The 144,179-nt window shown below is 36.4% G+C and overlaps 4 protein-coding genes, 1 long non-coding RNA gene and 1 pseudogene across 8 annotated transcripts; 5 read left to right on the forward strand and 1 right to left on the reverse strand.

The window, feature by feature from the left end:
• Window positions 1–23,237: 23,237 nt before the first annotated feature.
• LOC131942094 (uncharacterized) lies at window positions 23,238–87,807 on the forward strand. Of its 2 annotated transcripts, none has more exons than XM_059301806.1 (19): window positions 23,238–23,439; window positions 33,559–34,218; window positions 46,818–47,068; window positions 48,023–48,146; window positions 53,123–53,378; window positions 64,013–65,305; window positions 67,179–67,333; window positions 73,839–73,933; window positions 74,589–74,656; window positions 76,332–76,443; window positions 76,996–77,093; window positions 77,505–77,663; window positions 78,403–78,490; window positions 79,072–79,199; window positions 79,639–79,685; window positions 84,728–84,837; window positions 86,569–86,654; window positions 87,351–87,415; window positions 87,581–87,807. In XM_059301806.1, the coding sequence occupies exons 2-19, from the start codon at window positions 33,854–33,856 to the stop codon at window positions 87,714–87,716; spliced, it is 3,636 nt and encodes a 1,211-aa protein (XP_059157789.1). In that variant the 5' UTR covers window positions 23,238–23,439; window positions 33,559–33,853; the 3' UTR covers window positions 87,717–87,807. The 2 variants fall into 2 exon arrangements, with proteins under 2 accessions (XP_059157789.1, XP_059157788.1); XM_059301805.1 differs by having other exon boundaries at window positions 53,126–53,378; window positions 78,403–78,496.
• A 3,293-nt stretch (window positions 87,808–91,100) lies between these two features.
• Window positions 91,101–99,957, reverse strand: LOC131942095 (zinc-regulated GTPase metalloprotein activator 1). Of its 3 annotated transcripts, none has more exons than XM_059301808.1 (14): window positions 99,848–99,957; window positions 96,932–97,255; window positions 96,696–96,782; window positions 96,352–96,448; window positions 95,846–95,997; window positions 95,589–95,626; window positions 95,265–95,311; window positions 94,680–94,766; window positions 94,497–94,541; window positions 94,273–94,329; window positions 93,881–93,941; window positions 93,288–93,422; window positions 92,135–92,261; window positions 91,101–91,401 (listed from the first exon to the last, which is right to left on the reverse strand). In XM_059301808.1, exons 2-14 carry the CDS (start codon window positions 97,020–97,022, stop codon window positions 91,337–91,339), a joined length of 1,089 nt encoding a protein of 362 aa, XP_059157791.1. In that variant the 5' UTR covers window positions 97,023–97,255; window positions 99,848–99,957; the 3' UTR covers window positions 91,101–91,336. The 3 variants fall into 3 exon arrangements, with proteins under 3 accessions (XP_059157791.1, XP_059157792.1, XP_059157793.1); XM_059301809.1 differs by having other exon boundaries at window positions 96,932–97,175; window positions 99,848–99,945; XM_059301810.1 differs by lacking the exon at window positions 99,848–99,957 and adding an exon at window positions 98,104–98,120 and having other exon boundaries at window positions 96,932–97,175.
• A 1,481-nt stretch (window positions 99,958–101,438) lies between these two features.
• Window positions 101,439–114,560, forward strand: LOC131942097 (uncharacterized). Its single transcript, XM_059301819.1, has 4 exons — window positions 101,439–101,881; window positions 107,498–107,764; window positions 111,228–111,340; window positions 114,279–114,560. Exons 2-4 carry the CDS (start codon window positions 107,517–107,519, stop codon window positions 114,377–114,379), a joined length of 462 nt encoding a protein of 153 aa, XP_059157802.1. The 5' UTR covers window positions 101,439–101,881; window positions 107,498–107,516; the 3' UTR covers window positions 114,380–114,560.
• A 16,627-nt stretch (window positions 114,561–131,187) lies between these two features.
• Window positions 131,188–140,384, forward strand: LOC131942101 (nidogen-2-like). The gene is made up of 6 exons (XM_059301822.1): window positions 131,188–131,398; window positions 134,389–134,540; window positions 135,781–135,928; window positions 136,676–136,825; window positions 139,836–139,954; window positions 140,225–140,384. The coding sequence occupies exons 1-6, from the start codon at window positions 131,189–131,191 to the stop codon at window positions 140,382–140,384; spliced, it is 939 nt and encodes a 312-aa protein (XP_059157805.1). The 5' UTR covers window position 131,188.
• Window positions 132,510–133,406, forward strand: LOC131942098 (prohibitin-2-like; annotated as a pseudogene).
• On the forward strand, window positions 140,382–143,555 carry LOC131942086 (uncharacterized). The gene is made up of 3 exons (XR_009386707.1): window positions 140,382–140,536; window positions 142,863–142,986; window positions 143,363–143,555. It is a non-coding gene; the product is annotated as an uncharacterized LOC131942086 (long non-coding RNA).
• Window positions 143,556–144,179: the final 624 nt, after the last annotated feature.

The raw sequence follows: 144,179 nt of genomic DNA on the forward strand, positions 1-144,179 counted from the left end.
CTAAACAAAAGAAATTTCGTACAAATATGACTTTTATCAAATCTGAAGTATTTATATTAATGAGAATTTGTATTAGTTTGTGAGGATACTAACACTGCCTGTTTTAGTACTACTAAAGAAGCAGGTTTAGATAAACCTTGCTTTATACAAACCCGTTTACATTAACAAAATATAACAAATAACATAACAGCATCTACCCCCGCTCCCTTGTGTAATGCGTGTGATACAACGCAAGGTTGATTAAAATATTAGTTAATATCTTCATTGATTTCTGCATTGAATTGTAAACTGATCCGGACTAATGTAATAAGCGGTGGGGTGTCTTTATTGAGTCTGTGAACTGAGTTTTGTCATAGAGCTCAGCGTTTCGAGGGTTAAGAAAGTAGTGCAGGATAGATCCCAGTGTTTGATATTGATATGTTTTTTATATACTCCATTGGCGCGGTAATCTCATAATGGACAAATTACTTTACAAGTGGTAGTGGGAAGTATGGGCCTTCGAGGAGATAGCGGTGTATTCTAATCCTATGCTTGTCTGAAAAAAAGGCAATTATGTTATATATATATATATATATATATATATATATATATATATATATATATATATATATATATATATATATATATATATATATATATATATATATATATATATATATAATTTGTCTAATTGATGTATTTATATGTGTTTACATATTTTTAAACATTATATATACATAAATATATAATTATATAATATAAAATTGAAATATATTCATATTTTATACAGCACTGTTTAATATTCCTATCCTAGAATGCATTAGTAAAAGAAGCTTTTTTAAAAACAGAGTTCTAAAGTGAATGTTATTTGGTCGTTATCTAACAATTTGACGTCATATTTAAATATACTACAATAAAATATCTCTAGGATATGGTTTTTATGCACTAAAGATAAGTACTATTCTACGGAAAGTTTGGAAAATAGTTCAAAATGTGTGAGTTTAAAACCAGAATCGTTCGCTCCTTATTTGCCATAAATGCCACGCCCCCGTCAAAGCTTCATTAGCTCAGTAAAATCTTCGACCTTTTATATGAAATCTTCAACCTTTATATGAAATCTTCAACCTTTATATGAAATCTTCAACCTTTTTTATGAAATCTCCAACCTTTTTACACTAAGGACACGCGAACTTCCTGTATGTCATGAGTACAGTGAACTAATTTTCCAACGGTCTAATTTAGATGTAATAGTATACCCGTGTTTAGTTCTTCAAATCAAATGGCATTTATCTGTGCATGCAAACGCCCCCTTTTAATACAACGATATCTGAGACTTCTCGAGACTTGTGTGGGTGTGGACATTCATTGAATACACCGCGAGCACGCAACATGTCAGAAAATTGTCTTCAGATTTGACCTGTTAAAGTTATCGGTTTCAATGAAAAATTCGGCACTGTTTCCTACCCCCCCCCCCCTACCCCCACCCCCTACCCCCACCTCCTACAACACGTCACAAAGATATGCGTTGTTCACCAAGGCACGACGCAATAACTATGACGCTTTAGTTAAAGATTGCGTCGGCATTCATGGGGCTGAAATAAATATGACGGCCTACTTCAAGATTGCGTAGGTTTAATGGTTCTAAAAGATACGCCTACGTAGTTTTTTTTCTTCGGGGAAGGGGGGGGGGGGGTCTTGTTTTAACCTTGTCTGAGAGCTACTAATGCTGATAGTAAAGTTTAAAGACAGCGGCTCTCAAACTGTTTGTTTTAATCTACTCAGTGTATTTTTCAAAGAACATGGGCCCAAATACTTTTGGATTAGTTTAACCGATTTTTAGCGCAATTTCCATACGGACAATTGCGATTATTAACTCGATCTGGATGGATGTGTGTCCGATGTGTGTCCGCAGCTTTAACTCGTATATCCTCCTCAACGAAGCAATATCGAGGACTAGTTCCAAAAGCAAATATGTTAAGCAAGTTCCGAGGATGATTGTGGGCCAAAAACATTCCCGGAATTCCTTCCTGGATTTCCCGGAAAAGCCAAAAACCTCGAAAAAATGCAGTTTTTGGCCCATATCTCGGCAACCAGACCACTTATCGACTTGAAACATTTACCAATCGATTTCTGCCATAATGTAGAACAATATTGCCGAAGAAAGTTTTCAAAAATATCCTTTCGTTCGGTCACAAAAATTAATTAAGGAAAATGCGCTTAAATTGTCACTAGACTTTTTATTAACTTGTTTTTTATTATAGACACCGCTTGGGTGGGGGGGGGGGGGGGAGGTGATATTTTAACAAAATAACACATAGGAATACAATTATTTATATAACTTAGGTTTTTGTTTATTAAAAGTATTGACTTAGAATAAGAACTAACTGGACTAAAATGCGGAGAATTAGGCACACTATTCAGACAGAAATGTAGTGTTTAAAAAAAATGTAATGGTAAAAATCGTGCAAATCGTGCAAAAGTAATTATGTAATCTTTAAAAAAAATGTAAGTGCAATATTAACAAAAGGTCAGACATTGCTGTACTGGTCGATGTTAATTTACTAAACAAAACAAAAAACGTGTAGAACTAAAAATGTAAAATTGCTGAAGTGTCTATCGAGTCATTTGAGAACAGGTGATCTAGGTTTTGAATACCGTCTGAAAACGCATAGCATTGAATCAACATAAAACACGAAGGTATAAAAATGTTGAAGTGACCAACCAGTCACTTTGAGAACACGTGACCTAAGATTTGAATGTCGTATCGTAGCATTGAATCAACATAAAACACGAAAGTATAAAAAATGTTGAAGTGACTGTGGAAGCTTTCTGTGACGCTCTGGTTTAGGTTCAGCCAATGCCAGACAGGGTGTCTCGAGTTTGTTTATCTACCCCACCCCACCCTACCCTGCACACCCGTACCCCCCCCCCCCTCACTCAATCCCACCCGGCCCCACATTTACCCTCTGTGTACTGGCTATAAAATAGAAATCCCCCACACCCTATAAAGTTTACTTAGATTAGCAGAAGATAATCATAAATATCTCGGCAATCTAAGGGACGCTACTCGCATGTCTCGCTATAGTAAAACTTAGATTTAGAGACAATCGCAGCTTGCACCATTGTGTCTATCTCTTGTTAGATTGGGAGCTTACATCCTACACAGCAATAGTGAACAAGGGAGACCATACATCATACAAAGCAGCCTAAAAAAGGGGAGATTATTATCGTTTAGATTGCAGCATGGTACGAATCGCCATAAGCTGACAAAACAAAAACATATAGAATAGAGTTTTAATTTTTTAAAAATTGGATTAATTATATTCTTCATGTGGTTTTTAACAATTATTTTTAAAAATTTGTTGTATTTATTTTATAGACTTGTAAGTTTAAGGCACACCTCTTTTTTTCTGTTTCTTGTTTCTTATTTATTGTGTTTTTCAATAATCCCGTACATTCATCAAGCTACCCTTCCGAAACCTGGCGGGCTTCTAGAAGGTTTTATGAAAATACTAGGCATACTGCCTAGCTTCGCTTAGGTTTTCAAAAACATTTGATAATTTGAATACTAATTATTTGGTGATGGATGAGGTATGGAGTGCTTAAATTTAAACTGTAATGCTAAGATGCTAAGTTAATAGAAGATGTATGTTGTTTCACATCCGCTTGCAGTGAACATATAAAAAGTACACAATTTATAAATAAAATGGAATTAGAAATACAGAGGTTCCATGAACAGTATATCTCATAATTTATATTACATTGACTTTTAAAATAATTTTTTTTATTTAATTAATATACAAAGCTTAATTAACAACTTATCTTTTTCTAAAACAAATACTATACTTTGTCGTTTTCTGTTTTTGTTTTAAAAAGTGAACAATTATTTGAAAAATAATTATTTTAAAAAGTTACCTCCCTTGAAAATGGACCAAATGACGTATGACTTTGTTTGCATTTTTTTTTAAATAGTTACTATGCTTATATAAGAAAATATGATATATGAACATATTTGACGACTACAATGGCTTTTTCCGACGGGAATAACGTTTTTTTGTTACCCTCCAGGGTCGGTCTACGACCTCAAATAATATTAATGATCGTTCGTCAATTTATTTATATATTATCTCATATAAGGAGAATTTCACTCGCGGTCATCTTTTAGCCCTGGTCGAGGGCTTTGAGTCTGACCAACAGTTTTTCCATACGGCCTAGTCATCTATAGAAGTGTATGCAAAACATTAGCATGATGTACAGAGGTTAAGTAACCTAAAACTTATGTTGAAAATTCCCTGTTTTTCCCATAAAATACAAAGATTATATAGTGAAATACAACTGGTCAGTTTTGACCCCTTTACGAAGTTTTCCCAGATATGCCGAGTTTTTTGTGACACCCCAAGGCGTTCTCCTACCACCTCACAAAATATCAAGGGGGGTCGTCGGAGGAAATTTTTTTTTCGTAATATAGCTCATATAAAGAGAATTTCACTCGCGGTCACATTTTAGCCCTCGTCGAGGGCTTTGAGTCAAACCGACAGTTTTCCCTAAAGGTCAAGCCATTTACCTAAATGTATGCCAAAAATTAGCCAGATATACTGAGTTTAAGTACCCTAAAGTCTGCGTTGAAATGACCCTCTGTTTTTCCCATAAAATACAAAGATTATATAGGGAAATACGACTGGTCAGTTTTGACCCCTTTACGAAGTTTTCCCAGATATGCCGAGTTTTTTGTGACACCCCAAGGCGTTCTCCTACCACCTCACAAAATTTCAAGGGGGGTCGTCGGAGGAATTTTTTTTTCGTAATATAGCCCATATAAGGCGCCGGTCAGTCGAGATCAGTTTTGACCCCCTCTCCGTAGACTTTTCGGCCAACCGTCACCGGCCCTCGTGTTCTATTGCCCCAAGGCACCATCGTGCCAAATTTGACGCGCCTGCGGCGCCGGGAAGTGCCCTATCGGGCACCCGACCACTTTGCTTTATATATATAGATATCAAGAAAATAAGGAAAAAGGTATAGAGATTAACAACTAGTACAGGGGTCTGCAACCTTTTGAAGCGGAAGAGCCAAAATTTACAATTTTCAAAATTTCCCTGGTTTTAAAGAGCCACTAACATTTTTTTGTATTTCAAATATTTTATTTTTTTATTAAGATTATTAGTATTTGTTCAAGGAGCTGGAGAGCCGCATCTTGATATCAAAAGAGCCGCATGCGGCTCGCGAGCCGCAGGTTGCCGACCTCTGAACTAGTAAGCCGTTGCGTAATTTTGAGAGTAACAGTAATCGTTAACATGCAAGAAATGTGCTACAGCATTCATATCACCCCTGGTGAGAACCGGAGGACAGAAGTGACCGACACACGGTAATCAAACCGGTACCCAAGCCAGTGGGTCGGACTTTGCCGTGTTGAGGCCTGCCTGGCTAATGGGGGGGGGGGGGGGGGGACCTGAAGTTTTCCCGAAAGACACTTGCCCCAATGCCGTTTCCTTGAAGGCCGATTTCCCGAATGGGCAAGTGTCCATTCGCGCGTTTGTCGCATTCGGGCAAGTGTTCATTCGGGCAAACTGCCTTCGGGCAAACGGAATTCGGGCAAGTATATTTCGGGAATTAGTCGTAGATCCCTAATGGGAGACACCTCCTGAGCCGATGATGTCCGTAAAGAAAGAAATTTTAACTATCAGTATCAACTTCCATGCACACGATTTTATTCTCTTAACGCCACAAATATCATATTTTTGGATTAAAAAAATGCTTCGGGGATTTCATGAAAAATATATTGATAAAGGAGGAAAGGGAAATAATAGTAATTGAACCTCTGAACGTTATAAAATTAATGAGAGTAACATTTAACTTAAACATGCATAACATTGCCACAGTATTTGAATCAGTGATGCCACTATCATTTTTATTGGATTCAATATTTTCTTTATTTCCATACACACTTTTTTTTTTCCTGAACTGCATTTTGAAACACAGCTATTGTACCCATTTCAAGTTATCTGACATAATCCTCTTGAATCAACATTCTTTTGTCCACACCTTCACACCCTACTAAACTATTCAATATATTTTCTAAGAAATATTTTCAGTTCCCTGAAATAACCAAAATCCCATCAATATTTATCATCTTTTGTATCATCTACACACAACAGCCAATAGACTTTACAGCGCGCCTTGGTTGTGTACATACACACACACACACCCACCCACATACCCACACCCACCCACACACACACACACACACACACACACACAAACACACACACACACACACCACACACACACCCACACAAACACACACACACATACACACACACACACGAATATTTCTCATTGTCTGACACTACTGTACGAAGTATGTTAAAAAATAGTGTGTGCAAGTTTAAATAAATACCAAGCCATCTTTTGTAACTGTCAGCCCTTCAGGCTTTCAAAATTCAAAGAGAAATTTTTTTTTTATCCGGAGATACAAGCGGATTATGTACACGTTTTTTTAAATTCCATTTTTAAAGATTGTCTCGTGGTGTACGCTTGCACCTTCTAGATTCTGGCAGTGTACGCTTTATATGTACACGATCGTGGGCAAATATTTACTCCCCGTGTATGGTGAGTGGAAAAAGCTACGTGATTTACCGCAAATCTTACATCCGTTTTTACACAGGTGGGCGACCGAAACATTCCCGGATACATACATACATACATATATATATACACACAGACACACAGACAAACATATATATATATATATATATATATATATATATATATATATATATATATATATATATATATATATATATATATATATATATATATATATATATATATATATAACGAAGTTCGTAAGGTGTCTCAGAAATGTTTGTAGAACTAGCATTTCACTGTTTGTGTCTTGTTAAATTAAGAATAATTATTTATAAGCCACATGCATCAAGCAACTGCTGTGATACTATAAGGAATATCTTGTCAATGCTGTCCATTTTGTGTACAACATGATGTAACGGCATTAGCCAAGTGTCATGTCTTTGAGCGATTCCTTTGCGCTGTAACGTTTCACGGCCATAAAAACTATCTGCAGTAAGTAGCGCTGATATAAAAAGTATAACCGTGAAGAGCATTTATTGTTTGAAGTTTTATGTCATTTTAGTAAAGACGTAGCGCTAAATCTCCGTCCTTGGTAGAATAATTTATATCGTAATTAGATAAAGAAAAGTGTTGACTGTGTATTAGTTGGTAGTGGTTAGATCACGTCATTGAGGATATATAACGTGGTGAGGTAGTGGATATATCACGAGGGTGAGGTAGTGGATATATTAAGATGGTGAGGTAGTGGATATATCACGAGGGTGATGTAGTGGATATATCACATGGTGAGGTAGTGGATATATAACATGGTGATGTAGTGGATATATAACATGGTGATATAGTGGATATATCACATGGTGAGGTAGTGGATATATCACGAGGGTGATGTAGTGGATATATTACGATGGTGATGTAGTGGATATATAACATGGTGATGTAGTGGATATATAACATGGTGATGTAGTGGATATATCACATGGTGAGGTAGTGGATATATCACAAGGGTGATGTAGTGGATATATTACGATGGTGATGTAGTGGATATATAACATGGTGATGTAGTGGATATATCACATGGTGAGGTAGTGGATATATCACAAGGGTGATGTAGTGGATATATTACGATGGTGATGTAGTGGATTTATAACATGGTGATATAGTGGATATATAACATGGTGATGTAGTGGATATATTACATGGTGATGTTGTGGATATATCACAAGGTGATGTTGTGGATATATCATATGGTGATGTTGTGGTTATATCACATGGTGATGTAGTGGATATATCACATGGTGAGGTAGTGGATATATCACAAGGTGATGTTGTGGTTATATTACATGGTGATGTTGTGGATATATTACATGGTGATGTAGTGGATATATTACATGGTGATGTTGTGGATATATCACAAGGTGATGTTGTGGATATATCACATGGTGATGTTGTGGTTGTATTACATGGTGATGTTGTGGATATATCACATGGTTATATAGTGGATATATCACATGGTGAGGTAGTGGATATATCACAAGGTGATGTTGTGGTTATATTACATGGTGATGTTGTGGATATATTACATGGTGATGTAGTGGATATATTACATGGTGATGTTGTGGATATATCACAAGGTGATGTTGTGGATATATCACATGGTGATGTTGTGGTTGTATTACATGGTGATGTTGTGGATATATTACATGGTGATGTAGTGGATATAATACATGGTGATGTAGTGGATATATCTCGAGGGTGATGTAGTGGATATATCACATGGTGATGTGGTGGATATATCATGATGGTGATGTAGTGGATATATCACATGGTGATGTAGTGGATATATCACGTGGTGAGGTAGTGGATATATAACGTGGTGAGGTAGTGGATATATCACATGGTCATGTAGTGGATATATCAGGAATGAGAACTCTATTAAAGTATCACCGGGTAGGGCTACTTTTAGAATCGGATAATTTTCTTATCTGAGTATGAAACGTTTTTAAAATCTTAACATTTCTTACAGACTTTTAAGGACTTGTCACTCTAGCCGTATTCGTTTCAATAAATATTTCATCTTTTGTTATTCTTTTTTTTTAATTTTGTTTTAGAGAAAAAAAACTTTTAAAAGGCGAAACAAGAAAGACATTTCTCTTATTTTGTTTATGAACTATTTTTGGAACAAGGCAGTCTAGACGAGTCTAACTAAGACATCCTACTCAGTCTAGATGAAATATCGCCCACACTTCGCAGGGGGGGGGGAGGAGACGGGGTAAAAGGGGGGGGGGGGTTCAGGTGTAAACTGCAGATACTTAAATTCGATACCTGTTAGTTTTATGGAAGTGCGTGGTTATATCTGTCACCACTTTGTGCCGTTGTCTAGGAGGTACGCGTTTTACAAGCGTAGGATTTTATGATCTACCAGTTTCTCTACCATATAGTTTCAGCATGTCTACAATTGGATGGTTATCTTTACACCTTTAAACTACAGTCTTTGCCAACATCAAATGTCAGTCTTTCCACCATTATATGTCAAGTCTTTCCACCATTAAATGTCAGCATCTCTTTCAGTAAATGTCAGTCTTTCAATTTTTGTTTTTATCCTTTTTTCATTAGTACTTTTTCTCTTTACTTTCGACTACTATTTCATATCGCAGTACCGTAGTTAAGTAGTCTTCCATTTTTTTAGTTCTTACAAACGAATATAGGTATTATTTTTCTGTTAAGAACTTTTTTATGACGTTAAAAACCTAAATTCAAAACACTTTAGTGTAAACATTGGGTGCAATGAGCAAAAATAAACCAGTAAAACAATGACGGTTTTAAAGAAAATAGTAAGGTTTGTGTGTTTATTTAGCCTTTAAAGGCGGTGCTAACTTAAATTATGAAATTGCGTATTTTGTTTCTACTCGGCGCTTTACATGAAAATAACGAGAAAAAAAAGAACCCTGTGCTATTTGTTATCTCCCCTTTTAGTGCTTATTATCACGAGTGTCCGAGTCATACGTTGTTAGTGTCTTGTTTAATTCATCTTCCGTCCGCTAACTACCATCGCTGTGATGAGTTAACTCCCCCTTGACACTACTTCTTACGTGATCTGTTGTTTTAATAAACCTGTATCCCTACGCCGTAATTGTGAATAGTAAAATAAAAAAAAAACGCCTCCGCGGACTATTTTTTTCACGCGTGGTTTTCAACACGTAGTGCGCATGAATTTATTTTCACACCTCAATAAATCGCTGTCTTATTACGGTAGATCACGTGACGAGGGATGTGCTCCCCGCGGCTACGGAACGTCATGTTAGTCAACCAACAAATTTATGGGACCGCGCTGAAGTTTTTTGAAACCTAACGGTCGCAAATCCCTCCGACCGGGGGTTGGACAGACACGACCGTTTGTTAACATCTGCAACCCCCGCCACACAAGTTGCGGAAACTTTGTGAAAAATGTGTTTTTGTGTTTTGTTGTTGTTGTTGTTGTTGTTGTGTGGTGTCTGGGTATTTTTTTTGTTATCACGGGATACGTCACGTGATAAGTATAAATAACCACAACGTAAGATTGAGCATGGGTGTATGTAGGGAGGGAGGTATTGTTTATATATGATGGTGTTTTTACACACACACACACACCCACACACATATATATATATATATATATATATATATATATATATATATATATATATATATATATAATGTAAAACCACCTCAGTATGCAAACAAGACTGCCCTCCCTCTAACATATATATTATAAACATATATATATATATGTATATATATATATATGTATATATATGTATATATATGTATGTATATATATACATATATATACATATATATATATATACATATATATACATATATACATATACATATGTATATATATACATATACATGTGTATATACATATACATATGTATATATACACACACACATATATGTATATTTATATATATATATATATATATATATATATATATATATATATATATATATATATATATATATATATATATATATATTAAACTTAACATTTTCAGTAATATGAATAAATATATGGTCTTAAGAACAATACAAAAATGTAATGAAACAATGAGCCTAGTTGCCTGGTGTGACGTCATGTCGCCTGGTCGCGTCATGACAGCAGAGCCTGAAAGGTTTTTAGTATGATTGATGGTTTGATGTGGGTCTACCACCTGCCGCCCCAGACTTCCTCCATGTGACGGGGTGTTTTAACCCTCTGCATGCTGCTCCAGTCACTTAACCCCCTCATCTATCATGTTCTGCGGCTTATTAAAAAAATTAGATAAACACAGGTCTACAGCGGTACTGGCATGGCCGGGGGATAGGGAATGGAGGTCATTTGCTCACTCTTTGAGAATGTGTAGGTCATTAGCTCACTCTTTGCGAGTGTGTAGGTCATTAGTTCATTCTATGAGAGTGTGTAGGTCATTAGCTCATTCTATGAGGGTGTGAAGGTCATTAGCTCACTCTCTGATAGTGTTGTCATTTGCTCACTCTTTGCGAGTGTGTAGGTCATTAGCTCACTCTTTGAGGGTGTGAAGGTCATTAGCTCACTCTCTGATAGTGTGTAGGTCATCGCTCACTCCCAGTCTACCGTTTGCCCCCCATGATCTCTCACAACCGACAGGTCTGGTGAGCTCTTCACATTTCGTGAAGGCGAACTTTTTGTCCCCCCTTCCCACACACAAATATTATTCGCTAACTAAAAATATAAGGGGGGGGGGGGGGTGTCAATAAATGACGTCACAAAAAAACCGTATGTTACTATTATTCTAAAGTGCTTTACACCATCATGAAAAGCCAGAAAGCTTTTCCAAGATATGACGTTACAAAAGCACTACTCTCCCCCTCCCCCGAACTTTCTTAACCACACATTGTCCACTCGCCACACATTTACCCCTCCCCCCCCCCCCGCTTCCTTCTCCGTGTACAGTTTAGCTTCATTTATTTGAGACCCTCTCATTCTTAACCTTTTTGGAGATAGCGAACCCCAGCAGTTTCATATGCGCATTCACCGAAATCCGATTGTGAATCCTATGATTCGGGGGTGTGTGTCTTGACCTCCGTCGAACCCCTGAGACTGACTCGCCGAACCCCTGACTTGACTTATGTCAACTAAACAGATGACTGTGCAATCAACCTTGAGTTGTCCCCTGTTTACAGATATCAGTTGTATAAAAATAAAAAATAATGTAGATATTTATCTTCAAAGAACATATAAACGTACCCTATAAGATTCTATGTACCGATTTAACTGAACTCGGTGTTCAAAATGTTACAACATAAATAATAGCTGCTGAATATGCGGTGATTTTTGTCAAAGAAGTCTAGTCGAAGTAGTTATTTTCCCATTAATTTGTTTTGATTTTTTTTTCAATAAATAACACAAGTTAATTTTAATATTATTCACCGCTCTCCCCCTCCCCCCCCCCCCCCCCCCCCCACACCCAATTAATTTTTTTATTGAAGCTTGTCACATATGCAGAAAGAAACCAGATTTTTTTTTGTTAAACAGCAGGTCTACACACTGTAAATAAAGAGCACAAGGCTAGAAAGGTTTTAATTAAAATTTTAAAGCGTGCTAGTTCATTACTAAACACAAGCCAGACAATAACTTAAAACTCCACTCATGTTTATCCTTAGGTCAGTCAAAGCCATCTTGTTTTTATTCACTTTTTTGCAGTGTTTCTTCCAGACTTTTTTTCTCCGGGGGAGGGGGGGGGGCACTTGAAATTTTCGGGGGGGGGGGGGGGGGCGGTAGACTTTCTTCGGGGGGGGGGGGCGGACACTGTTAAAAGTATATATTTACTGTATAAATTATATAAATTTAATTTCGTTCGGGGGGGGGGGGGGGGGACGCGGAAGATGCCTGGAAGAAACTCTGCTCTTTTGCCATAATTATCATAAGTCATGCCATGTACTGTACAATTTTAGTACAATGCTGAGTACTGTATCATTTTCATATCAAAATCATTTATCTTCAATAGTCTGCCCTGCATACTAAACCCTCGCTATTCCCAGACAAGCATTAATTAATGCCTCTCAAATGCGAACTAATTTAATTCTTTTTGGCAACTTAATCTCGAACACGGTAACATCTTGCAGACAAATCCCTGCCATTTTTACGACTAAATTAATTATTCCCAGTAGTTATAAACTGCCCTCATCTCACTTTTTATATTTACTGATAATTTAGCCTGAAAAAAATTACCCCCCCCCCCCACCCTTTAACTCCCACGTCACTTCCTACGTCCCCCAACCCCTTCTGCCTGAGTTCCCCAGACGCCCAGTTCTGACGTAGTGTCCTCTACACACGGGACTAATTATGACGTATAGTTGCCAGTTTTACACCGCCCTTGTGACTCATGCGTCATATTAACCCACCCCCACCCACTCCAAACACGACATTTAAAAAAACAAACACCGGTAGACAATTTAATACCTGGCATCGCGTCTCCCATCCCCCCCCCCCCTACTCTTAGTCACCGTCTTACAAGAGAAAGGGGTTAAAATTATTCAGGCTCAGGTTTAGAATGCCGGCGTTAATGAGAATGAGAATTAACGCAATTAGGATTCCATCAGCTTATGCCCCGACAGGCTAAAGTGTTGCGCGCTCTTAAAGTGGGAAAACTGTCAACAATTTTGGTGGGATTTGAAATTTTAATCGCCCACTAGACAATCTCCCTAATTCTAGTGACGTTTTGTTTACTCTTAGTTTTTTTTTTAATTTTTAAAACAAGTTTGCAGATATAATACGGTCCTTAGTTGTGCTTATGCATTATTAGCAGAAGGTCGGTAAATGAAATCTTGAGTTGTAGATGTAACTGATGTTAAAGATTAGTTGTTTGTTGAGATTTCGGATTATCAGATTGTGTTAGTTGTAAAGTTTGTTGGTTGTGAAGATTTTGGATTAAAATGTGATGATTAGGATTATCGGATGTGGTTAACACTAGGATATCGGCAGGTCAGTCTGATTAAGTGATACTGTGGCGTGTGCAGAAGATTTTGATGTGTGGGTGTTGGGGGGGGGGGGGTAATGGCATCACGTGTGTTCGTAAAGCGAGGCGTGTAGAGAGTTTTGAAGTTGCAGGGGCAAGGGCGATGACGTGGCTTCGATTCTTGGGTTTGGTGCTAATATGAGTACTTTGATGTGTAGCTGGAGGGCGTATACGGGCGTTGTGATTAGTGAGTGGTGGTAAAGGAAGTTGGGTGGGGGGGGGGCTCATTTTTGGGGTTGGTGCTATTGAGAGTACTCTGATTTCTAGGTGTAGGACTTGAGAACGAAGAAGAAGATGTTATGCCATGACTCACATCGAATAAACTGAATGACATTTATCACCACGACCTACGAGAGAATCCCCAGTCTAGCATCTAGTGTTGCTCTCCAGTGGTCCCCTGTAACATGTCCTCGGATAAAACAGCTCCCTAGTGAAAACTCGGTTGTAGCTTCACCACAGTTTATTATAGCTTCACATTCAACTAAATCAACACATTCATCTATTCCTGCTTCATTACTCGCGTACAGCCTCGCTCAAATTAAACTATATTTATGCGCTCACCACCAATACCATTTAACTTTAATCAAAGTGTAAATTAGTCACTGCTTTATTACTTGTTTGCATAACAAACATACTCATATAAATTTAAGGTTATTTTTTTTAACCAGTTAACTTTTGGTAACAGAAATATCTCGATTGCTTTAAGGTTTACTCTATAAATAGGGTCTTATGTCACAGGATTTCTAATTGACAGCTGTTTAAAAGACGCGAAAATAATGTAAAAAAAAAAACAACAAAAAAAACAAAACCTATATGTGTATCAAAGAGCAGACACATGGTTTAAAAAATAATATTAAGCACAGAATAGTCTTTTGTCATTGTATATTTCAAGGGATATTTTAATTTTTTTTTCGTAATAAAGAGGAATACAAAATTGATCAACAACCCCACAAAAAAAAAAATAGAATTTTCAAGTGTATCTTGTCGAAACTGAATTCTTAGCACCGGATTCAGCTCACAGCTCCTATATCCAATTACAACGACAAGAGGTTATTTTTTTAGATTGCATATTCACAAGAGTTGAAGGAATGTTTTCCTTGTACGAGCTTGTCTCTTCGACTGATTTTGGTCTGGGTAGCTACGAGGATAAAGTGAGACTATATGTGTGTAAATCTTCAAGGTATGCAATACACAGTATATGTGTATGGTAGTTTGGTGCTAGTCATGAAATGTATGGTTTTGATTTCATATTTAAAATACACAATCGTGATGTAACGTCGACGATGGTACAAAATAACGCTAAAACGACAATATCATTGTTTTTAAAAAAAATATATGCTAATCTACCTGATGTAGGCGCTCTTGATACATATTACTTTTTTTATATTTGCACGAGCCGACCGCCGGCGTATCATATGCCGCTATTTAGTTGTTTTATTTTCTACTTTTCAGTAATTCATAATTTGTGAATTCGACAGTACCAGTGCTGCCACTGAAAATATTTGCTTTAAAACACTATCAGTAAGTCGTTAAGGACGATACTATCCCCACCCTCTTTTCCCCCAACCCCAACCCCTACCCTACACAGCCTCCTCTTAGTTTCAAACTAAATTATCTGCCCCTAATAGCCGTCACTAAACCTGGCTCTACGATTGTAAACATTTAGCGTGAACCACAGCTCACCAGACCATGTGGGGGTGGGAGAGGTAGGAATATGCCAGGAGAGGAAGAGAGGGGACTGCTAGGTGCGCTTACAGCTTGGCGTTTTCTAGGGTCTCCAAGAAGTGAATTATATCTATAGATGATTAGATTATACCGCCTTGAAATATTAGAAAACTGACCACCTCCTATAGTAAATATTTTTTTTCCATAGTGGGGAAACGCAATCATTTGTATCAATACAACCACATAATTTTATCTCCCTCTTGATAAAAGTTATAACACGGTAAATTTTAGATATTATAGTTCAAATACTCTCACATCGAAACTTTAACTTATCTTTCATGCACAAGCAATCAATAAAATACTTTTATTATCTTTCTTTTGTATTCTTCATGCGTTGAAAGCGTACATTCATTTTGCATAATCCTATACTTAAAGGTAAAACTTTTTAATCTTTTAAAAAAATGTATTAATTAAATGTCAAAACTTTAACTGCTCCCTCTTACAACATTGAAACCGCATTCTAGTTTGAAACAAATTGTAATTGGAAGCCGAGGATTATCATACGAAAACGGACCCTGGTCAATGTTCTACTGACCCTGGTTAGGGTTCTATATGGCATCAGATGAAAAGGACCAGTCATGGGGTCCATTGATGGAGATGCCTTAAGGCTCTAGAAAGACAGGCTGCCACACGGGGCAGTGGGATAAACTACCGCAAGTAGGCATGGACGGGAGCATGGGTCCTAGAGGGAGGACAGGCTAACTACAATAACAGTTGGAGAAACTATCCCAGGTAGGCTATAGCCTACAGCCTGGGCCTTTGAGGGAGGATAGGCTAGATACTAGATCTACTAAAAGCTGGAGGAACTATCCCAGGTAGGCTAAAGCATACAGTCTGGGACTTTGAGGGACGATAGGCTAACTACAATAACAGTTGGAGAAACTATCCCAGGTAGGCTATAGCCTGCAGTGTGTGTCCTTTAGGGAAGACAGGCTAGATACTAGATCTACTAACAGTTGTAGAAACTATCCCAGTCCTGAGGTAGGCTATAGCCTACAGCCTGTGTCCTATAAGGACGGCAGTCTAGATGCCTCTTTCTCCGTCCCAGAGAAAAGTACATAGGTTAGCCTCGGTCCTGAGGTGACTTCCGTCCCAGAGGTACATAGTACCATAGGTTAGCCTGGGTCCTAAGGTGACCATAAGTTAAGAGCACTATAAGCATATATGCATACATAATGTATAGTGTGTGTGTACATACATATGTATCGTTGTAAATATGTCTAATGAGTATGCACTTTGAACTCTGATGTCACAAACTTTTATGCGACTCCACCCATGCGCATCTGACCTCCCTACCCCAACTGAGCCATGTCATGGATTCATCTCCTGGCTGCAAGTCCTGACTCCACCCATGCGCAACTAACCCCCCCCCCCCCCTACCCCACTGAGACACTTCATGGATTTATCTCTGGATTCCTCGCAGCCAGTATCTGTATCAGCGGCCCTATGACGGAACTTTTCTCAATACACTGTCGCAATTACCCGGTTACCGAGGCCAATTTCCGGACATCTTTAGGTAAATCCGCGGCGAAATATTGTTGTTGGTTAGCGTTGTCTACCCCCTTCCCTCCCCCACCCTGGCATTGCCGTACGTTCTTTTATATTACAAAAGGACAGCTAGAAAAAAAAATGGAAGCCAGCCAACAAACCATGCTGACATATATTGTGTCGTACAAGATCAATCATGCAAACTTTCTCATCACATTATGTAGAAAAATGTCCTGGAAATTAGTTTAGATGTGTTTTTATTTGTTTTATGTGTATTTTTTTCCTCGCATAGTATTATTGAGTGGTTTTGTTGTTATTGATTTTGTGTTTGTGTTGCGATCGTCGTATTCTTGTGATATGTTTTTTTTGTTCACTGTGGCCCACCTTTTGATAAGTACATAGGATGGCCCAGCTATTGATAAGTACATAGGCTGGCCCAGCACTTGATAAGTACATACGTTGGCCCATCTTTTGATAAGTACATCGGTTTGCCCACCTTTTGATAAGTACATAGGTCGGCCCATCTTTTGATAAGTACATAGGTTTTCCCACCTTTTGATAAGTACATAGGTTTGCCCACCTTTTGATAAGTACATAGGTTTGCCCACCTTTTGATAAGTACATAATTTTGCCCAAATTTTGATAAGTACATAGGTTTGCCCACCTTTTGATAAATACATAGGTTTGCCCACCTTTTGATAAGTATATAGGTTTACCCACCTTTTGATAAGTACATAGGTTGGCCCTTCTTTTGATAAGTACATAGGTTTGCCCACCTTCTGATAAGTACATAGGTTTGCCCACCTTTTGATAAGTACATAGGTTGGCCCATCTTTTGATAAGTACATCGGTTTGCCCACCTTTTGATAAGTACATAGGTTGGCCCATCTTTTGATAAGTACATAGGTTTGCCCACCTTTTGATAAGTACATAGGTTTACCCACCTTTTGATAAGTACATAGGTTTGCCCACCTTTTGATAAGTACATAGGTTTGCCCACCTTTTGATAAGTACATAGGTTGGCCCATCTTTTGATAAGTACATAGGTTTGCCCACCTTCTGATAAGTACATAGGTTTGCCCACCTTTTGATAAGTACATAGGTTTGCCCACCTTTTGATAAGTACATAGGTTTGCCCACCTTTTGATAAGTACATAGGTTTGCCCACCTTTTGATAAGTACATAGGTTGGCCCATCTTTTGATAAGTACATAGGTTTGCCCACCTTCTGATAAGTACATAGGTTTGCCCACCTTTTGATAAGTACATAGGTTTGCCCACCTTTTGATAAGTACATAGGTTTGCCCACCTTCTGATAAGTACATAGGTTTGCCCACCTTTTGATAAGTACATAGGTTTGCCCACCTTTTGATAAGTACATAGGTTTGCCCACCTTTTGATAAGTACATAGGTTTGCCCACCTTTTGATAAGTACATAGGTTGGCCCACCTTTTGATAAGTACATAGGGTGGGCCAGCGTTTGATAATTACATAGGTTGGGCCAGCATTTGAAAAGTACATAGGTTTACACAACCTTTTGAGATGTACATAATCACATGCGCACTTTTACATTAAATAAAAACTACACCATTGTGTCTAGAACCGAAACATACACACGCAACGCAATGTGGTGTCGTATTGCCTCGTCGGTAATCTGACATACAAAGCCGACATCCAACATAAATCCATACACTACAATATATTCAACAGGCTTGTCTCCTATCTCTCCAACAAGTTATTAATGTATTTTAACAGCGTGCATGTTCCATCTCCTAAATCTTAATACCCTATTCCCTGACATTTTTTTCTCCTCTATTCAATCATTCATGTCTTCTGACAAAAGCGCCCCCTGTACTGTTATTAAACATTTGTTACCGGCTTCGCTTGCACGTCGTTACATACGAGGCGTTGGCTGTGAATAGCGCTTTATAAATTCTCTTTTCTAAACTTTAATAGTTGTCCATAAATTCTGTAGGACTGCAGAAAATCTATAAAGTTAACAAGATAAAAATTTCAATACGGACTTTCAATAAATGCTATGTTATAGTTGAAATTTCTGTTCGGTTGGGTGCAACTTACATACGGTATAAAAGTTCGGGGAAAACTGTCATATAATTCACGGTGGAGGTATGGACCATTCTCAGAGAAAAAATATAAAGGGTTTATTTGCTTTTGGAATAAATAACCAGACAAGTCAGCATCGACGATCGTATATAGTGTGTCGGGGTAATGGGTGTGTCGGTGTGTAGTGAGGTGTCCGGGTAATGGGTGTATCGGAGTGCAGTGAGGTGTGTCGGGGTGTAGTTGTTGTGTTGAAGTGTAATGGGTGTGTAAGGGTGTAATGGCTGTCTCAGTATGTATAGTGAGGTCCCGGGGTGTTGTCGGTGTTGTTGGTTTTCTTAAAAATACAACACTACTTCAGTATTAAACTGTACTCTATTGACAGCAATACTACTACACTCGATCAAACACTCCTTAAGTAGATGTTAGATTCGTGAGGCTGATTGACAGAATTCAAATAAAATTATTTCTATTTTAAATGTTTGATCTTAAAATATCATTTTAACATGCTGTTATAATCCTTGAATTTAATATTTTTTGTCAAGTTTAAAACATGGATTTATTTACGTTTTGGTCTCCGTCCGGTTGATCAGTACACATTATGTATTATGCATTATTTACGTATTTGATTCTGAAAAACATTAAGGCTGTTTCTAACGATATAAATACAACAAGTAGAATCTTAAATGTAGAATCTTAGACCACAGCAGGAGTTACACAATCATATGTTTAGATGCCAATAAATACATTATGGCTAACATTATCGCAGGACCCAATCATACATGATTGTCAATTTAATAGAGACATAATCAGTACACAATAACTCGGCTTTATTTATATAGGCTCCACGAAGGTAGAGAAAACGAGATTTTAAGGAGAGCAAACAAAATTGAGACCCAGAATCTATGAAGTATTATATTTTTGTTTTACATAAACGAAGTTTGAAATAAATCAGTGAAATAAATAGAAATAAAAAAATTCAATGACATCTTTCAGTACAGTTTATATCAGACTATAAAGTACATCTGTCTGAAACATTTGTTTGAATCTGATGAGAAAATCAATGCACACAATGTTGACATAGGAATTAGCTTGAAAGTTTCCTTTGATGTTAGGGAGTAAAGGAAACAACAAACACATCACACTGTGTAGGGTACAAAGTCATTATCCTACAGGACTGAGTTGCACCCTAAAGCTAAAGGCTGCGCTTGAGCGAATTTTATCCGTTAAAACTTCAGTGATTCTTTCATCTCACTGTTACATTACTTACATATCTGTCATAACTCAACATAAAGTCACTATTACATTACTTACACCTTTGTGTTAAACTGTGTTAACACACAGGTTAACACACAGGTTAACCCAGTGGTTATCACAGAGGTTAACACAGAGGTTAACACAAATTTTAACACACAGTTTAACACAGGTTAGCACAGAAGTTAACACATATGCTAACACAGACTATCAATCAATCACAGGTAGTCAACAGTTTTATCCCCATGTACAGCCACCTACTTGTTCAAATCTCCTTAGCAACCGTATGCAAAATTAATTAAAGGGAGACAACAGAATAAATTGTAACGAATGCTCCAAGACTATAAAAATACTAGTGTGGAGGCGGGGGAAATGTTGCTATAATATTTCTACCTAAGTTTTTTTATGCGTATTCAATTATTTTAAAAAAAATCTGAAAATGTTTTTCTTGTAGGGAATATGGATTGACATTCCATACTAAATTTCGAAGATATGTATAAAGATTCAATGTATCCCTTAATTTCCAAGACAGCCCAGGTATCGCCAGATTTTCCAGATAATTCAGATATCTCAGATATAACCTCTATCGTAGACATCATAAATATTTAAGTTATCCTGGTTGTCCAAGATATACGAACTAGATACGCGATATATCTTAAATATCATACATTACCCAGATAACTAGATATACAAAATAGATATGCGATATATCTTAAACATCAAAGATTGCCCAGATATACTCAGCGTCTCAGATAAATATCCCAGATATCTCACATACATCCCCAGATATCTTAGATATCCCAAGTATCCCTACAACGCTCAAAGTGCCCCAGACCACGCCTAAAATCGTGTATGTATCGGAGCAACATACTGTTACAAAAGATCTTCTATTTGTTTGAGATTATTTTATGTAAACACTAGCGGCCAGATTTAGCAAGACTAAAGTCCAGAATTTTTGTGACTATTTTATCAAGGCTTATGTTTGGTTTATGATATTAGCGGCCATTGTGTGGAAGGGTGTAGCGCGGTTAACTGCCTACTCAGAAGCCTTTAGTTCAAACCCGTGTCAACAACTTGCCCTAGGCTTGTCCGTAATAATCATCATCATTGATAGAGTAGAGTCCATCTGTTTCAATGACTACAATATACAAGGGGATAGAGTGGTCAGCACTATGCCCAGCTGCCATTACTTTCCATAATGTGAGTCAGGTACACATTAGAGCTGGGTGGACTCAGTGACGTCTTACAGTCCCGAGCTCGTGATCCGAACTCGAGACTTTGTTGTTAGCAGGCATGAGCGCTACTACTCGACCACTGTTGAGTTATAAAATCAAAATTTTGCTCTTTTAGACATAGTGACAGAGAAAATAATGTGTTTAAACATTTTTTTCTGTAGTTTTAGAAGTAAACAAAAAACGCATTAATCTTCCTACTACACAGCACAGTGCAGCACCTATTAATGTTTTTAGTGCACCTGCACTACTGCCCTATCGATATTGATCTCAGACATTGCGTTTATTTCTCTCCCTTCACCACGGGTAGGGTGTGGCTGTTTAGCGGACGGTTATTAAAATAGGCTGGTACCTGCGGAGGTGGTGCGTGGAGAACTAATGTGCATTCGGACCCGGCCCCCCACCCGGCCCCCCCACCCTGCATCCACACGGTACGCTGCCGTGCCTGTTGCTTGTTGTTCGTTAGGCCGCGGTTTATCCTCTCTCTACACACAATCTTTGGTACTTTTGATGAACGCCAGCAGTGCGTAACGACGCAAGTTTTTTTTTTTTTTTTTTTTTTTTTTTTTTTTTTTTTTTTTTTTTTTTTTTTATATCTGCTACTGCTATGTTAACCCTTACCCAAAATCCTCGCTTTTGACTTAATCTTAATTCTAGCCATAATAAAGGTACCAGTGCTGACCGTTATCGCAAATTATAACCCTAACATTAACCCCATATACCAGTAGAAAAAAAAATATTCGAGACAATATAGTATCATACAGTCTACAATCACACAAATACCAAACGATTTTTTTTTCTCAATCCCAAACCACACACACGCGTCATAATTTCAAGGTGTGTGCTGCAGGTGGGGAGGGGGTAGTGGGGGTGCACGGTGTGGGGGTGGGGGGGTTATGCACAAGCAGGGGTGGGGAGGGGTAGTGCAGGAGGGGAGATCCAAAGCCTGTGTAATAGTTCCATTAATTCTTTCATATCTCCAAGTCTTTTGAACGTGAACAAAAAGCTGGGCTTTGAACCAACAAGATAAGATTTCCTATTGATAAAAATGGGTGGGATATTTTATCTTGACTCTAAAAAAAAGTAGGACGGGGAGTGGGGGGGGGGAGGGGGAGAAAATTTCGTTCGTTCGTAATATCGTCAGCATTGCTGGTAGTTTTGTCATAACCGCGGTTGTCCATATGACAATTCTGGAAGTTTTAGGTGGGAGAATGGAAAGTGGGGGAAGTGGTTGGGGGATGGGGCTGGGGGAAGTGGTTGGGGGATGGGGGCTGGGGGTGGGGCTGGGGGGGAAGTGGTTGGGGGATGGGTTATATCGTGAATTGGGGGGGTGGGGGTTAAGTGAAAAGAGTTAATCCGCTGTAGTGGTTCATCGTGGGTTAAATTGAGCTGTAGGGAAAAAGTATGTGTTTATTTTCGGGTTGAGATTTCGCTATTGTGGAGAGGAGGTGGGGAGGGGGGGGGGGAGTGGGGAGGGGGAGTGGTGGATAGAAAACTTCCGTTTGAGTGGGATGATAGAAATTTAGTTTGCAGGGGGGTGGGGGGTTGGGAAAAGGTATGGGGGATAGGGATTGGGGGGGAGTGAGCGGTGGGGAACAAAATACCAGTAGGTAGGGGGGGGGATGTAGCGGGGTGGGGGGGGGGGCAGCGTGGGGTGGATTTAGTCAGTCGTGACGCCTTTTTCTCTCTTGCGTCAGGGCGGTGATAGAGCCGTGTGACGCAAACAGGTTGACAGTGCTTATTTTTGGCAAGTAAATGGGGTGGAAGAAGGGGGGTGGGGGCATACCGGAAAGGGGTACTAAATAACCCCCTATACTTAGTACGCCTTTTGAAAGAAAAAAAAGGAATCCCATAAACAAATTAGATCCTACATCAGTGCCTGGCTTCGACTCTGAGACTTCGCGGGCTGTGTTGGCATTCGTGTGAAATTTGTTTTACCCGTTGATTGAGTTGTCGGCACTTGATTGCAGGTTTCGTAATACTGGATTAGGATTATTGGCGTAGTTGTACGAATTAGAGTGTGCATTCAAACGTGATATTCGGAGTTAATTAACTGGAGGCTAACATTGTTAATTTCACGTGCGAATTTGTTTAATGGTAACGAATGTGGTAGTGTATGTAAATGTATTATATAATTTGAGATATGTTTTTAATTTTTCATAGCTAGTCTACCGTTTAAATATACAGGTCGTAATTTTGTATGTTTATACTAGTCTAGTCATTTTGTAAGTAAGAAGATCTAAGAAAAAAGTTAAGTGACTCTCCTCGTTACGTGCCGTGCTCCTGGCACAGATGTTAGAACATGACGTTAGCTTTAACTACACATTTCGATAAAATGGCTATTTATTAATTAGTAAAAAAAAATGTGAATCTCTACATCATCAAATTGATAGACAATTATTAGTTTAAGGAAGGAGGAAAATATATTCTTTAGTATTACATATAAAAGTTTTATACGCATAGATATTTAGGTATTTTCTAGCTCTCTCTCTCTCTTTCTCTTCCTCTCTCTCTCTCTCTCTGATATATATATATATATATATATATATATATATATATATATATATATATATATATATAAACCATTAAATTATCTGCGTGTCAATACTAGAACGTCTGTATAAAATGTTTCTTTAATTACTTAACTTCCTACATAGTTTAATTTCTCGGTGCAGTAAACTAAACCTTCGACTTTTTCCTTTCTAAATTTTAAGCCTTTTCATGCTTTGGTCTGACTTTCTACTTTCGTTTTCAACGGTTGGTAATTCGTTTCCGGTCAATACTGCACAGTCTAATGACCGTGTTATGGTATTATCTGTTCAAGAAAGTCCTTTTGTTTTAGATATAACCTTGCATTTTTCAAGATGCCGATATACAGAATGTTTTTTAAATCAATTGAAATCCTTACATAGGGTTTATAAAACTGTATTGTTGAGCTTGTCTATGTATGGTAATAATTTGTTTCAATTTATAATCCCCAAAGCCATATGGATTAAATGGGTCTACTCAGTTATTTTTGAGATTAGCTGATACATAATTTAAAATTTTATTTTTGCAGCGACATTTTATTGAATAAAACATGACTGAAAAATAAGCTGCGGTTGGTGTGAAAGAATTTCAAACTAAAGAATTTTTGAGATTTTAGTCATGTTTTGTAAGCTGCTAATAAAAAATAATGAGTTGGGCAATGTATAGACAAAAACTAGTGATAGAAGAAAAGTAGCCTTGAGACCAAATAAAACATAGACCAAATAAAACATAGACCAAATAAAACATAGACCAAATAAAACATAGACCAAATAAAACATAGACCAAATAAAACATAGACCAAATAAAACATAGACCAAATAAAAAATACACCAAATAAAACATAGACCAAATAAAAAATAGACCAAATTAAACATAGACCAAACCAAATAGTTACCAAATAAATAAATCAAATCAAATATAGGCTTCACCAAATAAAAGATATACAAAACAAAGCATAGACCAAAGAATACATGTATCTCACTCTATAGTCATATAATCCCCCAAATGTTATTTCAATCCTAGCCTCAATACCTCTGATATAGTGCCTCTCACATGTAGATGAAATGTGTCAAATCTCGCATTCATCCATTGTTAACTAGTTTTTATGAGGATATGTTCACAAAACTCCTTCTTAAGCATTCCGTGGCTTGGGAGAAATATTACCACCTTCAATTTGGTTACCAAAAGTACGACTAATCTGACTTCCTCTAGATCTAGTCAATTCTAGTGGTCAGCGAGGAGAAGGATTGACCAGTTCTTGTTAGGTGTTTGACGTCATGTATTTCTGTGTACATTCAGGTGAGGTGTTATGAGTACTTGTAGTCTGGTACGTTTTCTTGATGACCCGTTCCTCTTGACTATGTAAACTGTGGTCTGAATCATAACGATCTTAATTTTAAGCAAAGATTTAAGTCGTTTTCTTTAATATTACTAGTAAAAAAAACTGGAAGGTTTAAGAATTATTGCTAATGATAACCGTAATTATACAAGTTATTTTTACTCGATGTGTGTGAATAAAACATCAAACAAAATGTGGTTTTAATAACCTGTTCTTAATTTTCAATATTTAAGTAAAAAATAAAAATATTTTTTTACTAAAAATGTAGATAGCCACAGTGACGTTAATTTGTATTAGTTTTAATTATGCTAATTTTAAAATTAAGTTTAAACAAAAATAAATGAAAGATCTAAATTTGCCACCAATGGTTGCTATCAACACGCTAATTAACCTAATTATTCCTAATTATATAAATTAATGCTTTTTAAAGTTGTTCTTGTTGAATTCTAAACTACAAAAATTACAAGTTGAAATTTATTTTTTTGGTGAGAAAAAAATGAATAACAATATTATTTTGGTAATCATTTGAATATCTTTTTATAAATGTATATTTTTGGACGTTTTTTTTTTTTTGTTAATTTTACTGGTCCTTTGTGTGTAGCTAAATCTATAATCAGTTCATGGATAATAATTATTGTCTCATTAGATATTTGATACACACAGGTCAACATACACACAAGTCAACATACACACAGAACGACATACACAAGGCAACATACTCACAGGCTAACATACACACATAACAACAAACACACAGAACAACATACACACAGAACAACATATACACAGGCATACACACAAGCAGACAGACGCACACAATTGCTCTAAAAAAAAATAGCGGTATCGCTCAAGGTACATCGCACATAATATTTAGTAGGACACAGGTGGGTCCGTATGTATTTTAAAGTTGTATAACACTCGCTCGATGCAGTGGCAGTCCTCCAACACACTTAAGTATTACTTGTCTACATGTTAAGCGCCTGGTGGTCCGTTGACTTCAACTTCAGTCTGTTTCTCTTTCTGCTATCATAACCTTTGTGCACGCAAAAAAATCTAAAAAGACAGCAGTTGTTTAATTATGGAGTTTTCTCCTCTAGATGGATTGTTATCCCCAAATTACGAGCCTCATCTGCCAGGAGAGACCGAATTAGTGACTTTAGGGAGTAGCAATCATACCAGGCCAACCCACTCCCTTTGTCAATGTCTCAGTCAATGATATGTTTAGTATTTAGTCAGGCGACCATTACCAAACCCCTTTTTAAAGCAGTTATTTCAATCTTTCCTTAACTCCTAAACCAATGCGTGTGCTATCCCTTAAATAAGACGTCATGGCATTATCGCAGTAAGTAAACATTTGCATGTTCAAGTTACGTTTAGCGATAAGAGCATGTTTTAAAAATCGTAAAATCGATTTTTCTAAATTTTGGTCAAATTATTTAAATGCATAGTGCAACAAAGTCAGTTGGATGTGATCAGCACGGATACCCCACTTACCCCCCCCCCCCCCCCCCCCTCGATCTCTCTCTTTTCACCATGCACGCAAATCTTAGAGCGGCCATGATGAACTTGATACTGTTCCAAACTAAAGTTCAGCCAGCTTTAGCAATAAAGTCGTGTATTGTACAATAACGCTGCCCATTTTTTAATTATGATTCACTTTCAAATTTCTTCCTTTGGCCACACACTACGGGCATGTTTCTGGCTAGTGTGTCTCACTTTTTTGACCTCACACCCTGTGTGTATTTCTCTAATCTCGAGGGAAAGTTTACCAAAAAGCCCGATCGTGATGCAGCCTGAAAACGTTATGGCCGGAGATAGAAGCTCCGCCAAATGTTTGCCCCGGCTCGTGTTTGCGTAACAGAAGAAAAAACATAAACAGCCCCTCAGAGAACTACACACAATTTTCAGTTTATGACACTGGCACCCGGGTTTTGAGAAAGTTTTAGACCCGACCCATGGTAACCAAACGATGCAGGAGATATTCGGGTTCCTGTTGATAAGGAGGTGGGGGTGGGGGAGTCGGGCATGGGGTGGGGGGGGGGGGGTCTGCTGTAGTGAAGACTTTGTGTTAGTCGCCTGGTATTAAGTACTTACGTAGTTCTGAAAAGAATATGTAGGTCATGCGGTTGATACGGATGGTATCTCGCGCGAAAGCTAATTGAATTAAGTTGTCTTCGGGGGTACTTGTTAGTGCTGGGGGGGGGGGGGGTGGGGGGGGGTGGGGGGTACTAGTTAGTGGTGGGTGGGGGGGGGTAGCTCTGCGCCCTTCTGACTTTGAGCGAGTCCAGGCAGGGCAATATTTTAAAAATCTTTTTAAAAAATTTACGTCGCGATTTCAATTTTAAATAAAGATTCCCATAAGTGCAGTTATGTTTTATTTCATTAATACCACGGCACTTATGCTGCTAGAAAATATACTTTAGCGGCAATTCTACTTGTGATACTTACATCCATGAGGCACTAATGCTTGTGCCCACAATCATGGACCCCATCCTATACTTTTATACTTAAAGTGCCGGCATTTTTAACAGTACGAATAAGTTCCCTATGCTTTCGTCTGGTTAAGTAATGTATTCTGTAGATCCTAATATATAAAAGCCCATGTGCGCACTTCCCTCTCTCTATCTCTCTGTCCGCAACTTTTTTTTAGTATATGTGATCAGTATGTTCAATGATATTTAGAATACTTAAAGATACCGACTTTGTTGAAAACAATATGGTGGGTATTTTAAATATATAAACTAAATTTCAATTGAAGAAGGTTAATAAAAATAAATGAATATTCGAACGTAGAAACACATTTTTCACTATGCAGCCGGAAAAGTGTTGATTTTTGTGACAAGAACGCAAAAGACAATGACGTCACATGTCACAAGGTTAAACTACGGAAAGTACACACAACTAATGGCTTCATCTTCCAATATTAGAATATTAAAACATGAACAATTTAATTCAAATATGATTTAGATCTATAGATCTAATTTTCAAGACGTACAATATGAAATATATACAATTTTCACGCCTAAACTAATACAAATTACTTTTTAAAAAAATAACATAAATACCACTGAACAGCCAGGTTTTAAACGGAATCATTTATTAAGTCTCTTAATCAGCGTATGCATTTAATTTCTAATAAGTATTGGTAGCCTTTGTTATTTTAAATGTGCCGGATTTTTAGCTATTTAGTTATTTGTTTGATTTTAATTGTGTCGGAGTTATTTAGCTATTTAGTTATTTCTTTGCTTTGTCACTAATATCTCAACGTGTAGGGTTGCGTTTTGACCAATAACTATTTTATAAATTATTTTTTTCCAAAAACGTATAACATTAAAAATATTTAGGCCTATAATTCACGTGTAACGGGTACCGACGGCTAGTTTGTGAGAAGCTACTATGGTTGTGTTTTGTAAATTTGTGTGAAGTAAAATGGTGAAGAGAACATGAAAAGCATTTCAAAAATCATAACTTCAGAAATAAAATACATATCTCTAAACGTAACAACTTATTTTTTGGAGTGACTACTTAGCTAATTTATTTTATTAAATAAAAATACATTTCTTTAAAAATGTGATTTAATGACCCATAGATCAGGTGAAATAGAGCTTATCTATTTATTTTCCTTCTGTACGTGAAAGAATTATTACGTCAGCGCTATAGGCCTACCAGTCGCGTTGACATCCAAACCATGATTTCAGGGTAACATGAACTTTAATTCGTGCATGATGGTATAGGATTCAGATTACTTTTACATTTGTTGTCTTTCCGTTGTGTCTAGCCTAGAGATTTTGTGGTGTAGCTTAGCCATTTTTCGTGTGGTCTAAGCTAGCATTTTTGTGTGCTCTAGTCTAGCAATAGTTTGTGTGGTGTAGTCTAGCAATTGTATTTGTTGTCTAGCCTAACAGTTTTTGTGGTCTTGTCTAGCTATTGTTTGTTTAGTCTAAGCTAGCAATTTTTTGTGTTCTAAGCTAGCAATTGTTTGTGGTCTAGCCTGGTAGTTGTTTTTACGTTCACCCTGGCCATTTTCTTATTTGCTAGCCTGGTAATCTTCAATGGTCCATGTTAGCGATATAATATTTTTTTTAAATTGCCTAGTCCAGCAAATCTAGCATGTGGTCGCGTCAGCCCGCATCATATTTAGCAGAAACCTCTTGTTGCTAAGTGGCCGCCGGTTAGAAAACTGCGTCATAATTCCTGGTGGGGACGATGACGCAAAAATGAACAAAATGTCGGACACCAGCAGACGACAGGGGGCGTTACCCACAGCACCGGCGTTTCAACCAATCGCCAACCTTGTACACCACTAGAAAAAAAAAACTACAGCAACCAAAACGTAATTATGGGATATAATTTTCGTTATGCGGCTCCTAATTCATTTTCGTCTAGAGCCGGAAATACAGCCTCTGCTGTGACGTCATCTTGTTAACCCCCCTCCCTCAACCCCCCACCCCCACCAACCTATCCACCTGTACCACCTCCTACGTTGAGCCCATAAACACCAGGCAGTCAGGCCTTTTACGGTTTTCGCCCAGACCAGACACAATTTCTGCAAAAACAGAATGCTAATTATTACTAATTAGTTGTTGTTTTCGCTAATTATATTTTAGGCAATACGTCTACATTTCTGAGGTAGATCCCGTCTCTTGCTTTCTCGCAAACCGCGACAGATACCCAACATAGACAGATATTTCTCTCAACTATCAACGGTAAAAATATTTTCTACGGAACTTTGAATGTGAATTTTTATAACAATGTGTACGGACTTAGTCTCGCGTTTTAAAATTGTCTCTACTGTCATTACCGAAGAAACCGCAAAAGATATCTAACGTAGACAGATACATCTCATGTAGACAGATATCTCACTCAAAATTTATACTATCTACGGTAAAAATATTTTTTTATGGAACTTTGAATGTGTATTTCTTTACCAATGTGTATGGACTTTAGTCTCGCGTTTTAAAATAGTCTCCATTACCAAAAATCAGGTTAATGGTAAACGGTCACGGTTCACTAATCGAATACCAGTTGAACAAAACAGTGCTACAAGAATCAGTTGAGGTTAAGACAGGGTTTAAGCGCTGGGTCTATTTGACCTGATTCCTGTGTGGATTTCTTTTTTTTTGTTCAAACTGTAGACTTCAAGAGCGGCCGGGCTTTGAGTTGTCACGGTTGATTGGTCACAGGTAGACTTGTAAACACGATCGATTGAGTGATTCGCCGACCTCAGCTCAAAGTTTGGTTCTATAAGGTTTAGCCATTAATAATTACATACGGTAATACGGATATTAACTACAGTAAATTGTAGTCAGCGTAGTGTTATATATATATATATATATATATATATATATATATATATATATATATATATATATATATATATATATATATATATCAAAGAAACGTTACGTTATTGTAAAAAGTTTGATATACTTGGTGTTGGATTTCATTGTTGTTTTCCGTGAAAGTGTTTAATAAATTTGTTCAGAATAAAACAGTGATATAGAATATCTTTTTTATTATAAATTAATCAAGTATTACATGTTGTATTTTATAAACATGATGGTTTTAAGCCGATCTGTTGTTTGTATAAGTACAAGCCTTTCCTCAGTAGTATTAAATTGTCCTGAACAAGATGGACTCATGTTTTATTTTTACCTGGTGTCCGTTATGTTTACCGAAGCGTGACTGGACCGCCCCTGGGAGATTGTGTTTAAGATAGGATCCTAGTCTCAGATATCTGTGGCCATGACAGATACCGTGAACTCGGCAGGTTTATTCTTGATTCGAACCTGCTGGAAATGTGAACCTACAACCGCTGACTCTATCAACTATTTTAGGCTAGATTATCGGAATGCTTAATCCATTTTCAGAATTATAAATAAGTATACATACATATATATATATATATATATATATATATATATATATATATATATATATACATATATATATATATATATATATATATATATATATATATATATATATATATATATATATATATGTATGTATATATATATATATATATATATATATATATATGTATATATATATATATTTATTTATTTATATAGGCTTATATATTGCTATATACATACAATGTATGTATGTATTTTACAAACATATATATATATATATATATATATATATATATATATATATATATATGTATATATATATATATATGTATATATATATATATTTATTTATTTATATAGGCTTATATATTGCTATATACATACAATGTATGTATGTATTTTACAAACATATATATATATATATATATATATATATATATATATATATATATATATATATATATATATATATATATATATATATATATGTATATATATATATATGTATATATATATATATATATGTATATATATATATATGTATATATATATATATATATATGTATATATATATATATATATGTATATATATATATATATATATATATATGTATATATGTATATATGCATATATGTATATATATATATGTATATATGTATATATATATATATATATATATATATGTGTGTGTGTATGTATGTATTATAGCGCGGTTATGGCCATTTCCATTGTTGTGCGGTGTGCGACATTTGTTTCTGCTGACTTAGACAATACCACCTTTAAATTACTAAGTGGGCTGCTTAAAAAACACCACTGCTAATTACCAAGTAATTAAGTTGTATTTTACCCAGAACGTTACATGACAGTTCGGGGCTCTCTGCTGTGTCCGGGCTACATAAATAACGGTCTGTGTGGGGGTGGGGTAAGGTGGGGTGGGGATGGATTGAGTGTGGTGAGAATTTGAATATTTCTTGTAATTTTCACTTTTATTGCATATAATCTCATTTTTTGTTGTTTATTTCCTATATGGAATATTTTAAACTTTAATGATTATACAGGAGAATTCATAAGTCTTTTATAAACTCGTGGTGTGTTTTTTTTTAAATTTCCAACAGATAAAATTTACAAAAAATGAACAGATTATAAAGGAAGAAACATTTTTATTTCCTATTAAGCGAAACTAATAATAACCTAAATATTTCCTTTAATAGACCAAAAACGTTTGTAGACCGTGCTTTCAATATGTTAGGGTAAGGTTTTGCTTTGACTAGTTAAGTTACTCTGGAAAGAGTAGGAATATTTATATCCATGCTGTGTGGTAGGTTAGGGTTTAGCTTTGACTAGCTTAAATTAGTCTGGATAGAGTAGGAATATTTTTTATCCATTTTGTGTGGTAGGTAGGGGTTTAGATTTGACTAAGTTACGTTAGATAGGGTAGGAATATTTATAATAATAATAAATACACCTGGCAACGAATGAATTTTCGCCTTTAACCCCATCTCCCCCCCCCCCCCACCCCACAACCCACTTCATCACATATAAAGCTCCTATAATTAACATTTCATTTGGATATCTATTTTTACACATATTTGCCTGAATATATATTTAAAAAAAAAACAACATATTCTGTTTAACATACCGTTTTAGGCAAGCAATTAAACCGTTGGACACCATACTAATGTTAACCCTTATCCACCCTCAGCCCCCCCCCCTCCCATTTCAACCCACGCGTGTATGTTTGCGACGAGTATCGCCGTATGGGTGGGGGTATTCTATTTTGACAGATACATGTATCTGTATATGTCGCGCCGGTGCCATACAAGACTCAACAGCCAACCGGTACGTGCCCACACCGGCTGTGCCGTACCGCCGACGATTGTTGTAGCTTTATTCACAACTTTGTGTATTCACAAATTGTACTTCATGCGGATTTACCTGCTGCTGAGTTATGTGAACCGCTTTATTATTATTATTTTTTAAAGTTGTGTTTTTTTTTTACCGAAACGAAATTTGATAATGTTGTAATCAAATTTCGGAGATCAGCGGTATGCAAATGAGACATGGTGGAGGATTAAGGGGAAGCTACTCTCGCTGGCGTAGGTAGTTTAAAAAGTCGTTTAGAGTTATCTCTGTCTCGGTATCAGTATGATCCGGAGCCGACATTTGACGTCATAACTGCTGAGGGTGATATTTGAATTGCCAAGCACGTTTGTGCTAAAGTTTTATGGGACCTTAAAATATGCTCAAGTAATTAGCGTTTTGCTGTGGAGACTAGATTCATTTCTATCTTCCTTTGGCTAAAAATATATACTAATTTTTTAGCGCTAAAAATAATCTAGCATCCAGCATTCTTGTTCTATTGGATGGTATTTCAAACGTGTTCTCTGTCTAGCGCTTTTCTTAATTTTCCCAAGAAGTGTTTTATCGTTTGAAAATATAGGTTGTGGTAAAAAATTATATTGTACAGAGTTTTTTTTTCCTCCGAAAAGGAATGTGATATTTTCATGACTGACTAAATCCTCAAAACGAAGTGGATTAAACAAATATAACAAAAGAGACTGACATTTATCGAAGTTGAGTTAGACAACATATCAAACAAACAAATTCTCAGGATTTGTTTTTATTTAAAGTTTGAATAAATTTAATAAAAAAGGACATTCCTTTTGCACGTGGATATGACGAACGCTACAAACAGTTTCTTTTTTAAGGCTCCCAAAACTAGTTTGTCTGTCAAATTTTGACAGACAAAACAAAACAAAAAAAAAACAGAAATTAGGCCTACAGATGAAACTTTGCAAACTAGAAACCACGGGTGCTAATGCCGTTTACGAAAAAGCGGAAGTGAAACTCCGGAATAAACTTTCTTTTGAAGAGGAAGAGCTTCAGAACTGTGACAATTTTCTACAAGTGCCCCGCAAGCGGCACCACTCTGAATGGGACTGCCCTAGCTCGTCTCCCTTGGACGGCTTCATGCAATTTGAGCAGGGTGCCTCCACGCTGGACGCGAGGCTCATGCGTGGCAGCGCTTCATCCCTCTACGACCTCACGGAGAGCGGCCATTCTATCTTGGATGCGGCGTGCTTGACCTTCGACCCGGAACGCACTAACGACAGCCATTTTGATATGCTTGAGGGTTACAGTTTCCTGTGGTAAATATTTTGATTTTTTTTTCAAAATTATCTTTTTTTTTTTAAATCTCCCCTCAGACATTTGCAGATTTTGAACACCTGTGATCTTTACGTCACAACGTGAAGGCTTTGCAGCTATCGCGCAAACTAAATGCCGTTTAAAAAAAACCCATCTAAAACAATTTAACAGTCAATTTATTAAGAAATTGAAAAGTCACTTAACATTTGAACTATCGCCTTGTTATGTATATTATATTTATCTTGCTGTATACCAGTCACATAATATAGTTTTAGATTAGAGTTATTTTTAAACGTTGAAACAAATCACTTCTGTAATTTTCAAAAGACTCACACAATGCTAGGTGAGATTTTAGTACAGGAAAAACACAATCTGACTTTGATTTTCTCAACTGCAATAAGCCAGCTAAGTTTGATTTGTATGTTTCATGACAGCAGGATTAAGGAGCGAAAATTAGCTTAAATATAACGTTTGCGTAACGTGAATAGCGTCATTTAATGGTGACTACTTTGACGTATAACGCAAAGAAAGCGTGAAGTCATGTATTGGTGACTAATTTGGCGTACATAATGCAGAGTGACGTCATTTATGGGTGACGCCCTTGACGTAAATAACCCCGAGTTGAGGCGAGCTGTCGTTAACAACGTTAACAATCTTGCATCTCTGTGTAGATAGTAAACCATAGTCAGCCAGGAGCACGCTACTCTTCCCTTGCTCCAGGACATCCGAATTGTTTCCCTTGGTTAGTTAATCTCTTTGAACTAACGACTCTAGTAGTGCTGAACGAGATACCATCAAAACATCAGAGCCGTGCAAGAAGGACTGGGTGGGCTTGCTGATTCACGGGGTGGGGGGGGGGGGGGGACATGGAGGGTGGGGGGGGGTGGGATGGCTTGCAATTCATTCATGTTAGGCTGAAACGTTAAATGTTTTTAATGGTTTAAATTTTATAGAATAATTTCTATCAAATATTGCATTCCTAACTGCCAAATGACCTCGCAATTTAAATTTTTTTTTTCAATAAATGATTAAATGTCAATGAAACTAGACAGCACGTATTCTTATCATGAGTGTACAATTGGCATAATGAACTCATTAACGCACCATTATCATTAAAAACCCACAAGTTCTCTTCCCCTAACCCCCTCCATTTGTAGAGCTATCACTTGATAGTCCTCGAGTACGGACGTCCCTTATAAAAACAAAATACTTGCTGATCTGGCAGTATTGAGAGAATTATGAGACCTGTATGGTGTCCTACCACTAACAATAGCGGAGAGGGCTAACTATAGCCCCATAGCCACGCTACCAAACACTAGGGACCAGGGCTAACTGTAGCCCCATAGCCCATCTATCTAACTCTAGGGACCAGGGCTAACTATAGCCCCATAGCCCATCTATCTAACTCTAGGGACTTTCGCTAACTGTAGCGCCATAGCCCATCAAACCAACAATAGGGACCAAGGCTAACTATAGCCCCATAGCCCCGCTACCAAACACTAGGGACCAGGGCTAACTGTAGCCCCATAGCTATCTTACACTAAAGGGCTACAGTTCCCACAGAAAAAAAAACACTATTCCCTCTTGTAAAACGTAACAACTGACGACTCAACAAAAAAAAATTTCTTTAACCAAACAAGCAACACCGGAACGGCTGTCAAGCTGATTTTATTTATTTGATGTCATTATTAACATTTCATTATAATTACACGTGTCGCAAATCTCTGTATGACACACACAAAAACACCCCCCTCCCCTAAAACATCCCCCCCCTCCACCTTTTAAATAAGCTTAGCCATGCTTGACTTATTTCTATGTTGAAAAATCAAATGGTTTTTTAATAATACTATAACGGCGTAAAATATATAAGGGTATAGTGTTAGTACCCAGCGACCCCAGTTCCTGTATTGTAATGGTGGTCCGTTGGACCGTACCCAGATATCATTCCGACAATGTCGAATACTTCATCGCAACCGCAGGCTAAAATGCACGTTGAATATTCCACCTCATAAATCCTATTGATACTTGGTTGTTTTTTTGTCTTGTCTTACCGCTCCAAATCACGTGAGAGTCATGTGGTGTGTGGAACCACGTCAGAAAAAAAAAATGGCGATCTTTTGAACCATGTTCGAAAACTTTGAGATCCCGGCTGTTAAGGGAGACAATTAGCACTCGGCTGATAAATGTCAAGTTTTGTTAGTAAAAATACGTTAACATTAGAGGTCTACGACAGTACATATTAATTTGTTTAAAGATATTTAGTGTTCAAATAGCTTGTGTTGCGTTAGCTTTAAATAAACCACAAATAAAATATAATTATGAACTAAATATATCAAAAGGTAAACCATAGTATATTGTCATATGCGCTGTGTACTTGTTCCTAACTAATTTCATGGGTTTAAGTGGGTGGAAAAAAATCGGCGAGTGTTAAAAAAATTAATTATTCCCATCAAGTTCTAGATTCCAGTTCCTAATATGTTGAAAAAAAATAACTTGCACATATTTCAAAACATAAAAAAGTTATAAAATTTCCCATCCAACATTCGCTAAAAATCCTGCGTTCAAAACAGATTTAATATTTTATTGCAAAACATTGCCAAAGCAAGAAGGGTAAGCGTACAAAGGGCGACCACTCTAAAGTCTTTCGTTCTATAGTTGTCTTTCATCTGCACGGAAAACATCGGATGTGCATGAGTGATCTTTTTAAAAAGTACAATTTCCAACACAAAGATGCGGAAAGTTGCGTCTTAATACACTTTAAAGTATTACGTTTTTTTTTCTTTTTAATGTCTGGGAAATATTTTCTTACCCACTGTTAGTGTTAACTGCACTAGACAGAACAGCTAGTAGAAAGAACCGCTGGTAGGCAGAACAGTAGATAGAACAGCTGGTAGACAGAACAGCTAGTTGATAGAACAGCTAGTAGACTGACGGATGATGCAAAAAAAAGTCAGAAAAGCAAACAAATCTAGATCTATGTTCGCTTTACCCATCCATCATTTCGAATAGCTCTGATTTTTTAAAATGGGAAAATGAACTTGATATCTGAATCTAGAAACGAGGTTTTTGATAATCCATTCTTGTATTCTTGTATTCCTATTTTTAAATATATTGTGAAACTTTTAAAAAGACAAAGCCATTTTTTTTACAATTGTATTTTCTTCTTATTTTTCAATTCTTTAATAAATCTTCTCCTACGTGGCAACGAAATTTATTATATTTTTTTAAATTTTCATTTACAATTCTTTTTCTTATTGTTATTGTTATATATAAATATATTTTTTTGAAATATAAAATAAACTAGCTTTTTAAAGACGGGTTCAAATACTAGTAAAGCATTTTTTTTTTCACATATTATGTGTATTAAAATATGTAAAGTGGCGTAAAGTGACGTAAAACCTAGCCCTGTATAAATTAACGAGTAATTGACTTGACATACAACTAAAATAAATTCGATATAATTAGAAAAAAATGTGTGTATATTATATATATTACGAACATAATGACACACAAAACGTGCATAAAATAATCCCACATTAAGATATAAAAAATACATTGAATAACCTACAACAATATGCAAAGTATCAATGATTTAAACATTAAGCACACAAACACGCACAAACACGCACGCACGCACACACACACAGACACACAGACACAAGCACACACACACAAACACACATTTGAAGAGTTGGGTGTTTTGAAACCAACCAAGCATGCTCATGTGAAGTGAAGTTCCTGCCTTATTTTTTTTTCTCCTAGACTGAAGAGTTATCAAGGTGAAATAATTCGTTACAGAAATAGAATCAATGGGAATTTTTTGCGTTACATTAAGGGCCCTGGACTTTCACAAAAAGTACTACAGACATACATACATACACATACACACACGTCTATATACACAGAGACGCACCTGGGACATACAATACTATGAACACATATAAAGTCACCCATAGACGATGAACTCATACACGCAGAACCATACAAAGTAGGCTCAATACTATACACACACATACAGATACATACAAAAAACACACATTTAAATAACGGTGTAGAAGTATGATTCACATGTGAAATTTTTCTAAGGGTTTCACTGTTGATTATTTAATAATTGAAAGGTTCACTAAAGGTGATTTCTAATCTTTATGCTACGGCTGATTTTAAAACTTTTAATGGACACCAGCGAGAAAAGTCTCAAAGGTATTTGAGAGGTGCATAAATTAATTTAAAAATCAGGCACGGCGTAGTTACAATTAATATGGTTATAAAATCCTGTCTGTATGGTTTTTTTTCGGACTTTACTAAAGATTGGGTGTATTTGATGTTTTTTAAATTTTTGGTAACTAAATAAAAATTTTAAGAAAAAGCAAAAACTGTTTGGTTTTCACGTGTAATGGCGACATAAACAATGGCCGCCATAAATTTTATTGTACACATTGTAAGCTAAAAATAGAAAAAATAGGTCATGGTGTTTAAATTTGCATAGTTATTTAAAAACTTGATCTGCAAAGTTTTGTAAACAAAATAACTATAAAGTGGGGCTGTCAGAAATCGATCACGGAGTTCATTTACAGCCAATCAATGTTTGTCTTACGAAAGTGAAACATCGGGTTATAACTTAGGCTTGATGAAAATAAATAGAAATGTAGCCTTAAACTCAACAAATTATTTTCAAGTTCTCTGGATCTGCAACTTGTATAGCATTGATTCTAAAAATATTACATTTCTGAATTAATTTTAGGCTTAAGTTTTTAATAAAATTTTATCTTTTATTAGTTTTATGGTCCTAAATCTAAATAAGCACATTTTTATTCCATGTCAACAACATTACGGAAGTAATCTCGTCAACTCGCTGGTGTTCATTACAATTGATTACGGTTTCAATAAAAGCTATTTTAAAAAGTGTGCTTAAAGCTAATTTCTAACCATTTTATCATATTTAATTCCGCTACAATTAAATTAAATAAATAATTTAATACTGTTAAATTTCTCATTATTTTGTGTAATAGGATTTTAAATTACGAGATCAGCTAATTCGAATGGATCCCTACATTGCAAGTAATGTTTTAGACTACAGTATTAATAGGTAGCTGTGTCAGCATAGTTAGTATTGATTATTTATAATTCAGAGTAAATCAGATTCATATTTGACACTATACGTTCGGAATGAAACTTGAGCTTCTAACAATCAATTTTAACTCATGGTGATTGATTTGCATAAGGGGGGAGGGGTTGGGTGCAGAGGCGTAGCGAGGGAGGGGGCGGGGGGTGCGGACCACACCGGATGACACCATTTAGAGGGGTGACACCAAGGCAAAAAATAGCAAAATATATAGAGAAAAACTTGAGGGGGAGGGGTGCAAATCGAAAGTTTGAGTGGGGGGGGGGTGCAAATCGAAAGTTTGAAAGTTTGTCCCCGGGAAGGGTCACTACGCCTCTGGGGGTGACACCATTAAGTGCCGCACCGGGTGACACCCGACCTCGCTGGTTGGGTGTGTTGTGTTATACATTTTTATACATCATGCTGATTAAATTTATACAAGAGGTACTTTACTAAATCCTTAGAGCTTCTTATTTCTTTTTTTTTTTGTTAAACCCACTCCAATGTTATTTTCTTGGGCGTCCGAGCAAGATTTGATTTCATGTGTCTCTGAAATCAAGCTGTGTTACGTATTCCAAGCACTGAGAATTCAAATCACATTTAAATCACATGCCAATTATGCGTTGCTTAAATGTGCCTGATTTGCACATGAAAACATTTAAACTTCCATGACAAAATAAAATTTTGGTTTAGTTTTGCATTGGAATTACCCTCATATTAGGAAATAAGTCAAACGAAAGTTATGGTTAAAATATTTTAGAGAGGAAATTATCTGAAAAAAGTTATAGTTTACGGTGTCTGAAAAAGAAGTTATCGTTTACAATTGTCTGAAAAAGTTTTAATTTACAGTGGAGTGTTTGGAGGTAGTTATAATTTACAATGGAGTGTTTGGAAGGTAGTTATAATTTACAGTTGAGTGTCTTGAAGGTAGTTATAATTTACAGTGGAGTGTTTGGAAGGTAGTTATAATTTACAGTGTAGTGTCTTGAAGGTAGTTATAATTTACAGTGTAGTGTCTTGAAGGTAGTTAAAATTTACAGTTGAGTGTTTGGAAGGTAGTTATAATTTACAGTTGAGTGTTTGGAAGGTAATTATAATTTACAGTTGAGTGTTTGGAAGGTAATTATAATTTACAGTTGAGTGTTTGGAAGGTAGTTATAATTTACAGTTGAGTGTCTGGAAGGTAGTTATAATTTACAGTTGAGTATGTCTGAAAAAGAAGCTGGAATATACACATTTTAGAGGTCGAAAACACAAGAAAAGGAAATTGTTTTGCTAGAGACTGTTATGCGCAACTCTTTGTTAAACATTCTTGTCAATATATGCTGCTGGTTTTGGAAAAATCGTTTATTGGCCTAGTTTACTTATAACTAACTAACTCATCAGTAATCAGCAATAACAATCCAAGTTTTTAAAAATTAGTTTGCCAAAGAAGGGTTTGTTTGCATCTTCAAACGTGAAAACGTATTTTATTCAAGTAAACAAACTATTTATAATCTATCAAAGGGCTAATGCCTTCCGTTGAAGACTAGTTAGTACTTGTAACCTCACGCCCTTAGCAAGAGGGGGGTGAGGATTAATCCGCCGGCAGCATTTGTGTCGGTGTGACAGACAGACTAGCGCCCCGTCAAGCTTTTAAAAGAGTCACCAGCATGGACCCCTGGGGTGCCTTCATGTCCTGACCCCCCCCCCCGGGGCGCCCAGAAGTAAATATGAAATCCACGCAACGACGCAGCGGCTGGCAGTGTTTTGAAACCGCCAATTCACCTTGGGATTCCCGTACACCCGAGCAGTGATCTCCTGAGTTCAACACAACCCAAACATGGGAGGTAATCGACTCGTTAGACTTTACATGGGAGGTAATCGACTCGTTAGACTTTACATGGGAGGTAATCGACTCGTTAGACTTTACCACAATATGCTATCTCTTGTTGTTTAAGGCGCAGTTTGATAGGGCTGTGATTATCTAGGTTGGAGGTCAACTAGTGACCTGAATCAATCAAGAATTAAATAAATGTTCATGTTGCTGTCAAAAACGTAGTCGTGTAAATAAAAGATTCGAGTTGTTATTCTTATTTTATTTTTTTATTTTGAGTTTTTAATTTTTTTTTAAATTTTTTTTTTAGTTTTAGTTGTCATTTTCTAATTCTGTGAATTTTCGAGCACTCTATACGCTTTGATCGTTTTTTTAAATACTTTTCTACAATATTTTGGTAATATGTGCCCTTGTATTTCATGTTGGGCAATCTATCACAATGAATTATTATTGGTATAAAAAAAATGTAATATTTGAACTGAGAAAATAAATAAGACGACAGAAGAAAATATCAAACTGATTAGGATTTTAGAAAAAAAAAACATGTCATTGAAAGAAACGAGACAGTCTTTTTGATAAACACATAACTTGTCCCCCCCCCATCCCCCATCCCCCCCCCATCTTAAATTGTTGAATAACATAGTAGTCTCCTTTGCTAACTGCACATTTAGCTGTTATTATGAACGGTTAGGTTACGGGTTAGGGTTAAACATTGTTTTATGCAGTATCTGTGTAAAGATATCGAGAATACTTAATTGTACTCGTTACCGTCTTAGACACATTATGTTAATATGGAAATTAATCAATCAATCAATCACCCCTCAACACGTATTGTGTTCATTGGGGCACCAGTTTATTTTTTCAAAATTTTCTATCAGCTGCCTCTGCCCTGTGCTGCCCTGTGTAGTTCTACAACAGGCAATCCCGTCCAATCTTTGATGTCATCCATCCAATGACGTCTTTCCCTTCCCCTTCTTCCCCCTCCTGGCACAGTGCCTTGCGTTATTGTTTTTGGATACTAATAGGCTGTTTGATCTTACGACATGCCCACACCATCTTAGTCTTCTTGTTTTTATAATGCCCAGTAGACTCTCAAAGCAACCAGTCGCATTAGCGATCCTTCCACAGACTCCGTGATTTGTTGTGTGGTCTCTGTATCAGATCCCCAGGGTCTGAATTCTTCTCTGCGTTGAGGGTAAGGGCCTCACATCCATACAGGAAGACAGGCAAACAATGACCGCATGAGTTTAACTTTAGTGCCAATATAGGTTGCTTTGTCATGCTTCTTAATATACCGAGTGATGTTGTTGTTTGTGCTAGTTTATACACTTCTTGCAAGTAATCCTTACTTCGTTCCATCATTACATAAGAGAACAGTACATCCGGAAAATCGAAAGTACTTCAGGAAAATAGACAGCACTCCCCTAGGTTCCGACCTAAATATTCTATTCTTCTTCTTCTTCGTTCTTAATTGATGGAGGATTTAGACAACAAGTCCAACTTCGTGAATTCTATTTACTTTGATGAAGCAACCCCCCCCCCCTTCCTCTTCCAACGCCCTTGGCATACAGAGTCATTCCCTTAGTTCTGTTTTAATAAACATATTTTGTCACCTATCCCAAGTAAATCGAAGCCCAGTACTTTAATTTAACAGACAGCGCATCCCTTATTACTGCTTTAAACATATCCATGTACTTTGCCAAGTAAAAGCACTCCAGTACTTCAGTTTAACTTGACACTAGCGCCTATAATGTAATCCTGCCGTAAGAAAAAAAAAACCTTGCCAATGTGAAATACCATACGGTTGATCAACAAAATAAAAAAAGTGACAGCGGCTTGCATCTGATGAATGATACCTGTGGTGTGGACTTGCCTGCTATGGATATTTAAATAGACAGATGCACAAAACCCCCTAATCCCTTTATTGCAGTATCTAATTCTGTAATTTGTCAACATTATGTCGTATGTGGAATGGCGGGTGGAAAGGTTATTGGGGGAAAAATATGTTTACGCTGAAAGACATTTGGGATGCAATGTTCTACAGTTCAGCAGTACGGAACTGATAGATTAAACATGACGTTTGGCTTACTGGTGACACTGCGATGTTAGTTTCGTAAATACTAGTATAGATTTTTAAATCTTAATTTAGTATACGTTTTAAGATGTTAGTTTGGTATACATTTTTTAATGTTAGTTTGGTATAACCTTGTGTATGTTAGTTTCGTAAATACTAGTATAGATTTTTAATGTTAGTTTATTATACATTTTTTAATGTTTGTCTAGTATACATTTTTTAATGTCAGTTTGGCATAACACTTTGTATGTTAGTTTCGACTGATTTTTAAATGTTAGTTTTGTCAAGTTTTTTTTTTAACTTAATTTTGCATAGTTTTAAATGCTAGTTTCGTAAAACAGTCTAGAAAACTTTTTTAATACACTCAGCAGAATGTCAGTTGTCAGTTTTATATTAATTATTTAAATTTGCATGTCATATTTATAAAAACTGCATGCAGTTTAAAATCGGATGGAATTTCCACTCACCCCCCTTCACACACACCTATACTCGCACCAACCAATCATTTTGCTGTTCTCTTTCATATATTCAAGGGTACGAATTACTAGTAGATATTAGGTATATCTGTGTGGGTGATTTGTGTAATGGGTACCAGCTGTGAATAAAATTAGGTATATCTGAGCCGTTTCAAAGCGATCACATATGAGAAATAAGTATATCTGAGACGCTTCAAAGCGATCACTTACGGTTAAATTAGGTATATCTGAGCCATTTCAAAGCTATTGCATATGGTTAAATTAGGCATATCTGAGCCATTTCAAAGCTATAAAATATGATTAAATTAGGTATATCTGAGCCGTTTCAAAGCTATAAAATATGGTTAAATTAGGTATATCTGAAGTGTTTCAAAGCTATTGCATATGGTTAAATTAGGCATATCTGAGCCGTTTCAAAGCTATAAAATATGGTTAAATTAGGTATATCTGAAGTGTTTCAAAACTATCACATATGGTTAAATTAGGTATATCTGAAGTGTTTCAAAACTATCACATATGGTTAAATTAGGTATATCTGAAGTGTTTTAAAGCGATCACATATGGTTAAATTAATTATATCCATGTTGGTGAGTATTTTATCACGGCCTCCTGTCTTGACGTGTAGCACTGCGTGCTCTTCAAGTTTAAAAATGGCATCCGTTCTACAGAATTTTACCCCGAACTCTGCCCATTTTCTGTCCTTTATGAACGCATGTAATCTGCAGCTTAAAGTGCTCAACATTGTTATCTTCTTCTACCTGGATTTTCTTTTATCTTTTGTTATTTCGTTAAATACTGCAGAGGCGTAGCGAGAGCGGGGCGGGGGGTGCGGACCACACCGAGTGACACCACGAAGTGCCGCACCGGGTGACACCCGACCTAGCGACGCCACTGAAATACTGCAAGCTATAACCGACACGACGATTGTGTTAAATATTTTTCCTTTCAGCATGGGATGTCAGTGCACCTTCATACAAGCCGACTTACAATTCCCTTTCGTCCAAATCCCCCCACCCCTTTTTTAAAAAAAAAAAATGGAAATTTTCATTATACATTATTGTGTTAAACTAATTAGATTAAATGAATATTTGTTTTTCGTTTAAAAAAAAAGTTTTAGTATGGCATTCCTGCTATTTTATACTTAAGTCTGTTATTAAAAAAAAAGAAATGCTGATTGTTTTGTTTTTTGTTATCAAACAAAAACCGCGTTTCTAAAATTTTAATGCCCTTCAGCTGAGAGAAGAATTTTAAATAACACAGTTGTTCATGGGATTAGCCAATACATGAACTTAAACATGTATTTGTTGAAGTATTCAGCCTTTAATCCTCGGTGTAATTCCTCCTATATCTCTTCCCTGCGTTGGGGGACCTCACGCGTGAGTGGGTACGAAAATGTAAAGCCTTCGTGCAATTAAATGGGCGGGTTAAACAATAGGCGTTGAGGAAAGTAAAATTAATTTTCACGTTTGCTGTAAGTGATTATTTTTAAGTACTCAATTAAAACTACAATCAGTAAAGATGGTGTAACCTCTCTAGTTCTGTTTCACCTCATCGATAGATAGTATTCTGTGAATGTGATTTAGAAGGCTTTCTGCATGAGATAACTTTTGCTCCAAACACACACATACACACACACACACATATATATATATATATATATATATATATATATATATATATATATATATATATATATATATATATATATATATATATATAGACATATATCTATGTATATATATATAGACAAATATCCACATATATATACATATTATATATATATATATATATGCATATTTATATACATATATGTATATATAGATAGATAATTACATATATATATATATATATATATATATATATATATATATATATATATATATATATATATATATATATACATATGGTATTGACTGACGTCATATTTATACCGCTCTGACGAATATATGACTACGTGACATTGTAGCCCCTCTACCCGTTTGTTGACTGTTATCTGAATAAAGCCGACACCCACGCTAACAACTGCACACAACAAGGGCAGGTAATTCTCACTACTGAGTAGCTTGAGAGTGTTGTCAACTGCGCAGTTGTCTCCCCGTGTGGGCGGCGGTGAATGGATCGTTGTACGGAAATAATTTTGAAAACTGTTTAACACCAATTTTTTGTTTACGACATCTTGCTTTTAAAAATAAAAGCTGAATATAGGTTATGGAGTATGTTTTTAATTTACTTTTTTTTTTTTAGCTGTGTAGCTCTAACTTAAAACGAATATTTAATGTTGTAGCGTAATGGAATTCTAGTTTACTTCCCCACCTCCACAATAGGCAGTAATAAAATCTGATACGGGATCAGATAAAATCAGACTTTCACTTCCCTCCCCCCCCCCCCCCTCACTTCAAATCTAGCGCACCTGTTTTGTTTTGTCCCATGCTACTCTAAACATAGACACAAAGGACTATCTATCCACTGATGATTGCTTCCCTTTTTATTTTTCGACGCTGATCACATTTCAAGTAGTTGCATAACTAAATGAATCGAGTTGTTTATTTTTATGTTTAAAAAATTACATTTTAAGCAGTCTAAGTAGAAATTAAAGCCGTTTTTTGAAAAAAAAAAGTGCAGAAATGATTAACAGTGGGTGTCTGTTTTAAATTGCTTTTTTGTTATATATTGTTTAAAAATATTTTAAATTTATTTTGGGACAAAACAGAATACTTGGCTATTTAGATGTTGTTTTTTTTTTTTACCTTTCCCATCCCCTCTCTGGAATTCTGTATTTTTTCCTATTTTGTGATTGAGATATTTTAGCGGGTTATGTTTAGGTTTTGGGCTTTAAGGTTTGGGCTAGTTGGTGTTAAACATATGTCGATAAACGTGTGCAGTTTAACCTTGAAGTGTTTAAGATTAGCTTTAGATTACAGTACCTTTACTATATTATATTGGAAGCACTTCTGCATAACAGTAAAAAGTATTTAATCATTTGTTTTCAATCATCGATTTATCCATCAAGCCAAATGACTTACTCCCCCTATTAACACCAAAACTACTAACTTGTTTCTCTGTTCATTGTATGATATATTCCCCCAATCTAAACAAAACCAACTAACCTGTTCCTCTCTCTCTCTCCCTTTCAGGGAAAATTTTAAAGAAGAAGACACCTCTCCAACCTCCACCTCCAACATCACCCCCCTCCCCAGCCACCCCACCCCCGTCCCCTCGGACGAGAACACCATCAGCAGCAGCACAAAGTCCTGTGAGGAGTCCCCCTCCGCCCTATCCCCACCCCTAGGCACCAGCAAACGGAAGTCCTCCGTGGACAGTCCGCCTGATGACGTAGGCGCGTTCTTCGGCCACCCGTTAACAAAGGCGACCAACGCTCTAATAGGTAAGACAATTTTTTTCCATACTACGTTAACATGGACATTGTGTTGGAGTGGATCCCTTCCAACACTAAAATCAATAACGAAGAAGAAGAAGAAGGCTAATTCTCTTGAATCGCCACATAATCTAAAAGCGAAAGAAAAGTAAACTAACCCTTTCGGACCTGATGGTGTGTTGGACAAAGCTGGATGGACTCAGGAACATTCTGGAATCCGAACTCGAGACTTTCGTGTTAGCTGTTGTGTTGAAAGAGGAACTCACTTTCAGTGGAATTAATAAGATAAAACAAGCAAATTTACAGTTCTGAGCGAATTGTTCAATGCTGTTTTGTTTTGTTTTTTTCGCCCTCATTTCATCTACCTGAGTTATAGAGAACCACCTAACAACGTAATGTTCCTTTTGAAATTAGGAAATATTACCCTGAAACTATATCTGAGGTAGTTTTACACTAGGAACTGCTTGCTTTGATCTAACCATATTTACATTTTGAATATTTAAAATGTTTAAAGTATTTTCTAAAACTGACCATTCGTTTGACCAGTTATATTTAAAATAAAATCCCCACTATCTTTAACTTCCGCTCAAATTACCTTGTCAATCATGAACGACATGGTCGCAAGTACAGTCTTAGGACTTTCGCCCACCTTCAAAGAAAGTTCTCGAACCTGGGAACTCCCAGAGAGAAATTACATTGTCCTCGGCACAGATCACGTGATCTATGTTTTTTTCTTAATCCCCACCGACTGTTTACTTAACCTTAATCCCTCGAGACTTGAACCACACACATCCCTAATCCCCACACCCAACGCACTGCAGCTCCACCATCTCAAGTCACCATCGCCAACCCCAGCAAACAGAAACCTTAATCCGGAGTTAATCCGCCAAATGATTACGCCCTAATCCTCACCCCCGCTTAACGTATTGCGACCTTCTCTTCCCCCCCCCCCCCCCACTGCAGGTGACCTAGACAACAACGCCAGTGCCGTAGCCCTCCTACACGAGTACATCAACCTGCCCTCTATAGACCGAGATGATCTTAAGGTGGGGGACAAGCTCAATGGCATTATGCTGGACATTATCAGGTAAAGATTTAATGGACATTAGCAGGTAAAGATTTAATGGACATTAGCAGGTAAAGATTTAATGGACATTAGCAGGTAAAGATTTAATGGACATTAGCAGGTAAAGATTTCATGGACATTATCAGGTAAACATTGAGTAGACATTAACAGGTAAAGATTTCATGGACATTATCAGGTAAAGATTTCATGGACATTATCAGGTAAACATTAAGTAGACATTAACAGGTAAAGATTTCATGGACATTATCAGGTAAAGATTTTAATGGACATTAACAGGTACAAATTTAATTAGACATTAACAGGTAAACATTTAAGTAGACATCATCAGGTAAACATTGAATTGGAGTAGACATAATCAGATAAAGTGGACATCCCAGGTAAACATGTAAGTTAACATTACCAGGTATTTATAAGTGGTATGAATACTTCAACTTAGATGAACTCTGTCTAATATTAAAATATGTCTTCATTATACGTAACATTACATAATAGGGTAACGAATAACCTAATCCATAAAGCTCTAATAGTTTAACGAAGATTATCTAGATGTAATAACAAATAAAACCATTTACACCCAATTTAAACATTACCTCAATCTACATAATCAGTGGACAAAATTATCGAAGTTTTAATAGTAACGAATCGCACGGCTTAAAAACTAATTACCAGCAATAAATATAAATGCAGAATACACAATTATGAACACTCATGTCATTAAAGGTTTGTTAAAAAGTTTTATAAAGATAGCAATGCTTTTAAAATCATTGAAAGAAACGTTTAGCTTATGATATTAACCCTTCCATGAACACCGGGTGTGGAATAATAGCATGGAGGTCAATCACTCTAGACTTCTAAATGAGCAGTATTGTAATAAACTAGCAATAGATCATCGGGTGATCGATTAGCTGAATAAACAACCATTAACGGACGTATCGATCTATCCTAAGGCTAGTCAGCACGCATAGATCGATATCTGTATTTAAACAGCGTTACACCCAGATCACTGTGGTCGAGGATACAAACGGTATTTTAAACAATAAAAAAAGCTTTTAACCGACTAGCTACAGTGCTACAATCTAAAATTTTAAACAACACAAATTAAACTTCTGTTAGAGTAACTCCAATGATATGTGTGGTATCGAGATTATCAATTGTTGGGTTAGGTAGTGCTGACCACTTTATACTTTCAAATGCCGAGGTCACAGAAATAGGTGAACTCTACTTCACTTGCCACAACGACCGTCAATTTCGAAAAGGGAACTTACTTTGCTAGTCGTGTTAGGATTAGGGTCACGGATAGGTTCAGGGTTATAGTTATTAAAAATATATAAACAACTGCATTGTTCTTGACGTATTATTTATCAATTTTTATTTGATTATTATTATTTTTTGTTGTTGCTATTTTCCTTCCTTTTTTTCTTATTATTTAAATCAATTTTAAAACTGTGTTACAATATAAATGAAGCATAAATTTATGCCTCATTGCAAAGCCGTCAAATCGTAACACAAATATCAAATGTAGGATAATTGAATGCCCCCCCCCCCCTTAATTTCACATCGACGCAAAGGAAACCAATAAAGAAATAAACATTAATCAGCAGTCATTAATTATTTAGCCTTACGTTCCCCATTATACTTTTCCTAATTCGAAGTGTGTCATTGATTTGTATTTAATTATATGTGTAATTAATGATCTCGTAATATGTGAAGTGATAAAAAATAGTAAATTTTTACTTATTGATTGGAAATTTGTCATGATTTATTCTGTTGCGATTTGGGTTGGTACGATACAACTTAGTAGGTTTTTTTCCTCTGTAGTATTTATTGGTAAATGATAAATTCAGGGAATGATAAATACATTGTACTGCGTGTTTTTTTAAAGTCAAGTGTTTGGGACTTTTTTCCCTGTGTTGTTAATTGGTAAATGATAAATTCGGGAATGATAAATACAAAGTACTACGTGCTTTAAAATCCAAGTGTTTGGGACTTTTTTTACCTGTGTTTTTTTATTGGTGAATGATAAATTCGTGAATGATAAATACAAAGTACTACGTGCTTTAAAATCCAAGTGTTTGGGATTATTTTCTCCTGTGTTTTTTATTGGCGAATGAAAAATTCGGAGCCGGGACGCACGGCATGTTCTGAAATCTGGACCCTTCGTCACCTGAAGTGTCAGTGCCGTCCCCTACATGACAGGCAAGCACCGGACAGGCGTCCGTTGTGTCCAGTCGTGTGTCACCGCCCCGACCTCTGCGTCCAACGGCGTTTGTTTCATTGCCGCGTCACTGACGAATGACTCCAACTTCGTTTGTTTCCGTGCGTCGTCACTGACGTATGACTCCAGGAAACACGTGCCGTGTACGGGGTCAGTCACCCCCCCCTCCCCCACCCCTTCCTGTCATGACCACAGGTGTACGTGCAAGGTGTACACAAGGTGGAGGTGGGGGGTTGTACGTGTATGTGGTCCCATGCCCTAAGGGCTATGCAAGCCCGTCGATTTACCGGCTAATGGAGAAATAAAACATCGATTAGTACGTAGCATAAACAGTAAAGGTTCGCTATAAAACTAACGTAACAATAACGTGTCCCGCTTGGAAATTTAAAAGCTTCGTTTTGTCACTTATGCGGGTTGACATTGAATTTGACAATGTCATACATAGCTCAAACGTTTAATATAAGGATAACTCTAATGAGTTGTGTGGGGGAATTAACCTAATTATGGCCCTTTGACTGGCTCTTCCTTTGTTTCCGTGTAAAATCGTGAATCTGTATGTGAAACGAATAGAGTTTGAAGACGGAGGTCTATCCTCACTAGTTGTCCGACTTGCCCCTCAAACTGTGAAGTGCCCTATTCAAATAATCAGTTTAGCAGGTGAAGCAGTGTTTCTCTGTTAATACTGTCACACTGCATTGCTCTGCCAATGTTAACAATCTGCCAATTATTTTGTTTGACGTCCTGCGAAGGGGTGGGGGTGGAGGGGGAGGTCTTGCTCAGAGGCGTAGCGATCGGGGGGGGGGGGGCAGGGGGGGTACAAATGTCCCCGGGCGCCGACCTTAGGGGGCGCCAAAATGGGTTGTAAAAACAAATTAAAATGTCTTTTCAGCTGCATTTTTGAAGTTTAAGGGGGGGGGGGTGCAAATCAAAAAGTTGAGGGTGGGGGGTGCAAATCGAACTTTGTCCCCGGGCGCCGGGAAGGGTCGTTACGCCTCTGGTCTTGCTTTTCCTGTAATAATTAGCGGAATATTAAGGATAGGTAAGATGGATAGAAAAATCGCCTGTTATTGTGTGACGTCCTTTTTAAAAATCGTCTAACTCTAGTTCAAAGCGACGTCTGTATATTCAACAGTTCTCGGATCCTTGCAGCTAATGTCCTATCTTTCTATTTCTTTTAACTTCTAATCTAAAAACAACTGCTTAGTCAAAACCTTCAATAAAACGAATAGATTTAAAACGATTCCAGAGATTAAAAATTAGATTGGTTAAACCGGCAGGAAAGGTTTAGCCAACATGGGCGCTGTATTTCTAAAAATAAAAATAAAAGTATAGTACTAATACACAATTGTCTTTATCTATTGTTATGTAAAAAAAATCTCAATGAATCATCTGTTTTATTTTCTGACTTCTGGGCATGGATTTAAAATATCATTTACCAGCCTTCTTTTTCTTAACATACGAGCCTATTTAAACATCTAATATCTGCTTTCTAATTAACCTATTTAAACATTTATTGAGTTTTCTGAGCCTATTTAAAAACCCATCACTTAATTAACAACATTTTTTGACCAAAGTTATATCGTTAAAAATAAATAACTCATCATAATCTTCTACCGTTCGTGTCCAAAACACATGGGGCAGATGAAGTAGAGTTCATCTGTTTCAACAACCACGGCATATGTGGTCAGAACTTTGAACTCTGGTGGACTTAGGGGGCGTCCTACGGACTCGAACCCCAAATATAAATAACTGTACCGCCAATAAACTCAGATACCATGCGGAATGTGATAGCTGCGACGTAATGCCATTAATCCTGGGGCGGGGGAGGACGGCAGATGGCCGCTGACACATACCAAGAACTATAACCAAAGTGCAATTTCTAATGGCAGTTGTTTCCCTTGATGGAGCGATGACCGTTTACACGTCATCTAATCCTGGGCGACATGCTCGTTGGCAGGACAGGATGACCAGATGACCTGTCCCAGATTTATAGGGGGCGCTGGAGAGTTTCGTTGTTTTTTTTCAATGCGTCTTTTCCTGCGCTTATATTTCAAGAGTATTAGATCTACTTATACGAAGATTTTGTTCGTAAAAAATATTGTCTATTTTTTATTTTATTTTTAAAAATGTATTAATGTGCTCAGAAAAGTAGATACTATGTGTAAAGTTATAAACAGAAATACATTTGGCGATGTGAATTATCGTGTGTTAAAGGAACGAAATGCTAAGTACTGGAGTGCCACCTGTACGAGAGAAGCAACACGAACATCACGCTCAGTGTTGAATGTTTACTTATCGATAGCAAAACACTAAACTTGTAGCACATTGTAGAAGCACTCGGTTCTTTTATTAATGTCATCGGGTCAATGCAATGTTGTATCCAATTCTTTTCTAAAACATGTGTCGTTGAAGGGGTCAGAGTTTCTTTCAGGCATCTGTTCGGTAGAATTCTACACCCCCCCCTCCCAATATCAACTTTTAACAGTATCCGCAACCCCCCTCCCTGGAGAAAAATGTCTGGAGGAAACACTGGAAGGGGTTCAGTTTTAAGTTTAGAAATGTTTAGAAATCAAGGTTATGGTCAGTAAAATTAAGACGTCGTGTTAGACAAGGATGGTGATACTACTTTCAGTATAGCATTGCATACATCTGGTCCATGTATTAAGTATTAAATATTACGCTTAATTCTTTGCCACTATTTTATTCTATTATGTTAATTTGTACTCAAATTTTTATCTCCCCCCCCCCCCTTCTTTACCAGCAGTCCAAGGACAGATCCTACATTATCTAAACCGGAAGTGAGATACAGCCCCACCCCAACATCTTCGGACTCTCCCGAGTCGGACTCGATCTCGCACGACATCGTCGCCAGTGAGATCGAGGTCGGTACGGAATTTCTCGAGCTCGAGTTCACCCCGTACCTTCCCGAGGACCAGGCGGAAACTGCCGAGGCTGATTACGAGGTTACGGACAATTCCGGCAATAAAACAACAAGAAAACTTCGTGCAGCTAAAGAGGTGAGATGATGAAGTATTTTTTTTAGCAACATACACATCAATGACATAACATGCATTACACCTCAATACATATATCAACAGTAGATTCTTTAATTTATCGTGGGAATATTATTTCAGTGAAATTCTTACATTTGAAATTTTAATTCGGTGTAAGATCTGAGTTAAGATTTTGATCATGATACTGCCAGTCTAGACTAGATTAAATTTTTTTTTTTTTTAGAAAATCAAATTCTTTGCTAAACATTTTTTTGTTTTTCATTACAACTTCAATTAATCTATCAATAAAAAGTTTCATAGCAATTGGAATACATTGTATGACAATGCTGATCGATTAAACACGATCATGTAATAATTCGATGATTAAGTATAATACAGTCCAACCCAAGGGCGGATTGGGTCGCCGTGTGGGCCGCTAGGGTTAGTCCATTAATGGGTCTATAAGGGTTTGATTTTTTTTTTAAAGTATCTATTTTAATCAACCTTTCTGATGTGTCGTTTTAATATTGACGTATATTTTAATTTGTAAAGTGAACCCTTGACTTCATAGGCTTCGATTCTCAGGCTTGGATAGGCGAAAAAATGCACTATGAAAATTTAAGTTGGGAGGGAGCCGCTTTTATTTATTTCCCGGGCCGGTTGTAAACGGCAAGTCCAGCGCTTGTCTAACCTCCAGTTTTGAGCTCAATGCAATCATTAAGATTCTCACCTAGTTCTAGTACTACAAACTTGACTTCTGTTATATTGTGTAGACCTCTAAACAATCATCCAGATTCTCATCTAGTTCTAGTACCACAAACTTGACATCGGTCAGCTTATTATTACCCAATAAACAGTCAAGTGAAGTGAAGCGTGCAAGCCGAACCCCAAAGCGTAGGCGTCCCATAGAATTGCTACAACTTCTGTATTCGAGGCACTAGAAATCTAAAAGACAAGACAGTAGGAAACATATAAAGGAAAACATTCTCGACCCTCTTTAATACTTAATTATACTACAGTAACATAATTATTTGTTTTATTTCTTTCTCTTGTAATGTCAAGATATAAATAAACGCACCCACTTGACCCGTGCCGCCGAAATGAAACAAGCTTAACACTAGAAATGACACTACAGAGCTACAGGCCTATCTAGCCCCATCTGCGAGCTAAATAAGGCCGGTTCCGTTCTGCCCCATATATTAACTTCACAAGCCCCGCTAGGTGGCTGTCATACTTGCAGCTTACTCAACGCTTTGTGGGGCTAATCCTCTACATTAGCCCCAAATTGTATGACGCGGAGTTCTTCTTTTGTAAAAACGTTGCAACTACTGCGAGACTCGCTTTGAATGAATAAACAATATTTATCTCCAGATCTTTCCTCTAATTCTTCGACTGTTGGTACATTTACTTGTTTGTATAGACGTGGTTAGAAGTAGGACAGGAATAGCCACTGCCACAGGGTTAGGTCTTACAACTGGAACAGCTTCTCGCGAGATACTAAATGTGAAACTGGCTTGTGTGATTGGTAGAGTAGATTTGCGGAGGTGTGGATGGTATAGAAGTAGATCGTGAGGTAAGTCAAGATCAAAGGATAAAATAAATACTTTTTGGTGAACTGTTCCAGTCTTTTTTCCCGTACTTTGGGTCGCTGCAGTGAATTTTTATAATTGGATGTTTCAGGTAGGGAAGGGGAAGGGGGGGGGGGTAAGATTAGCGGTGCGTGAATGGGGAGGGGGAGGAGTTTAGCAGTATGGAATGGGGTCAAGCACATAGCATAGGGATGAAATAAAATAGATTTTCGTAATACATGTATTAGGATTTAGCACTACGTTGCTGCCCCCCCCCCCCAACCCCCACCCTCCCATCCCGCAAGTCCTATCTAATACATGACATTCATTGTACTTTAATTTATTTTAACCAATGATAGTCTAGACCATTATAGCGCACATTACATCACAGTACCTTATAATATTTGTGGACTAAATAAAATAACTTATAAAAGTTAGAAATAGCTGTTTATTTATTTGTAACGTTAATTATTTGTTGCATTTTGCACTGTTGTTAATTATTTTTAAAGTTACTTCTCTCCAAACATCGGATGAACAATTGTTCCTTATGATTAGCCAGTAATTATCTATAAACGCCCCACGTGACTAGTTACATCGTCTGCGCGTATAATAAATCTCTGTTTCCTCTAAAGTATGTTATTTAACTGGCCCCAAATCATTCCGTTAAGCGTCCAATCTTAAAGCCCCGCTAAGCGTCCCATCTTAAAGCCCCGCTAAGCGTCCCATCTGAAAGCCCCGCTAAGCGTCCCATCTTAAAGCCCCGCTAAGCGTCCCATCTTAAAGTCCCGTTAAACCAGCAGCCTGTTGAAGCATCTATTTTTGCCTTGGGTAATTTAGCGTCGCCCCGTCATTCACGTTTGATTCATTTACGCTTGAACGATTCCAAAATTACGAACGCCTGAATAATTCCCCCAACCCCCTACCTCCACCCAACCCCACCCTACTCCCCCCAACCGCTGCATTGTTTACATGATTTTATACAGACACTCGTGGTATTTGTTGTCAACAGACGCCATCTTTAAGTTTCAATTAAAGGAATTAAAAATATTTTAATAATAAAAGCAGATGACGATCTTCCGGTATTGCTAAACCAGTGCTGAGAATCGTCAGGTGTTTAAAGTAGGTCAACCTTGCACCTGACCTAATTAATGGACCAGATTTAAATAGTGCTTGAGTTCTAACGAGTTCGGGAGTTCTAACAATGCGTACCTTCTGACAATGCGCCAGTTCTGAAAATGCGTAAGTTTCAAAAAGGATCTGTTTTCAAAATTCAGTAAATTAAAATTTATTTTTAAAGAAAAAAAATGTCAGAATTATTAACTTTCTGGTTAGTGTTAGTAAAATTCATGCTAAATATAAAAACAGTAATGATTCACACTGACATTACATCGGTTTTATTTGTAAATATATATATAAAAAACACCTTGGCTTTAGAAGTACTCAAGTCGCAAAAAAAAAAAAAAAAATAATAAAATAAACATTTTGATACGAAAGTATTCACAAATGTAGAAAGATTGTATAGGCTAAGTTTATTCAATATGATTTTCCTGTATAACCAAAAGGCGTATTTCAGCTTATTTTTTTTGGCCAGAAGGTAGAATTTCACCTAAGCACTGTTCGTTTGGTTTGATGGTTATAAAAATGTGGGTTTTAGAAATCAAAGCATCAAAGCCTTAAGTCGTTTTGCAGAAATTCTGAACAATAAAGTAGGCCTTAAGTATATTTAAAAATATTTCAATGACTTTATGAATCATCGCAGAGTTTTCTAAATTATTCTTAAATTGCTTGCACATTTTCTGAATGCACAAATTTCATGATGTAAACTTAATCCCTAATCGTAGGATGAAATACTTCACTGGAAACAGATACCCCCTTTGTTGGATTAAGTGTTCTATCGCTGTAGGCTACAGCTCGTAAGTTTTCTCAAAGTCGTTCCAGAGTTTGAGGTATTTGAAGCGCTGCCCTTGAACGACTTTGCTTTTTAGACCGGTGAAGTGTTTTTTAAAGTATTAGAGGAGGGGGGAGGTTGGTCTTTGCTCCAACGGTCTCCCAAAATGGGTGCGTAGTCTGTTACTGGGTGTAAGATTAGGGAGGATGGAGTGAAGGCCCTTGCTACAGTAGACTTGCTACAGTAGACTTGCTACAGTAGACTTGCTACAGTAGACTTGCTACAGTAGACTTGCTACAGTAGACTTGCTACAGTAGACTTGCTACAGTAGACTTGCTACAGTAGACTTGCTACAGTAGACTTGCTACAGTAGACTTGCTACAGTAGACTTGCTACAGTAGACTTGCTACAGTAGACTTGCTACAGTAGACTTGCTACAGTAGACTTGCTACAGTAGACTTGCTACAGTAGACTTGCTACAGTAGACTTGCTACACTTGCTACAGTAGACTTGCTACAGTAGACTTGCTACAGTAGACTTGCTACAGTAGACTTGCTACAGTAGACTTGCTACAGTAGACTTGCTACAGTAGACTTGCTACAGTAGACTTGCTACAGTAGACTTGCTACAGTAGACTTGCTACAGTAGACTTGCTACAGTAGACTTGCTACAGTAGACTTGCTACAGTAGACTTGCTACAGTAGACTTGCTACAGTAGACTTGCTACAGTAGACTTGCTACAGTGGATACCATAAGGACCTATCGCCAACGACAAGGGGTGGCGGGCGGGGGGGGGGGCATGCCCTTGTTCTGTTCTAGTTTCCAACCATTGAAGGTAGGTGTGTGTGTGGGGGGGGGGGGGGGGTGAAGGTCGAGTTTTTAGTCAACCACTGAAGGTGTGTGTGGGTGGTGTTTGGGGGGGGGGGGGGCGGGGGCCGAAGGGTCTGGTCGAGTTTCTAGTCAACCAATGAAGGTGTGTGTGGGTGGAGTTGGGGGGAGGGGGGGGGGGGGGGGCTGAAGGTTCTGGTCGAGTTTCTAGTCAACCACTGAAGCTGTGTGTGGGTGGTGTTGGAGGGGTGGGGGCTGAAGTTCCATGCTTCAAGGTTGTGGTCGCGTTACGATTCAACCATTGAAGATGTGTGGGGGCGATTGAGCTCCTTGCTGCAGCGGTCTGGCCGAATTTTCAGTCAACCAATGAGTACCCGAGTACTTACTTCCCCTCCCCCCTCCCCCTATTGTGTAACCGCCCCCTGTATCGTTTACCCCGCTGCCATGTCGTAGAGCGACCTGGCTAAAGTGTGGGTCAGGAATGTTGTCTGGTTATAGGACACTCCGGCACATTTCTAGAACTCGCTGAATAGAGAATAATTGGTAGGGGGGGGGGAGATCTATACTGTTTTGTAAACTAGCGCAGTAACAGCCACGTGAAGTTCTTTTATAAGTGAAGTCAATAAGTGCAAGGAAAAAAAAATATCAAAACCAGTTTTTCATTCAAGTTGTTTTGTGCGGGGGTGTAAGTTAAGGGTGTAAAATATATATCACTTTAAAAATTAGGTTATGTATGTAATAATTATACGGGGGCTTAATATATGTCCTAATATGGTAAAAACATATTGAGCCCCTTTATATTATTTTATAAAATTAACTAGCTGACCCGTCACGCTTAGATGGCATCTAACTAATAAGAAAGCAAATTAATCTGCTCTTAACTACGAAATAATACATCATTGATACAAGTTATCAAGTACTTTATTAAAGTTGGTGTTAAACACAAATTCTGTGTGAGGTGCTGTTAAAATATCCAAACGGGGTATCAGTTTGCGATATCAATTATTCCTAGATGCCTAATTAAATGTTCAGTTAATTAGAACTCGGGTTATTTAATTGTAAACCACGCAGGCACTCTATTTTTCTGGACATTTGAAGTTGAGGCGCGGGTTAGTCTATACCACCCTAGGGTAGGTCATTAGTTTGCTCTTTGAGAACCTTGTGTGTATCTTAATCACGGTTCAGAAAAATGCGCAATCGGAAAAATGCGCAAACAGAAAAATTCGCAATCGGAAAACTGCGCAAACAGAAAAATGCGCAATCGGAAAACTGCGCAACACAGAAAAATGCGCAGATATAATATAATCATACTAGTATACTTTAATTTTGTCCTATTTCGTGCGAATATGTTTTATTATGCTACAGTGTAAATGAAGTCAATGTTTACTAATGTCTATAAAGGCTAAATTTAAGAAAAACAAAATGCCCTTGAGCGCAGTTTTCCATTGCGAATCTTTCCGGTCACCCTTGATCACCATGGGCAAGGGTGAGGTAGAACACCCATTAGAACACCCCTTAGCAACTACCTACGTGTCAGGGGGTCTCTCGACACAACTCCCATGTCTAAATTGTGTTGATGCCAGAAGCCTTTACTAAAGGGTACACAACAGCTTCCCAAAGTTTCATTGCGATCTGTTCAATGGCGTAATAATAAAAGACAAACATAGAAACAAACATAAATTCATATATCAACAGCTAGAATATTTCAACGACGAAGTCGGACGAAGTAACAGAAAGCTCCCCCCACCTCTACCGTACTGCCTCCCCTCCCCCATCATCACCCCTCCCTTACCATTTCCACATTGTGAGTCAGTCTCTAAATACATAGCTCTTAAAATTTAGTTTATTCCTCATCACTACCAATGGCATGGAAATAAAATGCTATATATGTACCAATGACATCACATAAAATATTACCAAACATGCAGATAACCGGTATCATCACGTGATGTATTAGTCATGAAAAACATTACAGCAAGAATTATTCATAAGCAACTAGCTTCTATGTCGCAACTTAATTTTAATAAATAATAGGAACATAAATTCCCCCCCCCCCCACTTACTCGTAATCTGAATGAGCTAAGACAACTACCTTTACATACGTCACCCAATCCTACACCCACACATACGTTACATGAGATTACACCCAAAAATCGCTACATGCCATACGAGCATAAAGTAATTCATTCAATCAATATCCGCCACCCCCCGCCATAGTATTGTCCGCTAATCAAAGATCTCCAGTGTCCTCTGTCTTGTCGGTTCCATGTTCTCAAGTTGACTGCATGTGTAACCCTAGCCTACTCCCACGTATTTTACATGTTACCACTGAATACACTGAACCACTTTTAGGTGTCACCCGGTCCTACAACAGTGTTTCTGTATGGCATCTCTACATGGTGCACTGCCCCCCCCCCCCCCTCCCAGGGCACTTTGACCGTCCCCACTCTCGGTGGAAATTTTTAAAAATATAATCCATATAGAAATTACATAATTAACTAGTGTCCCCTCCCAACCCCCTCCCTCCCCGGAGAGAAATGCATAAAAGAAACCCTGTCCTACCCACGCGTTTTTAAATTTACCAGATCGTACACCCACACAATTTAAAACAAGTTTTATATTATTCTTATAGATTCTAAAAATCGAAACAATATAAAAAGCCCGCTGGTATTCGCTTAGGCCTACTGAATATTTATGACGCTGTGAAATGACGTCACATATCCTGGTCAGGTTGACTTTTAGATTTTGATCTCCCCCGCCCAACCAAACCGTCACAGCCTTGACATTTACCTCCCTTTACGATAAGGATTATTGCACAAGTCGAAACTAATTCTGGGCGGGGCGGGTGGATTATAAGCATTTAACTTTGAAAATGTGTGCCCCCCCACATACCTTACCTATAAAATCTTATTCTCACATCGACAGGTGAAATTTTTTTTTTTTTTGAAGATGAAATTTTCGTGTGGGAGTTGTTTGTTGGTTAAAGCATGGCCTGGGGAATACCATGTACGGTTTTCTTAAAACAATCGTCGATCTCATCATTGAAAGGCGACACGAACACGCGTTGTCCTGGCTTATAAAAACAATAAGAAAAATTCAATTTAAATGAAAGGTTACTAAAACTATACTTTGATGTGCGAATAATATAACTTAACACAAGAAACTCGGACATTATTTCATTATCGTGTTAATATAAATACACACACACACACACACACACACACACACACACACATATATATATATATATATATATATATATATATATATATATATATATATATATATATCATGCATACATCTTAAAATCTATTTTAGTTTGAATACGTGCTAGTACTTAGTCAATTAACTGCGATGGGTACCTGACCATCTTATACTGAGATACATCCTATGGATAGTTAGGTCCAAAGACGAACTCTACTACCGCCAATAAACTAGTGACTAACAAAATGTCAAGATCCCATTTTCAAATCCGCCCCCCCCCCTCCCTCATTCTTGTCTTGACATTACTTGACAAAATTTGGCAGTCAACGTAAATCCCCCTTGTCGACATTTACCTTAATTGTAATTAGACCTTTTAATGGGCGATTAGCAGATCAATCGAGACTGGTATAAATTGCCCATTACGGTCTTGTACTTACTAATCTCCTTCTATTGTGGATGTGTTTGACTGAAGTAGACACGGTAGTCGGTCTTTAGATTGTGACACCAAAACTATTGCGGACAAAACTATCTAGATATCTGTTCGACTTATTTGAAGTTTGAGAGCGATGACCGTTGTTTTTTTTTTTTTAATCTAAAACAAAAAACGGTTCAACTTATTTGAAGTTTTTGATACAAAGAACGTTGTCTTGCGCTTAAAGAATCGCAAATTCAGCAATTTTAATTTCTGTAGTAGCATAATTCTAATTAGTATTCTAATTAGTATGTTTGAAAATTAGTAAATATTACATCAGGTAGCATCACAAGTCGGTTGGGGGGAGGGGGGTAGTGGACGGTAATGCGTGCATCATCTTAGGAAAAGATACCAAGATTAAGTGTACGTTATATATATTATTTTTTACTGAGGAAATCCTCCTTGTTCTTTTAATTAATTTCTAGATCTACTTCTTAAAGAAGCCAAAATACAATGTGGTACTCGGATGTGTGTTGACACCATAATATTATAACTGGAGGAATGACAAATGCGATTCACAAATCGTAAATCGAATAATTTTTCAGTGCGTAGCGTATTGACCTATGGTAAAATAATTAATTATCTACAGTTAGTGGATGTCCGGAGTCCACTCCTTTAACACTAGGGCTGGATGTATCAGCGAAGACGCCAGGACATCTATCAGTTTGTTCCTGTAGTTACCTGTTGCAGGTGAACTAGGGGACTTTCCTCGCACTCTGACGCTACACTAGTGACTAAATGATAGGCGTGCTACAGTGACTAAATGACATTCATGCTACAGTGACTAAATGACAGTCATGCTACACTACAGTGACTAAATGACAGTCATGCTACAGTGACTAAATGACAGTCATGCTACACTACAGTGACTAAATGACAGTCATGCTACAGTGACTAAATGACAGTCATGCTACACTACAGTGACTAAATGACAGTCATGCTACAGTGACTAAATGACAGTCATGCTACAGTGACTAAATGACAGTCATGCTACACTACAGTGACTAAATGACAATCATGCTACAGTGACTAAATGACAGTCATACTACACTACAGTGACTAAATGACAGTCATGCTACACTACAGTGACTAAATGCTACACTACAGTGACTAAATGACATTAATGCAACACTTCAGTGACTAAACTGCAGTCTGACGCTGGTCTATACAACGTCTGCGCAATGACTGTCGTTTATTTTTTAGACTGCTAGTACCTTTTAGTTTACATACGATACAGGAAACTAAACAATAATTGACGTAAAAATGATGGTGATGGCATACCAGAGGCGTAGTCACCCTTCCCGGCGCCGGGGGACGGTCTTTCGATTTGCACTCCCCCCCCCCCCCCCCCGCTAAAGATTTCGATTTGCACCCCCCCCCCCCCCTCAACATTTTGATTTGCACCACCTTCCTCAAACTTTTGATTTGCAGCCCCCCCTCAAGATTTCGATTTTTCTTTTCCAACCCCATTTTTGGCAACCCCCTAAGGTCGGCGCCCGGTGACATATGTCCCCCCCCCCTGCCCCCCCTCGCTACGCCTCTATGGCATACTGCCTAGATCGCTCTGGCTGGACAGGAGTTAACATTAATTATGAATAAAACTGTAAAAAAAAACTTGTTCTTTTCCATTTTCTAAATTAAACGTCTGGGTTTTTTAAAGAATTTCTGCACCTTTGTAAAGATGTAAACTTTTAAACTCCACCCTCCACAGACCCCCCCCTCCTCCATATATTCTCATCAACTACCTCTATCCCCTTTTAGCATGTTATAGGATTTGTCCCTCAATTCGATTATTATCAAAGTTGATATGTTATTAGTAGTTGTCATAATTCGCCTTGTAAAGTTAAAGAACTGCATGTTGACAAATGTCGGTAGATTTTGCAATAATAGGTAACTTCGCTATAATCGTGTTCAAAACATCCTATATTTCAGCTGTTATCGAGTATCTTAGCTTGAATATTTGTGTGTGTTCCCGTGATTTCGCTTGTAAACTCGCATTATTTTTTGTTTGTTGTAGAGTCGATGTGTTTGCGCGTGTGAGTGCTTGAATGTGTCGACGTTGATTTTCATGTGCATTTACATTTTATTTGTGTTTGTGGGGTGTTTGTTTGTCTGTGTGTATGTTTTTATTTTATTTTTTTAAAATTTGTGTTTGTATACGCTTTTGTACGTCTGCATTTTTTATTTTCGTATTTATTTACGTGTAGATTTCGTATGTTCCTGTGTCTTTTTACGTGCGTGTATGCGTGTTTTTGGTGTGCGTGTATGCGTGTTTTTTGTGTGAGCCTCTGTTAACTACATCAGGCTGACATCACAAACGGTTGTAACGGTTGAAACTGACGTCACTTCGGCGCACGTCAGAGCACGCCCTGCCTCCTTTGATCACTCTACTTCACCACGCCGGCGCAGTCACATCAAAAAGAAAACAATTAAATTAATCTTATTCTGCTTGCAGACCCCCTAATGGTGTTTTTTTCCCCTCCTTTACACACAACTGATGTAACTTAACACACCTGAGTTCGTTCACAGCTCCACTTCTGTAATAGGTTTTTCCCATTTTTTTTTCTTTTAATGTTTCAAAGCAATCAAGACAATATCTTGTACTTTTCCATCATTGTAAATCGGCCGTTTTTTCTACGATTAACTTTAAATCCTAGTAATCCTTTTTTTTTTCTTTTTTTTCATTCCGCTGAATTAGGCCAAAGGATTGGCCCAGCAGAAGCGACAAGAGGCCAAGAGAGCGCCCCGGAAGTCCCGGGCCAAGACTGATGTTGTGACCAGCACCTCCAACCATTTGACGAAACAGGGCCCAGCGGCTCCCCGTAGGTCGTCCTCCGACTCCCCCCTCCCCACTGGTCAACAAGCAAACACTGACGTGTCCGGTCATCAATTTCAATCTAAACGGGCGGTCGTCGTGACAGATCTCTGCGGGAACCAGTTACAGCGCGGTCACGTGACCACCGTCCCCGCCCCCGCCGCCTCCCCGAGAACTCACCAGGACCTGGTTCACAACACAGCCTCACCGAACATCATCATCGTCGACAGCAGCGGACACGTCGTCCAGTCCTCGCAAAAACCCGAACCGGATTCGAACGCGCAGCTGATCACCTTAGTGAGCACAACCCTGAAACCAACCTCACCAGCCACAGTACCGTCAGCATCACACACCGCCGGACAACCAGCATCACCACCGACAACCGCAGCAGCATCGCAGAATGCTGCAGCGTATGAGGTTCTAGTGAAGGAGAATACGTTCTTGAAGAAAGCGCTCTCGGATAAGATTCGATCCCGGATCTCCGCGGAAGAATCGCTCAACGCCATGCCAGCACACAGCCTGCAGTTTTTAACTGACGATGTCCACAGTATTGGACTGGACAGTAAATATTCTCCTCTAGCCGCTATCAAGCAAGAGGATTCTTACTTAGACTACGTCGACCAACAGTACACGTACGACCCCGAGTTAGCCCACACGGTACCGGCATTAAACAACTGTTCTGGAATAACTATAACCTCCTGCTCCAACGTAGCGCAAAATTTAGTCTCCGTTTCCATGGCGACCTGCGACGACGCCAGATCCCAGAATGACACAATGTCCGCCAGTTCCTTACAGCGGTTACACGGCGGGAACCTCGACCACACCTACAGCCCCGAGCACCGCCACCAGCACTACGCCAGCAACCACCAGCTCCACACCGGCGACATCCAGGACGCCATGATCGTCCAGTCGCCCCAGGGTCAGTACCTGCACGTGCTGCAGCCCCTGCAGCAGATGGACGCCCAGGTGACCAGCAGCAACCAAAACAATTACTACTTCTACCAGCGGGGCGCCAACGCCCCCATGCAGGAGGCGGAGAAGCCGGTGACGGTGGAGTACCACCAGCAGTACTACACCAACGGCTACCCCAGCTTTCTGACCGCCGACAGCTACAACATGAAGTCACCAGACAGCGGCTTCTACGAGCCAAGTTTGTCTCCAATCTCTGCCTCCCTTGTAAGTACACAAATGTCAATACGTCATGCTTCCATATTGTAAGTACACAAAAGTTTATACTTAAAACATCCATATTGTAAGTATACAAAAGTTTATACTTCAGACATCCATACTGTAAGTACACAAAAGTCTATACTTCAGACATCCATATTGTAAGTACACAAAAGTTTATACTTAAAACATCCATATTGTAAGTATACAAAAGTTTATACTTCAGACATCCATACTGTAAGTACACAAAAGTGTATACTTCAGACATCCATACTGTAAGTACACAAAAGTTTATACTTCAAACATCCCCCATATTGTAAGTACACAAAAGTCAATACGTCAGGCATCAATAAAATCTCAAGTACTACTGGTAGTGCGTACTAAGCTTTATGGGAATTTAACTATCTTTTTATAGCATTATTAAAGCTAGTGAAGTAACAGTTGGTAGAGTTTACAATGCTATTGAGATCGTTTAAAATGTTTCTTCACAGAAGTTAGGGAAATTAAATGTGGTATATTAAATATATGGGAGGTTGAGAGAGAAATATAATCGTGCACTTGTTCGGGTGTGTGTGTGTGGGGGGGGGGGGGGGGCTATTTGAAGCTGATCTCTCACAGACAGATATGGATAAATTTTTGTGAGCCTTTTTGTAAATATAATTAAACAAACTGAATTACCAACACAGTGGCTAAATAACTGTATCTGCTAAATTCATCAACTTGAATGGTCTACTAGTTAACTTTAATTTTAGCTAATGACTTAATGAGATAAAATTTGATCCGTTATTTTTTTTTTTGAAGAGTAGGCGTAAAGATCTATTACTTTATTACTTGAAAATTCACCGTAGAATTAATGTAAATGGATTAATTTAATTGGATTAATCTTTTAGAATTTAGTTTAGCTTAATGTATTTGCATTTCTGGCACCTTTCGTACTTAACCGTATGTTGAGTATTATTGTATAATGCTGCCAAAGTGTTATATGAAGCTAGTAAATAATAAATGCCGATATGTAAATCAAATAGAGGGTTAAATTATTCAGCAAGTTCTTCAAAATCAGAGAAAAATAGTTTCCATCTGCTGATTTGTTAAATATATACATGGATTTCTCATTAAGTAAACTGATATCTCTGGGGTTCTTTTTTTCTTTTCTTTTTATTTCTGTAGAAATCTATCATTTCATTCCGAAACTAAATATTCTATTTGTTTCGGTACTAACCTTGTTAAAGCATTTTTACAAACTTAAACAAACCTTAAAAAACAACCCATTTAATCAGTGCCCATGCACATATCTAGAAACTGAATATATTTACAATAATCCTTATCGCTTCAACTAGATTTATTTCAGATTTACAACTTAACATTTGTTTCCTCTGTTAATTCTTAGCGAACTTGTATCAGAAATTCTATACTCATATACTCATATCATAGAGTCTAAACTGTGCAAATTTTGCAGTTAGTGTCACCCCCCCCCCCGAGTGATAGCTTTAAATGGTGCAAAGTTAATACTAATATGTATATTGATAAACGGTTATAAACACAGCTAGATGTAGAATTGTTTTCTCTCTAATTAGTAAGTTTACGTCAGTGGTATCACCCCCCTCCCCAACCGCCAGCTTGTCGGGATCTTCAATGTGTACTTAAAATAATTTTTAACTCTAATTAATCATTAATTGATTTGACAAAAAAGCATTTTCTTTTCTAAAAGCTGCACTTTTTTTGTCTTGATGTCACCCCCTAAATTATGTCACCCGGTGCGGTCCGCACCCGCTGCTCCCGCCTCGCGACACCTCTGTCGATGAGGTTTAGAGCCTATCGCTCCATCTTGCATCAGAAAAGATACACCATATCAGGTTCTAGAACCTGTCACTTTATACTACAGGTATCCAAAGACGCCTACCAAACGACAGAGTTAGGCAAGGAGAAGCCGAAGAAGAAGAAGACCCCCGGGGCGTGTCCCGCGGGTGGGGCAGTGTTACTACGTCAGTACTCCAGCTCTGACAAGGCTGCCCCCAGGTCGCCAGCTATAAATAAACTGTGAGTAATATTTAGACGCTTTGTGATTTTTATCTTAAAAATGAAATTTATATATATATATATATATATTTTTCAAGTGATTCACAATTCAGTCTTCTTGGTTTTTAAAATAAATCGATGAAGTTAAGTAAAAGTTCTGCGCTTCATTTTATACTCGAAACACCAATTTTCCTTAAATATAGATGTATGCTAGTTATAAACTTTGAGTTGCCGATTATTTAAATACTGTAAGCGTATTTGTGATTTGATCACAAGTCATGCAATGAGCACGAATCTTATTGGCCTGGAATTAAATTGGGGCCAATTTTTTCTGAGCCCGTTTCTATTCATGTAAAACCAGGTTATGTTACTGGCAGATCGTAACAACATATATCTTACAACTGTATAAAATGTTCATTTAGAATTATTCCTATATGAAAATTATAGATTGGGCTTTGTTAAAGGAAATTACAGCAAACTTGTAATTAAAATTTTAATCGAATTTTAAACAAATGTTCGAAATACGTTTCTATTCTACCAATACTATTCAAAATTAAAACATAGTATAGGTACATAAAAAGACTGTTTAGTTTTATTGTTATTTGATTCAAAGACAACTCTTGCGTCTTAAACAAAGGGAAGCAATTTATAGATGGGAGACAATTAAAGCGAAGGTAAAAAAAAGTAGTGTGAGGGGTCGATGTTGTTAACGAGTCGAGACAAGGAGGTGTCACTCGTGAACATGGTGTTTGGTCGACCTACGTGTGGTGTGGCGTGTGTGTGTGGGTCTGAGTTGGTCTGACAATGTGTCTGCGTGTTTATTAACTGTTTCAGTCTTGTGTCTTTTTACTGGTTGTATGTTTGTGTGATTGCCAGTGCGTATGTTTTAAACAGATGAACTCTGTTTCATCTGTCTATTGACTCGCTAGGTACGAATTAGTACTTTGATTGTTTTTAATGAAGTTTGAATGGGTGTTGGGGATGGTGGGGTTGATTGACTTCAAATATGTGTTTATGAATGTGTTTCTATGGTTTGATTTGTCTGTGTGTTTATTGGTGTGTGTTCGTTTTTAAGAAAAGTGGACTTACAAAAGATAAAGAGAGTCTGGTTCTTATAATTGTGTTCCCCTGTAAATTAGGTGTATAACATATATATACATACATACATATATATATATATATATATATTATATATATATATATATATATATATATATAGAGAGAGAGAGAGAATATATATATATATATATATATATATATATATATATATATATATATATAATATATTCTGTGTGTACGTGTTTTTTTAATACAATTGTATGATTGTGTTGGGGTTATTATCTGTGTGTGTGTGTGTGTGTTTGTTATTATTAAGTTTGCTTAGTGTGAGTTTTGGTATAAGAGTATTAGTGTGTGTTTGTGTATGAGCGAGTGTGTGTTTGAGTGTGTCAGTGTGTGTGTGTGTGAGTGTGTGAGATTATCAGTGTGTAGGTGTGTCTGTGTGGGAGTGAGTGTGTGAGTGAGTGTGTGATATTATCAGTGTGTCGGTGTGTGAGTGAGTGTGTGAGATTATCAGTGTGTAGGTGTGTCTGTGTGGGAGTGAGTGTGTGAGTGAGTGTGTGATATTATCAGTGTGTCTGTGTGTGAGTGAGTGTGTGGGTGTGTGAGTGTGTGGGTCTGTGTGTGAGATTGTTATCAGTATGTGTGTGTCGTGTATCTTAGATCGTGCCTATCTCGCCGTGTTATCAGCTCAACAAAGAAAAGAAAAACGAAAGTCTTCGGTTGTTGAAAGGATGGGCGCGACACTAGAGCTTGCTACACACAGATCTCACCAATCACAAAGCGTGGGAATGTTGCGTTATAAATACCACTCTGGAAACTCCTCGAGATTTTAATTATAGGTCACGTACATCAAACAGATGAAAAAAAAAGCCGTATTTGGTCGAAAAGGTGTAGTGTTGATTAAATAAATATGCCGATTATGTGTATAAGTTAGTGATTGGTGTCGTTCATATGTATAAATTAATGGATTAAAAAATTATTTTGGTTATGTAAATGTATTAATTTCAGAGGCGTAGCGACCCTTCCCGGCGCCCGGGGACAAATTTTTGATTTGCACCCCCCCCCCCCCCTCAAACTTTCGATTTTCACCCCCCTCAACCTTTCAATTTATTTGTCCAACCCATTTTGGCGCCCCCTAAGGTCGGCGCCCGGGGAAATATGCCCCCCCCCCCTTCGCTACGCTACTGGTTAATTTATTGAATATGTTAATTGATCAACTGTACCGAATAGTTGGGTGTGATGTTTTACAAGGCGTGAACTCTACATCACTTGCTCCATGAACCGTGATGTTCGAAATGGAAACTTAACTTTGTTTTACCAAAATTGTGTTTCTTTAAAGAAAACTGAAATGTTTTGCCAAAATCTTACTGCAGAAAACCAGACATAGTTTAAGATAAAAATAAATTAGCAAGCTAATTTATTTTCCCTGATTGTTTTTACTTTCTCGTATATACGAAGTATAGAGAAAGTATTGTAATCGTGCACAAAAATCACTTGAAATTTTAACAATTTTCACCGTATTACACCTCAGTCCTTCATCACATCCGAAGTATAAAGGACTTATTTTAATCGGGCAAAAATTATCAATCCAGATTTATCAAAATTAAGAGGTTTTATGCGTAATCCAGTCTGAAAAACTGGGCTTTGCAATTCTGTCCGTATGTCTGTGTGTCTGTGTGTGTGTCCGTGTGTAAACACGATTACTTGAGTACCGTTATAGCTAGGTTGATGAAATTTCATATATAAGTATTTTATCAAAATCGTAGATCCGTATCAACTTTTGAGCGATTTCCGATAACCGGAAGTGGTACTTTTCCTACTTTGAATTTTTCAAAAGCCTATAACTTGAGTACTATTTCAGATAGATAAATGAAATTTCACATGTAAGTAAAAGATCTAATTCTCTACCTTCTGTTAAATTTTGAGTAATTTCCGTTGACCGGAAGTAGTAATTTACGCTACTTCCGATTTCTCAAAAAACTAATGTAAATTTTTAAAGTACTAATAATATTGCGCGCTATTGTACACTTTTTTATTTGGCGTTCACTAGTTCACTTGGCGTGCAATTATTTTGTCTACTAGATTTTAATCTATTTTTAAAACTTTAAGTATTTAAAATGGATTAAAAATCATGTCAATAGCCCGAGTTCCCATCCCCTGTTGTTTTATATAAGAATATTCGAGAAAGTTTAGGGGAGATCACTCCCGGTTTATTTATAAATGAAATAAAGACCAAAATTGTAATAGATAAAGACCAAAAATGTACACAAAAATCGAATGCTATGGTTAACTAAATTAAATTTGTTTAGAGCAACGGGCTCATACCGTTAATTGAATGGGATTAAAACTGATAAGTGAAATAGAGAATAGACCCCGGGATGAAAGGTGAAAAGCTCCGCGCGTAATTAGTGTGATTTGTGTAATTAATCATGTCCAGCTGGTGATGTTTAGTGTGCGCAGGGCTGGCCTTAAATTGGCCACAAACAATCTATTGATACGGCGTATCAAAGGGCGCTAACCCATGTCACTCTGTCCCGACATGCGAGTTACCTCTTGCTTCACATCTTTATAAACAAACAAAATGGCGGATTTGGGGGGGGGGGGGGGGGGTGGAGGGTTGAACATGCAGGGGTTATACATGGATGGGTGGGGGGGGGGGCGGTCGTTAGAGTTAAACATAGAGGCGAGTTGTTAAGGGTTTAATATACGGGGGCGATAGGGCTAAACATGGGAGGGGGTCGTTGATAGAGTTAGGAATAAGGGAGGGGTTGTTAATGTTAAACATGGGGGCGGGTTGTTAGGGTTAGTTATGGGGGTGACAGGGTTATACGTAGGGGGGGGGGGGGGTGCGTAGTCGTTAGAGTTAAATATAGGGGTGATAAGGTTTTACTTGGGGGTGGGGGATCGTTCGAGTTTTAAATATGGGGGCGGGTTTTCGGGTTAAAAAGCTGCTACTGAAGTGGCAGATAAACGAAATAAAACATGTTTGGTGTAAACAAAGGCGTCTGGCAACTTTTGAATACTTATCGAGATAAGATTTCAACTGTATGTGCTACCTACATACACACTACCTACCATAGGTGCCTTCATGAGTTACCGACCCATGGAGAGTCCCGGGGGAGGGGGGGTGGGACAAATTTGAGTCTCCTGCTGTACATTATAAACGCCCCTGAGCTTAGATGATGGTACTGTAACTATAACTAAAATAAAACAAAAATAACTTCTCTCTATAATGAGTTTTTTGATAACTGTAGATGAACAACATGACAAGATATAAATGGGATGTTTTACCCGTGTAATACAACCTTCAACTTGAACCTAAAAAAACAAACTGGGATTGTGAACACAACACCAACGCTATTTTTTCTGGAAGACCGTGTTCATAAATATCGAGACAGACGGAGATTAATTTTTTATGAACCTAATTACCGCTAATAGAGTCCCCACATACATTAATACTGACACTTCCATTGAGAGATTACTGCTTTTGACAGAACTTGAACACGGCGCGGCTGCGTTTCTGCTTGCGTGAAGTGGCCGTGGCGTAGTAATTTCTATACGGACCTCAAATTTATATCCCATTGTATGGGTGTCAACACAAGATTCAGCCCTGCAGCAGTATTATGACGTCTGGTAAATACGTCCGATGCCGACAATAGTCTTCTTACCGTAAAGAAAATGTATGCATCGTCAAATGCAGCCACGGTCTTAGCACTGTGGTGTAAAATAAAACGATACAGATAGAAAGGATTATTTTATTTTAGGTGATAGAAAGATGAACTTTAAAATACTCGTGAAGTGTCAATATGTTTGCATAAAAGGTGACAAATATGTTTGCATAAAAGGTGACAAATATGTTTGTATAAAAGGTGACAAATGTTCATGTTGTCTTCATGGTCTATGTCCCACAAGTTCTAGTTTTCAAAAAAAAAAAAAAAAGTACCTATGTTCCTAAATACATTTTTCAATGGTAAAAACAAATGTGATTTGGAGAGGTGGTTTTATATGGTCGTACCGTTAACGCGAACCAGTGCTTGTTATATAGCTAAAGTTCGAGTCTTGTATAAATCATTTCAATGCTAATTTGAAAGACTTTGGTATAAATGCATAAGTGTTTCTTAAATTAATCTTAACGTGGTATTGCAAATAAGGTGAATGGGTATCAAAGCAAATATACTTAGTGTTAGTGTATGCGATTTTATATTATTAATAGAATAGAATTGGCTTGGTTTTAACTAAATACAGCGTACCTTATCTTAAAAGACATTGACATTTACCAAAACCGCCTACGCTTTAGTTAGAGAATATCGACGTGTCTGTCGGCAAGTTTGTGGTGCTTCAAGACAACCCATGTGATAGACAAGCATTCGGTGTGTTTGAAACAGATTTTATATCAAAGTCTTATCAAGTGTATTCGTACACAAGCACTTCTGGCTTTCACGTTAAAAATATAAAGTTGTGCTTCAGTTACTGTTCTAAAGTGCGCTCAAGATTTATGAATGCAGGACAGAGTGGTTGGGTGGTAAACCCCTCATCTGTTACCCCAAAGGTCTCGAGTTCGAATCTCAATCCGGACTCGAGACTACAGAAATTCTCCGAGATCCCCAGCTCTGATGGGTACCTGACTTATGTTGGGAAAAGTTACGGCGTCTGGGCATAGTGCTGACCACTCTATCCCTTCATATGTCGAGGTCAAAAAAACATATCACACTCCTACATCTACCATATGGATTGTCAAGTCTGAACAGAGAACTTGACTAACTTATTCACTCTGGTATGTAACGGTGTAGCGCCCAGTGCAACCCGACACCCCAACCATCCACCAGCACCATCTTTCAGCCTAGCAAGACATTCAGCAGCAACCGGCGGAGAAGAATCACCTACTTTCTTTTTCCCCCCAGCGAACGCGTCGAAACGGGAAAACCCCGTGCGGCTCGGATTTACCGCTGTGCCGAGTATCCAATTTCCTTACCTCAGCGGCCACTAAAGCCAGTCATTACTCGCATTACATCGACTATCATTACTCATATAACAAGACTTTGTCGTGGCTGATACTGCGTCTCTGGGCACGATTTGGGGTGTTTATTATACCCGTGCCGCCGTGTGGCGTCTGTGCTTTATCGAAACGTGTTTATTCTCTCGCCACCCAGAACCACGTAGGGTGACTTTGACCTACTGCTACATGTCTGGAACTAGCTGGGTGATTGACCTGTATATCAATCACCCCCCCCCCCCCTTCTCACCCTAGTGACATTTGAGATTTATCTGTGGTAGTAAACTTTATTCTTGGGTCCATGGTTTATTCAAAATTGGGTGATGGTTCAATTTCTTTGCAAACTATATATATATATATATATATATATATATATATATATATATATATATATATATATATATATATATATATATATATATATATATTCCTATTCTAGCCTATTATGTTCAACTTTCGCTTATCTTACAGAGAAATAAACACTACCGGGTACAGTTATTTCCTAGAGACCCCAATCTCCACCACACAACGAAGAGATGAAGATCGCGTCACATACCTCAATAAAAGTAAGTTTTACATCACATACATCAATAAAAGTAAGTCTTAGGTCACATACCTCAATAAAAGTAAGTCTTAGGTCACATACATCAATCATAGTAAATCAGGTCACATACCTCAATAAAAGTAAGTCTTAGGTCACATACCTCAATAAAAGTAAGTCTTAGGTCACATACCTCAATAAAAGTAAGTCTTAAGTCACATACATCAATCATAGTAAATCAGGTCACATATACCAATGCAAGTAAGTCTTAGGTCACATGCCTCAATAAAGGTAAGTCTTAGATCATATACCTCAATAAGACCTAGGGCACATACCTCAATAAAAGTAAGTCTTAAGTTACATACCTCAATAAAAGTAATTTTTAGATCACTTTCCTCAATAAAAGTAAGTCTTAGATCACATACATCAGTCAAAGTAAATCAGGTCACATACCTCAATATAACGATTTCCTTGGTCAATATAAATAACAAAAAGAAAAAGAAAGTTACATGTAGGTTATACGTAAAAGTAAATGTGTAGATTAGTTTGTTTACTCAAGGCTGTAGTTGATACTGTAATAATGTGCTTTGTTTTTGCCAACTAAAGCCAAAGTACGAACACGAAGAGTAAATAGCTTGGGTTTTATTTCTAATCCATGTTTTAATTTTTTTTTTTTACAGGTCAGTACTACGGCCTCACCCTGGACTTCAACAGTCAAGAGAGGAACATTAAATGTGCCGTTGTCAAGGTGACTGATTTATTCTGTACAATTTATACCCCACGCCCCTTCTCGGAACTATGGGGACACTACTCGGATACGTTATCTAATGTTAACATTTCATGCTTACAGTTTAGTCTTCCATCCTCATACCAGCCATTGCCCCACTCCCACTATCTACTTTAAATGTTAACATTTCATGATTATAGTTCAGTATCCCATCCTCATACCAGCCATTGTCCCACTCACACAATGAAATCTACTTTAAATGTTAACTTATCTCAGCTAGAATTAATCCACTTTCATCTTGCCTTAACTCAACACAAAGACGCGGCTAAAGGGGACGGTACTCCGTCGTTTGCACACGTTCCAAAGTTAGTTCTCTTTTTGGCGAGGAGATTGGCTTGACATTAAGTCTATATACTTAACACTCCGCCGACGTAATGAAATATTTGTTTGCTAATTCCGACACGAATTTCTCGAATTCATGGCTGTGTTGATGATCCGTACCGCCTAGTATTCTGTACTCTATGTATAAAAGATGGCGTCAGGTTCGAATGTTTTTAGTGCATGAAAAACCTGAACCGAAGTCCTTTTCGACGTGTGTGTTTTTTAACAGGATACTTTAGGGCATTTGTTCTTAACCTGGGTTCGATCGAACCCCAGGAGTTCAATGAGTCAGTCTCGGGGGTTTTGCAAAGATCAGGACTTGCACTTTACTTATATGATTGATGATAGAATTTTGTCTGTGCGGACGGTAGAACTTTTAAGAAGGACAATGTGAATGCGCATATGAAACTGGTGGGGTTCGGTATCTCCAAAAATATAAAGAAACGCTGCTTTAGGGAAACGGTTATGCCCTGGGTTGGAAGTAAGATGGGGGAGGTGGAGATAAACGGCCAAATTTAGTATCTCTGATTTGAATGTTTTACACACTCATTTTGAATTATGTAGACGTAGATTGAGCGAGATGGATCATAGTTAAAATGTGGGTGCTGTATGGAATTAGGAGTTTCAGCGTCATTTTCTCATCATATTTTATTCACTTCGGAGCTGCAAGTCACATATAACGGTAGTATCGCTTTTAACTTAGTCTATAATACCATACAAGAAGAACACTTAGGAAACAGAATAGGGCAATTCTAATCTCCCAACTACCCACCAAGTAGAGTGAACTAAAAAAAATAGTTGGAGAAAGCAAATATTCTATACTTCTACAACTATTTTTTATGTATTTCTAGACAAGCGAAAGAATATATATATATATATATATATATATATATATATATATATATATATATATATATATATATATATATATATATATATATATATATACATATATATATATACATATATATACATATATACATATATATATATATATATATATATATATATATATATATATATATATATATATATATATATATATATATATATATATATATAATTTCCTGGTTGGCGTCACATTCTAACATTACAAAAAGCCAAACGTATAAATATATTTTCTCTAAGGTCTTTTAAGTTCGGTTTAAACTCTTTTCAGTAAAGCAAAATTTTAAAAATCGCTTTTCAAACTTTTTTATTTTGCGCTCTTGTGTGAGATGTACCACCTTAATAAAATATCGTATGGCTGTTTGTAGTCGCTTGTGTGTGATGTAACACTTTAATAAAAAAAATGTCGTTGTGTGGTCGTCTGCAGTCGGTGATCATCCTAGCCTTCAGGGAGGAGAAGACGATGGAGGAGGAGAGAAAAGCCTGGGAGTTCTGGCACGGCAGGCAGCACAGCTACAAGCAGAGGATACTGGACATAGGTCAGTTCAGGTTTAGACTGCTCATGTATTTTTGGACTTGTCATAAGTTCTCAGGCTTTTTAGAATTATTTTAGGGAGGGTAATTTGTGATGTTTTTTTTATAAATAAATATCACGTACGATGACTTTTATGGGCGAGGTCGGGTGTCACCCGGTGCGGCACTTAATGGTGTCACCCCCCCAGAGGCGTAGCGACTCTTCCCGGGAACAAACTTTCAAATTTTCGATTTGCACCCCCCTCTCAAACTTTCGATTTGCACCCCCCTCAAGTTTTCGATTTGCACCCCCCCTCAAGTTTTGTCTATATATTTTGCTATTTTTTGCCTTGGTGTCACCCCCCTAAATGGTGTCACCCGGTGCGGTCCGCACACCCCGCCCCCCCCCCCTCGCTACGCTCCTGTTTATGGGACAGTGTGATCGGATGGTTAGACCTTCAACTGCTACCCCAAAAGTCTCGAGTTCGAATTTCGGACACGAGTCAGTAGGACGAACCTGCCTCTTGTTCTATAGTACTCTATTCCTTACATCTAACGCTGTCGCTTGCTCTACACAGACACGAAGAACTGCCAAGGAGTGGTACCCAACAACATCGAGGAGATAGCCTTTAACGCCGTGGCTGTCAGGTGGAGCCCCATGGAGGGGGCGGTCAAGGTAGGGTGGGGCGGGACACACACCCCTGTTATAAAATAATATGGGGGTAGTCAAGTTATATCAAGAACGAAAATATCTCTATGGAAAGATTCTTTTTTGTGTGTGTATATTTTACCGCACATTTTTATAGTATGAAGCTAGGATGTTGTAATAAATACACTATTTTTAAAAAATTGAAATTTTTAAAGAAAAAGCATTTTTTTTAGAGATGATTATTTACACATTTTTTGTTTGCTATTTTTTTCTTGTTAAAGTTTTTTTTTTTAATATTGTTGTTAAAATTTCCTGAAAAAAATGTGTTTATGTGAAAATTTCCTGAAAAAAAATGTGTTTATGTTAAAATTTCCTGAAAAAAATGTGTTTATGTTAAACTTTCCTTGAGTAAATAAAATTTTTCTGTTCAATTTTCAGGTGAACATCGCTGTTCACTGCTTGAGTACAGACTTCAGCAATCAGAAGGGGGTCAAGGGCATCCCACTGCACATCCAGATAGACACGTACGAACAGGGGCCAAAGGGAAACCATCTAGTCCACAGAGGTTACTGCCAGATCAAGGCGTTTTGTGATAAGGTAAGGAAAGTTCTAGAAACAGATAGAAACCATCTAGTCCACAGGGTTTTCTGCCAGATCAAGGCGTTTTGTGATCAGGTAAGAAAAGTTCTAGAAACAGATAGAAACCATCTAGTCCACAGGGTTTTCTGCCACATCAAGGCGTTTTGTGATAAGGTAAGGAAAGTTCTAGAAACAGATACCATCTAGTCTACATGGGTTACTGCCAGATCAAGGCGTTTTGTAATAAGATAAGGCGAGCTCTAGATACAGATAGAAAGTAGTCTCTAGATATATAGAGCTTCTATAGCAAAATGAATCGGTATGAGACAACCCTTCTTATATGAAGTGCTAATTTATAAGATGCTTCTTGCTCTAGATAGATGGTCTTGAAAATATTAAATATAATATAGGTCTAATAATGCATTTGGATTTTTAAAATGGATTTTTCTATTCTGCTTTATTTTTTAAAGAGAAAATACTTCCACCAGTTAACCTCACCTACCCACGCTTATCACTTCTGTAAAACGAAATGTTTGTTTCATTTTGTAAAGAAAAAGAAAAGTCACTTTCAAATTGATTTTTGTATAAATCCAATGTAAACACTTCTTGTTTTTACAAGCATATATTTGCATATTACTTATATTACAATGTAAATTTCTCTAATCCTAAATCATACATTTGCTTGATAGTTTGGTACAAGTGTAGTGTTTTCTTTGATTAAAATGTACGTAAGATTTGAACCCTAACCTGTCCCCAGGGTGCCGAGCGTAAGACGAGGGACGAGGAGAGGAGGCGAGTGGCCAAGAACAAACCGGAAGAGTTCGGGAACGCCCCTCCGGTTAAAAGTAAGGGTGGGTCATCTGCATGGTCAGATATGTGTGTCAGTGGCGTCAGTGACATGTTAGTCGTATAAGTTAGTGACATGTCAGTCATATATGTCAGTGATATATAGATAATGTATGTCAGTGACATGTTAGTCATGCATTTCAGTGGTGTCAATGACGTATTGGTTATGTATGTCAGTAACATGTAGGTCACTTGTGTCAGTGGTGTCTATAACATACTGGTCGTTTATGTCAGTGACATGTCAGTCAGATATGTCTTTGGTGTCTGTGATATATGTCAGTGGTGTCAGTGACATGTCAGTCATGTATGTTAGTGACATGTTGGTCATGTACTTCAGTGGTGTCAGTGACATATAGGTCATATATGCCAGTGACATGTCGATCTTGTATGTCAGTGGTGTCAGTGACATATTAGTCCAATACTTGTGTCAGATATTAATATCAGTAATGTTTGTCACATATAAGTGTCTGTCCACAGACAAAGAAAACAATAAACTAATCTGGACTATTCTGACATTGTAAACATCCAACATCTTCCCCTATAAATAGACACCTTATACGTGATGATTCATATCTTTCAGGCCGGAAGAAAACTGAGGAATCTTTCCACGAACCATGTGACAGATCTGAGTTCTATTCCATGGCAGACATCATATCCGAACCAGTTTTCTTTAACCCCTTACATGAAACTCCGGAATTTATTCACAAGGTAAAGCAGGACAAGTAGCCTATTTTTATCATAGATATCAGAGATTCTTGTTTTATATCGTTGGGTACTGTGTAAATCTGGACAAATGTTTTTATCAAACTCAAACATAGATTCTTGTTTTATATCGTTGGTTACAGCGTAAAGCTGGACACATGTTTTTATCAAACTCAAACATAGATTCTTGTTTTATATCGATGGTTACAGTGTAAAGCTGGACAAATGTTTTTATCAAACTCAAACATAGATTCTTGTTTTATATAGATGGGTACAGTATAAACCTGGACTAACATTTTCATCAAACTTTAACATAGATTCTTGATTTATATACATGGATACAGTGTAAATTAAACATCGTTGTTACTAAAACAAAATACATAAATGTATGTCTTTGTATTTTATAAGCTTTGTAATGTATGCCTGGTTTATTTTTAATCCTCAGTCAATATCACTTGGAGTTGTGCCCTTACAAGAAGAAGATTTATCCAGGTAAGCCTTGATTTTAATCATTTGTATGGCCCATTCTTTGTGGCTCTATGAGCCAACAATAGATGTGGTGTGTATGGGGAGGCCGCTTGCAAAACCTGTCCAGTCCACGTTTTAAAAGAATAAGTTACTCTTATGGCCTTCTTAATTAAGTGGCGATTTAAGTAGTATACTAATTTTTGTTCAGAAAAATATACATTAAAAAAATTACGTAATAGTAAAATATCGAAAATCCTAAAAATAGTTAACAAAACAAATTTTAAAAGTCGATCGTTTGAAGTCAACCAGAAGTGATTTGGCTTGTTTTGCAAATGGACTCCTCGTATATTAACATGAAGTCTAACTTGAAGACTCTCTTGCTCCCAACCCTATACACAATAGATGCTATTGCGTTACAAGTACCGATATCAGTCAGTTTTTATTAAATCATGTTTATGGTCCTGTGGGGGACAATTGGTTAAATTGCCATTCGGACCCAGCGGCCCGTGGGGTAGGGGATTTGGGGACAAGAACAAAATCGAATCTTGGACACGCCACAGAACACACTAACGAACATGGTGTCGTCTGATACTGTTAATATCAACACAGATGGGCAAATTACTATTACTTCAATGCTAATATGTATCGACCAGACCAATGTGTATAAATATCGTTAAGAAAATAACTTGACAATAGTAATACAACGTGATTGTTCTGACTTTAATCAACACTACGTATCACTCCAAGGCTATAAAATATATTGGCTTAAATTACAAAGTGGAGTTACACATTTCTAGTATATGCCGCTGTTAAAAAAAATAATCTGCTACCCCCCCCCCCACACACACACACACACGAGTGCACCCCCACACCCACCCCACACTGTCTACTCCCCCATGATATCTCAGTTGTACGTAACGTTTCTATAACCGTCTCACCCTCACCATGACAACGCCCCCGTGATATCCTAAAAATACGTAATATCTCTGTACCCGTCCCACCCCGTCTATGTCGGTGTGATATTATACCCTACACTTCCTCCTGCTTCTGTTCTATGACGAATGCCCTACCCTCCACACGGATATGCTGTCAATATCAACACCAATTAGTGTCAAGGAAAAATGATTCCAGTTGACCACACTCTTATTAAATGTCACTTAACGCAGGTCGAACAAAACTAGTGTTAAAACTAACACCTCTCTTTTTTTCTTTCTCACACCCCCCCCCCCCCACAACATCCAGCTATACCTGAGCCGATAGTATTTTATTGCCGCCCTCTAAATCTAGTTCGCCCCCCCCCCCCCCTTGACAACTGTCTAAGTGTTGTTGACAATAGTATCAGGAGAAGAGGTCGGCAAACATTGCTGTTATTGTGTGCGGGGGCCGATGGAGTGGCTATCAAATGTTTATTTCAACACCTCTGTCGCGACACCTACCTGAGAAGTCGAGTCCATAAATTAAAATCTCACCTGAAACTACCTGGATAATAAATAACTCACGCTGGTGCACGGTGAACTCTGGAACAGCTAACTGGTCGTGGTGTTTATATTTCTGTTCTGGTGCCTGACGGGCGGAGCGAATCGGTGCCGGATGGAGTTGTGGGTTCGGATCCCGTCTCTCTTGCCTTGAGAGGAACTAAATTCTTGAATAGATTCCTCCTGTTCTGTCTTTAGATGGACTATATTCTTGAAAGGATTCCCACTGTTCTGTCTTAATATGGGCTATATTCTTTACACGAGTACGTATAGCGTTGAAATAAAACTATGTCCACAGTAACAACAGTTGCTTCCAGCCCTTCACTGTTAATTTTTTTTTAAATCAGTAAATCTCGAGGCGGTAAAAAAATGTTGCTTTCAGTAAATGAGAGATACAATTTTCAAAAACAAAATATTTATAGCGGCGATTAAATTAATTAATGTTGACTGTAGAAATATTGACTTAAGTTAGGGAAACTAAGGCGGCTGAGCATAGTGCTGACCACACTATCCCCTTTGTATGCCGATGTCTTTGAAATAGATAAGTTATACCTCCTCATCTGCCCTATGTGTCTTAGGTGCGAACAGGAAAAGATGATGAGATGATGATAGAAACATTAAATTGGTATCTTTCTTAAACTTTAGGAACTCTTTACATTCGTTACAAGCAGTGGTGCAGCGACGGGGGGAGGGGAGGGGGGGGGCGGCGGACCCTAGGGGCGCCAAAATAAGCTCATTTTAGCTGCTATTTTGAATTAGAAATATAAAAAAAATATAATGGGGGGAGGGCGCCAAATTGAAAGTTTGTTGCCGGGAGGGGTCGCTACGTCTCTGGTTACAAGTTAATTTAAGGATTATAGTTTATATTTCACCATTACCTGATACGCGTGTTAACGCAATCATAATCATTCTACAAAACTAAAGTGCCAAAACAACTACCACAAAACTTCATAAATACATGAAAACCACCAGATCGTTACCTGCACCAACACGAACCGATTTCTTCTAGAGCATGTCATAAACACCAGCAGCACTCACAAAAGCCAGGTGTGGTATAATAAAGTCAGACACACAGAGGTTATCTCCCTGTAATCAGCTCTGGTTTGTGTACCCCAGTGTTATCAGCGGCGGTAACCCATTACCCACAAACTTACCTAATCCCCTTGAAGGAGTTGAAAGTGTTTCACCTTATGACTGGTGGCGAAATGGTGGGGGAAGGGGGAGGTAAAAAAATGTAAACTCCTGTAAATGTATGTTAATGCAAATTTTATATTTAAAACGCAATAAAACGGGAATGAAAACTTTTATTTTTATTAAATTTTAATGTTATATTCCCAGGCCTGCAACAATAAAATGGCGGCGGTCTCTGAGTCGTTCTGTTTGGCTCTTTTACGAGCCAGAAGAAAAAAAAACAAGTCCATGCCAAACATCAGTTTTGTTTTTATTCCTAGTGTAGACCAGGGGTCTCCAAACTTTTCAGTCCGATGGCCGCATTAACTATCAAATTTCAGTTCGGGGCCAGTTTCTTCCAGGCATGTATTTGATTTTTCTGGGCAAAGTTCCTCAACCATTACCAACAAACGGTTTTTCGTTGGACAAAAAGTTTTCCGCGGGCCGGATGAGAGGACTTCGCGGGCCGCATCCGGCCCGCGGGCCGTAGTTTGGAGACCCCTTGTGTAGACCAATGAGACCGCATTAACTGTTTTCAAATTTGGACAGGGCTTGTCCATAGCTAACACCCACACACCTAGCCGATTAATGAGGGTGAGGGGGGGGGGGCGACAATTATGACGATCAGATACGCGTAGGAGGGCCGGGTGTTTCACAACACCCATGTAAGTTGACTTATATTTAGATTTTTTTTTTTTAAATAGTATAATAGATGTGAGAAAAAAAAACAGGTTTATTTACTTCAGGACTGTGTTATTTTTGGAACAACATAAAGTGAAATATTGAATACGCTGACTTAGTTTCTGAAAGGGGGTAGCGGAGGATAGGACTTTTTTAGAAAACTAGAAATTAGGGGTGTGAGGATGAGAAGTCCTCTATTTTAGTGTGACATCTTTTTAATGGCTTATATGGCTATGGTTAAATTTAGTTGTTTTTTTTTACGTTTGTGATTGAAGTTCGCATAATAAATTGTCACTCTATAGACCTATAGTTTATTTCTAAAAAAAATTAAATGTTAGTATTTCGGGGGAATATATGGAATCACGTCTACCGCCCCCCTCCCCAACCAGAACAAAATTGAATTTATATAGAAATTATATACTGTTACCAATGTCCGCCCTCCTCTCCTTGAATGTACGTCTACAGTCCCCGCCCCCCCCCCCCCCCCCGAACAAATTAGAATCTACAAAGAAAATATATACTTTGACCAGTGTGCCTCCCCTCCTCCCGAAGAAAAAGGCTGAAACAACCTCTGGATGGAAGATCTATCACAATAAAACTCATCAGTTTTGGTGTACACACACAGACACACACACACACAGATAACCATAAAAAGACGTCAGATGTACGCATCGTACAGATAACGTCATAGCTTTATCACGTGAGGATCACAAAGTTCGACTAACGCGCCCATCCGTGACCCCGACTAGAGGTCACACACACACACACAAAAAAACATGATCCTTCTATGTGGGTGGGACAGGTGTAACGTCTGTAGGAAATAGGTTTTTTTTTTAGCTCCATTGAAACCAGGTGTGTTTTAGTGTCTGTTTATTGGTGTAGGCATCCAGTGTCTACTGGTGCACATGCTCCACCCAAACCACGATATGACAGAGGAAGTAGAGGTCACGTAGACGCGATAAACGAAAGGAAATGGGCGTGTCTTCAAGCGGGGTGGGTTCTGGGACGTCTTCCTATTGTATGATGACGTCCTATAGACTGAGAGACGCCAGTGACGTCTTATAAATTAAACCAAGAAGCGGATTGTTTCTGAGATTTTAACTAGACTCTTTCCTGTTGATAGCTATCCCCCACCCCCAGCACATGGCAAACAAAAACTGGAGTGAGATAATAAATACATTGGTATTTTGACATACCCCCCCCCCCCCCACCTTTTCCGAGTTATATCCACAACATGCGTTCTCATCAGTGGCGGGTTAAGGTGGAGGAGGGGGGAGGGTCGGGCTGCTACCAGAGGGTCCCAAAACTGTAGACCTATAACCAGTTTCTTCCAGGCATCTCTTCTCAGCCCCCCCCCCTTCCGAAGAAAGTCTACCGCCCTCCTCCCCCCCCCCCCCCTTAAAAAAAATCAAGTGCCTCTTTCCTTCCCCCTCCCCCGGAGAAAAAAGTCTGGAAGAAACACTGCCTATAACCTACACTATAATATATTAATGTGATGTAATAACCGTCTGTGATCATTTTTAACCAAGGGCCTGGTCAATTTTTTAGCCTAGCCCCCCCCCCCCCGGGTAATTTCCAGCCAGTTGTCCCACTCCAACATACCACCCCCAGCCCTCTACTCCAACACAACCCGCCCCAGCCCTCCAACATAACCCGCCCCAACCCTCTACAACCCGCTCAGCCCTCTACTTCAACACAACCCGCCCCAGCCCTCTACAACAGTCTCCTCCTATCTTTCAGCCTGCCAACAAGTCTAGAACTGCCCGACTCATGCGACGACTACTACAGCGGCAGCCCTGCCAAGAGAGCCAGGAGAGACTCCACCAGCACCCCTAAAGACGGTCAAAAAGGTATTTACTCCAGTCCACCTTTCTGCTACTGTATTTACTCCAGTCCACCTTTCTGCTACTGTATTTACTCCAGTCCACCTATCTGCTACTGTATTTACTCCAGTCCACCTATCTGCTACTGTATTTACTCCAGTCCACCTATCTGCTACTGTATTTACTCCAGTCCACCTTTCTGCTACTGTATTTACTCCAGTCCACTTATCTACTACTGTAATTACTCCAGTCCATCTATCTGCTACTGTATTTACTCCAGTCCACCTTTCTGCTACTGTATTTACTCCAGTCCACTTATCTGCTACTGTATTTACTCCAGTCCACCTATCTTCTACTGTATTTACTCCAGTCCACCTATCTGCTACTGTATTTACTCCAGTCCACCTATCTGCTACTGTATTTACTCCAGTCCACCTTTCTGCTACTGTATTTACTCCAGTCCACTTATCTACTACTGTAATTACTCCAGTCCATCTATCTGCTACTGTATTTACTCCAGTCCACCTTTCTGCTACTGTATTTCCTCCAGTCCACTTATCTGCTACTGTATTTAATCCAGTCCACCTGTCCGCTACTGTATTTACTCCAGTCCACCTTTCTGCTACTGTATTTCCTCCAGTCCACTTATCTGCTACTGTATTTAATCCAGTCCACCTATCTGCTACTGTATTTACTCCAGTCCACCTTTCTGCTACTGTATTTACTCCAGTCCACTTATCTACTACTGTAATTACTCCAGTCCACCTTTCTGCTACTGTATTTCCTCCAGTCCACTTATCTGCTACTGTATTTAATCCAGTCCACCTGTCCGCTACTGTATTTACTCCAGTCCACCTCTCTGCTACTGTATTTACTCCAGTCCACCTTTCTGCTACTGTATTTACTCCAGTCCACTTATCTACTACTGTAATTACTCCAGTCCATCTATCTGCTACTGTATTTACTCCAGTCCACCTTTCTGCTACTGTATTTACTCCAGTCCACTTATCTTCTACTGTATTTACTCCAGTCCACCTCTCTGCTACTGTATTTACTCCAGTCCACTTATCTACTACTGTAATTACTCCAGTCCACCTCTCTGCTACTGTATTTACTCCAGTCCACCTTTCTGCTACTGTATTTACTCCAGTCCACTTATCTACTACTGTAATTACTCCAGTCCATCTATCTGCTACTGTATTTACTCCAGTCCACCTTTCTGCTACTGTATTTACTCCAGTCCACTTATCTTCTACTGTATTTACTCCAGTCCACCTCTCTGCTACTGTATTTACTCCAGTCCACTTATCTACTACTGTAATTACTCCAGTCCATCTATCTGCTACTGTATTTACTCCAGTCCACCTATATGCTACTGTATTTACTCCAGTCCACCTATCCGCTACTGTATTTAATCCAGTCCACCTTTCTGCTACTGTATTTACTGACGATGGTAGATAAGCCTAAACCCCAGCGCTTCCTCTTTAAAAAAAAATACGCACATTCGTCGCCCAAGATACACATATTTTCTATTTCACTTGCATCACATCACTATGTGAAAAAACAACACGTAGAAACATACATACATACCAACATGCACACACATACATAGGCACACTAGACACACACACCTCCCACACCTACAACCAAAGTCCTGTAATGTCCTTATTTATGTGAGAGAACAAAACACATACCCCCCACCACACACCTATAACCAATGTCCTGTAATATAACCAATGTCCTGTAATGTCCTTTCAGTCCTCCTGTACGTCAGGGAACAACACGAGAACGTCTACACAGCCCTCATGCTTGAGATCCCCACCCTACACGGGCTGCTCAGATCAGTGAGTACTTCACCCCCCATCCCCCGGGGAGGGGGTCTTATCTGCATGATTGACAGTAGCATTGACTGAAGGTCGCTGTAGTGTAGTGAATAAAGATCATCTATTTGTGTAATTAACTAAAGATCATCTATTTGCGTAATTAACTAAAGATCATCTATCTGTACCATTCATTGACCAAATATAATCTATCAGTACCATTAAATCACTAAAGATCATCTATTTGTGTTATTAACTGACTAAAGATCATCTATCTATACCGTAAACTGACTAAAGATAATCTATTTGAGCTTAAAGACTAAAGATCATGTGTAGTTTACAGACTTTGATCACGAGTAAAGATCTAACTAAAGATCATGTATTTGTGCTTCTGAGTAGTTTACAGATTTAGATCTTTTATAAGAATTATGAAGAGATCATGTATTTGTAACATATTTATTATGTGTGGTTAATTGACCGAATAATGTGTAGGCCTATTGGTGTAGTTAAGTTATTAGTCTTATAACAAAATATCTAAAGATTAAGAGTAGTCAACAGACAAAATATACTGTACAGTTAACTTTGCCGACTGAAACACACCATTCTTCAACTAGTCAAGATCATGCATATACATATCAATAGTGCTAAGTAGCCATACATCAAACATGTTCCCTTAAATTAGATCACCAATACTGAACCTGACCATGTATTTCTTCACAGATTGAACAAAAATACTCTATATCTCCATCAAAAGTGAAAAATCTTTATAAAAAGTCCCGTAAAGGGTAAGTAGTTAGTTGCAAACTATTAAGGTCTATTCTTACTCTTATTTACTAAATGTTTTAAAAACCAAGCTAAAAAATAGTTTATACTGTAGGCTATGTTTAGTTGTAGTTTTTACTTAACTGTAAGTAATCACAAATGTACAATCATTTTTTCTTGAAAAATAGAATTCTCGTGAGACTTGATGACAACATCGTGCGACATTATTCACACGAGTCAACATTCATCATCGAGATCAACGTCTTAAACCAGGAGAAGGATTATGAGATTATTCTAGTTGAAATAGACCCAGCAACATCATAGCTACACTGTCTCCATGGAACTCGTTTGTGTTGAAAGTTATAAAAGTACAATGTTTTCTTGAAGAGCTGGTACTTACTTGTGAATGTACTTACTTAAAAAATATTTATAAAGAAAATAAGAACTTGTCTAACAATACTATGTAGTATGTAAGGACTAATCAATTGCTGTGTTGTAAGTCATGTAAAATAGAAGTGGCCAAATGAGGTTGTTAAGTATCAACTAAATGTTTCTATTGAATCATTGTACAAATAGTTCCAAAACATGACAGGATGGTACTATTTTTCCAACACTTTTCATTTTATTTTATTTATTCCATGATGGGTATATATAAATCAACTGTTGATTAAGGACATAGTAAATAAAAAAAAAACAACACAATAACTTCAATGTGAAGAAACTGTAGATAATTGATACACGCATGTGGTTTTTAAATTAGACAGTGGCTACCCTGGTGCCACAGCGATGGGGTAGGTAAGCTTGATGGTAGGGGGTAGTGCTGGTTGAAAATTGTCTGGGGCCAACTGACAATTATTATACATTACTTTATTAACTTGACGCAACTTCAAGGATTCACATTGGGGCACCTAAAACTCAAATGGTCCCTGGCTGCTGCCTGATCAGCCCCCCCCCCCCCCCCCCCCATTTACGCTACAACTCATGCATGACTGACCAGCCTGTATCAGTTACGCTACAACTCATGCATATCCTGCATGATTGACCAAGTCTCAGTAGCAGTCTGCATCGATCCTGCTGGCATTGAATAATTAAACCCCTGGAAACCTGATTGTCTTTTGTCTTACAAGAAAAAAATGTGTATTCTAAAATGTTTTAGTGTACTGTCCTACGTAAAACTCATAACCCAGAATGAACCAGATAATGCTGAGTGAGGATTATTTATATAACTGTTTGTTATGAAAAAGTTTATATGATTTTTTTATGCCAAAAAAAAACTCAACTGCTGATTATATAAGCTATCTGTATTTATATTTGTATATTACTCATCGTTAACAGACCACCCTGTGAACTGTAGAATAAACAAACTGACCACTTGTTCAATTTTAGGCATCAACTGACCTATTTCTATATTTCTAGCATGAATTCATTGACTCTCTTCATTTACAACTGTCTGTACATAGCTATATAGTTCTGTTTATCAGTTGAATATCTACCCACTACATACCGGACTCTAGAAGAATAATTTCAATCATATTTCCTTAATGGAAACTATGCAAATAAATTTATTCAAATGCAAATAGCCTGTGTTATATTCGCAATGTGATGGTTTAAAGTCTGATTCAAATATCTACCTGCAAATACATTTTCTAGATAAAAATTATATTTACATATACATTTGTTATTCTTATACAAATCAAGTTTAAACAGTTGGCTTGACTGCTTGAATTTACTTGAACTCTGAATTAGAAATAAAATTGACAAAGGTTATATCTAAACAGGGTAACTTCATATGATATTTAAATCATGCTCCAATAGTGTACGGAATTGTAATTAAATAGTTTACAAAAACTAGAAAAAAACTGTCTCTTAATTTGTCTCTAGTGTCTCTCTCAATTTACTATTGTATACCCATTTTTTTCCCAGTCATTAATTTATTTTTCAAGGGACTACCATAAACTAAAATCTCTTTTGAATGGATTAATTCATTGATCTAATCTTTATTTATACAAGCAAGTTGAGAATCCTGGATGTTTTCTCTCTCACACAGTGCACTTAGCTGCTATGTCAATGTATAGCTTATTTAATTTACATTTTAAAATTGGCAATTTTAATGTGCCTTAAGATTTTTTTTATTTAAAGAAGGATAGGAACAAGACTGTGTTCAGGGTAGATTTACAAATTAAGTTCATAAACAATTTTTGTAAATATTTTTTACTTTTTTTGTCTGTTGTTTGATAAGTTAAAAAAAATTGTTTGATAATTAGTTTGTTTAATGAATATTTACTTCTCATTCAAATTTTTGAAATAGAAAACAGTGGTTTGGTTTTCTTGTGTAACTTATTATGTGATAATGAAAGTATGCTGTGGTTAAAACCTTTATTGCTGAATTACAGCTGTTTTCTCATACTGAATCTTTTAAAAATTCCTTATAAAAATACCATTTGCTATTGACTTTTATCTTGAATCAATAATTAGCTTATAATTCTGTAAAAATCTTAACACATTGATTTAGTCAAATGATAAATTAATTTTTTAGAAAAATATATTGCTATTAGTTTTGTAAGTGTATTAAAAACTATTGATTCTAATATTATCATGTTATGGTGCTCACAAAATGATCACAATTCAATCTTAAAATTTAAAACGCGCCCTCCATTATTTCATCATCAGGTTTTTACAATGTTTTTGTAGACTCTCATCAAACTAAAGTGTCTTGACTACTACATATTGTATAATATATAAATGGATGCTTAGATGTTTACAACTAACAAGTTATATGTTAGTAACATATTGAAAGTATGTTGTGTCCGTGGCATTTTGTCAAATAAAAAATTTGAAAATGTTATTTTTATGACCCTTTATATAATGCCTGTATAGTAACCACATTGCCAAATTTTTTTCACCATGCATTTGTTCACTGCTCCCATTCCTTTACCCCAATGTAAACAATGAGACCATCATAAACTAAACCTCACATATTTGTACCAGCAGTACAAAAAAATGTATCTCACATTCCCTGTGGAAACATTCCCTACACTAGCCAAAACATTTCTTAGTTATACTAAAAGAAATTAGAAAAAAAAAAAGTTACAATAAAATAAAGTCAACTGGACTATGTAAGATATAAATACAGCTAAACTTTTACTGTAAAATACCAAAATGCATTTCACTTAAAGCTGATCTCATTACTGTAGCCTCCTCCTTATAAAGCCCCACGATATATTGCTTCAACTACTATACATTCCATTGCATTATTTATGCAAAATATTTTCAATATTTACATTTATCTAACAATTACTTCATATTTTACCTATTGTATCTATTTATATAATACTTGATGCATCATTCCAAACCTTGAATGTGTCTAGGACTGTCATCAGATATACAGCAATACATTCCAATTTATTAAAGTATAAAATACTGCAAAAAATAACGTGTTGGTTTTTATTTTTGTTGTTTTATTGGCCTGTTGTCAGAAGAATTGTATACAAAATTAGCCATTGCATTTGTCATAATAAAACTCTGGTGTGGTCAATTATATAAATATTGACTTCTTTGTTGAGCATTTTTAGTTAAATAGAGATAAAGGGAGGTAACAGAGTATTAAATTACTTACTTAAATTACAGACATTTTTAGAAAACACAAATTGTGATTTCATTATAAAAAATAATTAAAAGCAGATTAATACATTTTTTAAATCTTCCATTTTATAAATAAATTTAATCAAGCCTCAATTTCACAAAATAAAGTTCACCACTTATTTAAAGCCTTAAGGAATGAATTAATGGTAGAATACTTTTAAATGGTTAATTGGGCTATCTACTTACTCTATTGACAAAATGTAAGAACTATGGAAAATCAAACACTAAAACTTGCAATTATCAACGTTTTATTTTAAGAAAGTGATTTAAAAAAAAAAACCGGGGTGTTGAATTATTAAGTGTCACAACTGTTTTGTAACCAGGTTTTTCAAGCAGGTTTCCAAAATATTCTTGTCCAGATTTTGACCTGAAAATAAAAAAAAACATTTAGTACATAGAGAGATTACAGCATGCTGAGAGTGGCAATAGTGACATAAATTACTGATATCATGCTCTGATAGTTAACAAGATCTTTATGCTGAAAATAGTGGACGGGATGGCCTGGAAAATCTCAACTTCAAATCCGGGTTCAAGTCAATAAAACATCCCTGAGTCCACCCAACTCTGAAGGGTACCTAACTCAGGGAAAGTAAAGGCAGCTGGGCATAGTGCTGACCACACTACCCCTTAATATGCCAAAGGCAGAGAAACAGGTGACTTTTACTTGCCCAATGGACCATGAGGTTCAAAAAGAAAACTTTACTCTTTACTTTATGCTAAAAATTACTGCAAAGTCAGCAAATGGATTACTGGCTTCAATTCTGCCAAGCATGGCTAAAATATTAATGAACCGAAATTTTCAATTAAATACCACAATTCAAGATTACATTTCTTGAAGACAAAAAAATAAAATGTAACTTATATAGTAAAATATAATAAAAGAAACTTTACCAATGACAAAAAGAGTTAAAATAAAACCGGAAAGTTTACTAATGACAAAAAGAGTTAAAATAAAAAAAGAGTTAAAATAAAACCAGAAAGTTTACCAATGACAAAAGAGTTAAAATAAAACAGGAAAGTTTACCAATGACAAAAGAGTTAAAATAAAACAGTAAAGTTTACCAATGACAAAAGAGTTAAAATAAAACAGGAAAGTTTACCAATGAAGACTATTGAGTTGAAGTGAGGCTCATCATGCCTCCATGCTGTTGTATACTGTGAATCATAAAGCTCATGAACAGCCTGTACCACAAGTCTCTTGTCAGAGCCTTGAATGGACACTACACCCTGTAGTGCAAAGTTTAAATGTTAAGTTGTACAAAGCTTTGTCAAGTTCTTTTACAAGCTTTTATTTAACTTGGTTTTCTCTATTTGTCAGAAGTCAAAATCCGTAAGCAAAATATACGTTTTTTATATTAAAATATTTTAAAGTATCAAAAGAAAAAAATATTAATAAAAAATTTGTTAATAACAGGCAATTATCAAATTACTCACTAAAAGGAGAAAATAAATTAAAAAGACAAGCGTGGATCTCTATATTATGTATTAAATACAGTTACTAGAATTTGAGCCAGACAAGCCGGACAACCGGCTTCAAAATTAGGCATATATGTCAGAAAAGCCAGTTTTCCGGCCTGATGATCTAGAGTCATAGTCTGGTATACTATCTTATTAAATATAATTAGTGGCGGACTGAGTAAAACGGCGCACTGTCTTTTTAGTGCAAGGTTATGATTCTAAAAATTGATTTTGGGGAAAGGTGAAAGTGTCATAAAATACATTGTCAACGTAAAAAAATCGGTCGTTTTATATTATTTTATTATTTGGTTACAATTATTATTATAATAACAGTAAATAAGTAAGTTGCTCAAGTTTTGTTATTATGTTTAGTAAGTATATAAAACATTTTTGGCTTGATTATCTCAAACAGTTCAAAAGTTGTAGGCAAGTTAGAAGCAGATAAGTGAAAATTGGTTTGGGCTTGGGAGCTCAGGAAATGGGAGAAATTAGGCCAGGTTTCAAGGGGTTAAGAAGCAACCCACTCTTTCATTTTTGTTATTGAAATGGTAGTTACAGCAGTCACCCAACACATCAGTCAACCAACACAGAAGTCACCCCACACATCAGTCACCCCACACAACAGTCACCCTGCACAGAAGTAACCTCACTTGTCAGTTACCCCACACATCAGTTACCCCATACAGCAGTCACTTCACACAGCAGTCATCTCACAGTCACCCCACATTTAAAATAAAAATATTTAAAAATCAACACTAAATATAAAGCTATGACAAGAAAAAGCTCAGACATTACCTTAAGCCTCAACACCTGGATGGTCTTTCCCTCTGAGTTTTTGATTGATTTCTCCCAGAGCAGGTTCTGAAGAAACTCATCCAGGTCAGCCTTCAGCAGGTCACCATCTGCCTGTACAGTCACTGTAATTATACCCTGGAATATTTCACTTGCTTTTTACATTTTAAAGGGTTAAAAATAAACATCTTAACAGCAAACATATTATGGCTACAAATGGACATCTTAAATTTAACTTAAATTTAAGGGGGAATGTATGACTTAGACATTGGTCAAGAAAAAATCTGTGAACAGACTGTTTCACATTTAAAGTAAGTAAGAAAATCTGAAAAATCATACTAAGACTTGTAAGAATAAATGGTAGGGAAGCTGATAAGGACAACGGCTAAAATTTTATATTGTCATGGGAAATGTTTTGGATCAACTGAAACATCTAGAAAACTAAATTCCACGTCAAAGAAATAATAACAACAGTTGTTTAGCCATCATTTGGCTCTGGTTTTTAACATATTAAAGGGTTAAAAATTTACATGTCAACAGTTAATGGATTTCTGAAATCAATTTATTGCATTGAAGAAGGGAGCTCATAAGCTAACCTTATCAATTCTGTGTTTGTTCTCTGGGTTATATCCCCTGTCTGTGAAAATATCTTCCAACCTAAATAGGATAAGAGGAATTAAATAAGCTTACATTTTATAAATATTAACATAAAATATGTATTATACTCTAAGTTTAATAACTTCTGTTGCTCATTTGGTGATTGTATTTATTCCTTTTAACAGTGAGTGTTTTAAATTGAATACACTATTTATAGTTATAAAATTCAATCTGTGATCTACAGTAAAAACTATCATTCACATGTTCTCAACAAAGTTAATCTTAAAATGTTATTTCTTTGTGACAATGTAGAGTGTTATCCCTTGTAAACAGCATAAACATGATCTTTAAAGGGCTTAAAATTGTGTATAAACTGATGTTTTTGTTTTACCTGATTGTCCCTACTCCACCATAAGCATTTTTATCCAGGATTTCATCCAGATCAACTCTATGTAAAGAAATATTATGTTAGTAAATTATACTTAAAGATAACAATAAATAACAATAATAGGAGTTACAATATGAATGTTATCTAAGTTCATTAGAATTACTTTACTTAAAGGTGGGAAATAATCAAAATATTATTTAGTTTAACAAAGTGAAAATAACTCTTACTTTGCATGTGAGGTTTCAATTAATTTAGCAAAACCGTTGACTGATCTGAAAATTTAATAAAAAAATTTTCATTCTACACGCTGCATCATAACCAGGTGAAGCTACTTCACCAAACCCAAAGGTTATAACAATAAATCTTAGATATTAACTTATTAACTCCCTTTTCACAATCTTAGATATTACCTGATTAACTCCCTTAAACTATCACATTCTTCTTTCTGGATGAGATCAGTTTTGTTGATAATAATTACATCAGCTAGTGCTATTTGCCTGGAAGATAAAGAACAAATACCGGACATAGTTTATTTCAAATTTTTCCAAAAACATCTTGTACTTTGCTGTTAAAGCTATCAGCAAGCAGTTATCTCCTGTTTGCTTCCATAAGTTGTCTTAGGGTACAATTTTTAAGAATAAGAAACTTATTATATGAGTGTGTCCCATTTAATAGACACACTTAAAACAACTAGCACATAATTAGCCAGGCATATTGCTTGGCTGACACAGTTTTAAAAAAATTACATGAGCGACATCAACATAGCAGCTAATACAAATATTAATTACGTAAACAATGTGAAGCTAGAACTATTCCATTGACAAGAAATTTTTAACAAGTTCCTGTTTTGTTTTTACTGTCATACCGTCGATTTGAATGTGGTTGGCATAACAGTAGAGTAAGGTACAGACAATTAATACGGACATTTTAGGGTTAGTTCATACTCACAGAGGGTAGTCTAGTTAAAAGGTTGTCATAGACCGCATCAAACTTACCTTTGACATTCATTTGTACATTCTTCACTTTTTCTTTCTATCATTTGCTGTAACACAAAAATTACATTTTACCACCACAAATAACAAACAGAACACACTAATTTTTACACAACTGTCATGTTTTGTAAGCAATGTTCTAACATACACAAAATTAGTGAAAAACAATAGAAATCAATATCTGAAACTAAATTGATGTTATAGTTAACCAGTTAAATGATATTAATATTAAAAAAAATATTTTTAAAAATTCTAGCTTTAAACAAACTAACTCAATTTTTCTAATAAAAATAATCAGTTTAAACAAATAAAAAAAAAACATTTTACCTGACTACAAAATTTTGCATCCACAACTGTCACTATACCTGTAAAAAAGATCAAAGTTTACTTTTAATTTACTGCTTAATGAAAATTTTTTAAGCTGATTATTTGGTAGTTAAAATTTACATTGAAAAATTTTGGTACTCAACATTTCCGTGTGTAACTAATTATAAAAGGTCAATCTTGTTAACTCTTCTCATTATGTAACCGCAAAAGGTTATATTTTTTAAAAATAAATTAGATTTGGTATTATGAATACCAACCATCTAAGTAAATGTCACTGCAAAGCTCTTCATCCAGCCAAAATATCGATGCTATGGGCCCTGGATCTGCAAGTCCTGTTGTTTCCAGCAAAATGTAATCAAACTTTCCTTTCTTTTTCATGAGGTCCTCTATTGCTTTCACCCCATTATCTCTATAGTAATAGAAAATAAGTATTTTCATTTTCAAAATACAACTAACAAAAAACCAATTTTACTCTTATTATAGAAATTTAAAAAAAAACATTTTACTTTTTACAAACAAAAACAAACCATTTCTATTTATGAAAAAAATATTTATTATAAACATAATTCCTATTCTATTTTTAAGCATATACTTTTTTAAACAGTGGCAGTTATTAGATAACACCACCATGATCCCAGCACATGTAAAAATCAATAAAAAAAACAGTACAGTTAAAACTGAGTATTTGCAAAAATACATCAAATCAGGTATATGTATGAATCTTAACAAAGCCAGAAACAAGTCAGTTGTAGCATCCACTTACTTAACTGAACAACAGAGGCAGCCATTTCTGAGTTCCAACCACTCCTCAAAGAGTTCACCTTTTTCACCTACAGACATGGATTTCTCTATGGAATCCCCTGGAAGACAATAGAATGTGCACCATTTAAAACACGCTTGGCATGCTAATACTCTACATTTACGCAAATTATAGTCCAATATTTGAATTCTGAAAATATACCTCTACTTTTTGTCAAAATATTAATAAACTCTCTCAAATCTACATTTAGTAAAACTAAATTATGAACAATGGTAACAATTCTTCTCCTTCAGGACTGATTATATTTTTTTTAAAAATTAGGATAAAATCTGTAGTAAATTATTTACCTTCCCCAAACTCGTTCAGTATTACAGCTATTCTTTTCCCATGTTGTTCAGTCAGAATGTAGTTAAGGAGAGTTGTCTTCCCTGCACCTGAACAAACATATTTTCAATATTTTGAATTTAACTGTTGTGTCTTTCCTTATTTATTATCATATAATACAATCAAATCTAGCATAAATATTAACACTATATAAACATACAATTTCAGATCATGTAACTTGGTGTAACTTTAATGTTACCTAAATATCCTGTTATCACTGTCACAGGAACCTTCTGTGCCTCAGGTGTAAGAGGAACCAGCACAGGAATGTCATCTTCGTTATCCGACATCTTTTAAGATCCCAGACTTCAACATATGCTGATTGATTCAAGTGTGTTTAATTTGACTAAAGATAAGACAAGCCACATGTACTGCCACTACTGCTGGGATAACAATATTCTCAGCCCAAAACCAGCTTCACAGGTCCAGTATCTTAGATAGGCCTTCAACAGAGACACAGGTAATTAATGTGAATTATTAAATTTGATCAATGATAATTCTTGCTGAGTCTTGAATACCAAATCTGCAATTTAAAAAAAAAAATAAGCCTTACAATAAATACAGATTTATACATTTCAATCATTCCATGTATTTTTAAGTTAAAACTTTGTAAGATTGCTGTTTCTTTAATTAGTTAACCAGGCCTTCTGCGAGTTAAAAACAAACATTTTAAATGTGTTGTTTATGTGGAGCTTACAATGTTAAAATGTTGGGCTTTCTAAAATATAAGTTAGTAAATATTAAAAGTATAATGTGGATTATGTTAAGTAAAATAACTTAATTTTTTAAAAGTATTATTGACTGTAATGGCGGGCAGCATTATACTTAGTTGTAAGGCCACAGTTCATAAGCTTAGGGTTAGGACTAAACATGATTTTCTTCTAAACGCAGGCAATGTCAATTAATTAAAAAAATTTTAAGCATGTTAAAACTTTTGTTTATCTTGTAACATTAAAGAACTTATAAGTTAAATGCATTCTGTATGCGGAGTCATAAATGATTAAATGGACAACCCTCTACACGCCCTACAGAATTTTTAAAAAACATGGAAATACACAAGAAACTTCTCATCAAACATAAAATTTTAAATTGTAGGGCCTATTAGATTTTAGATCTATACTCTATACTATTTAGGCCTACTACTGCTACTATTTAGTATATAGTATAATATACTATAGTAAGGGGTGGAAGCAGGCGTTGTAACTGAAATAGCAATATAAAAGGAAGCAGGCGTTGTAACTGAAATAGCAATATAATATATACTATAGTGTAACTATAGTATATTGATCAGCTTGTCAGATGTTTGTAGTTTGTAGTAGTTTTTTTAAATTAAATATTCTGTTATTTCAAATACACCATTAAGTTCCTTACCCCTTAAGAGAACATTTGACACCACATTTAAATATCTAGCTTACTCAGTTGCCGAGAAAAAAGAGAATTTTAAAATTTTATCCTACTATTCCTAGTAATACTACTACTATTATTTTTAATTTTAGGGTCTTACTTTTTTTTTAAATTACAAAGATTGTTACTAGTTACAATTAAGGGTAATCTATCGTTTTGGGTTCGTAAAATCGACAGCGGCTATTAATGTAAGAAAAAGTTACCTCATTGTCAAGGTATATTGTGATATGTTTGTGTCAAATATTATAGATAAATGGATAATAAACCTAAATCAATGGCTAAATATATCGATATAGGCCAGAAATTAACTTTAAACAGCAGTGTCTGCGAGCAAGATTTGCTATATAAACAGCAGCCATGTGTAAAATAGAGTGGCTTCCCCCTGAATCTTATAAAAATAAAACTTAAACAAAATGGCTGCTATAGTAAATGAGCATGGTTGCATCTGTTGGAAACATCGCTAGTCTTCATTTATAACTGAAAAGTTTTAATTCAATTGTTTAAAAACAGATACATAAATGAAACAAGGAAACATTTTTGTATTTTAAAAAACATAAATCCTCCTCAAAATGTGAAATAATTATTAAAATTTAAGGAGTCACCTGTTTTTCACATTACAAGTCGCGGGCGATTTTACGTACCTAAAACGATAGATTACCCAATTAAGTAACAGTTAACAATTGATTGTATAATGCAAGATGATACGCATTTTATTTTTAATGATTTTACAAGAATCTACTACTACTGGCTACTACTACTAGATTTACCACTAGATCTAGAATCTAGTACTACTACGTATTTTACCTCCTTCGACTTTTAAGGCCTAAGACTAAATATAAATAATGACTAGATCTAGAATAATTCTAGATCTAAGTCATAAGTTCATAAGTGATTTCAGATGTGAGAACCTAACCGCCATAACGAATAAAAGTTACTTTGGTAATCTATCGTTTTAGGTACGTAAAATCGCCCGCGGCTAGTAATGTACGAAAAAGTTACCTCATTGTCAAGGCTTTAATTAATAGAAGTATATTGTGATATATTTGTGTCAAATATTATAGATACATGAATAATAAACCTAAATCAATGGCTAAAGATATCAATATAGGCAAGAAATTAACTTTAAACAGCAGTGTTTGCGAGCAGGATTTTCTATTTAAAAAGCGGCCATCTGGCTTCCCCTGAATCTTGCGCTATAATTTTACAATAAAAAAAAAATAAACAAGATGGCTGCTATAGTATAGTAAATGAGCATAGTTGCATCTGTTGGAAACATAGCTATTAGCTAGTCTTCATTTATTACTGAAAAGTTTTAATTCAGTTGTTTAAAAACAGGTATATAAATGAAACAAGGAAATATTTTTGTATTTTTCAAAACATAAATCCTTATTAATTTAAATCCTCCTCAATATGTGAAATAATTATTAAATTTAAGTAGTCACCTGTTTTTCACATTGCTAGTCGCGGGCGATTTTACGTACCTAAAACGATAGATTACCCGTTACCGTTACTTACTTTACTAACTTTATACTAGATCTATTACTTTATAATTATTTTAATTAGGGCCTATACATTATAATTTTTTTTTATATTTTAAATTTTTTTCATCCTTCAAATTTCAAATCACTTATTTTAGAAAGAATCTAAGGTTAAAAATTAGGCCTATATTCATTAGATATAGAAATCTAGATCTAGATTCTATAGGCCCTACCTATTTATAAATTTAATATTTATTAGAATCTAGTAGATCTATTTGATTTGATTTTGATTCAGAATTCAGGTGGTGCAGTTGTGATGTAAACATTGTCTAAATACCCCGCGTTTACTGAAATACAAAAAAACAATTTTGATCAGCTAACTAGCGAAACATCTGAAGTTCAAAAACAATAAAATAAATCTTGAAAAAGTCTCTCTGTTACCTCAAATATAACGTATTTTTGATTGTTGTAAACTATGCCAATTGGGTTTTTATATTCACTTTTTTTACAGCAGTCATATGTGAACATTTTTTTTAATATATCGAATAATCGAGTTGCTTGAAAATGAAATATGTGGAATGTATGTGCTCAGTGTTTCTTCCAGACTTTTTTCTTTGGGGGGGGGGGGGGGGGGGGGGGAGGCAATTGAAATTTTCGGGGGGGGGGGGGGGGCGGTAGACTTTAAGTACAATTAGATCTAATTCGTTTTATTAAATTAAACTTTAAAGTTTAATATAAAAAGTATTTTAATATATAACAATGAAAACAACAACATTCAAAGATAATTTTGAAATTACAAGTAATTTACGAAAATACTGTAAGCGATTCTAGATTAAAGTAAGACAGTGTTACTTTACTTAAAAACCTCATAAAATAATTTTAATTACACCCCAAATTTCTATTTTTCTATTTTTGAACGGTTTTCTCTCTCAAATATTCATTGAAATACATAAAAATCTGGCACTTTGACCGAGTTTTATTATTATTTATTTTATAAAGTTTCTATTAGAAAGAGAAGGGTCTGTTAACATTCAATTGAAAAAAAAAAGTTGTTTACACATGCAACAAAGCGACGCCGCATTTAATTTGCCTTATCAATGAAACAACATTTTTTTTAAAAACTGATACAAAGAGAAGCCTTACAAAATCGATTACGATTCAGTAATGCAGCTCAGAGAAAAACTTTATTTTTTTCTACTCCTTTTGGCGCCGCCTAGGGTCTACGCTTAGGACATCACCCCACCCCCCCACCCCCCCCCCCCCCCCACACGCTCCCTGCCTCTGATTTTTATGTCAAAGAACTCAGTTTGAACTACCAATTAACGTAACAAATAAGTAGAGCTGTAACCGATATATATATATATATATATATATATATATATATATATATATATATATATATATATATATATATATATATATATATATATATATATATATATATGTATGTATATATATATATATATATATATATATATATATATATATATATATATATATATATATATATATATATATATATATATATATATATATGTGTGTGTGTGTGTGTGTGTAATGTTATCATTCTGTTCAACCAGCAACATAAATTTGGATAACCTCATAAAGAGCCCCCCCCCCCCCATTATATGGTGTAGTTTTTAAAAGAACTCTTGGAATTCGGTCTCTTAAAATTCTTTATTTATTTATTTTCCCCCGGTGCCTACACGTAGGTGGTAACGGGTGAAGATAACAAGTCATATCTCGGTCTATTTTCGTCAGCAGACTGAAGCCCCTCTAACCTGGGAGGGCCTCCAACACAGGCAGGGGAGGGCCCACAACACTAGCGTTGAGCACATGGCAGCCTTTTGTGAACCGGTTTGACAACTTTTCTTTCCTCCGCCGTCAAACGGCGCGTGTCCCCGTTCTAGATTTTAATCACCACAGCATAACTTGGATATCGGAATAAATTTCGTTATACCTGTTATGTCTTGATAGAAATGTTTTCCGTGTAGCAGAGGGACAAAAGAAGAAAAAAAACTAAGTGCCCTCGGATGGGAAGGTTGTCGTGTGTAGCAAGTGTAGCAAGATGAAGCCTTTTTTTTTCTTCATGGGTGTACATAGTTGATAAGGTAAAAATAAACCGAAATTCTGTGCTTTCAAGAGAGGATCTTTAAGTGAGGAAAAGTGGTTTTCGGTGACACTGGATCTACCCACAAGCAAAACAGGATCTTACACCTGTATCAATACAACTTTCATTTACTAGTCGTTCGATAGTTCGTTAGCAGGTAAGTGAGACAGGTTTATAAAAATTATTAAGCCAAGTTAAACCGTTTATAAATAAGTTTAATAGAAGTAACATATAATATTATAAATCGTATACATGTATAAATAAATAATTAAATATAGGTTTTACCTATATATACAGGCATATATATATATATATAGGGCCTATATATATATATATATATATATATATATATATATATATATATATATATATATATATATATATATATATATATATATATATATATATATATATATATATATATAGGCCATATATATATATATATATATATATATAGGCCATATATATATATATATATATATATATATATATATATATATATATATATAGCCAATATAAAGGCTTACATATTATTTTGCTTACAATTGTATCTTGAATTAATGTAATGTGTCTTATAACTTAGGCTTTGTGGAAATTACAACTGATTTAATAATAGATATAAAAAAAAACTTGTAAGAGAAAAATAGTACACATAATTATTTAACTAATAATAGATGAAATAAATGAAATCTTATTTGAGTGAATGGTCAGTTGATTAACATATACTGTTTTTGTTTTATTGGCCAGTTGATTTACAAATGATGTAGGAGTAATCATTTCATTTGTCACTTTATTTGCTAGTGACAAATTACTTCAAATAGGCCAGTTGATGAACTAATCATGTATACGTTTCAATAGTCAATTATAATAATGATATAGCCTACAAGCTGTAATGTTCAATTATTTATACTAGTGATGTATATCTTCTAAATGTCAATTAATTATACCAATGATATTCACGTTCTAATGTTAAATCAATAAAACAAATAATTGACCAGTTTGAATATTGTACACATTTCAAACAGAACGTGTGTGTGTTATAACTGAAAACTGCCCTGTACCATGGTAGTGCCAGGGTTACTGTGTCCTTCTGCTAATGTAATCATCCAAAGGGCGCCCCCGTATGTCACGGTTGATTTGTCTGCACCTTACACCCCCCTGCTTGTACACATAGAAGAAGCTTCCTGGTTCCCTCTCGAAATATTGAACACACAAAAAAAACACTTTCAATTCAGTTTTTCTTTCCTAAAAAACGGATACAGGATTTTTTCCAGCCAAGTACTTATTCCCAACTTTTTATTTTTTTCGTATGCTAATTATATTTTCATAACCGTCAAGCCTACGTGATTTTTTGTTAGAGGAACCAGCACAGGAATGTCATCACACCTTTATTTTTCTGCCAATATGTGTCACACACTTGCATGGTATTGTATTTTGGCATTCGAACACCTAACAAACTGTATTATGTAATTCAACCCTTCCGTTCAACAATACATTATATCACTGAAGTATTCTACAGTATATATATATATATATATATATATATATATATATATATATATATATATATATATATATATATATATATATATATATATATAAACTTACATAACCATACAAAAACGTAGATGACATGTGTACTGTATAGCATGTGAGTCGATTAAAGCCATTCGTGCAAGACTGTTGCCGCTCTGCTAAATGTGTCTTGGTTAACCATTCATTATGCCCCTTACTTGAACTAGGTACAAGAATTTCGAATTAGCTCCCCTTTGGTTCGTGGTTATCGCACCGATGCGAGAAAACAAAATTACAATAAAATCAATACATGTCTTCGATCCGATGCCTGAGTATTTGGTCATCTTATCAAACGTGTTTCGCCTAGAAGCTTGTGTAAATTTAATGAAGTTGCTTCACGGGTGGCTGTGCTGTGTTGGTTGTGTACCTGATGATTCTGAATGCTCGTGTTGTGAGTACTGTTTGGTTAGAAGCAGGGGTGTAGGCCTACTGGCTGTGTCTAAGAGGTCCGGGAAATCTTAGTAGAGACCCCAGGCCACAGATTAAAATTTTCATTGAGCCATTTTTTTTTCCACAAAGCACGATGATCATACTCAACTTTAATGTAAATTCACGCGATAATATTTAAAAACATTTTTTTTTTAAAAGTCAAAGCCAAGGCCTAGTACAGCACCGTCCCTGGGAGCCCAGCGAGATTTTTTTTTTACCTGGCGCCCCGATTTTTCCCGATAAATGGGCGAGCCAATCCACCCCAGGTTAGCAGCATACCACTGTATAACATAATTTGTTTATTTTCTCAGCCACCTATTACCTTTACATTTCACTAAACTTTATCTAAAGACCAAAATCTAATCCGAAGTCATTAACAGCTTAGCCAAAACTTTTTAAAAAAAAACAAATTGTGTTAATATTTTATAGGTTTTTAAATCTTTTGGCACATGCTATTTTTTAACAATAAATCATAAAGTTAAGGAATGTTCATGGAAACACAGTAAGAAAGTTATAATAAGAAAATGAAGAATAAGATAAGTTAAAATGGGAAGGAACCAAACTAAAATAGTCACACCTATTATATAGCTTTCTTCTTAGTGTATAGGAACACAAACATGATATGATAACTAAACTCTCTGTTTAAAAACATAATTGTCACTGGTATGGGTCAAATTTATGTTAAACTTTTGTATTGTTTACAAAATGATCTAAAATTTATGGTAAGCTTTTGTATTGTTTACAAAATGATCTCAAATTTGAACCCTTTTAAAAATGTTTAAAACAATAATGGGACACTTTTCAGAAACTAGATCTACCCTTAGAGCAAACAACTAGAATAACTGACTCTAAAATATGTAAATTGGTTACTTAAATACATAAAATTTACATGTTCAAACTAGCCACCTATCCGCGACAAAAATCCCAGAACATAAACCTTCCTTTTGAGGGCATATGTAGGAGGTAAAAATAAACAGATGAGAACCTTGTTTTGGTCATCAGGTTTTGTATTTAATACGAGCCGACCCGCTGCGTATCATACGCCGCTATTTAGTTTTTTTTTTTACTTTTCAGTAATTTATAATTTGTGAATTCGACAGTACCAATGCTGCCACTGAAAATATTTGCTTAAAAACACTAAACCCCCCTTCCCCCCCCCCCCCCCCCCCCCCACGTAAAAGCAGCGTCCTCTTAGTTACCTCCTCTAAGTTTAAAATCGTTTCAAACTAAATTATCTGCCCCTAATAGCCGTCACCAAACCCGTCTCTATGATTGTAAAATGTAAACAGCGTGACCACAGCTCACCAGACAATGTGGGGGTGGGGTGGGGGTGGTAGTGATAGTGATAGAGAGAAAGAGATGGGACTGCAAGGAGGCGCTTGCAGCTTGTTTTCTAACGGCTCCCATAAGAGAATTATATATATACGAGCCGACCCGCGGCGTATCATACGCCGCTATTTAGTTGATTTATTTTCTACTTTCAGTAATTCATAATTTGTGAATTCGACAGTACCAATGCTGCCACTGAAAATATTTGCTTTAAAACACTAACCCCCCCTCCTTTCCCCTAACCCCGACCCTACACCCCCCCCCCCCCCGTGAAAGCAGCCTCCTCTTAGTTACCTCCTGTAAGTTTAAAGTCGGTTCAAACTTAATTATCTGCCCCTAATAGCCGTCACTAAACCTGGCTGTACGGTTTGTAAACATTAACGTGACCACAGCTCAGCAGACCATGTGGGGGTGGGGTAGGGTGGTAGTGATAGTGCTAGAGAGAAAGAGAGGAACTGTAAGGAGGCGCTTGCAGCTTGTTTTCTAACGGCTCGCAGAGGAGAATTATATATATAGATAGATTATAGTAACATAATAAACTTATGTTTCACATATTGGATTACGATAAGGTAATTTTTGTTTTATGAAACTAATTTTTTCGCAGCAATGTTTATTTTCCTCTATATCAGCATATTATGAGGGGTTTTTACCAGGAGTTGATATCGGGGGTCTATGTTTATTTGGTTTATGACTGTAGTTTGTAGTCAACGTCGTAAGGATTCAACGTGACAGTGTTAGTGTTATCGTTATTTTAACAAGACTGGCCCGGGATGAGTTAAAATAGTTTTCTGCTACAAAACCAACGTATTCTAGATCTAGCAGTCATGTTTGTTATTGTGTGTACAGGACAATGTCGTTTAAAATATTAGTCTAACCTGACTGATGTTCAACACTGTTTTGGGCTTCATGGACACTTAGTCTCGTTGGACACAAAGGTTAGATGGAGACTAAGGCTACATAAACACTATGGCTACTTAGACACTATGGCTATATAGTCACTGTGGCTAGAAAGACGCTATGGCTACATAGACAAGGCTACATAGACAGTAAGCTTACATAGACATTAAGGTTACATGCACTAAGACTACACAGATACAAAGCTACATAGACACAAGGCTACATAGACACTGAGGTTACATAGACACTATGGCTACATAGACACTATGGCTACATAGACACTATGGCTACATAGACAATAACGCTACATAGACACTAAGGCTACAAAGACACTAAGGCTACAAAGACACTAAGGCTACATAGACACTAAGGCTACATCGATACAAATAGTTATTAAGGCTACATAGACACCAAGGCTACTTAGACACAAAGACTACTGGGACACTAAAGCTACAGGGACACTAAGGCTACATAGACACTAAGGCTACATAGACAATAAAGCTACATAGACAATAAGGCTACATAGACACTAAGGCTACATAGACACTAAGGCTACATAGACACTAAGGCTACATAAACACTAAGGCTACATAGACACTAAGGCTACATAGACATTAAGGCTACATAGACAATAAGGCTACATCGATACAAATGGTTATTAAAGCTACTTAGACACTATGGCTACATAGACACTAAGGCTACATAGACACTAACAACGCATTAAAAACATTTGGTCAAGCAAAAATATATATTCTAGCTGTAGTCTGATTATTAGCATTTTCTGTTTAAACATTCGCATTTTGTATTGTTACGGAATTTCAGTCAGGTACAACTGGAGCGAGGCTGATGACACGTGTCAGAATTAATTATAATTAGCATTTTAATTAGACGTTAGCCTAGGCAAGAAATACTTGGTAATTTTATTTTACAAAAAATGTGGCCTATATAAATGGCTTTGAAGTATGATGCAATGTATTTTTGCTCGACCAAATATTTTTTTTTAATGCATTGCTGAACAGTTTTAATTGTAGACAGTGAAGTAGACAGGTTTTTGTAATGGAGTGGATTAGGGTTGCGCATTTTATCTCGGAGGCCTATAAATATATATATATATATATATATATATATATATATATATATATATATATATATATATATATATATATATATATATATATATATATATATGTATGTATGTATATATATATGTATGTATGTCTAATTATTAATATTATATATATGTATATATATATATATATATATATATATATATATATATATATATATATATATATATATATAATATTAATAATTAGGCCTATAGGTATAAACTCGTTCGGCAGAGTGTCCGATGATTTATGTTCTATAAAAACTTGGTAAAAACGTAAAAATGTGGTTGTATGACACTCAAAATTGTGTCATTGAAAGCGAAAGGAACGCTAGATCTCCACTCATCTAAGACACTTTTGGGTCAATTATGACACTCTTCTCTTTTGATCATGGATTCTATTTTCACTAACCAGCTCCATATTTCTACTGACAGGTCGTATAGGTCAGTAAAAATGGCCGATTTCGACACGGTCGACTACCAGAACAGTCTACACAGCCGCCAGAGTTCTGCCAGCAGTGGTCACTCCTATAGCAGCAACAAAGAAAACGGAACCAGTGAGCACCACACATCGGTGGCCAGCGAAGACCTGTCGTCTGATGCCAGCGAAAACCAGCTGATCCTGAGGGACGGGGTGGAGCTGAAGGGGGAGAGCAGGACGGATGTGACGCAATCGACTTTTGTGTACGAGAATATGGGGCTGTAAGTCACGTTGTCTCTTTCTCCACAATATTATAAAGTTCCTATTGAGACCTAAGGATCCATTGGGCAGATAAAGAAGAGTTCGTATGTTTCTCGTATGTCTCGGCATATGAAGATATTGTTAGATCAGTGCTTTGCCCGGCGCCTATACTTTCCCCGTAAGTCAGGTACCCATTAGAGCTTGGTGGACTCATGGACGTCCTACCGTCTTAAGTCCGAACTGATATCAGAATTAGAGACCTCAGTCCTTGCAAACAAACGATTTACAATATTGAACGTGTGATTTCGTTTTATAGCAAATGGCATCGACAAGTGATGCGAATAGGGTTTTTGGCCCCTGTGGAAACAATACATTCATGGAGTAAAGTGTATAAATAACCGTGCTAGGATTTGAACTTGAATTTAATTTTTTATACAATCATAGAACTTGTAGAATTGTTAACAATTTCTCGATTTGAAAATTATTTTTAGCCAAACCAAATCAAATACTACTTAGATTTATTAGGGCTGCGTTTTTCCGTTTAAAAATGCAACAATTAAAAATGGTATTACTAATTTTCGTTCTGCTGAAAGTATATTTTATTTATTCATTTCAAAAACCTCAAACATCGAGGTTGGTTTTTGGGCAGGGGCAGGGGTGGGGTTTTAGTTCCGGTTGTGTGTGTTTTTTTTAAACCAGACGCCATATTTAGGCCTATATAATTATTCTACTTCTCGAACGTTTTAATGTACAAGGTACATGTTATTCAGACTCCGAAAATTAAGTTTCAAGAAATTAAGCTTTCATAGCAGGATGAAAGTAAGCAGGGTACCATTTGACCCATACTTTCCCTCCCCTTTCAAACAACCTCGCCATATCGACTTATGGACCTGAAACTAACGCCGGTATTGGTGTAAAAAAGTAATCAATGACAGGCACCGCTTCAGTTGCTGTTATAAATGAAAGCTTTCAGCCTGGGTCATTCTGTTAACGAACTTGATATGCTTCGCGGATTACTAGACTAACATTTCAGGATGGGCTAAACACAACTTTTTTTTTATTCATGCAGGTATTGAATAGTCATGTTGTTACTACGGGTCTATTGCTAGTAGTTCTAAACTATTGATCGTTTGTACGTGATCAGTATCAGTGTTTCTTCCAGACTTTTTTCTCCGGGGAGGGCACTTGAAATTTTCGTGGGGGCGGTAAACTTTCTTCGAGGGGGCAGACACTGTTAAAAGTATATATTTTCTATATAAATTATATAAATTTCATTTCGTTCGGGGGGGGGGGGGCGGTAAAAATTTTTCCTTCGCCCCCCCCCCCCCCCCCCCCCGAAGAGATGCCTGGAAGAAACTCTGATCAGTATTCTTTTAGATAAAAAGTAACTTTGTGTCCAAGGAATAATTCAGCCTGAAATATAGCTGGACTCTTTTTGTAGGTATATTGGTGTCCGTGTTTATCAACGTTAGTGTTTAGTAGTGTGTGTCTTTTACCCATAAGATATTTAAGGAGCTTAATAAAAGTTCAAAGTAACAAAACCCATCCGCATTTATCTGGCATGGTGGTGATATTAAACTCTGAAACTTTGACGTCCCATTTTAATTACCGAACCCAAGACCTTTGGATAGCTCTGTAGTTGAGCTCTTCGATATGTAACAATACTTAAATGACAAGTCGTTTAATAAAGGTACCTTGCTAATAAAGGTACTTTGCTAATAAAGGTATCTTGCTAATAAAGGTACCTTGCTAATAAAGGTACCTTGCTAATAAAGGTATATAGCTAATAAAAGTACCTTCCTAATAAAGGTACCTTGCTAATAAAGGTACCTAGCTAATAAAGGTACCTAGCTAATAAAGGTACCTAATAAAGCTACCTTGCTTAGCGATCAAAATGACACATCCATTTGGTTTGAATTAAGTGTTTGGCTCAGTCAGCGATTAGGGGAGTGTCTCACAAAGTCAAAAAAATAGAGATCTATTACCGGGCCAGTGAATCATAAAGAGGATAAAAATCAGTATAAACTACATTGATGATTATTTATTGTGTAGTTTGGCTTTATGATGTACAGCGCTATGGGATTTTAGCTTTATGATATACAGCGCTATGGGACTATAAACATTAGTGGTTTGACGGGTTGTAACACACATAGTCACACACACACACACACACTTACATACATACACACACAGTCACACGCAAACATACATACACACACACACAGTCTCACACACAGTCACACACACACTCATGCGTCATCCGCGTGTTTTTGGTACCAGGATGTAGAAGTGCGTCACTGGGGTGCCGTCATGCTCCTATTATAGCATTGACTTTTGTTATTGAACCGTAAACAAGGCAGTTAAAATAAAACGCTGCACATTAATTCTACATATTTGGGTTCCCTAGAATAAAGCGTGTGTGGGGATGGGGGGGGGGGGGGGGGGAAAGAAGGATAACAACGATTATGCGTTGCACACAACCAATCGCTGTCAGGCAGGCATTGTGTAAACACTGATAAAGGCATTGTGCTATCGGTATCGCTGATTCATATGATGAATAGAACTATAAAGAGAGTAGGCTTACATTTACAGCATTACAATGGCAGCTACCTCAGACATACAAACGCCAGGAGAGCTGTGCTTGCTTTAAAACTTGAACTTAAAACGTGTTATAGCAATAGTTCAACTCGCCGAATTCGTCAAAACCTGTTATCCCGATATTCAGTGTTTCTTTTAGGTATCTCTTCGGAAGGGGGGGGGGGGGACATCACTCCCGAAGCACGTCTACCGGCCCCCGAACGAAATAGAATTTGTATAGAATATATATCCTTTTATCTGGACGCCTCCCCTCCCCCAAAGAAAATTAACGCCCCCCCCCCCCCCTCCCCGTAATTTTCAAGTGTTCTCACCCCCCCCCCTCCTCCCCACGGAGAAAAGTCTGAAAGAAACCCTGCCAATAGTACACCTACATAAAAAAATTTAACAAATCCAACCAAGGTGTGTTGAATAGACTAATGACATTCCGACATGCAAAAATACAAAGATTTGTAATGAATCGATTTAATCAGTCCATCAGAAATGTGTCTTCTACCACTCACTTCACAATACAACACAAAATAATAAATCACCGCTGTTCCTTTTTGTCATACGAAATAAGCACAACTTCCATAATTTACTGTGTAACATTAATGACTTGCAAAGTTTTGTGCTGTTTATTGTCTAAAAATTATTGTATTATAAAACAATAATAATTTTTTCCCCTGATCATAATTTTTTTTTATTATTTCAACCTGATTATATAAAGATTGTAATTTTTTTAGTATGTTATGAAATGTTATAATTTGTTTAGGGGATTACAAAAAAGTTAATTATTCCTTTACACTATACAAATATTGTTTTTTGTTTAGCTTATTATATAATACTGTTATTTGTTTCGATGATTATTGAGTATAATCTGTTGATTAAATGAACTCTCTTCCCTAGGGAGCCAACAAACAAAGATGTATCTCCACCAAACTCCAAACTGGGTCGAACGTTGTCTGCAGGTCCGCCTGGTACAGCCAAGGCCAAGGTCGCCAAAAGTCCTTTCTCATCAAGTATGTTTGCACTTCGCCTTATAGGGTTAACTTTTCTTCTTCAGTAGGCCAATGGGTCCTTATTGGGTTAACTTTTCTTATTCATTTGGCCATTCAGGTTAATTTATCTTTTTTTTTTTTGTGGCAATGTGATCTTTGTAGGGTTAAATATTCCTCTTTTGGCGGGCAAAACGTTGATTTGAATACTGATTTTACCCTTAGGATTGTCGTAGTATCATGTCCTAATCGGCAGCTTTGGGAATCTGCCACTAACACACAACTAACATTATAGCATATATAGATAGCTGTGAAGGGCTGAAATACTTATATAAAAATAAAAAATAAAATTTACAGATTAAGATTTAAAAACCAACATATTTACCGTGTTATCCCATTTTTTACATGTGAACCCACGTTATTATAAGACAAAGATTTTAATCAACACGCTCTATAGGCCTACTGTTTTCACAAACAATGGAGGCGACTGAGTTGACGAGAATTCTTCCATCATATTGTTGACATGGATTAAAAACGTTCTTTTTTAGATTTTGCAATCAAAGTGACCGTAAAAATAATAAAAAATAAAAACTTAAGCCTAAAAATAATCAAAAAGTTAATATTTTTAGAATCAATGTTATGAAAGTTGAAAATCCAGAGAACTGAAAATATTTCTTTGAGTTTAAGGCTATATTTCTATTTATTTTCATCAAGGCTAAGTTATTAACCGATGTTTCACTTTCGTAAGACAAACATGATTGGCTGTAAAGGAACTCCGTGATCGATTTCGGACAGCCCCACGCAGAGGCGTAGCGACCCCTTCCCGGCGCCCGGGAACAAACTTTTCGATTTGCACCCCCCCCCCACACACTCGAGATTTCGATTTGCACCCCCCCCCGCTCAAACTTTTCGATTTGCACCCCCCCCCCCACACCCCTCGAGATTTCGATTTGCACCCCCCCCCCTCAAACTTTCGATTTGCACACCCCCCCCCCCTCAAACTTTCGATTTGCACCCCCCCCTCGAGATTTCGATTTGCACGCCCCCCTCGAGATTTCGATTTGCACCCCCCCCCCTCAAACTTTCGATTTGCACCCCCCTCAACCTTTCAATTTATTTTTCCAACCCATTTTGGCGCCCCCTAAGGTCGGCGCCCGGGGACATATGTCCCCCCGCCCCCCCCCCTCGCTACGCTACTGGCCCCACATCATTAGTTTTTTTTTGTTTACAAAGACTTTGCAGATAAAGTTTTTAATTAACAATGCAAATTTAAACTCCATGGACCTAGTTTTCCTTTTTTTCTCTTAGCAAAGGTAGAGCCTACAATAACATTTATGGTAGCCTATCGAATAGCAGCATGCAATTATTTATGCAGTGGCGGAACTAGACAAAAAGGCTCCCCGCAAAGAAAATTAGGGCCCCCATATATATATATATATATATATATATATATATATATATATATATATATATATAAATATATATATATATATATATATATATATATTATATATATATATATAGATATAGATATAGATATAGATATAGATAGATAGATATAGATATAGATATATAGATTATATAGATATATAGATATATAGATATATAGATATATAGATATATAGATATATAGATATATAGTATATAGATATATATGATATATAGATATATTAGATATATAGTATCTAGATATATAGATATATATATAGATTAGATTAGATATATTTATATATAGATATATATATATATATATATATATAAATATATATATATATATATATATATATATATATATATATATATATATATATATATTATATATATATATATATATATATATATATAATATATATATATATATATATATATATATATATATATATATAATATATATATATATATAATATATATATATATAATATAATATATATATATATATATATATAATATATATATATATATATATATATATATATATATATATATATATATATATATATATATAACCATTCTGAGAGAACAAACCAGAAAAAATTTAGTCCAAACTCATGTGTTACAGAAAATATTTAATTAACATGCTGGTTCAAAAATATATAAAGACGTTAGCTTGACTCGTGAATGGTTTCTCGCGTTATGTTTATTGTTTTCATTTTTGGCTTTTATAATATCAATTTCGAGAACATAGATTTTTATATCTATACTAATTGTATAGTACGTCTTATTTAAGTAACAATTCAGAGAATCAATTGCTTTTTAATATACATAGTACAAACTATTTAAATGAGCTTTGTGGGCATCCCTATTTTAAAGAAGGGCAGTAAGTCATGGAAGTAGTGTGAATGTTTACCGTACCTTCAAACTATAGCTCTTGTAGATTTTAAAATATCTTTCTACGCAACAATCTCTGCTATAGTAGACCTTTTTTTTTTTTTTTTTTTACAAAAATCACTTTTCATAATTTAAAAAAAAAAATTCAATGTTTTTTGGTCGGAACTGGGCCCCTAAACGTCCTGGCCCCCCCCCCCCCCCCGCATTGCGGGGTCTGGCGGTATGGTAGTTCCGCCCTGTATTTATGTCGCCATTACACGTGAAAAGCAAATTGGTTTTGCCTTTTTTTTATTTAGTTACCGAAAATATTAAAAACATCAAATAAATCCAATCTTTAGTAAAGTCCCCAAAAAAAACAGACAGACAGGATTTTATAACCATACGCTAGTGTATGATTTTTAAAATATTTAATGGGCCTCTCGAATACCTTTGTAACTTTACTCGCTCGCGTCCATTGGTGTTTCTTTTTTTATTTAGCCCCACTCCGTCTATCTTACGTACCATGAGATCTTTACAACTCTTGATGTCTTGGCATTGCAATCGTAACTAAGATCTTAAAGACAAAGTATACATTTGCAATGAACTATTGTGTAAAATTAATTCCACTAATCCAGAACTTCCCTCTCTGTTACAGCCCCCATATCACCCATCGCTGAAGAGGAAATCACCATCCCCAACGACGCCACCTCTCCCACTACACCAGCGACCAACTCGCCAACTTCCTCAAGTGCCTGAAGGTCGACGACAGGATAGTTGCCCACCTGCACAACAAGTCGGTCGATGGGAAAACGGTTCGCCCGACTCAAAGACTCAGAGCTGGAGAGTCTGGGCATGAAGAACCCCGTCGTCGTGTACTTCCGGGACAAGAGCAATGTCAAGGTCCAAGCGGAAGGGGAAATTCATGTTGTAGGAGTGTGTGGGTGGTGAATATCCGGGAAAAAGAGTTGTCGTTCTCATGTGTGCTTTCAGTTGTTTTATAAACTTTTTTCGAAATAGTTTGAGAACTATTCGAATTTAAATATAAAGTAAATTAAAATACAATAGAATTGTAGATGTTTTCAGGAATCATACGCAAGACAGTGTTGTTATTTTCTATTTAAATTATCGTTGTCAAAAGCTTATAATGAATATATCACAACCTTCTTATAACAATTCAGGCAGTATTCCCATCTTGACAAGTTTACCCTACAGATGAGTACTTGAATTAATGCTAAAAAATTAATATTGTTCTGTGTAATTCGTTATATAATTTTAAAATGGTCGGCTTAAGTAAACCTATTTATTTTAAATGTTATTCTAGAGGCTTTATCAGGCATGTTGTAAAGAAATTGGGGAGAAACTTGTATCTAGCCTCAATCAAAATAGATGTAAATATATAGGTTTGACTAGACTGTGTTGTTTTTGAAAATCAAACCTTTGTTATTATTTAGGAAGAATTTTGATTGTATTGATTTAAAACCTTGATCAGGATATGTGATACGTGGATGCACTAAGGTTAAGGACGGTGCTTGGGGGATTCATACATCAATATAACATTGGATATGTGATTTTGAAAAATAAATGTGTAAAGTATTTTTATTATATGATTAATACATATTGCTTATATACACGATATAGTGAACTATGAGTTTAAATATACACTTATAACATAATATTCAAATTGTTGTGATACATGCAACTGTCGATATAATTCATATTTTTACGTACGTGTGCATATGTACAAGAACTCGATTTAACTTAGCCGTTTTATTAAGGGTGAAGATAGGGTCTGTGTCAAAAGATAGGTAACTGTGTGTAGGCCTACATATATACAAAAACCCTGTTTAACATAAACTTTATGGTAAGGGTGAAGATTGCTTGAGTACCAAAAGATGTGTACATGTAGGCCTACATATATATAAGAACCTTGTTTAACTTAAAGATTTTTGTAAGAGTGAAGGGTCAATGCCAAACTATGTCTGGCTACAAGTAGGTGGAATCTTAAAGTGATGGCACCAATAATTAGCAGTCGTGGAGTTGCTGATACGCTTGCACAGAACCAGACTTTTATAACTCAATTTATTTTCGATATTAATACACCGCGAAATTTTAAATCCACCAAAGCATCATGGCGAAAACAAATCGTGGCCATATCTCTAGAAAATATTACACAACAATTGTTTTTCACCAAGTAGGCCATACTTAATATAAAAATGTAAAGGAAAACAAATCTATACAACCTTTTTGTGAATTTTTAAAAATTGGAGTTAGAACAGTCTGGTTCTAGAGGTGTCTGATGTATAAAATAAACAGGAGCCAAAATAGTAGCTACACGTCCTGGATAAGTCTGCTTGCACTGCAATTATTTCAAAAGTTTTATTTAAAAATTGTTTTGACGTCAGCAACGAAACCTATCACGTAAATGCATATTGCATTTTAACTTTGCTTTATAGTTTTTGGTAATTTTAACTTTGCTATTGGTTCAACTGAAATTCACATCAATAATACCACATAACTGTTTACATGACAGTGGAAAAAAAATATTTAAAAAAACACGAAATAATTCTTTTCTTTATTTAATTTTATTGGAATATTCCACATATTGATATATTATTTGAATGTTTTGAATGCTGGTCTGTTAAATATTCCTCCCCTTATGGGAGAGTTTAATTTAGTTTTAAATTTGTTTTAATTTAAACTTGATGGGAGAATGAACGCTGAAGTTTTGTATAGGTTTTTTTTTTTCTTCGAAAAAAGGTGAAACGTGTTTGTAAAATATTTGTTTTTGTAACTGATCACTTACCAGCATTGTTTTCAGTTGAATAAAAATGTCAAATGGTTTTTAGTTGTTGCAAGTACCCGAATGTAAGCATAGTCTTGTTGTTTTAAGCTGAATGGAAGGGGAGAGAAAGGGAGGGGAGTGAGTTTTAATTGTTTTGATGCGAAATTCTGTTTATTGACAAGCTGAGGTTAGTTAAGACCAGCACAATGTTAAGTTGGATGAAAGACGTCATTTGTAAATGATACAAATGCGAAAATCTCGAGTTAAATACCTCGAGCTCACCCAGCTCTGATGGGTACCTGGCACAAGTTAGGACATGGCCGTTTGAACACCTGCAGATTTCTAAGGAAACGTGAATTCAAGTTGGGTTACTTTTCTATCACCGAGAGAAATTGGGAGATCTTTATAAAATGAAACGAAAAAGATGACTACATCTGATGTAATACTAAATCTAAGTTTTAAAAAAAAAAAATCTGTTCAACAAAATCTGAAACACGAAATCTGAAAGCTTGTCAAAATAGGTTTGAAAAGCTGGTTCCTAATATTTCCAAAATTGTGTTGCCAGAAAGCATAATTTTCAACCAAATTGAATATTTCATAACATTTGTATAACAAGTCCAAAATGACATCCGGTTTTATTAAGGCTAAAAATAGTCAAACAAATAATTACTAGTAAAAAAAAAAGTAATTTAGCAAACAGTTTTATTTTAAATTTGGATTAGTAGAGTCAGTGTGTTATGGTGATAGGGGATGTTATATTATTTAATATAAATACAAGACTACGCCATACAACATAGACCACTATTGTGTATTTTATCATAGAAAAAATTGTTCTGGCCTTTATCGTTTTACTCTCCCTGGCCTTCGGCTCACTTGAGGTTGAGGGCGGTTTTTTAAAAATATTTGAATTGATAAAATAATTCTAAACGGCTTATATTCAATACAATAAATATAAAAATAAGTGTAATCAATGATTCCCAAACAACTTTAATTTTTTAAAATGTAACTATAATTTTTCGCTTGCTATATTTTTAAAAAAAAAATTTCTTAAAAAAATTATTTAGAGTACATAACCTTTTCAAGGATATTAGAAAGTCAATGTGAAATCTAAAATACATAATGATATCTAAAATAAAAACGAAACAATCTATACAAAAATATAAGAAAAACTAAGATCAAACGCAACCCGAGAGACAAATTTAATCTGAAATAAATAAGACAAACGTAAAATATGAAACGCAAAACAAAACCTAAAAAATAAGATGAGTAAACCTAAGCTACAAAAGGGTAATTACTACTACATAAGCAATATTTTAAAATAATTACTTTGTTATCTCCCATAAAAGGATGCTGAAAAACTAAAACAAATAACGCAGAAATGATCTCCCCTAAAATTTCTTGTGTATTTTTAGCGCAATTTCCTTACAGGAATTGCGATTATTAACTCGACATTTCTGGATGGATAGATGGATGGATGTGCGCAGCTTTGAGTCGTATCTTCTCCTCAACGAAGCAATATCGAGGACTAGTTCCAAAGCAAATATGTTAAGCAAGTTCCGAGGATGATTGTGGGCCAAAAAAATTCCCGGAATTCCTTCCTGGATTTCCAGGAAAAGCCAAAAAAAACTCGAAAAAATGCAGTTTTTTGCCCATATCTCGGCAACCAGACCACTTAGCGACTTGAAACATTTACCAATCGATTCCTGTCATAATTTAGAACAATATTGCCGAAGAAAGTTTTCAAAAATATCCTTTTGTTCGGTCACAAAAAATTAATCAAGAACATTTAAAACTGAGCATCGTGTAGGCCTAGGATGATATTTCCTTTTTAAACTGAGCATCGTGTAGGCCTACTCTTTAAAATAAAACTATTTCCGTTGATATAGGTTAATATAGTTGTATTTTTTTAGCGCAAAATTAACTTGTTTACTTATTAATTTAAACGTTATTTTTGTACCCTATTAATTTATTTATAATTAATATGAGAGTGATAGGGAGTTACAATTACAAGGTTTTGTTTTGCTAGGCCTAATCATTATTTCACATTTTTTAAAAACAAACTTGTTCACTATCTATTTTTAGATAACATAAGGAAATTGCGCTTAAATTGTCACTAGACTTTTTATTAACTTGTTTTTTATTTCATCGTGTAGAAAAAGAATTGCGCACCAAATGAACGATAACAATAAATGTATAATAAAACAGATACTTGGCGTTTCATCGAGGACTTTTCAAAGGTTAATCTATATACTACTAAAAGTCAAGTTTGTTTACATGTTTGAATATTTATTTGTTTGCCTGATCGAAAATTGTGATATGTTCGACTCTATCTGGAAAGCTGTAAAATGGTATGCAGGTAGAGAATAATTTTTTAATGCAGACAGACTGTTGATCACAAATTTATTTAAAGACGTTAATTAATTTATTGATTTATTCCTACGCAGAATAACCCATTTTTTTTTAAAATGTTAAAACCTTGACTAAACTTTGTGGGAATAGTGACGTCACAGGTTTTTGTTTACTCTTTAGTACAATAAAATGGCGGCGTCTATTGAAGAAAATTGTGTTCCCATTCAAAAGTTTAACGCGTTCTAAATCTAATTTTCTGTCGGTCATAACTTTAACAATACGTCCGTTTGCTGTATTTATTACGTTCCAACACTTATATCAATTTTCAACTGTCTTTTTCATTTAGTTTTACGATAAATTTCTCTAGATCTAAAGATCAGCTATCGAAGGAAATTTATGAATCTAGCCTAGATCTAGATCTAGCCTAGATGTAGGTCACTAGATTCAATGTAAATTCTACATCTAGAATCTATTTCAGGCCTTAATTATTTTATATAAATCTTTGTTTGGCTTATTTAAGATAAAATTTAATTTGAAAGTTAGTACTACTAGACTTATTTTTAGATCTAGATCTAGAATCTATACGCGTAAATCAAGTTGCATAAGGAGACACATAGTATAGTATAAAAATTCACTTGTGACGTCACGAGTAAATAGCTAAAATGGTAGCGTAGTCAGCTCTCATGCAGGAGGCACGGGTTCTAGACCAATATGTCAATGAAATTTTTTTTTTCAATTTTTTTTTTTAGATGTGAATGATAACGTTGCCTATCTGAACTTGGCAAGATACAGGGCAGGTGAAGTAGAGTTCATCTGTTTCTTTGTCCTAAGCATATGAAAGGATAGTGTGGTCAGATACATGCTCGGCTGGAATTGTTTTTTAAACGATAAAAAACATGTTGTCTGAGACTTGGCAGGACACTGGGCAGGTGAAGTAGAGTTGAGTAGGTCACCTGTGACGTCAGTTTATGAAGGGATAGTCCGAAATCGGTGTTTTCGGTGTTTTTAAAAGATAAAAAACATATATTTGAATGTGGGGTCTGTTTTTTGTGACGATAAGTGACACTGCAGTAGCGTACCGAGGAGGGGGGGGGGACGGTAGGGGAGGGGAGGCGGGGGGGTGGGGGAGGGGAGGCGGGGGGGTGGGGAGGGGAGGCGGGGGGGGGAAGGGGGGGGGTGGGGAGGTGGAGGGGGGAAGGGGGGGGGGGACATATGTTGGGGCGCCAAAATGGTTTGGAAAAATAAATTGATAGGTTGAGGGGGGTTCAAATCGAAAGTTTGAGTGGGGGGGGGGGGGGGTGCACATCAAAAGTTTGAGGGGGGGGGGGGTTCAAATCGAAAACTTTGTCCCCGGGCGCCGGGAAGGGTCGCTATGCCTCTGAGTGACAGACGTGATGTTTTTTTAAAGGATGACCCCAGAAACCCACAGTTATCCAACGGATGACGGGTATTCTAGTTACATCTAATTATATTTATTTCGTTAACCTAGATCAGGGGTCTCCAAACTTTTCAGCCCGAGGGCCGCATTAACTGTCAAATATCAGTTCGGGGGCCAGAGTTTCTTTAAGGCATTTCTTCAGGGTCGTGCCCCCCCCCCCCCCCCCCCCCCCCCACCCCCCGAAGAACGTCTACCCCCCTCCTCCCTCCCAACGAAATATAATTTATATAGAAATATATACAAATTTCAAGTGTCCCCCCCCCAACCCCACCCCCCACTCCCACCCAAGGTCCACGTTTGTTCTCAAATTTTAATCAACTATTTCTTTCTTGAAAATGTTTGTTAACACAGGTATGTTGTTCGAAAATTTGAAAGGTACTTTGATGCAAAAGTTTTAATGTTAGGAAAGTCTTCCTTGTGCAAAAACGTATGAAAACCCATCCGCTCTTCTTTGATCGTGTCTCTCGGGAAGTCATTTTCTTGCAATTCAATGACTTCCAGCTGCAGTTCATCTTTGCAACTGGCCACATTTGAAACAGTCACACTTCTTCTGCCTTTGAATCCAAGTCAGAAAACCGCTACTAAAACTGCAACTGGAGGTCATTAACGATCTCGTATGTAAATGACGTGGGAAACTCAGTGGTTGCTTCAGCCGTAAAGACCTTGCACTGATGAAAGTGTGTCAAGTTGTTAGCCTGTACTTGTTCCAAAAACATGACAAGTTTGTATCTAAAGGCCTTTAGGTGGGTGTATAGATCAGAAACTAAATTTCATTCTCTTGCCATTTTAGGTTCAGAAAATTTAAATGACTAGTTATGTCTGAAGCAGAGGCCAATTTCTATACCAACTCTTCATCAGACAATAATGGCTGTGACTTGCCTTTACTATCTTTTCTTAGATACTCTGCTCAGAATTTTCTCGCAAAGTTAGCAATCTTACTGATGTTAAATATAGTAAATCTTGCGATTTTGTGTTTGTCTCTGAACTATCTATGGTTAGATATCCTCTTCGGTAACAGAGTCATACATTATACGTAGGGTAGGGAAGCCAGCTCTTGTGTTATGTTCAGGTCTTCGTCCACACCTCTAATGAGCACAAGAGGTTGAGAGGTAGAACAGCTGTCCAGCGAATCATCTATTGCAATTGAAAAAGGCCGAAACTTGCTTGAATTTTTTGCTATTTGAGTCGCAATACTTTTACCAATGTCTGCAATACGGCGAGTAATTGTATTTGCACACAAAGCTATATTTTCAAATAGTTTTGAATTTTCTGTGCAAAGCTCCTCATCCACCTCCAACAAACATTTATTCAGTGGACAAAAAGTTTGGAGACCCCTGACCTAGATGAAACACCACTTACATTATCCTGTTCCCGCGATAGTAAAGTACCACTTCCGGTTACCGGAAATCGAAAATTTGACAGAAACCTGCGCATACTCCATACAATGTAATACGTGTACAAGAAATTTCGTCCTTCTAGTTTAAACGGTACTCAAGTTAATTTCTTTTGAAAAAATAAAACTGGAATTAGAAGAAGTACCAAAGTGGGGAAAATTGATATTTGCAACTTTGTCCATACGCGTGTGTCTCTGTCGGTGAATGCGATAACTTGTAATCGTTTCAGTTATGTTGAAGAAATTTCTTATGTAAGTATTATTTCAAATTTGATCTCCCAACTATTGAGCGAATTCCGGTAAACTAAAGTGATACTTATTCTACTTCCGGTTTTTTTCTGAAAATAGATGTAGTTCGCGTACCATTTCATTGCGGTGTGCTGTAAGGTAAATTGTGCAACAGAGAATTGTTAAAGTTTATGACACCGCCTTTTGTTTTATTTTTTTTTCTTGCTTTTACCAAGTTCTGCTCTCCAGCAAGTATGGCTGGACACAAACTTAGACTTTCTTAAAACATGTTCAAGATTCACAATAATCGTTTTATTGAAGACGCGAATTCATTTCTCAATGACTATGTTTCTCATGTTACTGTTCTCGTGTTAGTGTTTCTCTTGTTGATATTTCTCATATTTATATCTAATGCGGATAGTTCTCGTGATGAGATTACTTGATGTTGATGTTTCTCATATTGATTCTATTGTTTCACTTATCGCTTCTATATGTAATACAGCATACCTAGCACATTCCAACTATATCTAATACACCACATTAACCACACCCCTACTATATCTAATAAACCACCCCACCCACACCCCTACTATATCTAATACACCACACCAACCACACCCCTAATACACCCTAGATTGAATTTCTACAACTGTTATGATAAACATACGTGAACAAACAAAGAACTATAACTAAGCAATTTTCTTCTTTTTTTCTTTTGTTTTATCAAGCCATGTGAGTTTAGAATTGATCGTCAAAACAAATGGTCCGACCACGAAAAAATGTTTGATCCGTTTGGTTTGAGTTGTCGTCAGGTCGTCAGGTCGTCAGGTGGGCCCCAAACACATGTGACTATTGTGACCTACGACATTCAGTCGCCCGTCACTTCCTCAGCTCCGATGTTAAACTTGTGGGCGGGGCTAATTCTCGTCACCGATGGAGCAGAGGGGGGAGGGGGGGGGACACACGGCACAAGACTACCATGGCCGTACACTGCACTACTGGCTCATAATGTTTAATGCCAAACTTTACAATCGACCATATTTTGTTAACCTCAAATTAAAAGTCAAGGGACTTTGTTAAACTAGACCGAGTTAAATAAAGGTTAGTAGCACAAGTGAAGATTTTCAGTTTAACTTTATTTAAAATCTATTGATAATTATTAAATTAAAATGGACCGATATTTTAATTTGGTACATGTAACCCACAAAAAAAATTCCTGGTTGTCTTCACGTTATGGTAGTTTAGTAATAGTTATTTTGCTTTCACCCCCCCCCTTCCCACACACACACACACACACACACACACACACACACACACACACACACACACACACACACACACACACACACACACACACAACACCCTACAAACCCCTCCAACCAGCACTTTTATAGTATTATTTTTAAAATATCAATTTGTATGGAAACTGAAAGTTTAAATTGAAATTTTCGTTTCTTTATCATAATAAACCGGGAGTGATCTCTCTTAAACTTTCTCGAATATTCTTACATAACACTGCGGGGAAATGGCATCTCGGGATATAGACAATATTTTTAAATACATTTTTAATTACTTAAACTGTTTAAAATATAACAGAATCTCCTAGAAAAAAGAATTCCGCACTAAGTGAACGCAAAATGTGTATAATAGTGCGGAATATTATTAGTACTTTATAAATTCACGTTTGCTTTTCGAGAAATCGGAAATAGCTTAAATTACTACTTTCATTCAACGCAAATTTACACAAAATTTGACAGAAGGCAGATAATTATATCTTTTACTTACATGTGAAAAAGCATTATTCTTTCTGCAATAGTATTCATGTAATAGGTTTTTGAAAAATTGAATGTAGAATAAGTTCCACTTCCGGTTATCGGAAATAGCTGAAAAGTTGATAGAGAACTACAATATGATATGATACTTATAAATGAAATTCCATCAACCTAGCTGTAACAGTACTCAAGTTATCGTGTTTATAATATATATATATATATATATATATATATATATATATATATATATATATATATATATATATATATATATATATATATTTATATTTATATTTATATTTATATATATACACACACACAGACATACGGACACGATTGCAAAACTATGTTTTTCCGACTCAGGGAGGTGTAGATCTAAACAGACAGAGACAGTGAGTTAAATAGAAGCTTGTAATAAATACGTTTCAATTTTTAAAAATTCATAAAAAACGTTTTAATAACAAGTTTTTATGTAATAATGCACTAAAAAGTAGAAAATAAAAATATACACTACTATTTAAATAACTATAAAGAAAAGCGTGGGTCACTATAGTATCTATTGGATACCTTTACTAATATTCAGGTAGAGACCAACGATTTTCTTTATAGTTTTTTAAATAGTAGTGTATAATTTATTTTCTACTTTTTAGTGCCTATAACTTGAGTACTATTTCAGATAGATAAATGACATTTTACATGTAAGTAAAAGATGCAAATTCCTGCCTTCTGTCAAACTTTGAGAAATTTCCGTTTACGGAAGTAGTAATTTTCGCTATTTCCGATTTTTCAAAAAACGCACGTAAATTTCTAAAGTACTAATAATATTCCGCACTATTATACAGATTTTGTTTTGCGTTCACTAGGTGTGCTATTCTTTTTTCTACAAGATTGTATTCTATTTTTAAAAGTTTAAGTAATTAAAAATGGATATAAAATCATTTCTATATTGTGATGTGCCATCCGTTTTTGTTTTATCTAAGAATATTCGAGAAAGTTTAGGGGAGATCACTCCCGGTTTATTTTTTTATTTTTTTCAGTTCTTTAAATGTTTAAAATTTACAATAGAGTTGCAGAACTAAAAACCATTGCGCACCTAATGATCGTGATGACGCGTGTATTATAGTGTGGTATAGTTTGATGAGACAGCATACTAATTTGGACACAATTTTAATTAATTCATTAACAATTAATTATGCAACCAATTAAGTCAAATTTAATATCATGTTGCATTTTGTCTTTATGTCTTGAATCACGTACCAACTACAATCCGTATCTGTTAGTTAGAAGTGCCCGTAATTTCGCTCGAGCGTTTCGATCTTCTAGACTGACGACAGGTTGACGACAGACAGAGACAGTGAATTCAATAAAAGCTTATAATAACAAGCTATTTTGTAATAATGCACTAAAAAGTAGGAAATAAACTATACACTACTATTTAAATAACTATAAAGAAAAGCGTGGGACTCTTTAGTATCTATCGGATACCTTTAATAATGGTTAGGAAGAGACACACACTTTTCTTTATAATTATTTAAATGTAATTTTTTAAAAATATAAGTATCATTAGCGACAACACCCTAGTAAAAAGCAAAACCTTAGGGGGGGGGGGGGGGGGGGGGCGGGGTAAACCAACATGACATACACACTAAAATAAACACATTCATACACGTAAACAGAATAATTATCGAACCGCAACATCACCAACTAGCACACTACTACATACAGATAAAGCTATTAAAAAACTCTTTAAAATTAACAAAAACTCATTTTTTTTTGTATGACAAAAACTAAGCAACTTCTTTACAGAATGCATACAAATTTTAAAAACAAATGAAAGCTTTCGACCCAAAAAATCGCAATATGACTACAATTAGTAAAACAAAATTAGTCACCCCATATACAACAGAATAATATGTTGCAGAACTTATGCTTTAGCAGACACAATCGATACTATTAGGAGCCTCCATCTTAAAAGCATTACACCCATAGACAGGGGGATAGAATACAGACTCATCTACAACACAACAGCATTGAAACACAAACACACAACCAACACACCATCAGTGGTACACAAACATAAATCTTTTTGCTATTTGTATAAACAAGACACAGCGGAATCAGAAAACACATATATCTAGACATGCCCTCCAGTTAGACTATGAAGAAAACCTTAGAAACTAAAGTAACTTCTAGAAACGAGACTTGCAACATTCACATAGCTATAACTTTAAACAAATACTAAGACAAAAAAACATAACTGCATTGGGGCGTAAAGTAAGGACTGTAGCTATATATATAGACAAATTCTTTGGTACTATAGAAACAGGGCGAAACACGAGACAGAGTTCACTAGACAGACATTGGACCAGATCTGTAGCAGACGACTTGACAAGGAAAACACATTAACACACACGCTATGCACAGAACACCACAAAAGGTAGGTTACGCAACATCGCTCCTGTTGCCTGGTCCGCCGCACTCAAACAAATCCCCACCCTTTACCAACCTATGCCCCCATGACCTCATCCAACCTATGCCCCCATGACCTCATCCAACCTATGCCCCCATGACCTCATCCAACCTATGCCCCCATGACCTCATCCAACCTATGCCCCCATGACCTCATCCAACCTATGCCCCCATGACCTCATCCACCTCACCACTAGCTTCAAATTGTTTTTTAGTATTAATGTAATCTAATATATACAGATTATTTCTGTATGTGAAAGCAGACAGCAGACAGCGGACCTGTGAGTAGAAAGAAATATAGTAAAACAATTAGACTTCATCGCCATAATGGTGTATATCTAAAGTGCTCATTGTCTAAATTAATAATTACAAAAATTAATATTGAAGGTGTTATTTACTTTTTATTACTTTGTTTTGGTGTTGGGGAAAAATAATAACATGATTAGAGTGGACTGATCAAGTGCCATGTGGTAGGTATTTTAAATACTGCATTTTATTTATTTTATACACTGAACGTACTGTATACTTATTATTATTATTAATCAATAACAGTTTAGAAACCTGCTCCTAAGTTTCCTTTATGTTTAATTATATCCTTCCGTTTGAGGACAAGTATAATGTGTTATAGTCTTTCACTAAATTGAATCAGGCGCGTCCGCCGGCGCCCCGGCAGGGTTCGATTTGGCGCCCTGTAAGCGCTATGGTGCATCATTTTGTTTTGAACAGTGCGATAGACTATGGATAAGAAAGTTTACTATGGTCTTTTTTAATATATTTCCTAAACCTGGGCAATGCCAGGTATATAGGCTACTAAACACACAAGTGATGGTCCTTTACAGATAGGTTTTACACAGAGGCCAGTGCAGGGCCTGGCCGGGACGGCTAGTATCTATATATATAATTCTCTTCTGTTAGACTTTAGAAAACAAGTTGCAAGCGCGCCTTGCAGTCCCGCTCTCTTCCTCTCTATCACTACCACCCCCACCCCCACATGGTCTGGTGAGCGATGGTTCACTCTAAATGTTTACAATCCGGGTTTAGTGACGGCTATTAGGGGCAGATAATTTAGTTTGAAATGATTTTAAACTTAGAGGAGGTAACTAAGAGGAGGCTGCTTTCACGGGGGGGGGGGGGGGGGGGGGGTAATAGGGTAGGGGGAAAAAGGGGGGGTGGATAGTGTTTTAAAGCAAATATTTTCAGTGGCAGCATTGGTACTGTCGAATTCACAAATTATGAATTACTGAAAAGTTAAAAATAAAACAACTAAATAGCGGCGTATAATACGCCGCGGGTCGGCTCGTATTAAATAATTAACTCCAACTCAACACGGCTTTTGTAAATTTGAGATGTAATGCCATAAAACTGTTGCTATCAATTTATTACAGTAATGTGTTGTCTTTTTTTCCCTCTCAATTATTTGTACAGCCTACAAACGATTTATTACTATTACTTTTTCGTATATAGGCTACATATTGAAAGTCAAGTAATCGTGCAAAAACAAAAACGAGATTTTTACAAATCTCGACGTTTTACACCTCCCTGAGTCGGAAAAACATAATTTTGCAATCTTGTTCGTATGTCTCTCTCTCTCTCTCTGTGTATGTGTATGTGTGTGTATGTATGTGTGCCTGTAAATACGATAACTTGAGCATCGTTACTAGTTTGATAAAATGTCATATGTTAGTATTATATATTTCTCTGCCTTCTATCAAATTTTGAGTAATTTCCGTTGACCGGAAGTAGTAATTTAGGCTATTTCCGATTTCTAAAAAAAAACGCATGTGAATTAATAAAGTACTAATAATATTCCGCTCTATTATGTACATTTTATTTGGCGTTCACTTGGTGTGCAATTCCTTTTTCTACGAGAATCTATTCTAATATATAAAAGACCATGTGCTCACTTCTCTCTCTATCTCTCTCTCTCTCTCTCTCTCTCTGTCCGCAAAATATTTTCGCAGGGTATCACATGAGAATCTTCAGCGATATATAGAGAATTTGATACGGACTTATGTTGAAAATAATATGGTAGATGTTTTAAATGTATAACCAATATTTTATTTAAAGAAGAAAAATAAAAATTAAAGTCATATTCGAATGTAGAAAAACAGTTTTAATTATGCAAGAGGAAAAGTGTTTATAGTTGTGAAAAAGAACCCATGAAATAATGACGTTACTAATGTTTATACATTAACTAATGACGTAATCTGCCGAGTTTAGAATAAAAAGAAACGAACTATTTCATTAAAATTTGATTTAGATCTACGTACGCTATGAAATGTATACAATACAATTTTTCGGCCAAAACGTATAAAATTTTTTTTATCTATTTGGATTCTAGATCTAGAGATTCTAAATATAGACTAGATCTAAATCTACGCAAAAACTAGACGTAGACGCTAAGTCGCTAAGATCTAGATTTAGACTCTATCCACTCTAGAATCTATTACAAAATTAATGTCTATATTAAACTATTTCAGGCCTTAATTATTTTAGAAATCTTTGTTTGTTTAGCTATGGAACTGGCTAATTTGGGATACAAATTAATTTGAAAGAATAGGCATACTCGCGTAAGTTAAGTTTTTTAAATACTTCTTTCATTCTCCATGTTTTTTAAGGTGCCTAAATAGCTGAGATGATAGTGTACTTAATACCACGCAGGTGGTACGGAATCGAGACACACTATGTCAAGCTTAATTTTTTATTTATTTTTATGTGTGAATCTTCCGATTTTAGACTATAAAGAAAGGAACTACTTCATTCAAATCTGATTTAGATCTAGATCTATAGATCTGCTCATCAAGACGTACGCTATGAAATATATACAATTTTAGCGGTCAAACTAATACACATTACTTAAAAACAACATTATGACCAATGAAAAGCCAGATTTAAGTCACTTAATCAGTGTGTGCCTGTGCTATGTTAAATGTGTCGGATTTTTAGCTAATTAGTTATTTCTTTGCTTTGTCACTAATATCGTTCAGCGTGTAGTAAAGCACATTGCGTTTTGACCAATAACTATTTCATAAATTATTTTTCTCAAACAAGTACAACATTTTAAAATAAATAGTCCTATAATTCACGTGAAACAGGTACCGATGGCTAGTTCTATTATAAAAAAGCTTAAGTAATTAAAAATGGATTAAAAATATTGTCTATATCCCGAGTTGCCATCCCCCGTAGTGTTATATGAGAATATTCGAGAAAGTTTAGGGGAGATCACTCCCTATTTGTTTTTTTTATCTATGAGGTATCACAATTTTGTTTACAATGTACATTATGAAAAAAATGGCTCAAACAGCACATTGATTTTTATATGTACAAAATTGTAAACTTAGCCGCAAAATTTTCTCCCCACTGTGAACCAGCTTTTGACCTTTAATAACTGTATCCACACACCTCATAACAAAGACAAACTCGTAAAATAACAAAATTACCCAAACGCTTTTTCGACCGCTTCACACCTACTGCAAGGTAAACATAGCCACGACACAGTTCACTGACTCTGACACACAACCCTTACCCCCTCCCGCTCTACCAGTTTTAAATAATCGATTACACAGCAACTTGTAATCCCCCTTCCCTGTCACACGTTTAAATTTAAAACTAACATTCTTTCAACGAACGAAATCATGTTGTCCCTTCACACAGGACACGCTTTATAACCCCAAAGTCTCTCTCCACCACCACCACCACCTCGTCACCCGTATAAAATTAACTTCATTCAAAAAACGAAAGCATGTTCGTCCCACCATTCACGACTAGCTTTACTGCCCCAAAGTCTCTCCCCCCACCCCTCCCTTATTATCAAATCTTTTCCCACTCCCTACCCGCATTCCAAAACTTTTATTTTACCTTGACCCCTATTACTGTTTTTACACGTCTGACGCGATGCATAGAAGGCGAGGCGATTTGGTGCCGCGTAGAAAGGTATGTTCGGATCTCGATATGTTAAAAACTGATCTGTCTGTACTTTCTGTTTATATGGTTATTTCAGTAAAAACGCCTGCTTCCACCCCTCTACACGTTTATCCATTTCAATTTTGTATAACCACATATATGACACTATGTAAATATTCATTATGTACATTTGTAAAATCCTTTGGTTTCATTTAAAGTGTGAAATTATGTAAAATATGATAATTATCATATATTTATTTTAAATTTCAAATAAAAGCATTTTAAAATTTAAAAAATAATTTAAAAAAATAAAAATAAACCGGGAGTGATCTCCCCTAAACTTTCTCGAATATTCTTATATAACACTTCGGGGGATGGCAACTCGGGATATAGACATGATTTTTAATCCATTTTAAATAAACTTTTTAAAATAGAATAAAATCTCGTAGAAAAAAGAGTTGCATACCAAGAGAACACCAAATAAAATGTACATAATAGTGCGGAATATTATTAGTACTTTATAAATTCACATTCGTTTTCAGAGAAATCGGAAATAGCGAAAATTACTACTTCCGGTCAACGGAAATTACTCAAAATTTGACAGAAGGCATATAATTAGATCTTCGACTTACATGTGAAATTTCATTTATGTATCTTTAATAGTACTCAACACATACACAATGCAAAACACAAAACCAAACACAAAAACACAAACGAAAAAACAAATACAACACTCATAACATAAACACAACTTAAATGCAAACAGAAACGCATAGTGCTCACAGTTTAGCCCGTGGCGCCAAAATTACACCTTGTCCAAACGCCGGCGGACGCGCTTGATTCAGTGAATGACAATAAAAACCCCAGCTTGTCCGCAAACCAAAAGATAGAATAATAATTAGTAAACAGTACGTTAGTGTATAAAATAAATAAAAGGCAGTATTTAAAATATCGATGTTTTACCTACCATATTGCACTTTATCAATTCATTCTTTTTTTTTTACAGTACCTTAAATTTTAAAAATTTACAATAGAGTTTCATGACTAAAACCATTGGGCATCTATATATATATATATATATATATATATATATATATATACGATGGTCACAGATTCGCCTATCTCTCCCCCCCCCCCCCCCCCCCCCCGCCAAACTTAGAAACTGATTCTGTGAAAACAAATTACTAGGTTACTTCTGCATTCTTAGGTGAAATACTTCTAAGACTTAAAGATGGAGAGAATGCGCGCGTATCTCAGTAAGGATTACAAGAGGATGTTAGCAAGTGGTTTCGTTTTCTTGTGCCTGTGTCACGTGATATGTTCAGTTCAGCCGTACGGCGCCGATGCCGGGGACACTGCACTGGCGTCAGGGGAGTATTTTAATGTGCAGAGTTTTCCTAACTCGATGCCATTCTATGGGAGCAGTTATTCCACGTTTCAGGTGAGTGGTTATGTAAATCACAGTTATTAGTGAGTTATTGGTGAGTGTTTAGAAATGTCATAAGTGTGGTTAGATGTATGAAGTATGTTGTATGAGTCGTTAGCTATATCACATGTGTATTGAGTGGTTAGACATATATCACATGTAGTTAGATCTACCGGTTGCCAATAAACCACATTTAGTAGTAACTAGCTGTCCCCACCAGCCCTACACTAACCTCTGTGAAAAAACCTGTCTGTAAAGGACCGTAACTTGTGAGTTTGTTAAATTAAGCAACACATATCCGGCATTACCCGGATTTAGTAAATATATTACATTCAAATTAAATGTCTATATGCAAATATGGACGTTTAAGAAAATAACACATAACCCTAAACCTAACTCTAACCACAACCAACCACAAAGAAAAAAAAACAAAACGCAAGCGTATCACAGACGCAAATATTAACTCAAACACGCACGCAAACATAAAACCAATTGCAAGCAGAAACGGAAAAACAAACACATATACAAACGCAAACACAAACACAAACATAAAAGCAATAAATAACGCAAATGTAAACATAAACGGAAAAATAGAGGACATTTAGGAACGTCAAAACTGTTATTGTTCAAAAATAATAATTAGCAAACAGTACATTCTGTGTACAAAATTTAAAAAAAAAGTAGTAATTAAAATACCTGTGTTTTACCTACCACATTACACTTTAACAAATCATGATAATGAGATAATTGTTGGTCTTTTTCCAACATCAAAATAGACTTTTAAATTATTTTTTGTAAGTCAATATATCAAGGGAAGTAATTAATAAAAAGAGACATAATTTTTAGACTTTTTTCAACCAAAATTTTTAATTTTGTAAAGGGTTATACATTTAGTTTAATTTTGTTTTAGCACATTTTGTCAAGAAATAAAAAGTTGTAAAATAAAAATTTCATTTTAAAATAATCAATATTGAGTTTTTAAAATTATCAATTCAGATTTTCATTAAAAAAATTAATACTTTAAAAATAATACACAATGTCGATCAAGTCGAGGTTTTTTACTTTATGCAGTGCATCCACAAACATACAGATTTGCATAGTCCATTTCATCTTTATATATAACATAATGGATCCTAAAAAGGCTGCGGAAGTCGCCGGACGATTGAAGATAGCTGGGCCTAAAAGCTTTGGGGTTGGCATATTGGCTTTTGCTGGAGAGATTTACGGCCTAACACAATCTTTTAACACTGTTGATGGTGGATACATGGCTATAATCTTTACCATGTTGTCTGGCATTAAACCTGGTGTATATGTAGAAGGATTACATTTCAGCGTGCCATGGTTTCAATATCCCACTATTTGTGATATTTGGTCAAGGCCTCACAAAATCTCTTCCCCTACTGGAAGCAAAGATTTACAGATTGTTAACAGCTCTTTGAGAGTCTTGTCTACACCAAGTGCCTTGTCATTGCCTCAAATTTACAGGCAACTTGGCACAGACTTTGATGAGCGTGTGTTACCATCTACTTGTCATGAAGTCTTGAAGAGTTTTGTGGCCAAATTTAATGCATCTCAACTCATCACTCAGCGTCAACAAGTTTCACTGTTAATCAGGCGTGAGTTAACTCAGAGAGCTAAAGATTTCCACATCATTCAGGATGATGTCTCTATCACAGAGCTTAGTTTTGGCAGTTAGTATTCATCAGCCGTTGAATCAAAACAGATTGCCCAACAAGTTGCACAGAGAGCCCAGTTTTTGGTGGAGAGAGCCATTCAAGAGAAACAACAGAAGGTAGTACAGGCTGAGGGAGAAGCTGAGGCTGCCAGGCTGATTGGTGAAGCCATGAGCATGAACCCTGGTTACCTCAAGCTTAGGAAGATCAGAGCTGCCCAGAATATAGCTAGAACAATTGCCCAAACTCAGAACAGAGTTTATTTGAATGCATCATCCTTGATGACGAACATCGGAGAGGAGAGTTTTGATATCGCTGTTGAAAATCTTTACATTAAGAGAAGGAAATGAAAATAACAGTAACATCAAGTGTAGAGAATTATCAGAGTTTTAAAAAAATGTAATGTTGAGGGCTTGAAACGTCATAATGTTCGTTGTTGAACTTCTCTGCATTTAGAACATGTTCTCACTCTTGCGTTGCATTCAGATTTTTCTAGGATCATGTGATTGTGTTGATTTTAATAGATTTTTTTTTCAACTCTTCTTGGATGTAAAGAAAATGTGTGACTATTGAACCACAACATTGTTTGTAATAAAAAAATATTTATACTGTAAAAAAAATATAACATAAATATACACATATATGTGTGCATGTGGGGTAATGTATGTTTAAGCCTACTTAAAATCACTCAAAACGTGATTACCTTTTTTAATGAAAATTTCTGATAAAAGCGCGTTATCCCCACTCCCACCCCCTCCCGCTCCCCGTCATAAATAATATATTCAATCTACCCTGTAGATGCCGCACAGATAAAAGTGTCCTCAAACGATGCGTGTCTGTTGACGTTATGGTCCACTTGTTAGTTGACTAAGTTCACATGTGCTTGCTTATATTGAGATCACGTTACTGGCTTGTACTAGTTCACATGTGCTTGCTTATATTGAGATCACGTTACTGACTTGTACTAGTTCACATGTGCTTGCTTATATTGAGATCACGTTACTGGCTTGTACTAGTTCACATGTGCTTGTAAAACGTCGAGATTTGCAAAATCTCGATTTTTTTTTTGCATGATTACAATACTTTCTCTATACTTCGTATACGAAAAAGTAAAAATGGGATACATTTTTAAAAAATAATTAAATACTAATAAATACTAATAAACTGGTTTAAAAGGTAATGAAAATATTTTAGAACAGTTAAAATTATGTAAGGACTTAAAAAATATTACATTAGAATTTATTTTTAAGAAGCTGATATAATTCTTTTTTTTTTTAATTATTTTAAGAACTTAAAAAAAACTGTTGAAAGAATATGACTATTTGATGACAGATTTATGAAGATGGCTTTGTGACTCTTGGAGACAGTACCATCCGAGATGTATACGCCTTGAAGGATAAAGTCGCTGAATTCCCCGCAGTTGTCCCGTGGTTGTCATTGATGTCTAGCTCCGCTTCCAGTGGATTAGGCAACGTTTATTACAGGTAAGCCAGAGACTATTGAGGAAAACAATCGACAATTACAGATAAGTCATTGTCATTACGTGTTGGCTTTAGAATACTTTGACTGGAGGAGCATTTGAGAAGACTACACTTCGTTCTAGTTTTCGCCTACTAACAAATTGAGTAGCATTTTACACGCTTTTACTCAGTTCACAATGTCAGTTTGTGGGTTTCTGGCAAATGTTGTAAGTCAATTTTGGCCCACTTCTAATCCAGCAATTTCGTTCAAACTTTCAAGATAAATTCTTCATCAATGACAATGCAAGGATATTTACCTATTAATCAAATTCAATAGATAATTAGCTATTAAAATGTAATTTTATAAAAATCTCTAAAGTTAGTGAGAAAGCTCAAGCGATTACCCTATCAGCTTGTTTACACTAGTGAACTGTTCTTCACATTTGGCTGATTTCATGCCTTAGCGTCGACCACGAACAAAGTAGTGACAGTTAGCTGATTTTTTTTTTAAGATCACAAACTACTGGTTTTAACGCAAGTGTCAATTTCTTTTAGAACAAATAACTAAAATGTGGGCGGGGAAGACCAAATATAAAAACCAGTGTATAAGAATCGAAATGCACTGAAAATAAGAAAATAAAACAAACTTGGTTTCTTTAATAAAAAAAATGGTCGCTACACTATGTAAGGAATCTCATCAGCTACAAAAGTTTATTTTAATTTCAGAGCATTTAAAAGCTTGTTATTATAAATGTTTTAATATTTGTTTTATTTCAATCAAAACCTATTGTATGGACTAACGAAGCGGGGTTTTATTGACTATATTCGTCTAAAAACGTAGAGCTCACTTGACCATTGGTATAACAAAATTTAGAATAAGTAGAATTGATTATTCAAATACCAGATCTCAGTGCTGCATAAAATATTGATCTACCAGAACTAATGACTATTGACCTACCTGACCATAGTGTTACATAAATTATTGACCTACCAGAACTTTGTGTTACATAGACCACTGACCTACCAGAACTTTGTGTTGCATAGACTATAGACCCACCAGAAGTGTTACCTACCAGAACTTGAGTCGTATTGACCATTGACCTATCAGAACTTGAGTCGTATTGACCATTTACCTATCAGAACTTGAGCCGTATTGACCATTGACCTACCAGAACTTGTGTCCTATTGACCATTGACCTACCAGACCTTGAGTCGTATTGACCATTTACCTACCAGAACTTGAGTCCTATTGACCATTCGACAGACTGACCACAGAGGCAACCCAGCTGGAGAACATCGCAACGTTGGCCAGGAGATTCTCCCAGTTCTCTGACAACTTCCTGCCGACCTACGCGCTAGTGGTCACCTGGGACAAAGTGGGCTGTCTCTACGTCGAGGATAACAAGCACAGGGTCAGTTGGTGTTAAGTGAGAGACAACCGCTTGTTGCAGGTGTCTCTCTGAAGGTAGCAGTAACCCCAGGGAGGAACCAGTGCTTCCCCGTGGTAGATATCCATTGCATCCATCTCACCCCAATTTTAATTGGCATGAAGTAGAGATATTGTTTGTGAAACACTCGAAGTGAAACCACCCCCTCTCTTCAACTACAGGGTTAGTTGACGTTTCATCAGTGTTCTTCCTCCATCGGAATTTTCATGAGCTCTCTTCACATTATTTTTAAAACGCCCAAGCATCCCACCCCACCCCCGTTTGAAAAAAACATTTTCATCATATGAATAAATGAAAAGGAATCGTGAAGATATAATGGAACATAAAATATAAAAATGTAACCCCCCTTCCCCCCCCCCCCCCCACACTGCACCAGTAGACAGCTAGCATTTTATCATAGTTCTCATACAAAGCTACACCCCTACTCCCTTACCTCCCCACCTCGCCTGCTAATTTATACACTAAACTTATTGCATTAGCATGTGTATGTGTCAGGTAATTTATTTGTGAAACATAAATGTTTAACGGAAAATGTTATTGTTGTATAATGTACAAAGGTGGTGTACTATAATGCGTTCGTAATTATCTAAAAATGTGTACGTCAAAAATATGATCAATCATATGTACTTTAAAAAATGTCCTATATTGCGAACGTAAAATGTAATTGTGCAAACATGTGTCCTAACAAACTTAACGCCTGAACTGCTGCAGGTCAACACATTTCAAATGGTGCTCGCCACGGACGGAACTGTTACCATAGCAACGTTTCAGTACCTGGATATACAGTGGCTGTACGACGAACCCGACTTCACGTACTACCTTGATCCCGACTTCCACGACGAAGAACCTCTCAAGCTACAGGTAAGCTATATATAGGTAATAGGGCTAAGTGGTTGTCAGCTGAGAAAATAAACTTACGTTATGGGTGATAAACAAAAATTAAAACTACATAAAAAAAGGTTGATGTTTCTGTTCCTATTCATGTTGATATTCCTAGGTCTGCCACTTTACATGCTCATGTTCGTATTTGTGTTCCTGTTTGTGTTTATATTAGTTTTAGTCGTTGTGGATATTGTGGTTGTTTACGGTAAGTTAAAGAGTTAAGGGCGCCCGATATTTGCCACTTAATAAACATAAGTCTCGATCCCTTACAGATACATTTTTATAAAGGCCAGTGAAGGTTTCGGTCGCGACGGCACGGCTAGTATATATATATATAATATAATAATATAATTTTTATAATAATAATCTATAATAATAGTTTCGCTGTCTCTCTATCTATCTATCTATCTATCTGTCTGACAAGAACGCTCTAGAGAAAAGACAAGCAATTTAAAAACATGCACAGTAATTCGAAAAACGAAGTATGACGTCGACACATTTAGCACAGAGTAGAAAATAATCTCAAACCCAGAGAGTGCTCACAGTTATATGACGTCATTGATTTTCGCGTTAACATTGAATAAAAAGGAAACGTTGTCTAATCTTAATGGTTTGCGTGAAGAGTTTCTTGCATACAATTCTTCGGGTAGGGGCGAAGCCCCACCCCCCGCGTAAGAACGTCTGAGCCCCCCCCCTCCCCAACTCAAAAGAAAATTCTTCATCGATACTCTATAATAAAATTACCGCCTAATTAATGTGTCTAATCTAAAAAGTGGTTTTCTTGCAATTTCTTTAATGCAATTCTTCGGGTAGTGGCTAAGCGCGACACCAGTGTTTCTTTCAGACTTTTTCCTCCCCGGAGAGGGGTGGGGGTAATTGAAATTTTCGAGGGCGGGGTTAGAATTTTCGGGGAGGGGGGGCGGACACTGGAAAAAGTATATAATTATATTTCGTTGAATGGGACGGTAGACATGTTTTTTTGGGAGTGGGGGGGGGGGGGGGTGGGGGGGTGGGGAGTGGGGGGGGGGGAGGTGTGAGTGGGGGGGTGGGTGGGGCGGTGGTTTCCTCATCGATACTCTATAATAAAATTACCGCCTAATTAATGTGTCTAATCTAAAAAGTGGTTTTCTCGCAATTTCTTTAATGCAATTCTTCGCGTAGTGGCTAAGCGCGACACCAGTGTTTCATTTAGACTTTTTCCTCCCCGGAGAGCGGTGGGGGTACTTGAAATTTTCGGGGGCGGGGGTAAAATTTTCGGGGAGGGGGCGGACACTGGAAAAAGTATATAATTATATTTCGTTGAATGGGACGGTAGACATGTTTTTTGGGGGGTGGGGGTGGGGTGGGGGTGGGTGGCGGTGGGTGGGGTGGGGGGGGGCTGGTGTGTGGGGTGGGTGTGGGGTGGGGGGTGGGGGGGGGTGGTGTGTGTGGGGGGGGTGGGTTGGTTTTAGTTTAGAGAAAAGAGACAGCACTATCAACCTAGCGCCCGGTGTATCCTTCCTCAACGGGCCATTTTTCTCGTATAATTATAGTAATATAATAATAATATAATTATAATTATAATATAATGTTTTTCTTTTTCTCTGAATCGAAACCAAAACAAAATCAGAACCTCGACTTCAAATTTAACCCGAAATGAAAAATGTCAATGTAAACAGTTTTTTAATCCAGAATCGCCATTTTAACCGCATTTCACCTTGATCTACACGTAGTTACTAGACATTCGTACTAAATAAAGTCTTAATCATACCCCTAAACCTCGCACCTAATCTCAAACTTGAGCAACTTTTCGGGGTGGAGCCCCCCGTCTATTACCTATTATAGCCTATTATAGCAACTGAGTAATCCTCGGGGTGCGTGTTCAGTATGTAAACATTGTAATTGATGAGATTTGTCCCTCAACTGATTAGATTCGTCCTGTTGTGATTGTAGCAACTGAGCAGAGGCATAGCGAGGGGGGGGGGTCGGGGGGTGCGGAACGCGCCGGGTGACACAATTTAGGGGGGCGGGGGTGACAAAAGGCAAAAAAAAAAGGAAAATATATAGAGAAAAACTTAAGGGGGGTGCAAATCGAAAGTTTGAGGTGGGGGTGCAAATAAAAAATTTGAAAGTTTGTCCCGGGAAGGGTCGCTACGCCTCTGGAGGTGACACCATTAAGTGCCGCACCGGGTGACACCCGACCTCGCTACGCCACTGCAACTGAGTAACTCTTGGGGTGCGTGTTCAGTATGTAAACATTGTAAATGATGAGATTTGTCCCTCAACTGATGAGATTTGTCCCGTGGTGAATATAACAATTGAGTAATCCTCGGGGTGCATGTTCAGTATGTAAACATTGTAAATGATGAGATTTGTCCCTCAAATGATGAGATTCGTCCTGTTGTGATTGTAGCAAATGAGTAACCCCGGGGGTGCGTGTTCAGTATGTAAACATTGTAAATGATGAGATTTGTCCCTCAACTGATGAGATTCGTCCTGTTGTGATTGTAGCAAATGAGTAACCCCGGGGGTGCGTGTTCAGTATGTAAACATTGTAACTGATGAGATTTGTCCCTCAACTGATGAGATTCGTCCTGTTGTGATTGTAGCAAATGAGTAACCCCGGGGGTGCGTGTTCAGTATGTAAACATTGTAACTGATGAGATTTGTCCCTCAACTGATGAGATTCGTCCTGTTGTGATTGTAGCAAATGAGTAACCCCGGGGGTGCGTGTTCAGTATGTAAACATTGTAACTGATGAGATTTGTCCCTCAACTGATGAGATTCGTCCTGTTGTGATTGTAACAACTGAGTGATTCTGGGGGTGGGTGTTCAGTATGTACACATTGTAACTGATGAGATTTGTCCCTCAACTGATGAGATTCGTCCTGTTGTGATTGTAACAACTGAGTGATTCTGGGGGTGGGTGTTCAGTATGTACACATTGTAACTGATGAGATTCGTCCTGTGGTGATTGTAACAACTGAGTAACCCCGGGGGTGCGTTACAGATTGGCTTCTACAAGGGAGGGGGTGCTGCAGGGTTCCTGCTACCCCAGTCATTTTCGTGGACCTTGTGGAGCATCGTCAATGATACGGACGTTGGCACGCCAGGCCTCTACGCATTTAGGTAAAAATTATTCGGGTCAGTTTATAGTTAATTTGTGTGTTGCATTTGTGGTTATAGCATTGTAGTGTATTAGTGTGGTAAATTATTATAAGTTTTTGATAGCCTGTTGACATTGCAGGGTGGATACGGAGGCAACTAATGTCACGCTGAAGACTTCAACAACATCTGCTGATCTGACATCAACACAAACATCCACAGAGACATCAACACAAACATCCACAGAGACATCAACACAAACATCCACAGAGACATCAACACAAACATCCACAGACCAGACATCCACGACAACATTAACGTCAACATCGACTCCAACATCAATACAAGCTTCAACAGACCAATTAACAACACCATCATCAACATCAACACCGGCATCAACATCAGCAGACCAAACAACAACAACAACAACATCATCAACACTAGTTTCAACTGACCAAACATCAACAACAATATTAACGCCAACAGGAACATCAACACGAGCATTAACAGGCCAAACATCCACAACATTATCACCAACATCAACACCAACATCCAATAACAACCCAGTAATGAACATTACATCAGCCACATCATCCCAAAGTATAGGTAAGTGTAACATATCAACAACTACACATCATCCCAAAGTATAGGTATGTCTGTAGCATATCAACAGCTAAACACGATCTTATCGTACACACTAGACTGCTCACCCTGAATCCCCACACATAAAACGTGTCTGTTGACATTGGTACCCTCTACGTGTATGCAGACTAACGCCTTAACGCTTACAACAATAATAAAAACTTTTTTTTTCAAGTTATTAACTTGCTTATAGTATCTAACACTTTTAGGTAAAGCTAATAACACAAAAAGCTAGAATATAAATACCATAGTACAACGATTTAGTAGTGCACCTGGTAGTTATGTTCTATAACACTAAAACTACAAAATTAACAGATTTTAACTGTAACATGTAATTATATGTTTTAAACGATTGAAACTTGCGATCAATGTTTTGATATGTTGGGTGACCAACCGATTCACCATTTAAAACCGTTGAAATTTTGAAGGATTATAACCTTACCTTTAAGGTAAGTAAACTAATATGGATTTTAAAAATAAAGATTCGGTTCTTAGTTTAGCGCTTACACAATTTTAAAGAATGGAGATTGTATCGACTTTATACAAGTGCGAGGACTGGAGCTTAAGTCATGAACAGAGGGACTGGAGGCATATTATAAAAGGAGAGAGACATGGGTGTATACTATAAGGTGAATGAAAGGGCGTTTCCTGTAAATATAAGGCGGAGGCATATACTACGACATAAAATGGAAAAAAAAAATTTCTTACTACGATACTTTATTTTTACCACAACTGAAATGCAAATAAAAACTTTCACTGAAAATCAGTCTTCTTATGTATAATTGAAATGTATTACATTGTTAATGGCTTCTGTGTTTAATAACAATATTGTGTGTAAATAAAGTTTAAGTTCAAAACCTAAAAAATTAGTGGGTTTTTTTTTTAATTTTGATCAACCTTTTTTTTTATTGTATTGCAAATCTTTGTATTTGTAAAAATCTAGAAGCTGATTAATATTTTTTGTAATATCTTTTCTCTGTATTTGTGTTTTATTTATAAATGTATAACTGTAGTAAGAAATATAAATTGTAAATAATATCAGATATCAGGAGCCTCAATCCTTACTTCATTAAATATTTTGATACTCAATGCAATCGATGGAAATAAAAAAAAAAACGTGTAGTTGTGATCATGCACATTTTACATAACACAACGTGACATGGGTGGCTTGCCATATTGGTTTAGTATATTTTCAATGGGGTTAGAGAAGGTACAAAGCAATGCCAATCAATGCCAGGTAAAAAAAAATCCTCTGTTTATCTTTAAGTTATAAAGACGACAGTAGAAATATAAAAAATATATAACAATTGATGAATACATACAAGGTGCTTATTAAATAGCATTCAATGTATATACAAAAGGTGAGATTTGATCCGACGTGACACCCCCCCCCCTTAGAAGCCCCACCCACTTAAGATCTACCTGCGGTTCTAGTTGGTTCATTGAATAACGTCAGGACCGTATAGTTGTACGCTGGAGCGTGGAGAATCTGATTACACAGATAGCCTGCCTAAATAGAATTGTTAACATTTTTTTTCAAGCACGGTTCGTCGAATAGAATGCAATATCTAAACGCTAATTTTTGTCTTACGCTCGGCTCTTACCATAATCCTAATCCTAATGCCGAACTTGTCATGAATATAATCCCTACAACGATATTTGACAATGGTCCTGTCGGCGATTTTTATGTTTCCGAATAGGTTTGTATTTCAAACAAATTATTACATCAATATATATATATATATATAATATATATATTATACCATTTCTCTTCGCATTATTCACCACAATACCGAAAAATACATTTTATTGAGAACTATAAAAACAAAAATTTTCGAACAATATTTTTTAGAACTGCATTTGCTTTTACGTTTTTTACATATTATAAATATGTGTGATTTATAAAAATAGGTGAACGGATTAATTCAATAATTAACCCTTGACCACTTTTTCTAATGTAACACCCCCCCCCCCCTCTTTCCTGTCCGAGCGTCTTACATAAACCACCCTGGATGGTAAATAATGTTTGAATCAAAATATTAAAGTAAGAGATGTTACTCAGACACTTTGTGAGGTTTTTAGATAGTTATAAATACTTTATCTCCAACATCAGCTGGTCAATGATACAATTTGGTCAACAAAGATTTTTTATGAACTGATCCAAATTCAGAAAACCAATAGTTCTATGTCTAAATCTAGATCAAACAAATCATTGATATCTAATGTTTCCCTCTAGGGTTATGTCTAAATCTAGATCAATCAAATAATAGATATCTTATGTTTCCTCTAGGCTCAGACAGTAGAACCAATGTCATTGTGGGCGTGACAGTTTCTCTTGGCCTGCTTGTCATTCTGTGTGTTGTCATCTTCGTCAGCATCAAGTGGATCTATCGTGGGAAGGCTAGAAATCACAGGTAGGGGGATTTGAAATCACAGGTAGGGGGTTTGAAATCACAGGTAGGGGGATTGGGATTAGAAAACAGGTATTGGGAATAGAAACCATGGGGATTGGGATTATAGGTATTGGGATTAGAAACATGTATGCGATTAAAAGTCACAAATATTGGGTTAAAAACCATAAGAATTGCGATTAAAAATTACAGGTAGGTGATTAAAAATCACATTTATTGCTAATACCAAGGTCAGGAGATAAAAAAAAACAACCCGGACGACGAAAGACTACATTAAAAACACACTCTCTTCCTTGTCTGAACATGTTTTGTTCCTCGGTGAATTTTTAATTTCTCCACATGGGTGAAAACTAGTTTTATTTTTTATCTTTTGATCAAGCGTGAAGGTGCAACCTTTGATGGAGTAGGCACGCCCGGCCTTATGTAACCAGCCAGCCAAGACTCGCTAGGATCTGAGGATTTTCTTGGACGTTCGCTCTGTGATACGTGTTAAAAGAGAATCAAAATGCAACCTGCGGCGCCCTCTTCTGACCAATTTATAAAGATACTTTAATATTTTAAGCAATTGAATATTGTTTTGTAAATTATTTATGTCATGTTTTGCAGGATTCTTGAAAGTTTTATTCGTGTAAGGGGTCATCCATAAATGACGTCACACTCGCAGGGGGGAGGGGGGGGGCGTAATTTTGTGACGATGTGTGATGAGGGGGAGGGGGGGGGGTTCAGATGTTGCGACGTCACACTTTTGCATTATAAAAAAGCAATGTTAGAAAACGAATTTTAGACGTTATTTCGCGTTCTAGATAACTGTTTTAATAAATTGTAATAGTTTAGACAAGATTTTAGAAAAATATCGATGTTTTAAAAAAACTCAACTGCAATTTTGATTGGTGTTGTAGGTTGAGGTGTGACGTCATTTTAGGGGGGAGGTTCTGGCTTTTTGTGACGACGTGTGACGGAGGGGAGGAGGGGGGAGGTAAAATCGTCAAAAAAGCGTGACGTCATTTATGGATGACCCCTAATCATAAAAACAGATTGTATTTCTAATAGTCATTATTTCATTGTTATAACGTTGTTTTACTTGTATATTATGTATTATAATATACATTTAATTAATTTTTAAATGACTCTTTTTACAAATATGTTGTAACAATTTTATCTATTTATATATTTAAATAATTGTTTACCTTTCACTA

The sequence above is a fragment of the Physella acuta genome, unplaced genomic scaffold, assembly GCF_028476545.2.
Source record: "Physella acuta isolate Inbredline_101_S28 unplaced genomic scaffold, ASM2847654v3 ptg000387l, whole genome shotgun sequence".
Taxonomy (NCBI): Eukaryota; Metazoa; Mollusca; class Gastropoda; family Physidae; genus Physella; species Physella acuta.

What these genes read in the sequence shown, in the direction of transcription:
- LOC131942101 (XM_059301822.1), top strand. Translation starts at nt 131,189, where the DNA reads ATGGAGAGAATGCGCGCGTATCTCAGTAAGGATTACAAGAGGATGTTA. An exon ending in GCAGTTATTCCACGTTTCAG is followed by an intron (nt 131,399 to 134,388) that starts GTGAGTGGTTAT and finishes ATTTGATGACAG; the next exon opens with ATTTATGAAGATGGCTTTGT. An exon ending in TCGAGGATAACAAGCACAGG is followed by an intron (nt 135,929 to 136,675) that starts GTCAGTTGGTGT and finishes GAACTGCTGCAG; the next exon opens with GTCAACACATTTCAAATGGT.
- LOC131942095 (XM_059301808.1), bottom strand. Translation starts at nt 97,022, where the DNA reads ATGTCGGATAACGAAGATGACATTCCTGTGCTGGTTCCTCTTACACCT. An exon ending in CAGTGACATTTACTTAGATG is followed by an intron (nt 95,627 to 95,845) that starts GTTGGTATTCAT and finishes TCTTTTTTACAG; the next exon opens with GTATAGTGACAGTTGTGGAT. An exon ending in ATTGAAACCTCACATGCAAA is followed by an intron (nt 94,330 to 94,496) that starts GTAAGAGTTATT and finishes TTCTTTACATAG; the next exon opens with AGTTGATCTGGATGAAATCC.
- LOC131942097 (XM_059301819.1), top strand. Translation starts at nt 107,517, where the DNA reads ATGGCCGATTTCGACACGGTCGACTACCAGAACAGTCTACACAGCCGC. An exon ending in GTGTACGAGAATATGGGGCT is followed by an intron (nt 107,765 to 111,227) that starts GTAAGTCACGTT and finishes TCTCTTCCCTAG; the next exon opens with GGAGCCAACAAACAAAGATG. An exon ending in CAAAAGTCCTTTCTCATCAA is followed by an intron (nt 111,341 to 114,278) that starts GTATGTTTGCAC and finishes TCTCTGTTACAG; the next exon opens with CCCCCATATCACCCATCGCT.
- LOC131942094 (XM_059301805.1), top strand. Translation starts at nt 33,854, where the DNA reads ATGAAACTTTGCAAACTAGAAACCACGGGTGCTAATGCCGTTTACGAA. An exon ending in CGTCACATACCTCAATAAAA is followed by an intron (nt 73,934 to 74,588) that starts GTAAGTTTTACA and finishes TTTTTTTTACAG; the next exon opens with GTCAGTACTACGGCCTCACC. An exon ending in CCCTAAAGACGGTCAAAAAG is followed by an intron (nt 84,838 to 86,568) that starts GTATTTACTCCA and finishes ATGTCCTTTCAG; the next exon opens with TCCTCCTGTACGTCAGGGAA.